Raw genomic sequence first — 111,283 nt, forward strand, 5'->3', positions numbered from 1 at the left:
GATTATTATAAGCCTTCAGGGGTGTGACTTTTTCTGTGAATTTTTTAGGCTTCTCAGTGAGTGCATTCAAATCTTTCTCACTGATCAGATTAGCTTTGGCCCCAGTGTCAATTTTAAATGTTAGAATTGTCCCATTAACTAACAGTGGAGCAGTCCATTTGTCATCTGTCACTGTATTTACAGTCTGACCTGAATCATTTATTCTCGAGGACAGTGTTTTGTCATCTTCATCATGTGACACCATCTTTATGAAAAATGTTTCGCTCAAATCATCGCTGTCATCTGTGTCCTCCTGCACTGTGTGAACACCCTGTCCCATCTTCTTAGAGAGACACATTCTGGCAAAATGGTTTTGTCCTTTGCATTTTGCACATGTTTTTCCATAGGCAGGACATTGTCTTGGTCTGTGTTTTTCACCACATCTCTTGCAAGTGAACATCTCCTTGTCGTTGTTTTTATTCCTGGTGTCACTGCGTTTATATTTGCCTTGTGGCTTTCCTTTCACGAACACAGTGTTCACTGCCTCGCTTTCTTGGTGCGCTGCTCCGTGAGCAGGCTCTCTGAAAGTCAGTACCTGTTGTCGTGCAAGCTCACTGGCGTGACATATTTTTATAGCACTGTCCAACGTGAGGTCCATCTCCCTCAACAGTTTCTCCCGGAGCTTCCTCTCATTTGTTCCAAAAACTATTTGATCTCTTATCATAGAGTCTCTGAGATCACCGAAATTACAGGACTGAGCCTTAATCTTGAGGTCGGTGAGAAAATTATCAAATGACTCACCCTGGTGCTGCAAGCGTGAGCGAAAGACGTATCTCTCGTACGTTTCATTTTTCTTTGACATGCAGTGCTCGTCAAATTTCTTTAAGACCTCATCAAACTTTTCTTTATCGTCGGGTTGAGCAAACACAAAGGTGTTGAAGAGTTCGATTGCCTCTGGGCCGCCGATGGTGAGCAGCATGGCTATTTTCCTTTCCTCCGCTCTTCGATCCAGTCCGACCGCCGCGATGTACAGCACGAACTGCTGTTTGAATGCCCTCCAACTTGCATCGACGTTTCCAGTCAGTTTCAACTGACCTGGCGGTTTTACTGCATCCATTGTTTTGCTTCTTTTTCTTTAACCCCGCTCCTGGTACCATATAAAGTTCTTATGCATACAAATAATGCTTCAAGTTGAACTTTGTGCTAGCTTCAGCTAGCTGTTTATTTTGTAACTCCTCATGTCTTAATCTTCAGCACTTCTTTTACTACCTGTAATCACATTCATAGTTACAGAGACCCCTTGAGGTTACACTGCCGCCTATGGGTGACCTTCTGCTACCACATATCACTACACTAACTGTTGCCATTTCATACGCTCTATTTGTCTCCTGTTCGTTCTTCTCCTCACTCCCTTGCTGAAATCTGTCGTGGGTCGTCCTGCTTATATACGTTCATGCTAGGTATTCGCGAATGCCCGGAACATGCCGTGAAATGATCCCGCCTCCAACTCAGCGAAATATGATTGGCTAAGGCACCTGTCAATGTGAAATTCATGCCACATTCACTTGAATTACATGGGCCATGCTGCAGACGGATACAGTTGACTGAAGGCCCTGCGAGGGGAGTAATTTACCCAGATACGAACAGAAGAAAAATTGTGATTGGTCCATTTCTCGTTCCGTTATATTAACCCACTGTGTGCCAAGACAAGTGAGTCCAAGTTTATAATAGCCTAATCTACAAATTATTAATATTATTTTAGTGAATAAAAACAAATAAATAAGTAAATAATATATAGTTCAATACATTTATTTGGAGTACACAAAATTATTTCGATATTTTTTCTTAGGCCTTCACTGAATACCTAGAAGGCCCAGAGGGTTCCCCTCTGCAAAAAACACATGGTGGATCATCCTCTCAGGATGGAGGATCGGTTGCCGATCAGCACAAGCGCAGTCACAGACACCTTAATCCTATCAGCTAACGGTTGTTAATCACAGACACCATGAGCTGTGTGTGGCTTGGCTCTCCTGGTGAAAAATTAGAGCAGACTTTAGCGAGGGAAGACAGAAGTGAGCAGGCTAACTTAGCATGCCAATGAACGCTAGAACGAAACTAATTAAAAAAACTTAAATTAACGATCTCAAGTCTCTGCAGGACGAGTGGGACATTACACAGAGCAGCATACAGCAGTTTGACCGCATTCAAATCACGAATAACAACGTTTATGAACATATATCAGCAGAGAGCAACACAATTACGGCTAACGTTAACCCTCTGGCCATGTTAGAACAGGCTTTGACCGAAAGCGCACGTTACCAATTAATGGTTTAGCTGTAAAATAAAATGACCCGGCTGCCATCCATCACTTAGTCACAAAACCATACAAAACGATAGCTATCTGCTAACAATAGCTAATGTGATGGTAGCAATGTATCAGAGGGATGCTAACGTTAGCTTCAAGGCTGTCCACTCAGGTATGACATATTGAAAATATCATTCACATGCATTATCTGGGACACTCATCTCAAACGGAGTTTGGCTGACATGTCCGCTGTGACTGTAACCAAGATAAGGCCAGCTGCAGTCCAATACATCCTTGGAGATCATGCATCCATGAGAAAACATCTTCACATTCATGACTCGTCATGGCACGCCCACTACGAACCTGATTGGATGGACACTTATCCCAACCTTCTGTCATTCTTCAAACTTGTCAAACATCTGGCCAGTTATTGGTTTATTCAGCCTACAGGTTGGTAATTATGGGCGGGACGAAGCAAACTGGAAATAGGCGCGAACTTTGAAATTTGAATCTGCCTGATAGTCTGATTGCAGAAGTGAATGAAGTAAATAATGAAATAAATAAATACTGTGTTTGTGTGTGTATGTGTATGTGTATGTATATGTATATATGTGTGTGTGTATATATATACACACACATATATATATACACACACACACATATATATATACACACACATATATACACATATACACACATACTGTATAGATGTGTGTATATATATGTATATATATGTGTGTATACATATATATATATATATATATATATATATATATATATATATATATGTACACACACACACACACACACACACACACACACACAGTGGGTTCAGAAAGTATTCGGACTCCTTCACTTTTTTCACATTTTGTCACATTTTGTTTCACATATATACAGGATCTCTGAACTTAACAGCATTTTGTATTAAATTATTATACCTTTTATGAAAATCAATTATGAAAGAAGAAAGAGCTGTTTATTTTATAGGGTACCATGACAACTAGTTGCCCCTCCACTATTTACATACGAAACATATGAAAGTCAAGTTGTAACATCAAATGAAAATGAAACCTCATAGACTTAAAATAAGTTGGGCCCGACTACAGAAGAGGATATGAAGTGATCAAATATTTTAGTCAGTATGGCTGAACCATTTTTCAAAGTTAGTGATAATATTTTGATAGACTAAAACAATGTTTCCCAAACTTTTTTCTTAGGACACACTTCTTTAAAAATGACAAACCATCGCGACCCAATTTACAATGGGCCTTATGTATAATTGTGATAAGAGTGAATTTGTGTATTCATTCTGACCATTTTTACTGCTCTTTTCTGCTCTTTCTATCACCATAACTTGAATAAATAAACCAACTATTTCAAAGAAATATTGATGAATCACAACTTTGTTTAATGCAGGTGTTATCGAAAACAAACACATTAAACACTTTATAAATTAGACCAAATAAATGTATTTAGGCAGAGTTAACAGGCTATCTCATTATTTTTATTTCCTCTCATTAGTTAAACAATATACACATTTTAAATACTTTATAAATTAGGTAACAGGCTCTCTGGGTTTTTTTCTTCCCACATGTGGATCCCGATCCAGATTGTGGACTGTGTAGTGGGAGACTACCATCCTTATCCGTCAAATTATTCCACTATCAGACCTTGTAAATCTGCTCATAGGTTAAAATCCAAATTAAAGAGAAACAGCTCTGAGTCTAAGTCCCAATCAGAGGAGAAATCCGCTCAGAACCTAAGTCCAGACCAGAGGTGAAACTGCTCAGAACCTAAGTCCCAAAATCACTCCAGGGACTAAGTCCCAAAACCGCTCCAGAGCCTAAGTCCAAATCAAAGACAAGGCAGCAGGTCTTCAGTTCAAAAAGGTGTTTATTCCAAGAAAAGTTATAAATCCATGAGGTACCCCGGGGCAACTGAGAAATCTCCCCGGATCACCCCATTTTATACCTGGGTCAGTGTCACCAACCCCCTTCTTGGACCACCCCCTTGTCATGATCACGCGAGACTATCATCTTAATATTAATATATATATTTTTTTTTTATATCTTCCCTAATGGCTGCAAAGTGTCTCACCCAGGCCTCTATCTTGGCCTTGGGTGGGCTGCGTCAGCACCTGTTGCTTCCTCACTCCAGCCCTGTTATTATAAAGGGAGCATCTGACCTTGGTCTTACATCAGGCTTATATTCACTGTTAGCACACAACTGCAAGGTGTATTTCTCAAATCAATTTATATGCATGATCATGACCCAAGTTATATTTGCCACTACAATTGGACATATCAGTGTTTGTCTTTAAATGTAATACTTGTTTAAACTTTAAATTTTGATCTGGTGACACTTGCAGACGAAGTTACAGTTGTACATGAATCCTGTTAATTTAATTTTGAAAGGATTGAGAACAACTACCCCTCCCCCCTCCCCCCTCCCCCACCCATGCAGCACAGTCTTCAGACAAAGTTGTGAGGCAGGCGAACTCTGCATGAACCTAGCTGCTGACGGACGCTGAAGAACGGACGAACGTGTCGACCCTGTTCCCTGCTCAGCGTGGCGAACACGGTGGGTAACGTTAATAAACCTTCTAGCTTATTTTCATGTTTAGCGACTGTGAGTAGATATTGAAACACTGGTTCTACCGCGCACACTAGCTTTGTGCTGGTTAGTAAAGTTAGAACAGCGCTGCTGCTCGTGGTATCTGCATGCAAATTACATTCGACGCATGTATTGAACAATAAATAACTACGCGTTTTGGTAATATTATATTGTATAATATGCTACCATTTTAAGCAGCTTGTGAAATAATTGTTTCTACAAAACGTGTACATACGTTTACGTGTGCTTTTTTTTTTTTTTTTTTTTTTTAACAAGTATCTAAATTTCAAGTGTGTTTTTATTGCCTACAGTTGTTGGTGTAAGTTAATGTGAAATGGCAAATGTCTTTCCATGCCGCTTCTGTAGCCTTTCCTTAAAATCAGTAAAAGGTTATGTAGACCAGCAAATACTACATAGACATGAAGCTAATGGCCAGTTTCCATGTTGTGTTGCTGACTGCAAACGTGTGTTTTTCAAATACAGTGCTTTTAAAACGCATTGTTATAAACACCATAAGAACCCATCTGTGTCAGAATTGGACATTATGCAAGGACCATACACATGTGAGAACACAAGTTGTCAGAAACAGTGCACAGATCTCAAAGACCTTCTTGCACACCTCAGGTCACATCTTTCCAAAAGTCAGTTGGTAAATTGTCCATTTGCTAAATATGGCAAAATATTTAAAGTAAAGTCTTCATTTACTTTCCATATATTCAGGATCCACAAACATGCAACAGCAGGTCAAGTATCTGCTACATGTTCTGTAGACTTGGTGAGTACAGCATCTGATGTGATGGAAAGTGGTACAGCTGAAAATGTCCCTGAATCTGTGGATATGCCAGATAATATTGATTTGAGAGCCTTGTACACAAAAAATCTCTGTATGTTTTACATGAAACTGCAGGCAAAATACCTAATTCCTTCATCCACTATACAGATGATTGTTGAAGAGATAAATGACTTGCATGATATTTGCAGTCAGCACACAAAAAAGCAATTCAAAGCGGTACTTAAAGCCAGAACAAATCTCTCTGACTCTGATGTTGATGAAGCTCTGAGTAGTTTGACAGATTTGCATTCTTCATGCAGTACTCCTCTCTCTACAGAATATACCAGGAAGCAGTTTTTCCTCAAAAACTTCAACTATGTGCACCCACAACCTATTCATCTAGGGACAGATGACAACAGAACTGACAGGTATGTACAGTACATCCCTATCAAAGAAACACTGAAAGCTATGCTACAAGATCCTGTTGTATGGCAAGACTCAAACTGTCCCTCCTCCTGGGGTGTTGGCTGATGTGTGTGATGGATCAGTGTTCAAGACAAATGCTCTGTGTATGCAACCAGGTATAACTTTAAAGCTTATTTTATACCAGGATGCTTTTGAGGTAGTCAACCCTCTTGGCTCAGCAAAGAAAAAGCACAAGATAGTGGGGGTGTACTTTACACTTGCCAACTTTGAGCCATTCTATCGGTCAGGTGTTGATCAGCTGCAGCTCTCACTTTTGTGCACAGAGCGAGATTTCAAATACTTTGGACATGAAAGAGTGTTTTCAAAAATGCTCTCAGACTTGAGAGAGCTAGAGGATAATGGGCTTGTCACTTCTTCAGGTCATACTGTACGAGCAACAGTATTGTGCATTGTTGGTGACAATTTGGGATCCCACTGCATTGGAGGTTTGCAAATTTCAGTACCTCCTCTCACTGTTGTAGGTACTGCTTGGTACCCAGAGAGGAAATGGACAAATTGAATGTCAAGTTTCCAGTGAGAACTGTTGAGTTTCAAAGAGGCAGTGCAGCTACTCCAAGACAATGAGACATCAACTGTAAATGGAGTAAAGTTTGACTCACTTTTCAATGGTCTTAAGTATTTTCATGTGTGTCAGCCAGGCCTTCCACCGTGCATAGGCCATGACATATTTGAAGGAGTAGTTGCCTATGACCTATCCATTTACATTCAGTACTTTGTGAAGGTAAAGAAATGGATGACTTACCAGCAGCTCAACCGGCAAATCAAACAGTTCAAGTACCTGGGTTCTGATGCTAGTTCTGTTCCTTCGGAAGTCAGTGAACGTGGCATTAAGATTGGTGGGCAGGCAGCTGAGAATTGTTTTTTGCTGAGACTTCTTCCCATCATTATTGGGGACAAAATCAAAGACACCCAGGACCAGGTCTGGCAGCTAGCTATAATGCTAAAAGAAGTGGTTGAGTTAGTCTGTGCGCCCAAGATATCTGCTGGCCAAGTCAGTTTCCTTCAGGTCCACATACAAGAATATCTTGAAACAAGGAAGCATCTCTTTCCCTCTGAAAAACTTAAACCAAAGCATCACTACCTCCTCCACTACCCATTTCTGATCATGAGGCTTGGGCCACTCATTCGCTTGTGGACAATGAGGTTTGAGAGCAAACATTCATATTTTAAACGATGTGTGAGGAGGACACAAAACTTTAAACATGTTTGTAAATCTCTTGCAAACAACCACCAGCTACTGCAGTCCTACATGAACTCCAGCTCCTTCTTTCCTCCAGCATTACAAGTGAAGGATTCCTCCCCTTACCATGCTGAGTTGTACAGAAGTAAGGTACGCCATGCTGTTGAAGAGAGCTTGGTCACACCTGACTTTATATCCACAGAAGTGCGCTTTCGGGGAACTCTCTATAGAAAGGGCTCCTTTCTATGCCTTAAGAATTCTGAATCTGTGGAATTTGGACAACTTGAGCTCATACTGATGAAAGAAAACAAAGATGTGTATTTTCTTGTGACACCACACTCATCATCTTACATGCCAGAGTATGGGCTTTATAACGTTTGAGAATCAGCAAGGGATATGCTTTGCATCAATGCTGATCAGTGTCTTGATTTTTATCCACTGGCTGCATACAGTCTGCTTGCAATGAAAGTAATATCCCTGAAGCATAGTGTTTTGGATCTGTAGATATGTTTTCATTTCAGTCGTCATTTATTCCCCCTTTTAGACATGGATGACATAGCCACTCTTGTTAGAGAAGCACTACTAATGTGTAGCACGCCAGCTACACTGCAACCCATTATGGATGTCCTCCAAGACGTTGGGGTGGAAACGGTTGATGATATGAAGCTTATCCAGATAAATGACCTTGCAGGCGTGCTCAGACCCATTCAAGCAAGGAAGCTTATTACACATGTTAAAAGTAAATGAGGCTCAATCTGTAATATGAGTATATTGCAACCAGTGCCATTGTTGGTCTACTATTCATTATTATGTATGTCTGTGCTTTTTAGGTGTCTTCTTAGCTCAGAGTGATTCAGCTTCAAGCCACTCAAACATGGAGGAGGATTTCACAAGCGTACCCCGGGTCTCTACAAGCCCAAGCATACCCTCTTCTTCTCAAAGTTCATTTGGAAGCCCAGGCACCCCCAAAACTCCAGAAACACTCAGGGTCACTACAAGCCCAAGCATACCTTCTACTTCTCAAAGCTCCTTTGGGAGCCCTGATACACCTCAAACTCCAGAAACACCATTTCAAACCTCACTTGGAAGCTGCTTCTCCCCTCCATCTAGTAGTGAATGCTCTAGTCCCGCTAGACAACTGGGCAGTGACTAGCACTACAATTTTCAAGTCCCTTGGAACATGCTGCCAGCTGTTGTAAGGAAGAAATTAGACAATCAGGAACAGCCCACAGCTAGGGAAAGGAGGGAAGTGATTCGCATTATTACAGCTGAAATTATTGCCACTTGCAAGACACCAGCGAAGAAGCACTTAAGTGAAGTTGCACCGAAGATGGTCCTAGAATATCCAAAGTCTTTCAAAGACGACATAGAAGGTGAAGTTGTTGGAAGCGGCTATGATTCTCTAACAAAACAACTTCAGTGCAGAGTTGATAATTACAAGAGAAGTGAGACGCTGGGTAAGAAGAGGATCATCCCAGGTGACATCAGCACTGTACCAGAAAATAAGAAGCTATGGAAAGACTCCTATGGCTGTATTCAGTTGGAATCTGGTCCTGTCAATGTGGAAGCACAGATGAAGAAGAAAAAAGACATGCAAAAAATGTTCATGGAAAATGAGAGGAATGAAAAACAAATAGAACAGTTAATCTCAGACACCTTCATATCTCAGAGAAATGACATAATGTCTGGTAAGGACACCCGGGCCCTTACTGAAGAATGGCCGCTCCTCTTCTCACTTGTTGGCATGAAGGCACACTTCAAACTCTTGACTGGTGTTCACATCAGTGTGGGATTTGAGGAGGCCATGGCCACAAAATTGGCTAGAGTCCTTGAATATTTTTAGTCTCGTCCATTGGAAAAATCAAGCGTAGCTGCAAAACAGAGAGCAGAGATCCAAGCTGGAGGTGGACCCTGTGGGGCGGTACATGGTCGACAGACATGCATCGCTTTGGAGGTTGAGACAGAACATCTGCCACCCACACCATGCATTGTTGTATGTGGCAAGTGAGAGGCAATAGAATGTGTGTGCCCTACATGAAAATAGAGGCAGAGACTCTTTTTTTTCCACAGGAGAGAGTCCATTGTCTGCAACAGCTTTCATGGTGGCAGCAGACCAAGAGGTGATAATGGATAACATGAAGAGCTTCACTGACGCACTGGTTGGCATGTTCATGTGTTTCTACGTCTTCAATATGCACTACCCAGTGGAACTCAGGGCCACAATGGAGTTTCTTCAAAGGTAAATGTACTTGAATAATCATATACACATACATGTATTCACAATATAACTCCTCTGTAGGTTAAAGGGATATTTAGGATCTTTTGAAGAGGGGTTGTATGAGCTACTCAGCTGACTGGGCTGATGTCACGACCAGAATATCCAGGGAATCTTGGTGCGCGGATCTAAGAGGGTCCCTGATATACAAATACTGTGCCAAAAAATGATTGACTGACAAAAACTTATTAAAAACCATGTTAAATAATATTAAAAGTGTCAAAAGGGACTGGACTGGTTATAATCAGAGCAGCAGGTCAAATAACGTAGATCCAGATAATTTTTGGCAAACAATCACTTTTTCACTGATTTCATTTCCTTTTTTTTTCTTTTTTGTCTGAAGGATGTCAAAGTAACTTAATTGTTTCTTTATATCTGATACATCATGGAGTGATTGAAGCTGACTTCTCTTTTAATTATGTTTAATTTTTTGCTTTGTCAGACTCCACTGTGCTGCAGCTGAAATAAGGCTGAATTGTCACACATTCCATAACAAAATATAATCAATAGATTGATTTAATGTAAAACATAAATGTAATTATAGTCAGATGCTCTAATGATGAGCTGTGATATTATAAGAATAAATAGAGATTGTGTGTTTAAAGGACTTTGATTTACTGCTGTGACATATTTGTAGCTCAAGACTCTTCATCACACTGATTCTGGGATGTTTGTGTCTTTTCTTGATATTTCTGCAGTGATATTGTGATATTATTTGAATATTTCGGTGATAGTCTATTAACTTACACATTCACACAGTCAGCGATTTTTTTTTTCAGCTGTAACTGTGCTGCTTTCAGCTGGATTATGTGTCTAAATTCTTCCTATTTATATAATATTATAGTTTGTTCTTCTCTTTGTAAAATATGACGCTTTCATGCTGATTGACTTGTCCGTGTTTCTGATTGGCCACATGCGGCAAACTCCGCCTCTTTCATGTGAACACGCTCACGGCTAGATTGGGAAACCCTGAGTTAACTAATCAAGTTGATAACCTACTTTATGACACCGCTTAGCGAGACTGCCGTTGTCGGGGTCGAAGCCAGATAACCAAAAGAGATCCTGGGTATGTCGAACTTGCTTCATGATACGGGACACAGGCCGGATATAGACGGCTTACTTCTAGCCACGCCATAAAAACAAGGGTCATAGTGGGGAAGTGACCACTCAGATGCCCTCTTGTGACAACAATTATCAAAAGCATCCACACATTTCATATGGGTACTGCTGCAGTATTATCAGTGTTGTCAATGGAAATAAGCAACCACTAAGGCTGCACAATATATTGTTTCATCTTTGAAATCACCACAATGTTTGCATGTACAATAGTCACATTGCAGAGCACTTAATGTCAAGTAAGGCAAATTTGCATGATACTCAAAGGGCTTAAAATATCGCCTGGATTGTAGCCATTCAGTACATGATGCAACTTTTGAGTGTATTCACGTTATTAGTGGCACCTTGTCCTAGTGCTGATTAAAAATGTACTGTTATGGAGCTGGTGTATGCTGTAATGTAAGAAATGCTTCTTGCAGTATTCAGATCTATCTGTACTACATCTTGCCAGCATATGGATAAAAATGTTTGTTGCTTAAGTTTGAGAGTTTGACCACCCTCAGCCACACCAGGAGCCCTGTTAATCCACCACGCAGATTAAGCACACATTTGAACATTGTTAGGAATGGCACATTACATGTAAATTACAAATACACTTGTGTGTAGCAGTTGTGTTGTGTTTTATTATGAAAGTTTTTCTTGTTTTTCTCAAATACACCTCTTTCTCCACTTGAGTCCAAGCTGATTTCTAGAGAGGTGGCAGATGGCTGAACCAAGGGTTATAGAAGTAGGAGGGTGGTTTGTTTTGTTTGTTTGTTTTGAATAGAATACATAGGCTATTACAGGAAAAATAAAGATATCAGTGTGAGTTTCTTTTTCTGCATCGTGCAATACTTACCTGTTTCCCCTACCATCCTTTGTGTATCTTTTATTCAAGATTGATTAGATTGCTGAGCAATTTTAGTTAATATTTTGTTGCTTCCTAACAGTTTTTGTATTTTTTGCCATTCCTTTATGTCCGGGTGCATCGTTAAGATTAATCCTGACAAGGGCTCCAAAGTAGAGTGCCAGGAAAAGAAGAAGAGTAATGCAGTGAACCCGAAAGTCCTGACCCTTATCAACCGCATTGCAGAGTTTGAATGGAGTACCTATGGGTAAGTTTCTTTTGGTTACTTTGCATGTATCAAAGGTCTTGTGTGCAGACAGTTTGTTAAGTGCAGTGTCTACATCACTGAAAGTCTCGATTTTTATTTCAGTGCCCGTGTTGAGGTGAGAGCAGTCACACAGCCAGTGTGAGCAGAACGTCATCTAGAGATTCGGAGCCTTGCCTTCTTTTTCCACAAGTGCGCTGTTCTCAGTGGAAATACACATAGTTCTACAGTTTCAGTGTCTTTAAATATGTAGAGTATGTCAGATATGGTAAAAATAACACCTGCTGTATGACATTATGAATAGGGATGGGAATCGAGAAGTTGTTTCAAAAGTGTGAGCAGAACGTTATCTAGAGATTCAGAGTTTCACCTTTTTCCACAAGTGCACTGTTCTCAGCAGAAATAGACATAGTTCTACAGTTTCAGCATCTTTAAAATGCAGAATATGTCAGACATGAAAAATAACACCTGCTGTATGACACATGCTGTATTATGAAAAGGGATAGGAATCGAGAAGTTGTTGTTTCGAAATGAATGAATTAATAAAAATGTGTTACAAATATGGAGCCCTTCTGATTTTTCCTGTTCTGCTGTTACAGATGCTGTGTCTTCTGGAGAGACATAAGTTAGAGCAGCCTATGTCTGTTAGCAACATTAGTTACCCTTTCAAGTGGGGAATTTTTGCTTGCAACAGTGAGGACACTTGAAAGGCAGTCCAGATAGTTTTAGTCACAGGCTTGATAGTAGGCCTGCTAAGTTGGCAACATTGATGTCACTTTGAATTAATGAATGAAAGAAATCTTTATTACCGTGTCCTGCCCAGTCCCCATGGGCTCACAAGACACCATAGAACCAAACAATCCAAGACCAATAGGGTTATGCACGTATTTTCCAGTAACAAGACCAAAATTATAAACAAAAAAGGAAACCGATATGTCCTGTCAAATCTGAAGATTTTCACCAGTAATGGTTGGGAAAACATCACCCATGATCCCACTGTACTTCACAGAAAAATCTTTAAAAATAATCTTGTACTTTCCGGAAAATATTTGTTTTTTACAGTAGTTTCAGTGAATTACTTTTATGTATGATGCATGTATGTTTTATGTATGATACCATTAATTACCCTTTTCAAAAAAACACTTTAAACATATGATTAGTTACCTGCAATCTTAAGGAAAACACTTTGACTGCTGATTTCTGTAATGTACATTGAATAGGAAAAAAAAACATGTTAAATTGCCTTTAAAAATATAATAATGTGGTCTTTTATTATTTGTAATTTTAAGGTTAAATCTTTAAACTACTGCTAATATCTGTTAATCTACAGTTATTGTCTTATTATAAATGGTGATGAACCTGTAAAAAAACAAAAAAACATTTTATACAAAATTACAGTGGAATGTGTACAAATACAATACCATATAAATTGTAAACAACTAAATTACTCCCAATATCTCCAAATCTACAGGCATTTTATTGTTTTAAAAAAAGAAAAAACTTTAAGAATACATAATTCTTTCTGTAAAATTACTTTATTTAAAGTGCACTTTTTGTAAAATAATATATTTTAAATTGTTTTTATACAGTAATGTACAGTAAATTACTTTTGTGTCTGTACAAATACTACTTATTACCTCTAAAAGAACATGAAATCACCTTAACATGCATACTTAATGACCTGCAATTTTATGGAAACGCTAAAGATTTCTGGAATTTTACGTACATTTCTTCATTATCATTATTAGGAAAGATCTGTAAAATTACATCACATTTTATGTAAAATAACATTTGAATATCAAAGAAATATATTAAATTACCTTTAAAAAACATCATAATAATGTAATATCATATTATGGTTAATTACTTGTATACTAAAGGTACATCTTTAAATTACTGCTAGTATCTATTAATTTACAGTTGTTACATTGTCTTATGGAAAATGGTAATAAACCTGTAAAAAAATACAGAAACTTTTATGTAAAATTACAGTTAAAGATGTACAAATACAATAAATTGTAGTTAAAAAACATAATATTAATGTAATCTTACATTATGGTTTATTAACTGTAATTTTAAGAATAAAACTAAAATTACTGAAAATATCTGTAAATCTACTAGCATTTCATTGTTTTATTAGAAAACAGGAAAAATCTGTAAAAAAAATTACAGAAAATCTCCTGTAAAATTAAATTTTTTTCTTACAGTGTATCCAAACCCGACAACAGCAATAAAAGAACTGAAGGAGAAAGGCTTATACCAAGCAGATAGAAGAAAATGAACTGTGGGTTAACGAATTGGATTGCCCTTCCCATCTCTCTCTCATTCTTCTCCTCTCCTCTCCTCCTCTTCTTCTCTCTTTCTCATTACTATTTTTCTTTTGATTATCAAGTAAAACTGAATGTTGGAAGAGATAAGAAGAACATTCATGATGGATGGAGGGAGGCATCCAATGGAAACTATTGGTTTAAATAGCTTATGGTAAAATTAACTTGTTTATTCGGTTAAAGAGAAAAATAGAGATATGAAAGAACAATTTTTGGTTAATCCTTGTATTGCCTGAGAGTATTGGCTTGTTTTTTTGTTATATTTCTGATGGATTACTTTGCTAACTGTAATCTTTTTCAGTAATTTTTTTCTTTGAAACGGAGAGGGGAAAAACAAAACATTATATTAAAAAAAGGGGGAAAAAATAAAATAAATAAAAAAGCCTAATGAATTTATGAAAATGGCAGTTGTAAATGATAAATGCCAAGTTTTATTTTTATTTATTGTATGTATTTCCCCAGTTAATAATTTGCAATTAAATTAACTCTAATTAAAATAAGAAATATAAGCGGTTGTTTTCTGGGTTTTTTTGTATTGAGAGTATGCAGTTGTGAGAGTATGTGTGTGTGTTGAGAAGTGGAGTTCGGTGGACACGTGTGAATGTATGTAACTCTGCCTGTGTATGTGTGTATGTATGTGTGTGTATATGTATGTGTATGTATGTATGTATGTATGTACGTATGTGTGTGTGTGTGTGTGTGTGTGTGTGTGTGTGTGTGTGTGTATACATGTAGAGGTATGCATGGGGGGTGTATTGTGGGTGAGTGTATGTAGATATGAATGAAAAGGACTAAAGCCATACTGGGCTTTAATATCTTCCTTTTGTGGGGAATATGGATACTAGATACAAATAGATAGAAATTAAGGGGAGGGTGAGGGGGGTTTTCTATTACAAGCTGACACAATAGGGTATGTACATGCTTACAATGTTGGCTGACACCCTGATCCCAAAGATGTTTATAACAACAGTCACCAAGGGATATCACCTTTGCCTGGGGTGGTACAAATGGAACTCAACTCTTATGTCCTTGTGTTTACCTGTTTTCTTTATTATTCCCTTTTTTTTCCTTTTTTGGTTTACACCTAACAGTTGCATGCTCACTACACAGACGTGTAGGTCCATGTACATACATTCATGCATGCATAGACACGCATATTCACCTGGATACACATATATCTGCCTACACCACTCTGTAGGAGTACATCAGTCGGATAAAATCAGACGAATACAAAGGATTGTCTCTCCAATGACTTGTCACCTGTTTCATGTGTGATTTAAAGGTAATATCTCTGAATGTCAATGGGATAAATAATGTCATAAAAAGGAGAAAGATTTTGTTGGAGATGGAGAAAGAAAAAGCGGACATAGTTTACTTGCAAGAAACTCACTTGGAAAAACAGGAACATGAAAAATTAAAGAAAATAACAAAGAGTCAGGTATATTATAGCACATACAACTCAAAACAAAGAGTAGTAGTAATAATAATTAAACCTCACGTAAGCTTTGAACTAGAAGACTATTATACGGATAAGGAAGGAAAATATGTTTTAATAGTTGGTAAAATAGAAGGACTGGAAATTTCTTTTTTGAATACTTATTATCCACCTGACACGGGCCCTGAACTTATGGGACAGTTGATAGACTTACTAGCTACAAAGACAAAGGGAGTGGTAATAATGGCAGGGGACTTAAACCTGGTGATGAATTCAAAACTAGATTCATCAAGTACCAAGGTACATAGAGCGGAGAAAAACGCCAGTCTACTGAGGAAAGCATGCTCTGAATTGGGACTTGTAGATATATGGAGAGAGCTAAATCCAGATAAAAAGGAATACACCTGTTACTCTGGGAGACATTCAATCTATAATAGGCTTGATTATTTCTTTATGTATAAACAAAATGTAACGCTAGTTAAAACATGCTACATCAGCTCAATAAACATGTCAGATCATGCAGCAATCTCCCTGACAATATCATTACAAACTAGTAAGTGCAAGAGATTATGGAGACTAAACAATTCACTTTTGCAGGAACTTTTTAGAACGAATAAAAAAAGAACTAAAAGATTATGTGGAAATAAATGACACAGAGGATATAGATCCAATTACATTATGGGAAGGAGCCAAAGCAGTCTTGAGAGGATATATTATTTCATATTCCTCAACTAGAAAAAAAACAAGAAGAGCACAAGAGAAACAGCTAATTGAGGACAGAAAAACAATAGAGAATAGACACAGTAAAACAAATAGCAAGGAAGATAAGTTACAATTAAAAGAAAAACGGACACAATTGGAAAAAATACGTATGTTTGAGATTGAAAAGCTAATGACGTTTACAAAGCAGGAAACTTATGATGGTGGGCCAAAGTCCTTAAAAATACTGGCTTACAAACTCAAGAAACAAATAAAGAAAGCACATATTACAAATTTAAAACCAGAATAGGCTAGAATAATAACTGACAAGGACCAGATCGTAGAAGAATGTGCTAGTTACTACGAAAAACTGTATAGGGCAGAGGCAAGTGCAGATCGCGAACAAATTCGGGCATATGTAAGAAAACTGGAGCTACCAAAAGTAACACAAGTAAATAATGAAAAGTTAACAAAACCAATAACGGCAGAAGAAGCAAATACAGGGGTTGGGAAATCTCCAGGTGACGACGGTTTTACCAATGAATTCTACAAAGCTTTTAAAGATCAATTAAGTCCGCTACTGATTAGAGCATACAGGCATGCACTAGATACAAGAAAGTGGGCTCAAACATGGTTATCATCAATAGTAACATTGATACATAAAGAAGGGAAAGAGGCTACAAAATGTGCATCATATAGACCTATATCACTACTCAACACAGATCATAAGATAATATCATCAATATTAGCGAACAGGCTAAAAGATACAATTACAGATATAATGAATCCCGATCAATGCAGATTTATCCCAGGAAGACTCCTGGCTGATAATATTAGACAAACACTGAATATAATTGATTATGCACAAAGAGAGAAGGAAGAGCTATTATTGATGACATTAGATGCTGAACAAGCTTTTTATTTAGTTAGTTGGCCTTTTATGTTTGAAACAATTAAGAGCTTTGGTATGGATGACACATTTTGCCAATGGTTACAAGTACTTTATAGTAAACCTGTGTTTATAGTCAAAACAATAGTGTTTATAGTACCCTGTCAAGGAAATTTAGCATCCAAAAAGGCACTCGACAAGGAGATCCTCTCTCTCCGTTATTATTTGCTATATATATTGAGGTGCTGGCAATAGCCATAAGACGAAACGAAAATATTAGAGGGATGAAGATAGGGAAAGAAATACATAAATTAGCACTATATGCAGATGATATAATTATCTATCTAACTTCGCCTGAAAGCGCAATACAACACTTATGGAAGGAGATTGAAGAATATAGCACAGTATCAGGATATAGAATAAATGAAGATAAATGTGAATCCTTCAGTATAGTCAAGTCAAATTTATTTATATAGCACATTTCATACGGCAAGCGTAAACTCAATGTGCTTCAAGAAATTAAAACAAAGATACATTGTAGAACATAAAATAGCATATAGGATAAAAAGAATAAATAAATAAAATAGAATAAAAACATTTAGGACATTATACAATCACACAAGAATGTATTTTTATCATCATTTAAAAGGGAGATGATAATAAAAAATTCTTAAAACAAACAAATTAAAATACACTCTTTAAACTTAACTAAAAGCTTGCGAAAAAAGATATGTTTTTAGTTTACTTTTAAAAGAAGACACTGTTGTAGCAGACCGTATTTCATGTGGAAGAGAATTCCAGAGAGAGGGACCATAGTGGCTGAAAGCGCCATGAGCTGATTCGGAGTTGATTTTGGGTGTAGTGAGGAGCTCTTTATCTGATGATCTGAGGGATCTCCCTGGTGTGTATTTGGTGAGCATGTCAGCAACGTGAGAGGGAGCCAAGCCATTACAACATTTAAAAACAATAAGTATTTTAAAATCAATTCTTTGTTTTACTGGGAGCCAATGAAGAGATGATAAAATAGCAGTGATGTGCTCAAACCTTTTGGTTTTTGTTAGTACCCTGGCTGCAGCATTTTGAATACGCTGGAGTTTATGTAAATTCTGCTTTTTCAGTCCAGCAAAAAGAGCATTGCAGTAGTCCAGTATACTGTGTATAGGAACACAGATGAATCAAGTTTTTAAACAACGCTATAAGTTTAAATGGGACACAGAGATTATAAAATATTTAGGTATTTCCATTAGTACAAATTTGAATTAACTATATAAAAACAACTACTGCACTCTGGAAAGAAAGATAAGGCAGGATTTAAATAAGTGGAAATTAATACCAGATGGGATACATAGTAGAGTGGAAACGATTAAAATGATGATACTTCCACAACCTCTTTTCTTACTTCAAGCATTACTTCTTATTTTACCAGAGACCTGCTTTAATACTTGGAATAAAATGATTGCAAATTTTATTTGGAATAATAAAAAACACAGAGTTCAATTTAAAATACTAACTCAACATAAAGACGAAGGAGGGCTAGGCATCCCGAATATACAAAATTATTATTATGCAACACAAATTGCAACAATAATGAAGTGGATGAAAGGTGACACAGAGATAAAGTGGATAAATTTAGAGAACGAGTTGGCAACAGGGTCAATTGGAACATTACCTTTTTTTGGAAAGAGAGCCAAAAACAACAGCTACATCTATTCTGTATAGGAAATACTGTAAGGAACTGGAGACGACTGTGCAAAAAATTTAAAATACAGAGTGAGAATGTACAGCTCAGAGAAATGCTGCATGATCTGGACTTTATACCAAATCGAAGTGATAAGATTTTACATTCTTGGGCTGGTAAGGGATTAATTTCATTTTCACAATTTCTCACTGAGAATACAATAAACACATATGAAGCCATGGCTTCTAGGTATGGTCTGGAGCAAAAACATTTCTTTAAATATCTACAGATAAGAAGTTATATTAAGAAAAATTCAGAAGAAGAAAAAAATGGAAATGAATTATTAAAATATTTGGTAGGAAACCGAAATAAAGGTAGGATGAAACTTTCATGGATATACAAAATATTGCAAAAATTAACAATTGTGGAAAGTAAAGTAAAAGAAAAATGGGAAAAAGAGTTATCCATAAACATCTCAGAGGAAGCCTGGAGAAAATCTTTGAAGGAACATTTTGAAACTACACAGTCAAAACATTGGAGAGAGTTTGCATGGAAAATAACTCTGAGATTTTTCATTACTCTACACATCACTGTAAGGATCTCCTCTGTAACAGGATCTGGTTGTTGGAAAGGATGTGGGGAAAGTAAAACAAATCATACACATAGTTTTTTTTACATGTCCGGTAATAAAGTCTTACTGGGAAGAGGTAGAGAAAGCCATAAAAGATATTCTTGACATTAAGGAATCCCTGACATTAGAAAACTGGCTGGGTATCAACATGCACCATAAGACAAAATTAAAGGAGCGTAAGGTGTTTAATATGTTGCGCCTAACTGCACTGAAGCAGCTGACCAGGATATGGAAACAAACTAAAACACACGAATTACATCTGTGGTATGAAACAATAGAACAAGTATTTGAAATGGAGAGGCTTACACTTGTGGCTAATGGCAACTTGGAGAGGTGGAATAGAGAATATTTAGGATATATTGACAAGGTAACAAAGTGCTTTAATAGTCTGATGTAGGACAGATGATGTGTACATGATACATTCACATGCACCACATGTGTGCACCTGCACACATACACACATACATTCAAACCAAAACTTTAGTTTTTTTTAAATACTACTTAGTATTATTATTATTATTATTGTATCGTGTATATGTGTATGTATATATATAAAAAAAATTTTATTATTACTATTTACTATTACTATTTTTTTATTTACTATTTTATTATTATTTTATTTGTTTATTTATTTATTTTTTCTCTCAATCTTTCTCTTCTTTCCCAATGTATGTGTTTTCTTTTGTTGTTAAATGCTATAAAAAAATTTTTTTCGTGTGCTGGTGTGTTGTTGTTGTTTTTTTCTCTCGCTCTCTCTCTCATCATCGACTCCTCATCATTAAAAGTGACTAGACGAGGGGGGGTCTAGAACATGCATGGGTGGGACTCCTGGGCCTCTGTAGCCTCTCATAGGGCCATTGGGCCAGGTATTCTTTAGACAGACAAGCCACTGGGCCAATCGTCACCTCTCTGCTGTCTGCAGCTGAGCACTGTGGGCCGAGGCCGAGCCGATGCATGTCTCTCTCCCCGGGCCGGGAGAGTTACAATGGTTAACAAGGCAAGGCGAGGCATGGCAAGTTAAATAAAACAAATAAATAAATAATAAAATAAAAAACGGAAGTCCATCGGCCCATTAGTGACCGGCCCACCGGGAAAAGTCCCGGTACTCCCGATGGCCAATCCACCCGTGTGTGTGTGTGTGTATTTGAATCATCCTCAAGTCAAAAGAGTAGGCTAAATAAACAACATTGTCTTACACCCACCAGTGTTCTCGGTCTATGCCATCGCTGCAAATCACTTGTGCAGGCCAGAGGTGGAGGAACAGTCTTATGGCCAAGCTGCAACTAATGTGCTGTCTGATACAGCAGGGCCACAACGTGGTTGCAGAAACCTTTACCAGCTACACAACTGCAGGAAAAGGCCATCAGATGTCCATCGTCAGTGGCAAGTGATATCTATCCACCAAAAAACATAGGGAAATACTAGTAAGCATGGTGTACATCACATCACTGTTAATAACAGTACATCACTGTTAGCAGTAAAAGGAAGTAACAGTGTAAGGAAAGAGTTGAAATAGCGATAGAGATGTATAATTTATGGTATGAAATGGTATACAAAGAGCTCCTGCACATTAAGGTAGATTTCCAGACTTACATTGGAAATCACCTTCTGTTTCTCTTTAATCACAATAATATAAGACACAGCGCTCCTGTGGCCAGCAAGGCTACACAAACAAAGAGTGTGTGTGAGTACGTTTCGATACTTACTATACTTTCTATCCACTCTGTAGCTAGCTGTGCAGAAACTCAGCAGGAAGAGCTGCAACTGCAGCGGAAAGAGCTGCAACAGCAGTAAGAGGCACAGGGAACTTGTGCACTGAGTGGTCAAACCTCTAATTTGTGAGGCTCCTCGTTTTTCCTCTGAGATAGGTAGCATCTAGCCCTCACAAAAACCTGCCAGTCTACTACATTTGATACTATGACAAGCAAACACACGAACATAAACACAGACATTGCCAGAGAAAAAATGTTAACTGATGATGATAGCGTTCGACTAACGTTAACATTAGGCTATTGTCGTTACACACAAGACGTTCACTTGGACCATAGCATAGCATAACATCACGACCACGACTATTTAGTAAGTAGTACATCCTCTATACTATCCATACATAACCCTATAACCCTAGCCTTAGGCCTAAGTGGACACACTAATGATTTGTTATTCTAGTTAACAGTTCAGTAACAGTTAGCCTGATCGCTCTCTAACGTTACTTACCTTGATACTTATGGACAAATTCTTCGTGGAAAAATTTGTATCCTTTATCCAGTTTCTTCTTCTTGGTGATGGAGTTTTCCTCCACGACTCTTGCCACGTCGGTAAAGCTAATTTTTGGCAAATCCATGAGGGAAGTTGTGTAAACTCTCTGATCCATTTTAACTTGCCCGGCTTTCTGCTGTGTTGACATTTTACCAGAAGTCCGCATACACTACGATTGCGTATTTCCGGTTATTGTGTGAAAGGTCTATTATGACATTGGTAAGTCAGATCAAAATGAGAAGGAGGAGCTGGGTAGGAGGTGGGTTGTAAAGCAGCAAGCTGAGGAAGCAGCAGAAGCAGATGGCCGACCGATGCAGTTTAAATAGAGCGCCCAATTGAATGAGAAGGAGGAGATATGGTCCGCTGACAAGGACCTGGCCTATTACAGCCAGCCAGCTGATATGAGCCTGTCCAACATAGCCTGCCCACATCAGCTGATGAGGTGAGCACCACAGCTTGACTATGTGGCCTGCCTGAACTAAAGCTACACTCAATTTTTGCAACTATATGTGCAGTGGCACACAGTGTATGTTTTCTGAGTAAGTCAACCAGTAAACCATTATCCAAATTCCTGCCAAAGAGATTTCTTGTGAATATGCAAAATTATTAAATGATTGGTTTGTGCTGTAAGGATAACAAACAGGAATAATTTAAACTTACTTCTTTGTAGCTTCTCCCTCTCTGGGATATGCCTTGTTGCCACTGCAATATAAGATAATAGTTCACTCATATATCCTTTAAAAGATGACACTATTCCTTCTTAATTGTATGTAATGTATTGATAAACAGTGATAATGGATTTCAGTAATCAACAGATATGAGATTACCAATGTAATTAATTGAAAATACCCTATAAACATTAGTACATACCTGACTTTTTACCCATGCTGGTCTGCTGTGCCTCTTCCTCCATGTTGGTCTGCTGTGCCTGTCCCTCCATGTTGGTCTGCTCTGCTTGTCCCTCCACGTTCGCCTTGCTTGGCCCTTCCAGTGGGGCACATGGTGTGAGGTGCAGTGTGATTAGCTCCTCATTTACATCTGGATCCTGGTTCCAACCTGTGCAGTTAAACACGTTGTCAAATCTCAACAAGATTTGTGTTCACTTTAGATTACAGGAAATTTTTGAGTCTCCTGGATCTATTCAATTTCTACAAATCTATACTGTATTTAATTCCTTGTGACTAATTATAACTCTATTATCATATGGTTCAATTAATTAAAACATTATTTTATTTCTCTGTAACAGACCATTGCTATCACTGCTGTTCTTAGTGTATAAAGGACCATATCCAGCCACTTTGTGTCAGGGTCTTGCATCACCCTGTCAGGGTTTTTTCCACAACAATGACCTTACATACTTTATGGTCAGCGTCCTGTTCTGAAAGCTGATGCTAACAGACTCAATAAACTCATCAGGAAAGCTGCTCCTGTCCTAGGAGTGGAACTCCAGTTGGCTGTGAGAGAGGAGGATGCTGAGAAAACTCTCAGCATCATGAACAATTTCTCTCACCCCCTGCATGCCACACATGCACATTACTCTAACTATTATTGGCATTTACTCCATTCACACTATAATAAACTAATCATCTGGCATGAAAATGTCCTTTGGGATTGAAAAAAGTTCTATCTCATCTTATTTGATCTATAATATTGTTTATACAGGACAATGAGAGTACTCATAAGATTGACTCAAAAATGGCATCAAGCTAAACTAAACTATTTAGTTCACACTAACATATTTGCGGTGAAGGAGCACTGCAATTTTGTCACTTTATATTTTGACATGGACAAAGGAGACAGCGATGCCAGACAGCCAAAGATTTCACAGGAGGAAACTGATGTTTTGGTCCGGGAAGTCCAAGCTCACAGTGGCTGAATATATGGTAACACGGACAGACCTCCACGGACTGATAAAGCAGAAGTAGTCTGGGAGGAGGTTATGGTTAATCTGATTTGTCACGATACACTAAGAACTGTTGCCCAGTATGGAAAAAAATAAACAAACAGAAAAACGCACCCTTTTCCACTAATAAAGACGCTCACATTTACTATTTACGGTCTGTTTTACTTAGCAACGGTCTGTTATACAGAAATACAAGATGTAGAATCAAGAGTGTAATTCATTAGAGTGTGATCAAAATGCAGCATTCAAAAGAGCCGTGTCATAAAGAAATGTTAATCCACTCCTTTTGTGAGAATTGTTGTCACAGTCCACGAGGTGACAGATAGACGGCCTGTTCTAAGTCGGTACTCAAGATGGCGCTGCGACCGCTGTGTGACGTCACATGATCTATGAATATTTTAACCCGTGTAACAAAGATGAGTAGTGTGCACAGATCACAACATAAACAGATACCATGCATAACGGGGATGAAATCAGAAGCACCTGTGCGTAAAGGACGCATCGCCAAGCTCTGTGGCCTGTCCCTTGTCGGTGAGCGTCTCTCTTTTTCTCTTTTCTTTTGAATTTTCTGAGATGAGAGATGCCAAATATATACTCACTATCTGATACCGAGGCTGTTTGTGGTTGGCTGAGAGACATGTGAACTTGTTAGTTTGCATCACGTTTTAATCTGTGTTAATTCAGTCAGGTCGAGTTTCCATTACGTGTGCCAACCGCCTTTGATCCGTCATCAGATGTGACGGGACAATGGATATAGATATACATTTACGTGTTGATTCCATTAGTTGCATTAAATAGTGGTTGTTGTGATTACTGATTGCATTTAAATGTGCCTGACATTATGGAAACCCGTTTGTGCAGCCAAACTACCACTGCACCTGCTGCGCTTCGCCTTGCGCCGAGAGTAGACCAGGTTGGAGCTGGCGGGCTTTCAACAAACTTTCGGCGCAGCTTTTTGGCACAAAATTGTCACTGCACCAAGCTGAATCTATGACACTTACCCCTGCTGCGCCGCTACACCCATCTCAGGGCACCACTGTCTACCAAATTGCCAAACTGACCGTGTGCTGTGTTGCGCTGCATGAAACTTGCACTGCGCCACCCTGTGCCGTGCCATGAAAACAGAGCGCCATAATTCCTTTCCAATACAATAATTAATTTATACATGAATAATACAATTTGTTAAGCATGCATTGCATGCATCGCACTTTCACAAAGGTACTCATAAAATGAGCCAATTTTTTGGAGGTAGTCTTTGGCAAAATCAGTCAGTCTGCTCCTTCTTTGTCTTCTTTCCTAGAAGAAGCACTGGTTTGTAGCCAATAGCATGGAGTTTCTCAAGCTGCAATGACAAAAGTTTGTATTATCAGTTGAAAAAAATGGAATAGCAACTACAAAACTAACACATTGATTAATGACAAAAATATGACATTACTGAGGACAACATCCATACTAATGCCATTTAGGATGATCTAACTTCGTGGTGAGTTTCACTTTTGTATAAAAATGCATGTGCAAACAGGAACAGTTCATGAAGTGTAAGCAAAAAACTAAACTTTTAGACAAATAGCAACAGTAAGGGTACAATATGTATCACATTTGTAACACTTGTTTTTTGTTAAGATAACTAGAAACTGAAGCATTAACAATGACAATTTATTAAAAATAGAAACCTTTGTGATTCTATGACTGAATAGGTGAATGCTGTAAATGCATTTATAGTTGGCAGTGTATATATTTTACAAGCTGTAATGGTATAAATGCAGTCAATTTTTTCTATGAACTTTTTGGTTGTGAACACAGAAATTACTGAGGATCACAGGATTTTCCATGTGTACCACATAACTTATTTCCAATATTATCTGAGCAGTTCAATGCAATTTTAAAATCTGCACAAACCATGATGGTGGCTTCATCCTTGATGGATGCCACGTTGTGGTTCTTCTTACGGCCAACCACCCATTCTTCTCTCTTGCCATCAAACCTCTGAAGCTTCTTTTTAAGGCGCTGCTTCAGAGGCTGCTCTGTCTTGCAGTGAGGGCACACCTTCTGGGCACAAAAAACAAAACTCCCTTGCAAAAGGGACTAGTCTTTTTTGTCGACCCTCCTGGCATGACAAGGAACACAGACAGACAGTCAGACAGACAGATACAGACAAACAAATAAACAAACAAACCAATACAGACAAACAGGCAGACAAACAAATAGTTACACAGATAGCTGAGAGATAGATAGAGAGACAGAGAGAGAGAGAGAGAGAGAGAGATAGATAGATAGATAGATAGATAGATAGATAGATAGATAGATAGATAGATAGATAGATAGATGGCTCTTAAAAGTGCCTTTGGGTCTATATGTGGAGATGCTGGGTCGGTGTTTGGGGATGGGATGACAGAAACTACAAGGAGAACAGAGACAAATATTTAGTACTGTAGGCTAGCTATCAGTCTAACTGTGTTTATTTGCAGAAAGGTTTAAAAAGTATGCAACAGGTTGAACCACGATTTCCCCATCTTCTGAATGAATACAAAATGGTCACGTTTTTTTTTTTTTATCAATACACAGGTTTTAAGGGTGCCTAATGAGACATTATTTCTCATGTTATTGCATATCACATAATAACGTAGCCTACTCTTTGGTGATGCTCCACGCTCGGCGGGAATACAGTAACTACTAGCTTACACATAGTTGACTTACCGATAAGCTATCTGGACAAAAGTTACAAGATATGGCTATTTTTTCCCTCACAAGTTAGAAGATCGTTTTCATAGTCTTGCGTTTAATAATAAAACCATTGTTAATGTGAACACCCAGCAGACACACATCTTACCTGGAGAAGGGTTAGCGGGAGAAGGGCAGAATCTGCTTCCGACAGCGGGAAACAGATATATGTTTCCTGCTTTTTCCTACAAAATAAAATAACCAAAAGACTTTTCTAATCATACAATGGCTGAATCCTGCAACAAAAAAGAATAATAAAAGCATCAGATCATAAATATGAGATGATATGATGCTGAATATCACTGGATTATTAAATGTACAGGCTTGACATAACATTAAAAAAAACAGGGAAAAAAAGACTGAGTTAGATATACGATATGTAATATGATATACGAGGAATCTCTGATGATTAAAATGTTGTATTCAGTTCAGTTGTCAAGGTTCAGAAATTAAATAAAATTCAATTCTGTGCACTGTGGCATTTGGCTGTCGTGCTTGTACGCACAAAATTAACTTCCAATTGAAATGCATTAATTTGAAATTCGTTCTGAGTAGCAAGAAAAAAATGAGGAAATCGTGCTGGCACACACGAAACAATAGATTAATTAACGTGACAGTTTCACGATTTCCCGTGAGACTGGGTTGGACCAGCGTCAACGGACTCTTCAGATATCCAGACTTTACCTGGTGACAGTTGCTGTAACTATCGGGGCCCGGGGGTAAAGTGGACACTGCAGAGAAGGGTGATGATGGTGATTTTTAACTCTCCACATTAGCTCCTCTTGACAAAATCGATCCACCGTTTCCTTACGTTGTTGTCCATAGGAAACTTAAATGAGCTAACAGCGCCGTTACCTTGCACACTGCGGCATAGATGAAAAATGCACAAGCGACGTGGAGGAGACATTCTGTTTAGCTGACTGGTCAGCTAGCTGCAAACTATTCTAAAGGATGCTATCCAAGACTCGAGAGCGAGCGGAAAAACCACCGAAGCTAATGCGCTGAATGTATTTATCACTTCCGCAGCAGGGCCGGGTTTATGCAAATCATGATTTCTGACCCGCCCATTAAATCCTGAACACAGAAATTATGAAACACAGTTTGTGAGCCTAGCTCCAAAATTAAATTCTAAATGGTTGAATGGCTTTTTACATGTTTTAAGGTAATACATTTATGACCTTTTTAATGTGTTAAGAGGAAAATGGCTGAATTTGCTTTACACGGACTTAAATATTTAATTGAATTTTGGGACATATTAACTTAACATTATATGATGTGTTCTTGGCTGCATTAAATTTTTTGAACTGTTCCATGTTCAATTTAACATGGTTACTCTCTTACATGTAGGCTACTGCGCTTTATTTTAAGCGTCTGCTGATGGAGGTCACAGCGGCTGCTGCTGGTGGTCACGACAGCTACTGCTTGTAGTCACGGCGGCAGCTGCTGGTGGTGGTCACAGCGGCTGACGATGGTGGTGGTCACGGTGGCGGCTGCTGGTGGTGGTCACGGCGGCTGACGATGGTGGTCACGGCGGCTGATGATGGTGGTGGTGGCTGCTGCTAATGGTCTGCTAATTGGCTGCTTCTGAGTTTTGTTTTGTTTTTCATTTGGTTCTTCATTGTTGCGGTGTCATGGATCACCTGCCCCTGGTTTTTGCACACATTCTTGTTGTCTGTCATTGTTTGATAAAAAATACTTTCTTTGAAAACCTTCATTTGTATCAGCAATCCTTACATTGATGTCTCAATAACTGTAACAGGAGTTACAAGTGCTTTGTTATAATAGTTAATTGCTTAAGTTACTTGGGTTGAGTTATAGCTAACGTTACTCTTACTCTGTGCACTAACCCAGAACCATAGAGAAACATGTTGAAAGCTCCACACTTACCTATAGACCCAAGCATACAAGCGTAAAATTAGTTTTTATTCTGTAATAGTTTTGATAATATGTGTATGGCTTAATCTTAAATATTCTAGTAATATTCTTAGTCTTATCATGATCATGTTTCACGTTGTGGTCCTGGGGGTGGCCACTTTCATCAGAAGAAGTGAGCTAGCTGCTAGGTGAATGCTGAATGGACCACGGCAGAAATCAATAATACAGGCCAGTTGCACTAAAATGAAAATCACGAGATGTCTATCATCAGATGAATTATATGGAAAAGAAAAGTTAAACATGAACACTAAGCTTTTCCCTCTCAAAATGTAAAACGTATCTAAGTAATACACAGCTTTTCGTTTTCACCCTGCCTCTCAAAATGCAAAACTGACATTAATGCCATAACAGTGAAAAAGTACTTGGGTATGTGTTTTTTTTTGTTTAATATTTACCATTTAATAACGCAATCGCTGCTGTCCGTCCCACACAAGAACATGACAGCCAGACTGTGTTCCTGCGCCGCCTCCGCCTCCTTCCCCTGGGGAATGTAATCCATGGAGAGCCCGGCGTCCTGGCCATGTCCAACGCTGTCTCGTGTGAGCGAAGAAACTCAGCTGTGACGTCTTGCTCACTCCGTAATCCCAACTCTAGAAGTTCAGGTCGGCTGTAGATGTTATTCGCCCAGCTTAATGTGAACAAATACACACGCCATACAAGCAAAAGTATCAGAAACTTACACCAAAAAAGAGAGCTCTGAATCACTGCGTCTGTGCGCGCCGCCATCTTGCTTTCAATGTTCAATGATATGGTGACTTTAGAGTGCAGTTATTTAGTGTCTTCTATACACCTAGGTTTTTTTGTGTTTTTTGCCTTTGCGCTTATGCCCTTATGTCTTTGTTGGCTCATGAAGCGATCTCCAGCCCTGTTGTGCTATTTTCTGCTTGCCTGCTCTCCAGAGTTCCTCTGTGAGCTGGCTCCAGTTAACCCTGCTTGCCTGCCTACCTGCCTGCCTGCAAGCTTGGTCTTATCTTGAAAGGAGGATGGTTGTCGGTGACAAATTGGTGCAGGTCCAGATAAAGGGATAGATCCATGATCTTGTTTCTCTCTTTCTGTGACACTGGGGGCATTTTTCAATGTTTTCTTTAAATTCTCTGAGTAAGAAATTGATCTTGTTGGAAAAGAAAATCAGGTGTATTTTGCCTAGTGAGTACAATTTGCTGTAGATCTGTTGAGTTTTGCATTATGGTTAAGCATTTACAATTTAGAGTGATACAGGACTATCATATTTGATATTGGATTAGGCTTGATTGAATGAAAGTGGACTGTTGGCAGAGGTATGCGCTCTAAGTGCCATTGTAGTTGCAGTATGCTTCTGTAAACCAACATGTTCCACAACCCCCACCCAAGTGTTAAGCTGTCCCCAGCAACCCGTGTGTTCATAACAAAGTCTCTGAGGTGGTGGGGAACTTGACGCAGTCGCCGGTTTGACTGCGTGGGCCCCTTAGCGGCTGTTGATTCAGACCACCTTTGCAACCCTGATTCTCCTTGTCCTCCTCACCATCCCGCACCGGTCTGGGACAGGGTGGACCCCTTGGTCGGAAGCGTCTGTAGTGGTTCTGCCTCACTGGTCTGTTGCCCTGGTCTGGACCTCCCTGGTTTAATAACCTAACCATTCCTGACGTTGAACCATTTGACTGTACCAAGGACTTTTGTTGCGATGACCTTCTTATCCGCCATGGAAGCTGCGGCTGCCGGGCTGGATGGGCTCTCCTCATCGACAGCAGGCTTTGGTGGCTGTTGGTGTGCCGGCGTGGCAGGCCCCTTGACCGCTGGTGGTGGCGGTGTGGCAGGCCCCCTAGCTGCAGGCGGTGGTGGCGTGGCAGCGAATCCCAGTCCTTCTTCCGTGGTAGTGTAGAGCTGTATGGCCTGGGAACCCAGTGGTCCTGGGTACGTCCACCATGTCCTCCTACTTAGCTAGCAGATCCAGACCGATGATGTAGGGTTTTTGGATATCGGCTAACCAAAACTTGTGGTCAACAATGTGGCTAGCAGCAGTCACTTGGAGAAATCTTTCTCCTTGCATCCTGGCATATTCACCAGTGACCATGGTTATCTTCCGCTTTGTGGGCTTCCAGCCCCATGGTTTCAAGCCATTTGTGCCAGGCAAGGTTCCAGGGCAGACCAGGGAAATGGTCGACCCTGTATCCACTAGGGCTCTGCATGGGGTGCCATTAAGGTCGCAGTTCAGGTAGAGTCCATGTGTTTGACTGAGTCTACCCAGTCTCATTTGCGGTGTGGTTGAGGGGTAAGGGTTTGTTGTTGGTGGCAGTTCCCCTGTTATACCACCTGCACTAGGTGGCGTGTAATGTGGCCTATTTCACCACATCTGTAACAGCCTTCCAGGAACTGTCTGGGCAGTGTCCTGGTCCCACGCTGTGGCCATTGTGGGGCTGTAGTTGTAGTGTGGCGAGAGCTCCCTTCCTCCTCTGTCAGGGTCCTTGGAGCGTACAGGTGGAGATGTTCTCACAGTCTCTCCAACTGCAGCCCACGCATGAAGGCTTGGAGGGTGAGTTCTTCTCTGGCCCTTGTGTCCAGAGGTTTGCAGCGTAGGCACCAAGGCTCTCTCCGTCCTGCCTTCTACATCCCGCTAGCTTCTCTCAGGCGTCATCTGCATGAGCTTGGCAGCCAAATCTACGCTGAATCACCCCTTCAACGGCCAGCCAGTCAAATCACTCTTCTGGCTGGAGATCTGTCAGCACTTAGAAACATAACTGGGGTGACTTACTATTTAAATTATGGTGTGATAACAACACACTTAACCCCGCCCACTTTGGATTTGTAAGTTCATGGGCATTCCCCATCACGTTACAGTATGGTGCTTCTGGCAGGGGTCGTGGAATCATGTGTAGTTCACATGTGTGTCCTGCTTGTCAGGGCTTTCTATTAGCCTGCCTTCTTTTAATCTATAAATACAATGTTTCCTTGATAGGTAAGCATTTATATCCAATGCGGTAACTGTCTGCATTGTGATTACTAACATGGTTATGTATGAATGACCTAATTGAGATTAAGTCAATGTTATTAGTATTGTGATGTGAATGTGCTGTTGGACACAATCGGTGACGTAATGAGCATTACCCGCCTATCAATGTAATTGAGTACAGGTGTGTGTGTGTGTGTGATAGCGGGCAGGAGGAGGATTGGAAGGAGACAAAAGACTAAGCAGACGGGGCATGAGGAAAGCATCTTACTGCCATGGCTCGGCACTCTTTTGGGAGTTCGCAGTTATTTAGGACTGCCGGCGATGAAGACAGGTAGAGCAGGGGGTTAGATGTTCCTGTGTTAGGAGGGGAGGTTTGTTGCCTCCTTTAGAAAGTCAGGGCCGGGATTGTAGAAGAGTGCAGTAGCCGCCACTGCTCCTCGTTCTTCCTGCTGCTGTCTGTGACACCAATGCCTGGCCAAACTCCGCTCCCCGGGGAGTTGGACGGCATCACAAGCTCAGACCGGGAGGGTCTTGTTCGAGCGGGCGAGTTACGTTTCACTTTAATATTGATGTTAAATGTATTTCTGTATATGTGTGTTGATAGGCCCATCGTGTAATTTGTTTAGTGCGGAGGGGGAAGAGGTTACAGGTGTGAGTGGATTGCTGTGATTTCTCAGGTTGCTGTGGTTGATAAATTGCAGTGCCTCCTGCGTTGAGGGTGTTTGCGTGCCGTGGTTTGAAATGGTGTGTCTTAAGCTAGAATCTAGCCCTGTGTGTAGTGGTTCTTCACTTAAGTGAAGCGTGTATTGATGGTCCTGTGATGACTGGTGCCTCTAGTCGGTTGTAGCCCTCCTCACCTCTATGAATTAGCTTTTACATATTTTACTTGTGATAATTTAATAAAGATTGTTTATTTTGCTATACTGTTGTGTGATTAGTTAAAGGCTCTGACACTGGCAGTATTTTGCTGCTAAAGGACAAAACCCAAGTTTATTACACTGGTGGCAGCGGTGGGATAATTAAAAATGTCAGAGACTGAAAATAATTCACCTCAACCTGTAGAGGCAAGTACAAGTCGGTCAAACATTTTTCCCTCACCTAGTAGTCAGGCTATAACCCCACGGCCAATCTTTATGCCTGAAACCTTTACTGGTGTGGGACGAGTTGTTGCATATGCTAGTAGGGCTCTTACAAAGCAAGAATGCAAATATGCTACTACTAAAAAAGAGCTCTTAGGTATGATGGCATTCACAAAACACTTCAGACACTATTTGTTAGGTAAAGAATTAGTTTTGCGCACTGACCATAATTCCCTGCGGTGGCTGCATAATTTTCAGGGCTTGGAGGGGCAGTTGGCTCGCTGGGTGGAACAGCTTGCCAATTTCCAATACAAGATTGTCTATCGTCCAGGCAAGCTACAGCCTCTCCAGGCTGCCAGCTTTTCTTGAAAACAAGCAGCTGGCTGGTCAGGGAACGATAGGCAAGGCTACCTCAAAAGTGTTTGCAGTACAAGAGGTTTTGCCTCCTATAGTGTCCAGTGAGGAAGGTGAGATGGATGAGTTGTCTGAGGCACAGATGGCTGATGTTTTGCTGCTGCGAATAATTAATTGTAAAAACCAGGCTGGTAGTCTGATGCCAGAAGATCCTGACCTGCAGAAATATGCCCCTGTTTGGAATCAGCTTCAGGTGCAGCAGGCTAGGCTACTGAGGATTCCTCCTGCCCATTCTGATGCTGCATCACAGGTGCAGGTAGTGCTGCCTCAGTCAATGGTGCCTAAAGTTTGCAACAGTTGCACAGTGTTTCTACTGGGGGCCATTTGGGGGTGCAAAAATTGCAGGGAAAGGTTGAAGACCGTTGCTATTGGCTAGGGTGGTTTGGAGATGTTAAGGCATGGATGAAAGAATGTGTAGATTGTGCTTCCCGCAAGACTCAGGGGAGACAGCCATGTGCACCTTTACAACCATCAGTTACATCTCGGTCTTTTGAACACGTGGCACTTGAAATTCTTGGCCCTCTTCCTGAGACCCCAGGAAAAAATAAGTACATTCTGGTTGTTGGTGACTATTTTTCTAAGTGGACAGAGGCTTTTCCACTGCCTAATCAGGAAGCACATACTATTGCTAAAGTCTTGACTTAGGAATGGGTGTGTCGATTCGGGGCACCACGCACTATCCACTCCGACCAAGGTTGCAATTTTGAGTCGGCTCTGTTTAAAGAATTATGTAGGCTTTTGCATATGCATAAATCTCGGACAACCCCTTACCACCCCCAGTCAGATTTGCTAATTGAACGTTTTAATCGTACCCATTTGTCTATGCTGTATCTTTTTGTTGAGGATAATCAGTTGAACTGGGACACGCTTTTGCCTTATGTCACATTAGCATACCGCAGCAGTGTTCATGCAAGCACCTCCTTCATCCCATATAGGGTATTGTTTGGACAAGAAATTGTTTTGCCTGTGGACATTATGTTAAACGTAGGCAACCATGAGTCATTTGCCTCAGTGGACAATTATGTGTCTAGGCTGAGGGACACTTTGTCTACTGTAATAGAGGCAGTCAAAAGGCACCAGGCCAAGGCTTCAGAACAACAGAAAATGTACTATGATTTTTCAGGCTAATTTCCAATATTACTCTGAGGGGGAACTAGTCTGGGTTCAGAATAAGGCTAGGAAGCTTGGGGTGTGTCCAAAACTGCAGAGGCGGTATAAAGGTCCGTTTAGACTCGTGGATAGGGTGACGGATGTGCTCTATAGGCTAGTGCTAGTGGAGGGAGGCCAAGAGAGTGTTGTTCACTTTAATCAACTTAAACCCTTTACGTCTCCTTTGCCAGTGCCATCAAATCCAACATCAACATCCAGAGGAAGTGAATAGAGGAATCAGTTAACTCCATCTAGCCTACATCAGCGCTCTGGGGTCCAGTTTGGTGCTAAATGGGTCCCCCACAGTGATGTGCACACTGGGGGGCCCAGTTGATGAAAAACGCGCGCTAAAGTGCCCTCTTGGTAGCCAAAACGCGTGCTAAACTGCCCTCTTGGATGGAAAAAACACACTAAACTGCCCCCTTGGCTGGTTAAAACATGATAAACTGCCCTCTTGGTTGGCAAAAACGTGTGCTAAAGTGCCCTCTTGGGAGGCAAAAACGCGTGCTAATGTGCCCTCTTGGGAGGCAAAAACGTGTGCTAAAGTGCCCTCTTGGGAGGCAAAAACGCGTACTAAAGGTCCCACCTGGTTGGCAAAATACAACTGCCCTCTTGGGAGGCAAAAACATGTGCTAATGTGCCCTCTTGGGAGGCAAAAACGCGTGCTAATGTGCCCTCTTGGGAGGAAAAAACACTTGCTAAAGGTCCCACCTGGTTCGCAAAATACAACTGCCCTCTTGGGTTGCAAAAACGCGTGCTAATGTGCCCTCTTGGGAGGCAAAAATGTGTGCTAAAGTGCCCTCTTGGGAGGAGAAAACATTTGCTAAAGTGCCTTTTTGGGAGGCAAAAACGCATGCTAAACTGCCCTCTTGGGAGGCAAAAAAACGCATGCTAAAGTGCCCTCTTGGGAGGCAAAAACACGTGTTAAAGTGCCCTCCTGGTTGGCAAAACACACTAAACTGCCCTCTTGGGTGAAACAAACACTAAACTGCCCTCTTGGCTGGTTAAATCATGATAAACTGTCCACTTGGGTGGCAAAAGGGCGTCTTTAAGTGCCCTCTTCATTGGCAAAACACACTAAACTGTCCTCTTAGGTGAAATTAAAACACTTAATTGCTCTCTTGGGTGGTTAAAACAAGTTTAAGCGCACTCCCGGTTGGCAAAACATGATAACCTGCCCTCTAGTCTTGGGTGGTATGAACGCGTGCTTAAGTGCCCTCGTGGTTGGTAAAACACAAGCGCTCTCTGCCATTGCGCTGCCATTGGATGGGGAATATTGATTCCAATTAAGGCATGCAAGCTTTCCCAGAGTCATTTTATGGTCTCAACAAGTTAAACCCTGTTTATGTTCAATACACTTTGTATGGCCATTAGCACATATTTTCTGTTTTTTTTAAATGTATTTATTTATTTCTTTTTTGCAAACGGCCGATGGGCTAATAAACTTTCTAGATTTTATTTTCAATTTACAATTTAGGCTAGGTCAGTTAGATTCATTGTATTTAGTATATTATGGAATAAATTGATAGCAGCTAGATAGATGGTAACTTAAGTTTTAAGAACACATTCCCGTTGTTAAAATAAGTCCATTTCATCCATTTAAGTATTCAGTTTTAGACACACTCTCTCTCAAATGGTCACATGTCAGTGGGGACTTAATACTGACTGAGGTGCAACCCGGCATCCTACTGCTGTGTGAGGTAGTAGCTAATACAGCAAGCTGTGTATTAAGTTACCAATGTTGCATTACTAAATACTAGTGTATGTAGCCTGGAAGTGCTATTATTAGGTAGAGATGCCTATCACATGTTTAAGCCTATGCTGAGGAGCTAGCCTAGCTAAGTCTTGTGGGAATAGCTTTTTAAAGCTTTTTTATTCTATTTTAATTTTTAAAAATGCTTTTCTTTAAAATGCCTTTTTAAGTGCACAGCTCAGTTGGAAACATATACAGTGGCTTGCAAAAGTATTCACCCCCCTTGAACTTTTCCACATTTTGTCACGTTACAACCACAAACTTACTTGTATATTAATGAGATTTCATGTGATAGACCAACACAAGTGGTGCATAATTGTGAAGTGGAAGGAAAATGATACAAGGTTTTCAAACATTTTTAAAAATAGAAAACTGAAAAGTGTGGTGTGCAAAAGTATTCACCCCACTTTACTCTGATACACTTAAATAAAATCCAGTGCAACCAATTGCCTTCAGAAGTCACCCAATTTAGTAAATGGAGTCCACCTGTGTGTAATCTAATCTCAGTGTAAATACAGCTGATCTGTGAAGGCCTCAGAGGTTTGCTAGAGAACATTGTTGAACAAACAGCATCATCAAGCTCAACCAGACAGGTCAGGGATAAAGTTGTGGAGAAGTTTAATAAAGCATGGTTAGGATATGGAAAAATATCCTAAGCTTTGAACATCTCACAGAGCACTGTTCAATCCATTGGATGGGAAGATGGATGGAGCCAAATACAGGACAATCTTGGAAGAAAACCTGTTAGAGTCTGCAAAAGACTTGAGACTGGGGCGGAGGTTCACCTTCCAACAGGACAACGAGCCTAAACATACAGCCAGAGCTACAATGGAATGGTTTAGATCAAAGAATATTCATGTGTTAGAATGGTCCAGTCAAAGTCCAGACCTAAATCCAAGTGAGAATCTCTGGCAAGACTTGAAAATTGCTGTTCACAGACACTCTCCATCCAATCAGACTAAACTTGAGCTATTTTGCAAAAAGGAATGAGCAAATATTTCAGTCTCTATATGTGCATCGCTGGTAGAGACTTACCCCGAAAGACTTGCAGCTGTCATTGCAGGGAAAGGTGGTTCTACAAAGTGTTGACTCAGGGGGGTGAATACTTTTGCACACCACACTTTTCTGTTTTTTATTTTAAAAAAATGTTTAAAAACCATGTATCATTTTCCTTCCACTTCACAATTATGCACCATTTTGTGTTGGTCTATCACATAAAACCCCATTAAAATACATTTACATTTGTGGTTGTAACATGACAAAATGTGGAAAAGTTCAAGGGGGGTGAATACTTTTGCAAGCCACTGTATGTCCATGCTACATCATAGTTTGTTTCTTTTGAGGTGTCAAATAAATATTTTAAATGTGTATTGTTCCCTGTGTTTTTATCACAGAGCCCTATTGGGTGAAGAAAACACACTAAACTCCAGAAGTTTTTTTTTTTAATCTATATTGAGCCAGAACTATATCTCATAGAACCAGTTTGGATTCGCTGGTGCTAATTTGGTGTTAAAATGCACTAGAATACAGGAAATGGCATCTACTTAATTGAAAATGTTCTGGGGGAGGACCCCCAGACCCCCCAGGGTTTTATTTCCTTAATACATCCATGTCTCTGTGTGTTCTTCACAGTCCAATGTTGAATCTACACAGTTCTCGTGGATGCTGATCCTAACTACAAATGATTTTGAGTAGTCTGTCTAGTTTGTCTGTTTTAAGGCTATATAATGTGCCATTTATATAGCATATAAACATGTCTAAAGTGCCCTCGGCAACACACAGAAGTTAGTGCCCTCTTCAGTGGTGAGAACGTGCTGTATGTGCCCTTTTTTTTCTTTTCGCCCCTGCCCTTCAAAAAGTCTGTGCACGCCACTGGTCCCCCATCATTATCCCTGCCATGATGCCCCTGCAGAAGTGAGGACTACACCAGCAGAAGTGAGGACACCACCAACAGAAGTGAGGATACCACCAGCAGAAGTGAGGACACCACCAGCAGGTCGGACTGACCGGAGTCCTGCCTCGGCGGATGTCGTAGGAACACAGAGTGCCCAATCGGGAGACCCATCAGCCACTGAATCAACCTCTCCTTCAGGTGTGACTGTATCCTGTCCAGAGCAGACTCCCTGGTGTGTCCTCAGTTGAGGAGGGACGTCCACTACGTCAGCGTAGACCACCTGTTTGGTCGCAAGATTATCGTATCATCATAGTGACTCGAGGACGAGTCCCTTTTTGTCAAGAGGGGGGAAAGTGTGATGTGAATGTGCTGTGGGACACAATCGGTGACGTAATGAGCATTACCCGCCTATTAGTGTAATTGAGCACAGGTGTGTGTGTGTGATTGCGGGCGGGAGGAGGATTGGAAGGAGACAAAAGACTGAGCAGACGGGGCATGAGGAGAGCATCTTACTGCTGCGGCTCGACACTCTTTTGGGCAGAGGCGGGGCTTCCATGGTGGAACCCGCCCCCCCCCTGTAATCTGATTGGCCACGCCCTCTGCCCCCCATTGGTCATTGACTCGGGGTAATGTCAATCATTGCACTAAAGCTCTTTACCGACACTGCATGTTAAAACGGAAGAAAAGCAGAAACCTTGTGTGAGTAGACTGTGTTAAGAACTTATGAAGGCTTTTATTTTGGAAAAAAGACAAAGGAAGTGGCTCCGCAGCTGCTAATGAACTCTTAACTTCACCAGTCAAGGACTTTTTCTCAGCGTGATGCTCCTAGGTGAACCGAGTTAAGGTAAGAACAGAACATGTTCTTTAAGACGTTCACAACAATGTTTTGCTAACTTTTGTTCCATTTGGGTTTAATTTGGTTCAGTTAGCATGGGAAACTGTTCTTGTGTGTTTTCTTTAGTTAGCTCTCCATCTGAATAAACGTAAACACCTCTCCACTGTTTCAATAACGTTAGCAATTAGCATCTGTTGTATGACTAGCGTTTTGTGACATGAATTAACAATCAACAACAGAGTATCATATCAAAGTTGCCACTGTGATGTTGGTACAGTACAAATAACATGTTGCTTTTCATTGTGTTTGTGGACACGTTTTGAATGTAGACTACAATGAAACGGAGGCAGGGAGATATCTCCAAATTCTTCACAAAGAAGAAAATTAGCAGGCAGAGTGCAGATGACCAGCAGGAGTGTTAGAGTAGTCAGGCTGAATGCAGCCAGGCAGCTGACACAGGCCAACATCTCCAGGGCCAGACCAGCCCTCATGGACCTCCAGGTGAAAATGCAGGTATTAGGGAAATGCTTTAAAACGTGTAATGTGGTGTTCTGCACGATTTTACACTTATTCAGTGAATGAAGCAATTTAAATACCTCCTTTTAATCACAGTACTAAACTGGCACTATGCACTAAAAATTGTGTATTTAACTATTTGCAATTCATGCTATTTATTATTAAAAAACAATCATGTATGTTCTGTTAAAAATAGAATGATGGAAGTGTTGACTGTGTCAATCAATACTTTCAGATGCACAAAAGGAGAGGACTGCCCCTGGTGATGATGATGCTGAGTCAGGTAGCAGCTCCAGCACCAACAGGAACCTCCCAGTTCATCCTACTTTTGCCACACCCAAAGGTCTCCATGGTAGAGGTAGAATATTTATTAAAAATGCTATTAACCTATCACCAGCAACATGTGAATTACTCTTTTGTATTACTTGCTTGCTGAAATGTAGTTGTCCCTTAATATATTTAAATGGATAAAGCTTGACGATCTAAATGTTACTTTGGAGTTGTCATTGCTTAATGAACCAACTCAACGATTAAAAAGTTAAATAAAATGTTAAACATCTTCTTTAAAAATGAACTTAATTCTTCTTCCTGATTTAAAAAATCCAGAATCTACAGGCATGCAAATATTTTTCAGACATTGGCTGTTGGAACAAGAACAAACGTATATTTTTAAATGTCAGTGTTGATCATGAGTATTAATTTCCACAGACTCATTTTTAAGAGTAACTACTACATGGAGCACTGAGATGTTTAATATACAAAGCTGAGCACTAAGTGCTGATTTAGAATATAGAATATGGTTATTGTTCTTATTTTTAGTGGTAGGTGGTACCTACTCTGCTTAAATCTGATTACTGAAGTGAACTCACATGTTTACTGTACAAAGCTGTTCTGCTGTTACTGTTCTAAATGTCATTGTGATGATTGTGCTTAGTCTTATTAAAACTGATAACTACACTGAACACTGAACTGAGTTTTTTTAATTCTATGTTTTAAGTATATTTTACATTTTTATTTTGTTTTATTTATTTTATTATTAAAGGATATTGTTGTTACATTGTAAGAATTTAAATGATGTTTAAAACTGATTACTATACAGAACACTGCTATGGTCACTGTACAGAGCTAGAAGCACTAACTTCTTGCTAACTCTGTACAGCAAAGTGTTCTGTGTGTTACCACTTGGTAAGAGTACACCCAGCAGATTTAATGTGGCCAAGAAAAGCAAGATGAAAACAGTGTGTAACTGTTCAATATAAATTGAAGTGATCGCCCATATTGAAGTGGGCGACTTTCATTTTTGTTAAGTTTGGGCGGCCCCCCCAGATTAATTGTTGTTACCCCCTGTGCCCCTCACCAGAAAATTCTCTGGACCCGCTCCTGCTTTTGGGAGGGAGGGTGTCGTTCGCAGTTATTTAGGACTGCCGGCGACGAAGACAGATAGAGCAGGGGGTTAGATGTTCCTGTATTAGGAGGGGAGGTTTGTTGCCTCCTTTAGATAGCCAAGGCCGGGACTGTAGAAGAGTGCAGTAGCCACCACTGCTCCTCGTACTTCCTGCTGCCGTGCATGACACCGATGCCCGGCTGAACTCCCGGGGAGTTGGACGGCATCACAAGCTCAGACCCCGGGGGAGGGTCTCGTCGAGCGGGCGAGTAACATTTGACTTTAATGTTGATGTTAAATGTATTTCTGTATATGTGTGTTGATAGGCCTATTGTGTAATTTGTGTAGTGCGGAGGGGGAGGAGGTTACAGGTGGGAGAGTTACTGTAAGTGATAAGCGGGACATTCATATGGTTTCACTTCAAACGGTGTGAGTGGATTGCTGTGATTTCTCAGGTTGCTGTGGTTGATAAATTGCAGTGCCTCCTTAAGCTAGAATATAGCCCTGTGTGTAGTGGTTCTTTACTTAAGTGAAGCGTGTATTGATGGTCCTGTGATGACAGGTGCCTCTAGTTGGTTGTAGCCCCCCTTACCTCTATGAATTAGCTTTTACATACAACTTGTGATAATTTAATAAAGATCTTTTATTTTGCTTTACTGTTGTGTGATTATTCAAAGGCTCTGACACTGGCAGTATTTTCCTGCTAAAGGACAAAACCCACATTTATTACAATATGCTAGCAGCAAAATGCTGATCGCTAATTAGCCGCCACGCTAGGCAGACTTTGCAGTCACTACCATGGTTTTAAATGTATGTATGCTTAATGTAAAATGCAGGGAGTTAAAACTCTGTACATGGTCACATTAAGAGGATGATATATTGTTTATCATGTAAATACATTGTGTTTTTATTTTACACTATTGATAACGAGTCATACAGTTGTGGTTGTATGTTGATGGTAATGTATTTTTTCTATGGTTTGCACTTCCACCATTTCATCAAGTGTGGAGATGAAGTTGATGCTTTTCAGTCCAGAAATTGTAATTGTTTAGAAAATTGGATCGGTAGTAAACTGCTACCATAACCCTGGATAAATTCTACTTGTTGGTTACACTTCCACCAGTTGTGTTCAATGTAAGTTGTGGTTGTTGCATGGCTGTAGTTGCCTTGCACCGCATCTCTGGTGACAAGCATTTAGCAAGAGTACTTTGGAAGCTATCTGTTAGCAATGTTGACATTAAAGAATGCCAGAGCAAAGGTTGTACAGGTAGCCCATCTAAAAGCTCGGGAAATGTGTTTGGCCCCTTTCAAATCTGTCCCTCTGTCCTGCGCACAGAGCACAAAGCAGAGAACCGGACATGACAAATTAAGTTGATAACCACCGTCGCAGTACCGTTTAACTCTATTTGGGGACTTGGGGCTTTGTTGAGCTGCATCATGAGCACAAAGCCTGGCTATATTGAGCCCCCTTCGCAGTACAGGCCTCAGGAGTAGAGAAGTAAGCCTTTCTGCGATATAACCCGGCTCCATTCAGTTTGCTTTTCAGAGGCCTCAAGCTGATGTGAACACTGTGTAAACATGACATCATGTCCACGATTACAGCGTACGAGTGTCCCTCATTAAAATATTTTATGCACTGCTGAAGGATATCTGGTCCATCGATCTAACCCACAAGCAGCACTGAAGTGCTCAAATTACGTTAAAGCACACCCTCGAGGGTAATATTGCGATTATACAACTAATAACAACACAAATAAAATGTATAATCAAAATATATCCATGTTGATGGACAATTTGCTCTCAAATTTTAAAGGTTTTTGCGAGTGTTCCATGGAAACACATGGGGTCTGACTAATAACTGAAACAAAATCAGTCACGTCAGTTGACTCATATGTGTAATGGAACGTATAGTTTACCACTCCATCAAATAATCCAACCCTTAGTAGCAACAGAAAGGATTTTCTAGTCCCAGAAGAGTGAAGTCTGAGCTGACGTTAATGTTTTATCGCGATCTCGGAATTTCCGAGAGGCACCCATCTGCAGTCAAGATGGCCGACAAGGGCGCCGCCATATATCCAATCCATACCGGAAGTCCAAACCGGAAGTCCAAACCGGAAGTTGGTTAATCACCAAAATAAAACCAAAATAAAAGCCGCAATTTATCCAATCCATACCGGAAGTCTCAAGCGGAAGTTTGTTAATCACCAAAATCAAACCAAAATAAAAGCCCAAACAATCTCTCTAAACGTGCCTATTTTTTTAAAATTGCATTTCTATAGAGCTTGGCAACGTGCCACAGTGTCGGGCGCCATACTCGTTGCAAGACGCCAGAGCAAGAGTGAGAGAGAGAGAGCTCTCGATAATCATATCTAACTAAGTAACGGGGAAAGAATGAATGTATGTCTTCATCACACTGCAGGGATCGAAATTAGCACCCGCCATCCGCCAAATGCAGGGGAATTTGTGCGCTGGCGCCTGGTGGGTGAATTGAATCAGTTTACCAGCAACTGTGACAGATTCATTCCAGTCAGATCTGATCCAATTAATCTTAATGATCTATATCTTGGTTAAGGCATAACAGTGCGCTTTACACGACCCAAGAGTTAGATCCGGTCAAATTATGTTTCTGATTCGACCAAAGTGTCAGCTGGACTTTAGAATGCCGGAAATCCTGAACTACTTGAACAGCCGTAAGCGGTCATTTGGACCGCTAGATTTTAAACTCTATAATGTAAATACCCAATTGAGTGATGAATGCATTCATTATGTCATGATAGATTTTTCTTTAATGAAATTACACCAAAATGTACATTTTAAATAATTATACATTTATTAATAAAATAGTAAACCTTTATTTTTGCATATTTACACAAGAATTTAATAGAGAAAAGTTAGAACAATTAAAAGTATCTTATTTGATTTTGAATGATTTTATAATAATCTATAAGTTAAAAATATAGGCTGTAATAATCGAAAAAGCTGAAAACGAGCTGATCTCAAACAAAAAAAGAGCTGTTGTGATCACTGGTCCAGTTTCCACAGACCACCTCCGCTCTCCTCACAGTCACCACACACGCCCAGATAGCAAATATTTTGGCCGTATTATGGCATTCATTTGGCATTTTTGGCTTCCTTTTGGCATTAAGAAAGCCTTTTGGGTTAACTGTGGTATGATTAAGGTTGTCCATAGGCGGCAGCAATATATGGCTGAGTTATGGCATATGCCTGGTAAACCAAAAGACTGGGGAAAGAGCGGGATCAAGTATTAGGGATGGTATGGCATGTTTATGGCAAGCCAGAAGATTGAGTAAAGAGCGGCAACATCTGATTCCATATATGGATGTGTTTTGGATGTGTATTGGCATATTTCTGTAAAGCCAAAACACTGGACAAACAGCGGGAATTTCTACCCAGAAGAGAACCTTCATTTTAAAAGCAGGATCAACACTGAGGTACGTATAATTTAAAATATTATAAATGTATACTTAGTAAAGGTTAATTGTAAGCTCTGATTTTCTGTCATTGCCTCATCAAAATACCCAATAAGGTTGACGTTTTCCTTTAAGGTTGTTAAAGTAACTGTAACTGTAACTGTAGGCTAACTGTGTGGTGGCTAATAAGCTAACTGTTAGCAAACTAGAATCTTTTAAAACTGGCAGACCCAGCCCATTCGAGAAGAGAACTTAATATGAAGGAATAGAAAGTGTAACTGATAGCGAATTCCTAACGCAGATAGCTAGCATATATGGCATTGCTCATTCATTTCTCCACTCCATTCGGTCTCTGTTTTGGTTTATCTTCGACTCGGATCAAACTCTTTTCCACTGCATGCATCTCTGCTCCGTCTCTGGAGCCCAGAGCAGCTGGAGACCGGTGAACTGCGAGCTAACATGTTAACAACCATCAAAATTCTCCCCAGACAGTGGAACAGCGGCGCTGCGCCATGTTAGCTGCTTTAAAGCGGGTGTTTGTGGGCTGCCGTGGTCTTCTCGTTAAAGAAGCGCGCCCCCAGGCTGACAGTGACGAGCGTACATCCGTCTGTCCCCTGGCTGACGGTGATAATGACCGTATCTCCCCCCCGGCTGACAGTGACAAGCGTCCGTCCCCCCCGACGATTGTTATAAAAGAGTCTCATATAAATGTGGATGAATCTTGTCTTGTCGTCTTGCACCGGTGTTATGCCGAAAAGTGCCTGCATGCCGGGATCTGCCTGGCGCTCGCGGCGAGATGGGGATGCAGTATTCGGCAGATCTGGTGTTGAACTTGCCAAGATATGCAAACACTCTTAATTACAATTTCTCTAACCTCATAAGAGTGTTTATTTATATGAACATGGACTCCATACATGTAGCAGTGTATCTGTCTTAAACAGCCAGGGATGCATATCTTGGCAAGTTCAAAACCAGCTTTGCCGAATACTGCATCCCCCTCATGCTGCGAGCGGCATGCAGATCCCGGCATGCAGGCACTTCTCGGCATAACAGGTGTCCAAGAATTTCACCGTGCGCGCGGAGGCTCATGGGAAATGTAGTGCGAAAACACTTCGCTTTCCAAAACTCCTCGTAGTCCTTTTAATTATTGCATACTGTAGCCTACACCATTCCTCTGATTTTCAATGTTGATTATTTGTTAATGGTTAGGAATGTTTTTACTTCTCAAATGTAAACATGTGTCAGGTTTGACCCTCATCTTTATTTAAGGGTTAAACGTGTTATACATTTTTCATTTTGCTACCAAATTGCTTTTAATTCTCTCAAATATTTAGGAGCACATGTGCTGAGCAGATTATACATCTTCTATAGTTTTTGGCATTGTTCATGGATTCATATTTATGTAATTTGTTAATTTTTCCTTCAATAAAACTAATTATGTTTTCCCTTTATTTTCCTTTTTTTGTTTTCAGTGCAAAATGGCCTACAGTGATGTGTGTAACATTCGTAAGAGGGCCCTGAAAAGAGTTGATCTTAAGCTTAGCTCCTTGGAAACTGAAATGCCTGGGAATTCTGGCATAGAGCTAGCTCAGGACAATGATGTGGCACACTGTACAGCTGACAGTTCACATTATAATATGGGCATGTCTGAGGAGGAATATTTCAGCAGTGAAGTGGGAACTGATTAAAGTTCTGATGATGAAAAGTATTCTCATCCCAGCTTGGCATCTGTGCTATCAGACTGGGCCATTAAGTATGGTGTCTCCTTAGTTGCCCTTTCAGCGCTGCTGTCCATTCTCAGGGTTTACCATCCTAGCCTCCCAAAGGATGGTCGGTCTTTGCTGAAAACTAAGACACATTATGTGGTGGAAAATTTAGCAGGTGGCTCTTTTCACTATTTTGGTGTCATAAATCAGGGTTCGTACGGGTGCTTGAAATCCTTGAAAGTGCTTGAATTTCAATGTTGTGTTTTCAAGGTCTGAAAAGTGCTTGGATTTTAGTTTAAGTGCTTGACATTATAACTCTGTGTCTTTCACAAAATTGGGATCAGACTGGATAATTAATTTCTGAAGTTTTTGCTATTATAAAATATAATTTTAGATGTTTACAACATGATACAGTGTACATAACTGTGATAAAAAGTGAAGAAAAAAAATCACAAGTATATATATTCCCTTTGATACATATTTCACCCCAGCAATAAGGTGCTGGAAAATCTTAAAAATGACCCTTAAAAGTGCTTGAAAAGTGCTTGAATTTGACCTTGAAAAAAGTGTACGAACCCTGATAAATGCACTTAGGAAAACTTTAGAGCAACTGTCAAGCAAAGTCCAAGATGGACACATGTTCAAATTACAGCTGAACATTGATGGTCTACCACTTTTTAAAAGCTCCTCTGTGCAGTTCTGGCCCATCTTGGGCATGTTACAACATGGCTGTGTGAAAAGACCTGTGCTGATTGCATTGTTCTGTGGTGTATCCAAACCAACTTCTTTGCCTGAGTACCTGGGTGCTCTTGTAAATGAGATTAAACAGCTGAAAGATGGATTTCTCATTGGTGCAAAGACTTTTTTTGTGAAAGTGAGTTCAGTTATATGTGATGCTCCAGCTAGATCTTACATTAAAGCCATTAAGTCTCACACAGGGTATTCTGGATGCGACAAATGTATTCAGTCAGGTCTTTACATGAACCATCGTATGACTTTCCCAGATATGCATGCTGCCCCTAGGACTGACAAGCTTTTCAAATGCTGTAGTGATGAAGATCATCATGTGGGGCACTCACCTTTTACTGAATTGAATATTGGCATGGTGAGCTGTTTCCCCCATGACTATATGCATTTGGTATGTCTTGGTGTAGTACGCAGGCTTTTAGATCTATGGATGGGAAGTGCTGGACCTCTATGTTGCCGCATATCTGTTGGTCAGTGCAGTGTCATATCGGAAAAACTGATCAGTTTGAAAGCCTTTATACCAGCTGAGTTTGCCAGGAAACCAAGAGCACTTAAAGAGAGACTGAGGTGGAAAGCAACTGAACTGAGACAGTTTCTATTATACACAGGTCCAGTTGTTTTAAAGGGTGTTTTGGCTGAGGAGGTCTACAAGAACTTCATGCTGCTTTCAGTTGCCATTCACATTTTAGCTAGCCCATCATTATGTTTAGTGATGAATGACTTTGCCAGGGCTTTACTGTGCTCATTTGTGGACCATTTCAGTCAGCTATACGGTGCTCAGTTTGTTGTGTACAACATTCATGGTTTAGTCCACCTCAGTGAAGATGTTAAGGTTCATGGTCACTTAGATCTCATATCTGGATTTCCTTTTGAAAATTATCTCTATAAATAAAAGAAAATGGTCAGGAAACCACACAGTCCTTTGAGTCAGATAATCCGACGTGTCTCAGAAATGGACAGCACCTGTGCTGAAACCATAACTGAGAAACAGAAAATTTTAGCAAAGGGGCAGCACAGAGAAGGACCTGTGCCTCATTTAATGGACACTGTAAAACAGTTTAAGTATTTATTGATTGATGGTGTGACTATCACAACTTCATGTAGTGACAACTGCATTAAAATTAACAGTGCTGTTGCTTTGGTACAAAATATACTTCTGCATGAGGGGTTTTATTATGTAGTGTATAAGGAGTACACCAAAAAGGAGATTTTTTTTCACATATCCTTCAGACTCTTCTGACTTTGGCATCCTTGTTGTTTCAGGTCTGTCATCAGACTTAAAATGTGCAAGGCTTGACAGTAATATGAGAAAATACATTAGGATTCCACTTGAGACTAGGGGCAGCTTTGTTGTTTTCCCTCTACTACACCTTGATTAATCTGTTTAACCCTCTGGTATCGTTAAAAAAAACAACTCCCTGATGTACTGTTAGGGACGAAACGTCCTCTAAAAACGACAGCTGTAGAAATGTATCAGATTAATATACCAGGGATTTTTTACGTGTTATCACAGTCTTGGATATGTCAAAGAATAGTTAAAAAAAAAAGCCTTAATTTACTGATAGGGGACATTTTTGTCCCATAGATTGCCATTATGTTTTGATGTTGCACGATCATAAAAGGATATAATCATACATTCTGCAGTGTCGGTGGTCCTCCGAGTTGGAAAGAGGTAAAGATGACATCATTTACCTACTTTCTAGGCCCATGCAAAGCAAGCCTATACTTCTGGGAAACAGACAGATCCACCTGTAGAGGAGTCAGTCTTACAGCCTCTGTACAGGTGGATCTGTCTCTCATGTCAGTTGTTACTCTTCTCACGATCAGTGACCCAGCTGCAGGCCACATGCATTTATGCATGCATAAATTCCTTTATTTTGTTTTTTTGTTGTCTGTAGTTCACACACACACACACACACATTGACAGTAAAAATGACAAATTTTACCTCTTTCCAACGAGGGAGACCACCGACATTGCAGAATGCATGATTATATCCTGTTATGATTGTGCAATCAAAACAGGCGGTTATAATGGCAGTCTATGCCACTGCAATTTACTTAATAAATTAAGGTAAAAAAGTTAAAATCTGATAATAAACAAAAACAAATAATGCATCAAAATTATTATTATTATTATTATTATTATTATTATTATTTTTACTAATTTCTGACATATCCAAGACTGTGATAACACATTAAGAAAATCTCCGGTCTCCAATCAAAAATCAGGTACGCTTTATGAAATTGGCAAAAAACTAAACATTTAATAGTTCTGATAAGGACCAAGGTTGATTGAAAGAAAAAATATCAATCTGATACATTTTTACAGCTGTTGTTTTTAGAGGATGTTTTTGTCCCTAACATTTTTTTCCCCTGGTGTATTTTTGACCTTTATAAAATTAATATTCATCACCAAAAATCACCCCATTTCATGTTATACAGTGAAAGTTATGGCCAAATAATGAGATTTTTTATTTCTTTTTTTCTTTTAATAATGAGTGAAAAATGCCCCCTAGAGGACAGAAACATCCCCAACAGTACGAGAGGGTTAAACCCCAAGGTTTCAGTAGTATAGGTACTTTATTTTCCTCACAGAGGAAATTCATTTTCACAGTTTGGTGTACAATACAGTTCAATAAACATTAAACTTCAGAGCAGAAGGGACAAAGCTCTTTGTGAGGTGGACTCTCCTACACGTAGATATGACCATAGAAGGGAATACTGGCCTCAACTATCAATATCTTTCTTTCTTAAAATTTCTCCCTGATGATGGTGTGATGTGTGTTGCAACAAAGTTTATAAGCAGTTCCCTGTGTTACAACAGTTAGTGTTTGTGTTATGTTTATGAGATGTTGAAGTAGAGGAAGTTATTGTTGTACCATATGCTGCAGTTGGATATCAACTAGTGCTGGTAGACAGAGAAAGAGAGCTTGTTATTAAGCAGTGTGAGAAAGTCCAGGGTGCGCCCCAGAGGCGAGCCATCCTGAATCTGGAGGAGCTGAACACGCAGCGCCAGATGTTAATCCTCATGGGTGTGCATAGAAGATTACACTTTAGCCTGGTTATCAGGGAGGGCTCTGGGTTCACCAAGAGGAGCACTAGGTGTATCTGGAGACACACAGGTTTTGACATGGCTGGGGTCACCAGTGCCAAGCTTCACCTTACCAGTGCCTGACGGCAACAGGGAGGTGAGGAGATAGATTTACTGAAGACTTGTGCCCCTTCTCCAGCAGGGGTTACACAGGTTAATGACAGTTTTTTTTCTTAATTGCAGAGAAAATGTATCATATCGTCAGTTTTGAGGAAACGTCGGAGGTAGAGGTGGTGCCGGCCTTGTGGGTCAATGATGGTGTCTGCCAGTGGCCCCCTTACAAAACAGACAGTGTACAGAGGGCCATCAAAAGTCAGCAGAAACCTGATCCCACCTGGGCCCTGTATAATGCGAGGGTGTTATTCACAGCAAGTATGTGTAAATATACTTCTGTAATAAACTGATTTGTGATAAAGTAATGACATAATGTTAAATTGAGCTATGTTATAAACAGTTGATTATCACGAGGCAAGAAGAAAGCTGCCACTTGCAGAGCAGCAAACTGATCTTCAGTCAGATGCTAAGGCTGACTCTGGAAGGCCACCAAAAAGAAAGATCAAGTAAGAATTTTGTGACTCTAAATGAGAATCTAAATCTGAGTGTTTTAGTGTTACTGCAACTTCTCAGCACTGCACTTTTCTACCATTTATTGCATATATCCTTGCATCTCGAGATCATTTATACATGTTAAATTGTTGGTTGTTGATGTCTTGTTTTATGGGAAGCCTAGTTACAGTAATAGGAAATGCTGGATATACACAGTCAATTATTACTTTGCCAAATCAATGGGCATGCCACATACTTTGATGTTCAAACATGTAATGTAAGCTGTGTCCTTGTTTAAACTTACTTCTTTGTCCTCTGTTGTATTTATTGCATGTTTGTCTCCAAAGGCCAAGTAGGTACATGGATAGCTATGAAAGTGAGGAGGATGCCTTCATCCCAAAAAAGAGGGCACTTCCAAAAGCCCCCAAATCATTTCAAAGATACATGATACGCCCATCCAATGGTGCAACGGAGTGCATTGCACTCACCCAGGGCTCATCAGATGGAAGATCTACCACGATTTCAGAATATCAGGTAGAAGTGTAAATCTCACAATTTCATTCAATTTCAGTTCTTGATGTTACAGTTATTTTTCAGATGTGAAATGAGAAATAATTCAGATGTCTAAATTAGTCATATTTAAGGATTTAAATCATGACTGAATATCTTTTATACCCCCATGCCTAGGGTAACAACCCCCTTGAGACATCACTTCGCCAGGCCATTGAGGTGGCAAATTATATGGAGCCTCAGCCAGCAAACACCCCAGGTCATCAAGGCCAGGCTGTGAGGGTGTGCCCTGAAACCCAGGCAGCTCCAATCTGGGGGCAGAATGACCTCTCATCGAGGCAACGCCTCAAAAATTCAGCTGTCTGCAGTCAGATGTGTGGATGTAAGAATTACCATTTTTCCAGACTCCACTTGTTACTTAGATAGATAGATAGACGGACACACAGACAGAGAGAGACCAACAGACGGAGAGACACAGAAAGACATACACACGCACACACACAGATAAACAGAAACAGACAGACAGACATATGTTTGATATTACAACTAACTTATCTCTTGTTTCTCTCATATTCAGCTTTGCTTCATGACTTGCTCGTGAAGCAAGAAATCATAATTGAGCAGCAGCAGAACATCATAAGAATGGTGCAAGACCTTCATACAGCAATGCACAGGACGACAAATGGGTCAACTAACATGGAAAGGCACAATTCTTACTTCCCCCTCTGCAATATCGAGCAGCTGATGGCCCTGGAAAGAGACCTGCAGTCTCTACCTGGACTGAAAAAGGAACTGGTAAACTGCCTTTGATTTGTGTAGGGCACATATGTCAAACTCAAGGCCCATGGGCCCAAAATCCAAATCCAGAGGAACAGCAGAGGCTCCTCTGACAGCTCCTCTGTGGAGCTGTAGGTGAGCTACAGGTGAACCGGCTGGAGAGAGCAGCCATCCTTCTTAAACATTGAACCAGTCTGGCCCTTGACTTGTACCAAATTTAAAATTTTGGCCCACGGCGTATTTGAGTTTGAAACCCCTGGTGTAGGGTAATGTAATGGTAGTTCAATGTAAATCAATGCAAGTAATTCTCTTTCGCTATTTTCAGGTCACCTCTCTTGGACTTGTTGGAGGTGCAACTGTGAAGGAAACAGTTTGGGGCATCCTCAAACGAGCCATGATTAATGATCTGGCTCTAAAAGTAACCTGGTGTGGTGTGAAGGGAAAGCTGGCCTTTGAAAGACTTCAGCTAAAAGCAGTGGTAGTGGGTAAGTTTAATAACTGTATTAAAGCTTTTAATGAAGCATACCAAGGTTATAGTAGATTTAGTAAGTCTGTTTATTTTGTCTTTGTATATGCTATCACTTTTAGACGCTGTGAGAAGAAACCCGGCCTGCTCTTCAGCCACTGACAGTGAAATTTCCAAAGCTATCCAAAAGTGGTTTTACTGGGCTGGGGATAGAGACGGCGGGAGGAGGAAGCGCCAGGATGCGAGGACCAAGCCAGGACCCAACCCAGCCAGCACCCAGCCAGGAGCACATTAAATGGAGGCATTTATTGATTATTGTATATTGCCCGTTATATGTTTTAATACATGTTTAAAACTGTTGTCTGTTTTTTTTGCCTGCATTCCCAGGGCCATGCAGTTGATAAAAAAATATGAAATGATTTAAATCTTCTTATTTGTTTTTCCAATACAGCAGTAAATAATTATGACATGGGGAGGGGTGGGGGCTGGGGGAGTGGGGCCTGGGGGGGGGGGGGGGGGGGATTTGGGGCTCTTCTGGGGCAATTATGGCTCTATATTGGAAGTCCACAATTAGTTCTGGGTGAATTTTGGCCCCCTTTTGGCCTCTTTTTGGGCCAGTTTTGGCTACTTTTTGGCTGGGTTGTGGGGATTTGGGGCTCTTCTGGGATGATTATGGCTGTATTTTGGAAGTCCACAATTAGTTTTGGGTGAAGTTTGGCTACCTTTTGGTGTGATTTTGGCTTGCCTAATTTGGGCCATTTAGGGCCCAGCAGCCCAGCCATAACCTTGCCAAAATGACCAGCCAGATTTGGGCCAAATTGAAGCCAAAAGGTTTTGCTATCTGTGGCATTTCAAGAGTCCGACGTTTGGTTCCATTTGCAGCTCTTTCGGACCGGCACTGCCTCCGTGTCCGTGTCTGCTGCTGCTGTGGTGGTTGCCTCCGCTGCTGCCCACCGGGCTCTCCTGCTGCTGGTACTCCTTGAATAAGATGCGGGCATTGATCCCAGCCAGGTCGAGGATGTTATAGAAGACCGCCACTGGCTATCTTTCCGCCTTTGACGGAGTACTCCCTCGCATCTGGTCCGGGACGTCCACGCTGTACTTGGTGTTGTTGTAGTAAATCACAGACTCTGGTGTTGCCTTTGCCCCACTAAAGGTGCCCACACCCATGCAGGTGCTCAGGATGCAGACAGTCTTCCTTGGCTGGTACACAGTCAGAGTCGCATCATTTCAGCACTTCGTGTTGTGAACAGTTCCGCTCGCTGTTTCATGGAGGGAGGAACTCCCGTTGTTGTTTGCCCATGGTGCCAAACAAGCTATTTAATACAACCATCTAATTATTAACTCACAAGTAAATTCACAAAGAGGCACAGCTGGAGAAAGCTAACACAGTTAGAGACAAGAGAGACAATGAAAGCAGCAAACCACGCGAAAAATGGAACAATGAAACCCCGCAAAGTGATATGCGGTCAGTTTGACCGCTTATGGCCGAAACAGGTTAACATATCATATTTTGTGTAATTTATATAAAAACTATTCAAAGTTAAAATACAGACACTTTTAGGAAAAGTCATGTAACAGCAGTATTGCATTTTTTCATTCAATGTTATAAGTGTTAAGTGTTGTATTTTCTCTATAAGTGTTGATGTTTTCCTCAATTCCTAATATAGCCTATACAATTAATGAAAATAAATTAAATGTTAAATAAACTTTATTTAACATGGTAGATCCATTTGTATTGTTTTTCATATGCAGTTATGGTGCAACATTTTGAATTGGGACATTGAGATTAATGGGTAATGGTGGTAAGGACTTGGTGTTTGATAGCTGAACAGTGGTAGTTGGCCTATATCATTTCCTGTTATAGACAGCACCACAGAAAGGAAAGTTGATGTGGCCCCCACTAAAAAAAGTTAAGGGACCCCTGCTGTAAATCATTGGTGGTGATACAGTGCAAGGACTGTATTGCCCAGATATTATACAGGATCTTGTTTGCAGGAAGCTGGCATGCTCTCTCCGTCTTTCCTGTATATGGCCGAGCCTGTTTACCAGAGGATGCTTTCATTAAGCACAGTACAGACTACCCACACATTGTTTTCTCAAAAGTATAATAAAGAAACTAAGCTAAAAAACATCAGTCCAGCTTGTCGTTTCATCCACCAGGGATCTTCAAGGATGCGGGGGGCATCATGAGCAACACAGTGGCCACAGATAAGTGTGATGCAACAGAACGGGGAGTTCCTGGGTCTGGAGATGTGTTCATTTTTATGTGCGGCTATTAAATTACAGTGTTGGCCTTATTTTTCAGTTCTAGCGTGAATGATATGTGTGAGCAGCCCCCCACATACACATATATCCTCACACACACACAAACATTGTATTTGTGTTTAATAACCGTAATATTAATATTTACAATCAATATTAATTGTAAATCAATGAAACAGTAACATAAATTAACATTTACCATGTACTAATTTGATAGTAAGTATGACAATTGTTGTGACAGTTTTATCAATTCTCTATTTAATTTGAAAGTTCAGTTTATTTATTCTTAGTTATTCTTCAGTCCTATTGTGTGTGTGTGTGTGTGTGTGCCCCCTACCACCACCACACAAACATAATATTCAGGTTTTTATTCATAGTGTTGATATTGAAGCTAAATCCATGAAATGTTAACATTATAAGTTAGTGATTATTATAGTCTTCTAACTAACTTCTGAGTAAAGTTGTGGCAAGACAATTAACTAATCAATTATACCGTTATGATAAACATGTAAATGCACAAAATGCATAGAATTATGTTATGTGTTAACCATACAGTCTATGGTGTAGACGTACATGTTTTTTTAGCTTTTATTTCGGTGATTAACTAACTTCCGCTTGAGACTTCCAGTATGGATTGGATAAATGGCGGCTTTTATTTTGGTGATTCACCAACTTCCGGTTGGGACTTCCGGTATGGATTGGCTATATGGCGACGCCCTTGTCGGCCATCTTGACTGCAGATGGGTACTCTTGGGGAGTTTCCCGAACTAAATCAATACTGCACAGATAAACAGAAAAGGCTTATTTTTATCGCCCAAGTTATAACAAAGATGTTTTTTTCTTTTATATTCTTTATAAAACGTTTTCACCGCGGCCACAATAGTGTCTCTCACACTGAAGGGAAAATAAATGATAGCCGGGGAATTTATTTGTTTCAATCACTTAACAGACAAGGCGTTTATTTGGGACCAGGGGGCAATTTGGGACAGGCGTTTAATTCCTTCCTCTCAAAAATCAGGGATGAAAATGTCACAAACTTCGCCAGCTTCTCGGTTAATTCTCCGGCATCCTGCTGGGCAATAGTTGTCTTCTGCAAGTGAAGTTGTTGCGGCGGAGGAAACGATTCAGCCGACCAGCACTCGCAGATAATTCCTCATCGGTGCTGTCACTCACGGTGGCGTACATTTGTTTCTCCATCGCCCTGATCATTTTGCGGGATACTCTCTCGTGGCGTGGCCGTTTGCTGATAACTCATTCCCCCATGTTTATCTCCAGCTCCTCGCTAGCCTTCTTCCTCCCTCCAGCAGGCAGCCTGGCCCTGTTGCTGTCCTCCTCGGACAGCTCAGTTTTTGTTTTTTTTATCGCCAATCTCTCACTCTCTTGGGGTCGACAGAGAAATGTCTAGCGGCTGCTTCTCCCGACTTTTCCTCTGCATATTTTACGGCAAAAAGTTTGAATGTCAGGCCGTACTTTTTTTTTTTTTTTTTTGCTCCATCTCTGACAGTTACTATGTTGCCATGGAGATGGATACACTATTGCCACAGACTTGGCGGAGTAATTTTTTGAGTAATGAGTCAGGCGTGCTGTCATGCTGATTTGAGCACGGTCAAAATGTCTTGTTGACCAATCAGATTGCTTGGTCGGAACTACTTGTTGTATAATTCCGGTTCAACACCGGAGTTGGTACATTCCCTTTCCGGTTGATGTTATTTGTAAATTTGTTTTGGGACTTGTAAAAGTGTTTCACCACTTGTAAATTTGTCTCGCCGTTTGTAAAAGTGTTTTGTATCATGTAAATTTGTTTTCTGAAATGTAAATTTGTTTTCTGAAATGTAAATTTGTTTCGGTAATGTAATTTTGTTTTATGATATGTAAAAATGTTTTCCAAAATGTGAATTTGTCTCAAGCTTTGTAAAAGTGTTTCACATTTTGTAATTTTGGTTTGCACCTCCCGGCCACCGTAGTTATCAGTGTCATTTTTCAAACAAATGTTTGCCATGTTTCTTCAGAGTTTGCCATTCACAAATCCAAATGCATGACCAAAAGAATGAGATTGAGCCTCATTGTGGCCTACATGTTCCACATTCCCCCAGATTTCCCTTTATTCATGTAGTGCATGCAGTCACCAATTGAAAACCAATTGTATATTAATATACAATTGTCTTGGTTTTCACCAATTGAAAACCAAGACAATTGTATATTAATATTAATCAAATGGTTGATGGAATATGTTGTTAGTAATGTAATGTCATTCTTTAATATTTACCTATTCTTATATCACTGGGAAGATACCAACACATAAGAGGGTGTGGCCTTTTTCTGTACTAGCCTACATGTATTAGTATGACAGTCACGGTCTGCTTATATGTGATTACTTAAAGGAGCTATTGGTAAGAAAAGTTGATTATTTGATGAGTTGGGAATGAGACTCAAATAAACTTTTCTTACAAATAGCACCTTTAATACTTACATCATGAGGGTTAGAGAGAAACCTTGGGCACTGAGCCACATGGACCCCACACTTATCAGCTTATACCAGACTCACAGAGCGAGAATGTTTCTCCACCCTACTTCACTTACCATCCAATCATACACACACTAACTGGGTGTAACATCTCTCTGACGACCAGACCTGGTGGTCAACAAATGTCTGCAGTGAGGAGATATATAATGTTTTTAACACTATATTGCCAGCCTGCCTCATCCCTGCAGCTCATCAGTGTTCTACACCTGAGAAGACCAGCACAGCACTGTCCTAGTGTGCATAAAATTAATCGTGTCTTGTAGGACTTTACTTTTTTACATAACTCAACTCTGAGGTAAGAAAAAAGACTAACATAAATAATCTGAATTTGCAATGGTGCAATACATTGATTCACTTCGATATTTTAGTAATATTTTCATAAATACTCTTTTCTAATAAGTTAGGTAAGTAGGCCTATGTATAATTCTAATTCTAATTTTATGTCATTACTTTTCTCATGGGCAGGAACTGTGCCAGAATTTCACTGCACTTTGGTGGTATATTAATGTTTATCTTCTTTCCAGTCTCGTTAAAACAGAGATGATATCCTGCAACTAGCAGATTTGGTTGATATTGACACTATCGAAATATATTATGTCAAATACGTTCATGACAAGATAACATGACTGGATAACTATTTGTTTGAGTTGATTGCAAGGAGAGAGATCTACGGCTGTGTGAGTTAGATTGACTTTTAACGACAGAGATCGACTGTTTTAAAAGAAACCGACCATAGATGCTTTCCATGCAAATTAGAAAAAATAAAATGGGGGAGGAATCCTCAGCTCTACCTCCCGTCTTGCCTATAGAGTTTTCTGGGTTCTTCTAGTTTCTAGAAAAAAGCGATCATAAGTCAACATTTTAAATTAACATCATAAAAACAGGCCAAGGTTTTTTTGTTTTTTTTAAAGTGTGTTTGTGAGACCCCTCAAAAACGCTGATGTAGACCTACAGTCTGCAGAGTGGTGGCAAGTATGACGGGGGGAATGTTAATAAAGAGGGGGGTGTCTCTGACGGAGTTGAATGAAATATGGAGGATTATTTTTTCCTCTTGGTACATGTTTCATCCATTTTTGGAGAGAAACAGAGCAAAGGGGAGGGCTTTGGCGAGTGACACACATCAGGCCTCTGGCAGACTCACTGGGCCCTATATGCACACTACTCAAGTTGCGTAGGACCGTGCGAAGTACACAAGGGTCCCGCCTCCCCCTCGTGTCAGAGCCAGTGTGTTTACAAATGAAAGACTACTTTGTGCTCATGAGAAGAGAAAAACAATCGCATGGAAGTCAATTGTGAATTTGTTCAACCCTTTTAAATTGTGATATCAGCAATCAACAATAAGATACAGGCCAGTTCATGAGTGCCAGTGCGATCTCTCTGTAGTCTCTCTGTCATGCTCTGTGTTCTGTAAGATGTGCCAGACAGAAGTAAGAGTGAAATAAAACTATTTATTGCGTTTGATGACTACCAGCGGTCGATAGTAACCACGCCCCATGAACACACGCTCACATGCGCGTGCACCAAATTAAACTCTGGTTTTCCAGCAGCAAACTGTGTTGATTCAGTCCAAAATCCTGGCACGTTGGCACCACTCCAGTGCACAATAAGAAAACAAGAGAATGATTATGTAGTCTCTCAGTCAAGGTTGAGTCAGGCACACAAATATTGATATCAGTTAGCTTAGGTAGAAGTACTAATGCCACACTGTGAAAATAGCACAATACAAGTGAAAGTCCTGCAATCAAAACCTTAAAGATACCCCTATGTATTGTTGGCATAATGTAGTAAAAGTACCGAAGGTACAAGAACAGTGCAGTAAAATGGTCCCTGTGACACAGTATGTTTCCATGCACACTTAAGCTGAGCTATGGTCACAGCTGGATCAGGCCATTTAAGTGGACTACTGTCATTCTCAATCAATCATTCAATCAAATGTATTTATAAAGCACATTTAAATAAACAACAGTTGACCAAAATGCTGCACAATAAAACTGAAATGGCTAGGACAGTAAAAACGGAGAGACCAATTTAGAGAGACACAAGGACAGACAGGGGCCACTCTCATACTGAATTAAAAGCCAGGATATAAAAGTGTGTTTTAAGGCAAGATTTAAAAACAGGCAGTGTTTCCAGCACATCTGGAGGCAACTCGTTCCAGAGATTAGGGCCCACAACTGCAAAAGCACGATCTCCCTGTGCTTCAGCTTTGATCCAGGGACAACCAAGATCAGCTGGTTGGCGGACCTGAGTGACTTGATGGGACATAAGATTTTAAAAGATCACTAAGGTAGGTCCTAGTATACAAGGACAAGGGGAGAATCCATTTACTGATGTCCGAGTATGTCCAACTCCACCACGGTAGATGCCTATATGTACTGTATCAGCTAGCTGCTACTGGACCTTCATCCGGTTGACCTATTCAGTTCAATTCAATTGAATAGGTCAATACTACATACTAATACAATATTATGTCACATACCAAACAAGTAAGGAAGCGAGAAATGGATGAATGGTTAAAAACAGGGAGGTCTGGTCATCCTTAAGGGGCATTTCGTTTAAAACATTAAAACAGTAACTAACATTATTAGAATAAAACAGAATTTGAGGAAATGACAATGTCTTGTCAAGGATTACTTTGTGTTGTGTTGCAGAGATTTCCTTTTAATGCCAACCAGTTGGGCACTGCCCACCTTATCTAATAACACATTAACTTTACCTCAAGAGGGTAAACACGGAGTCTTTTAGTTTGAAATTAACCAGATGTTATGTTGTTGTTTTGGTGCGTGACTCACTGTCTGCTCTGAGAAGACAGCAGAGGTCACAGTCAGTAGCGATAGTGTTCTCCTGGCATAATTATGCTGGACAAATAGGCTGGAAATGTGTTTTTCTTATTTGAATTGCTCTTTACTTGTGCGTCCATCACATCTGTAATGTTCTGTCCATTTTTTTAACCAACAGAGCCAAGACAGGATGACCCAGACAGAACCGAACTGGACAATGGAAAGCACAGAGCAATTAGAAGACCAACAAACAAAATACATAAAAATCCAAAGACAGACTTTTAAGAGCCAAAGACAATTGATATTTCAGGTTATAGAGGAGATGGAACAACTTTGGGAAGAGGTACAAAGAGAAAGAAAAGAAACTGATTACCTGAAGACAAAGACGGAGCAGCAACAGGAGGAAATTGACATACTGACTGCTGAAAAACACGAGCGGTCCTTGTTATTTAAAAGACTGAGACTACAGATGGAAAATGTCATTGGGAAACTCAAGGAAAATATCAATGAAGCCACTCAAGAAAAAAATCAACTTAAGAAAATATATGCTGAAATATACCAAGAGAGGGAAACTCTGGAGAGAAGATATGATGAGATAATGAATGAGCAACACAAGTTAGAAATGATCAAGTATGAGAATACAAAATCACATGAAAGTAAGGAGCCCAAAGAACCCATCGAGCAGATAAAGGGAGGGCAGGAGGTAATGGAGAGGCTGATGACTCACAGTCTATTAAGTATAATGAATACAAATAAGAAAATAATACTTAAATCCAGCCATGCTAAGGAACAATTCGAGAAAAACCTGGCAGACATAAAGCAAAAGTTAAAGAGAAATAAAATGGATATTACTCAACATAGAAATCAGATTGAGCACATCAAACATTATATGAATCTGATGATTAAGCATATTCATAGAGATGTTCATATGCGGAAAGCCACAGACACTGAGATCAAAAGCAGAGAAAGACAGAAAGAAGGTAAAGACAACTTTGAAGCTATGAAAATAAAACTCAGCAGAATCCAGGAAGGCATAGAAGAACTTTGGGATGTGCTGGGAGTTGAGACTGTGGGAAAGAAGCAGCAGCTAGAGGCAGAGACTGGTCAAATGGAAAGCATGAAACCTGATTCTCAAAACCAAAGACAAGACATTGATGTTAGCATTAAGATAACACAGTGGAATAAAGAGATGAAGTGCGATATTCAGAGCCAAAAACAAGAGCTAGAGAGCAAGTTTGCACAGGTCCAATCTGAAAGAAATGAGATAGAACGAATCAAAACAAAAATAGCAACAGAGAGAGAAAACATTGAGAGGGACAGGCATTTGGCTAAAGCAGAAATGGATGCAATAAAGCATTTGAGGGAGAATACTGAAAGGCAAAAACAGGAGCTGGATGACCAGTTACAAAGGACAAAGAAAGAGATGAGAGAGATGGAAGTAATCAGTAGTGAGATTGAAATGAAGAAAATCAAACTGTTGAAAATGATAAGAATGAGCAGGAGAAAAAAGGAAGAGATCAGCATGATGAAACGTGAGATTGAAGCAGCTAAAGACATGGAAGAAAGACAAGATAAGACTGTGGGGCAGAGGTCAGAGCAGGATCTGCAGGTGAACATGGAGGATAGATTTGACGAGCAGAAGATAAGCCCGGGTGACAAAACCAGAAAAATAATACAGCACGAAGAGTATCCATTTGAGGAAGACAATATGGAGACAAGCACCAAGAGGGAAGTGAATAGTGGAATGCAGAGAGTAATTCTTGAAGTTGAAGAAATCAGAATGATGCTTCGTAGAGTGAGAGAAGGTTCAGAGCACAGCAGGAGAGACAATACAGAAGAAAATAATCAAATCAAATGGATGAATTTTCAAGCAAAAAAACAGAAATGGGTGTCAGACCAACAGCTGGAGAAGACCAGGCATGAGAAGGATGAGTTAGAAATCATGAAGATTAAGATACAACGACAAAAGGAGGAAGTTGAAAAAAAACTGGAAGATATAATAGTAACAATTCTTCGGACTATGGGTGGGATGAAAGATAACATAGAAAAAGATGCTGCAGAGATTAACAATGCCCAGGTGCAGATGCTCAAAACTCAAAGGAAGATGGAGGAGAACAAGGAAGAAGTCAAAAAACACATTGTAAGTGAATCCTTCTTTTTTTCTTTTTATTGTTGAGTCAGACAAATCAATAATGTGTTTGTGTCTGTCTCTCAATACTTTCTGACTTCCCTTTTTCTACATAATATGTGTATCAAACATTACTCCAACAGGATGAAATATTTCATTTGCAATGACTATTTTCAGTGTTGGTTTAATACTTAAGTGACTGTACATATATCTTCATCCCACCGCAATGCTTTACAAGAACTACTTGAAGACTTAGCACTAGCAAGGTTACTAAGGTCACTAGCTAGCAATGTTGGCTAATGCAGAAACCTGGCAACCATTTGAAGGGGTAGATGAAACGAAAAAACAGCAGTGTCAATGAAAGGGGGTTGAATGGCTTATCTAGTGGCTGAATGTTATCCATAACACCTTTAAAGCAGGATATTTGGAAATGTGTGGACATTTTTCAAGATTCAACGTTTAAACTCAAAAAAACACCTCTTACCCTATTGATATGATACACACAAAATACTTGTAAGTAGGATACATACATTGTTACTTTGGGTCCACATATTAGCATTAGCATATTAGTGAATTGTTCCTTAATATTATATCTTGCATCCGAACATTGCCCATTTAATTATGTACATTAAATATTTTCATAGTGACCTACACTCATTTAAATGCAATGTAGATCTTGTATGACTACTTTCATTTGAGTAAAAAAGAAAATATATTTTCTGCACCACTGCTACCTGTCTCGGGAAATGGCAATGGGTTTAATGATTCCGGGATTTGGGGGTTTATACATCCCAGAATTATTACCCAGTACCATGTTCCTAAGGCAAGGTAGCAGCAGTGGAGGAAATATTCCCATATATCTGATTAAGTCAAATTGAAACTGTGACATTAAACAAGACTTTGGATGGAAACAATGACCACTCTTTCTTTTTTATGAAGGATAAGGTGACCTCCATGAAAGCACAGGTCAGCAAATGGATATCAACAGAATCTGCAATCAAAAAGGCTTGTTCAGTCAACACATCTAAACAAGAACCACTGAAAGAAATACACAGAGACTCACTCAAAGATCAAACATTTGAAATCCTGTCAAACAAATATGGAACAGAAGATGTTTTCTTACGGATGCAGACAGAAATTCATCAAGACATATTAATGGATGATGATCAGACAGAATTAGCAAGGAAATTAAGAGAAAAGGTGAATGTGGAAAATCAGATATTGAAACTCAAGGAAAGAGAGGGGAAAATGAGGGACCAAATAATGTATGCTATGAAGTACATGGAGGAAAGAAATGAGGAGGTTAAAAGGCTTATTATAGACATAAATGACATGCAGAGCCAGAGACCAGAGACCAAGACTAGACTACAAAACACAGTCAGGGAAACTGGAGATGTAGAAGAAATAGTGCCTAGACTCCTGAAAGAAACAGATTACAAAGATATTTTGAGGGTAATCACCAATGTTTTAAAATATGAAAAACAAGTGCAAAAAGAGGAGAATGGCCATATGGTGAGACAAGAATTAGCTGATAAGTCTGACTTGAGGAGATTGGATGTTGAGAAGCAAAAACAAATTCAGGAGTCAAGAGAAGATCAACAAATACATCCTGAGGAGATGGATAGAGGTGCTTCTAAAAAGGACACAGGAAGTGCTGATTTACAAAGATTAAAGGCAGAGATTTATAGAACACAAGAAATCATGAGATTAGTGAAACTAGAATTTGAAGACCAAATTGAAGAAAGTAACATAAATAAAGATCATAAGGATGAAGACAATGCAATTGAAGGTTTGCTAGAAGACATAAAACAATTCCAAAAGCTTCTGAAAATGTTCGTAACCGAAATGAGGAAATGTGAAATGCACCTGAAAGAAGAAATGGACAACATGAAATGTATGCAAACATCAGAAAAGAAACAGAGAAGAGAGCTAGATCAGAGGTTAGAGAAAACTTTGATAGAGAGAGACGAACTACATATTTTAAAAATACATATCAAGAAGCTAACTGAAGTGGTTGGACAGAAGTTGGAGAAAATGGCAAAAGTAAAGTGTACCATTGACAAAATGTGTACAAAAAGCAGAAAGAAATGTGAAGTCATTGAGAGAATTTTGAAAGAGACCAAAGGAAAACTGAGACAGTTAGAAGACCTGAACTATACAATAGAGGCTGCAAAAAAAAGCATTGAAAACAGCAATCTCTTAATATCCCAAGAAAGAGCTGAGCTTGAAAAAATCAAAAATGAAATCAGGCAGCAAGAGCATAGAAAACCTTTCTTGGAAAACACTGAGAGAGAGAATAGAGACTTAAGGAAAAGTGTCAGAACGGGAACAGATGAAGAAGTGAAACAAATGAAGAAAAACAGAATAGCCATAGAAATGGAGGAAATGGCACATGAAACCATCAGACTGAGATCAGAAAAGCAGAAACTTGAGGAGAACATAAAACTGATTATGGACCATTTGGATCAGAAAAACAGTGAAACTGAGCAACTTAAAAAATCATCAAGAGAACAAGTGAAAAAGAAGACTGAGAGAGAAGATATTACAATGCTGAAGCATAACATCCAAGCAGAGAAGGAGAATGTGAGAATAGCAAGACAACAAGCTGAGGCAGAAATATATGAGATGAACCGTTTACGGGGGAGTCTGGCAAGACAGAAATTAGAGCTTGTCCATACGAACAAAAGAGAAATGAGAGAAATGGAGCTGGTGATGACAGAGCTTGAAAGAAAGAAAAAAGAAAGTGAACGGATAGTTAGAAAAAGCATGAGACAAAAGGGGGAGAGTGAAACAATGTGGAAAAGATTACAACGAGAAAAGGAATTACTGAGGAAAGATACCGCTAAGAGAAGAAGACAATTAGACCAAAGACTGGAGAAAACCATGAGAGAGAGGGATGAGTTAGAAATTATAAGGGTAAAGGATGAGTTAGCTGATGGGAAGCAAAGTAACCAAGGCAAGTATACCGTTGTTCAAGTATACACAAAACGTGAAAAACAAGGGCTGGTAAAGCAAGAGGTGAAATGCATCACGGAGATGGCTGAAATTATGCACCAAAGCTCTAAAGTCTCCAATTCAGTAATTGACCTTCAAAACATGAGACAAAAGATTAATTTACATTTGGAAATCATTTGGGGGGACTTGGTAAATCTAGAAAATGTAAATGTACATTTAGAGAACCAAATAGAAGAGTTCAATGCAGTAAAGGCTGCAAACACAACTGTCAAAGACAACTTGAACAGAATCAAATCTCAGATAAAGATGAACTTTAAAAAAATGACTGTACGGGTGAATGCAGAAAGGGATGAAATGGTTCACATGTGGGAAGATATCCGAAAACAAAAACAGGAGCTTGAAATTACACTACAGAACATAAAAAGGGAAATAGGAGCAAGAGAAGTGTTAAGGTCTGAGTTAGAAATCAAAAAAAGAGAAAATCAAAAGATGATTAAGAAAGGCTTACGAAAAGGGTGGGAAGTTCAAAATATGTGGGCTGAGGTCAAAGGAGAAAAAATTGCCCTCAAGAGGGAGACACAGAAGAGGAAAAGAGAGCTTGACCAGCGACTTGATGGGATCATTAGAGAAAGGGATGAACTAGAGATCATGAAACTGAAGCTTGAAAGAGAACAAGCCAAGAGCAATGATGGGATGGAAGAGTTAGAAAGTAAAGAAAAGAAACAATTTATAAAACAGGAAAATAACAAGTTGGAAAATACAAAGGCTGAACTACAAAAGGGGAAAGAACATGCAGACAGTCTGTTTCATGAGATACATAGAGAGAAAAACAAAATTAAAGATCTGACTCTTCAGATTCAGATGAAAAGAGACAAACTTGAAAATGTCATGAACACGATGACCTTAAAACAAAAAGATCAAGATCTTATGGAAGACAAGTTCAAAAGACTAAGGGAAGAACTCCAAACCAGTGAGACTAATTTGGAATCACAAAGACGAGAACTGAAAATTCTGAGGAATGATCTCCACAAGAAGAAAGACGAGATTGAAGCTGCCATGAACAACATCAGCGAAGAGAGGGAAAAACTCAATCAGACGAAGATCAGCTTTGACCTAGACAGACAAGTACTTAACAAGAAGAAGGATCAAATGAAAGGCGAACTCTCTGAATTGAAATATAGAGAAGAGCAGTTTATGAGTAACATACAAACTCTGAGAAGAAACCTGCAAGTCCTGAATGAAAAGACAAGTGGAAACATTAAAAGCAAAATGTCTAAATTAGATCAAAACCATGAAGAAGTGCGAATATTATCCCTCGGACTGGAACAACACCTTGAAGCCTTTCATCAAGATGGAGATCAGATGTGGGTTTACATGAAGCTCATACAGACAGAAAAGGATGCCCTGAGAGGTTTCCTGTCAGACATGGCCCTCCAGAGAGAACAGATGGAAAGTCCAGAGACACAACATCTTCTGTTGGAAAAACAGGATATTGAAAAACGCAAGGCCGAGCTGAATCAAGACAGGGAGGATCTGAATAAGGTCAATGAGATGATGGAGAAAGAGAAACTGGACTTGGAGCTGATGAGGTGTAACATCCAGAAACAAATTGACATATTCGAACAGCAGAAACAGAACATAACAGAGGAAAGAGACCAGCTGGAAAATACAAAGGCTGAGCTGTGTAAGAAGAAAGAACACGCAGACAGTCTCTTTCATGAGATACATAAAGAGAAAACCAACATTAAAGATCTGACTCTTCAGATTCAGATACAGAGAGACAAACTTGAAAATGTCATGAACATGATGACCTTAAAACAAAAAGATCAAGATCTCATGGAAGATGTGTTCAAAAGATCAACAGAAGAACTCCAAACCAGTTGGAAAAATGTGGAAAATGAAAGACAAGAACTAGAAGCCCTGAGGCATGATCTCAACAAGAAGAAAGACGAGATTGAAGCTGCCATGACCAACATCAGTGGAGAAACAGAAAAACTCAGTAAAATGAAGACTTTACTTGACAGAGAGAGAGAAATGCTTCTGAACGAAAAGGACAGAATGGAAGATCAACTTTGTGAACTTAAGATGAGAGAAGATCACCAGCTGAATCAAATGAAATCTATAGACACTGTGAGAGTAAAAGTTCAACAGTTGAATGAAAGGATGTGTGAAGAAATGAAAAACAACATGGAGACTTTGCAACACAAAAAAGGAGATGTTCAAATGCTGTATACTGTATCTGAACAAACACTGTCAGAGCTTGATGAACAGAAAGAAAACCTGGCTTGTTACACTGAGCAGTTGGAGAGAGAAAAGGAAGGTCTAAAGAGTATAGTCTCAGACATTGTCAGCCAGAGAGAGAACATGGAAAATCAATGGAAGCAAGGGTTTGAGTTGGAGAAGGACCGTCTTGAAAAACTGAAGTCCGAGCTGAAACAAGAGAGAGAGGATCTAAATAGAGTGAATGAGATGATGGAGAGAGACAAACTGGACTTTGAGCGGGTGAGGTGTAACATCCAAAAACAAACTGACATATTGGAACATCAGTTGCAGAACATGACAGAGGAAAGAGACAAGCTGGAAAATACAAAGGCTGAGCAACGTAAGAAGACTGAACATGCAGACATTCTGTTTCATGAGATACATAGAGATGAAACCAACATTAAAGATCTGACTCTTCAGATTCAGATGGAGAGAGACCAACTTGAAAATGTCACGAACATAATGACCTTAAAACAAAAAGATCAAGATGTTATGGAAGACAAGTTCATAAGACTAACGGAAGAACTCCAGACCAGTAAGACTAATTTGGAATCGGAAAGACGAGAACTGAAAATTCTGAGGAATGATCTCCACAAGAAGAAAGACGAGATTGAAGCTGCCATGAACAACATCAGTGAAGAGAGGGAAAAACTCAATCAGACGAATATCAGCTTTGACCTGGACAGACAAGTACTTAACAAGAAGAAGGATCAAATGAAAGGCGAACTCTCTGAATTGAAATATAGAGAAGAGCAGTTTATGAGTAACATACAAACTCTGAGAAGAAACCTGCAAGTCCTGAATGAAAAGACAAGTGGAAACATTAAAAGCAAAATGTCTAAATTAGATCAAAACCATGAAGAAGTGCGAATATTATCCCTCGGACTGGAACAACACCTTGAAGCCTTTCATCAAGATGGAGATCAGATGTGGGTTTACATGAAGCTCATACAGACAGAAAAGGATGCCCTGAGAGGTTTCCTGTCAGACATGGCCCTCCAGAGAGAACAGATGGAAAGTCCAGAGACACAACATCTTCTGTTGGAAAAACAGGATATTGAAAAACGCAAGGCCGAGCTGAATCAAGACAGGGAGGATCTGAATAAGGTCAATGAGATGATGGAGAAAGAGAAACTGGACTTGGAGCTGATGAGGTGTAACATCCAGAAACAAATTGACATATTCAAACAGCAGAAACAGAACATAACAGAGGAAAGAGACCAGCTGGAAAATACAAAGGCTGAGCTGTGTAAGAAGAAAGAACACGCAGACAGTCTCTTTCATGAGATACATAAAGAGAAAACCAACATTAAAGATCTGACTCTTCAGATTCAGATACAGAGAGACAAACTTGAAAATGTCATGAACATGATGACCTTAAAACAAAAAGATCAAGATCTCATGGAAGATGTGTTCAAAAGATCAACAGAAGAACTCCAAACCAGTTGGAAAAATGTGGAAAATGAAAGACAAGAACTAGAAGCCCTGAGGCATGATCTCAACAAGAAGAAAGACGAGATTGAAGCTGCCATGACCAACATCAGTGGAGAAACAGAAAAACTCAGTAAAATGAAGACTTTACTTGACAGAGAGAGAGAAATGCTTCTGAACGAAAAGGACAGAATGGAAGATCAACTTTGTGAACTTAAGATGAGAGAAGATCACCAGCTGAATCAAATGAAATCTATAGACACTGTGAGAGTAAAAGTTCAACAGTTGAATGAAAGGATGTGTGAAGAAATGAAAAACAACATGGAGACTTTGCAACACAAAAAAGGAGATGTTCAAATGCTGTATACTGTATCTGAACAAACACTGTCAGAACTTGATGAACAGAAAGAAAACCTGGCTTGTTACACTGAGCAGTTGGAGAGAGAAAAGGAAGGTCTAAAGAGTATAGTCTCAGACATTGTCAGCCAGAGAGAGAACATGGAAAATCAATGGAAGCAAGGGTTTGAGTTGGAGAAGGACCGTCTTGAAAAACTGAAGTCCGAGCTGAAACAAGAGAGAGAGGATCTAAATAGAGTGAATGAGATGATGGAGAGAGACAAACTGGACTTTGAGCGGGTGAGGTGTAACATCCAAAAACAAACTGACATATTGGAACAGCAGTTGCAGAACATGACAGAGGAAAGAGACAAGCTGGAAAATACAAAGGCTGAGCTACGTAAGAAGACTGAACATGCAGACATTCTGTTTCATGAGATACATAGAGATGAAACCAACATTAAAGATCTGACTCTTCAGATTCAGATGGAGAGAGACCAACTTGAAAATGTCACGAACATAATGACCTTAAAACAAAAAGATCAAGATGTTATGGAAGACAAGTTCAAAAGACTAACGGAAGAACTCCAGACCAGTAAGACTAATTTGGAATCAGAAAGACGAGAACTGAAAATTCTGAGGAATGATCTCCACAAGAAGAAAGACGAGATTGAAGCTGCCATGAACAACATCAGTGAAGAGAGGGAAAAACTCAATCAGACGAAGATCAGCTTTGACCTGGACAGACAAGTACTTAACAAGAAGAAGGATCAAATGAAAGACGAACTCTCTGAATTGAAATATAGAGAAGAGCAGTTTATGAGTAACATACAAACTCTGAGAAGAAACCTGCAAGTCCTGAATGAAAAGACAAGTGGAAACATTAAAAGCAAAATGTCTAAATTAGATCAAAACCATGAAGAAGTGCGAATATTATCCCTCGGACTGGAACAACACCTTGAAGCCTTTCATCAAGATGGAGATCAGATGTGGGTTTACATGAAGCTCATGCAGACAGAAAAGGATGCCCTGAGAGGTTTCCTGTCAGACATGGCCCTCCAGAGAGAACAGATGGAAAGTCCAGAGACACAACATCTTCTGTTGGAAAAACAGGATATTGAAAAACGGAAGGCCGAGCTGAATCAAGACAGGGAGGATCTGAATAAGGTCAATGAGATGATGGAGAAAGAGAAACTGGACTTGGAGCTGATGAGGTGTAACATCCAGAAACAAACTGACATATTCGAACAGCAGAAACAGAACATAACAGAGGACAGAGACCAACTGGAAAATACAAAGGCTGAGCTGTGTAAGAAGAAAGAACATGCAGACAGTCTCTTTCATGAGATACATAAAGAGAAAACCAACATTCAAGATCTGACTATTCAGATTCAGATACAGAGAGACAAACTTGAAAATGTCATGAACATGATGACCTTAAAACAAAAAGATCAAGATCTCATGGAAGATGTGTTCAAAAGATCAACAGAAGAACTCCAAACCAGTTGGAAAAATGTGGAAAATGAAAGACAAGAACTAGAAGCCCTGAGGCATGATCTCAACAAGAAGAAAGACGAGATTGAAGCTGCCATGAACAACATCAGTGAAGAGAGGGAAAAACTCAATCAGACGAAGATCAGCTTTGACCTGTACAGACAAGTACTTAACAAGAAGAAGGATCAAATGAAAGGCGAACTCTCTGAATTGAATTATAGAGAAGAGCAGTTTATGAGTAACATACAAACTCTGAGAAGAAACCTGCAAGTCCTGAATGAAAAGACAAGTGGAAACATTAAAAGCAAAATGTCTAAATTAGATCAAAACCATGAAGAAGTGCGAATATTATCCCTCGGACTGGAACAACACCTTGAAGCCTTTCATCAAGATGGAGATCAGATGTGGGTTTACATGAAGCTCATGCAGACAGAAAAGGATGCCCTGAGAGGTTTCCTGTCAGACATGGCCCTCCAGAGAGAACAGATGGAAAGTCCAGAGACACAACATCTTCTGTTGGAAAAACAGGATATTGAAAAACGGAAGGCCGAGCTGAATCAAGACAGGGAGGATCTGAATAAGGTCAATGAGATGATGGAGAAAGAGAAACTGGACTTGGAGCTGATGAGGTGTAACATCCAGAAACAAACTGACATATTCGAACAGCAGAAACAGAACACAACAGAGGAAAGAGACCAGCTGGAAAATACAAAGGCTGAGCTGTGTAAGAAGAAAGAACATGCAGACAGTCTCTTTCATGAGATATATAAAGAGAAAACCAACATTCAAGATCTGACTCTTCAGATTCAGATACAGAGAGACAAACTTGAAAATGTCATGAACATGATGACCTTAAAACAAAAAGATCAAGATCTCATGGAAGATGTGTTCAAAAGATCAACAGAAGAACTCCAAACCAGTTGGAAAAATGTGGAAAATGAAAGACAAGAACTAGAAGCCCTGAGGCATGATCTCAACAAGAAGAAAGACAAGATTGAAGCTGCCATGAACAACATCAGTGAAGAGAGGGAAAAACTCAATCAGACGAAGATCAGCTTTGACCTAGACAGACAAGTACTTAACAAGAAGAAGGATCAAATGAAAGGCGAACTCTCTGAATTGAAATATAGAGAAGAGCAGTTTATGAGTAACATACAAACTCTGAGAAGAAACCTGCAAATCCTGAATGAAAAGACAAGTGGAAACATCAAAAGCAAAATGTCTAAATTAGATCAAAACCATGAAGAAGTGCGAATATTATCCCTCGGACTGGAACAACACCTTGAAGCCTTTCATCAAGATGGAGATCAGATGTGGGTTTACATGAAGCTCATGCAGACAGAAAAGGATGCCCTGAGAGGTTTCCTGTCAGACATGGCCCTCCAGAGAGAACAGATGGAAAGTCCAGAGACACAACATCTTCTGTTGGAAAAACAGGATATTGAAAAACGGAAGGCCGAGCTGAATCAAGACAGGGAGGATCTGAATAAGGTCAATGAGATGATGGAGAAAGAGAAACTGGACTTGGAGCTGATGAGGTGTAACATCCAGAAACAAACTGACATATTCGAACAGCAGAAACAGAACATAACATTTGAAAGAGACCAACTGGAAAATACAAAGGCTGAGCTGTGTAAGAAGAACGAACATGCAGACAGTCTCTTTCATGAGATACATAAAGAGAAAACCAACATTCAAGATCTGACTCTTCAGATTCAGATACAGAGAGACAAACTTGAAAATGTCATGAACATGATGACCTTAAAACAAAAAGATCAAGATCTCATGGAAGATGCGTTCAAAAGATCAACAGAAGAACTCCAAACCAGTTGGAAAAATGTGGAAAATGAAAGACAAGAACTAGAAGCCCTGAGGCATGATCTCAACAAGAAGAAAGACGAGATTGCAGCTGCCATGAACAACATCAGTGAAGAGAGGGAAAAACTCAATCAGACGAAGATCAGCTTTGACCTAGACAGACAAGTACTTAACAAGAAGAAGGATCAAATGAAAGGCGAACTCTCTGAATTGAAATATAGAGAAGAGCAGTTTATGAGTAACATACAAACTCTGAGAAGAAACCTGCAAGTCCTGAATGAAAAGACAAGTGGAAACATCAAAAGCAAAATGTCTAAATTAGATCAAAACCATGAAGAAGTGCGAATATTATCCCTCGGACTGGAACAACACCTTGAAGCCTTTCATCAAGATGGAGATCAGATGTGGGTTTACATGAAGCTCATGCAGACAGAAAAGGATGCCCTGAGAGGTTTCCTGTCAGACATGGCCCTCCAGAGAGAACAGATGGAAAGTCCAGAGACACAACATCTTCTGTTGGAAAAACAGGATATTGAAAAACGGAAGGTCGAGCTGAATCAAGAGAGGGAGGATCTGAATAAGGTCAATGAGATGATGGAGAAAGAGAAACTGGACTTGGAGCTGATGAGGTGTAACATCCAGAAACAAACTGACATATTCGAACATCAGAAACAGAACATAACAGAGGAAAGAGACCAACGGGAAAATACAAAGGCTGAGCTGTGTAAGAAGAAAGAACATGCAGACAGTCTCTTTCATGAGATACATAAAGAGAAAACCAACATTAAAGATCTGACTCTTCAGATTCAGATACAGAGAGACAGACTTGAAAATGTCATGAACATGATGACCTTAAAACAAAAAGATCAAGATCTCATGGAAGATGCATTCAAAAGATCAACAGAAGAACTCCAAACCAGTTGGAAAAATGTGGAAAATGAAAGACAAGAACTAGAAGCCCTGAGGCATGATCTCAACAAGAAGAAAGACGAGATTGAAGCTGCCATGACCAACATCAGTGGAGAAACAGAAAAATTCAGTAAAATGAAGACTTTACTTGACAGAGAGAGAGAAATGCTTTTGAACGAAAAGGACAGAATGGAAGATCAACTTTGTGAACTTAAGATGAGAGAAGATCACCAGCTGAATCAAATGAAATCTATAGACACTGTGAGAGTAAAAGTTCAACAGTTGAATGAAAGGATGTGTGAAGAAATGAAAAACAACATGGAGACTTTGCAACACAAAAAAGGAGATGTTCAAATGCTGTATACTGTATCTGAACAAACACTGTCAGAACTTGATGAACAGAAAGAAAACCTGGCTTGTTACACTGAGCAGTTGGAGAGAGAAAAGGAAGGTCTAAAGAGTATAGTCTCAGACATTGTCAGCCAGAGAGAGAACATGGAAAATCAATGGAAGCAAGGGTTTGAGTTGGAGAAGGACCGTCTTGAAAAACTGAAGTCCGAGCTGAAACAAGAGAGAGAGGATCTAAATAGAGTGAATGAGATGATGGAGAGAGACAAACTGGACTTTGAGCGGGTGAGGTGTAACATCCAAAAACAAACTGACATATTGGAACAGCAGTTGCAGATCATGACAGAGGAAAGAGACAAGCTGGAAAATACAAAGGCTGAGCTACGTAAGAAGACTGAACATGCAGACATTCTGTTTCATGAGATACATAGAGATGAAACCAACATTAAAGATCTGACTCTTCAGATTCAGATGGAGAGAGACCAACTTGAAAATGTCACGAACATAATGACCTTAAAACAAAAAGATCAAGATGTTATGGAAGACAAGTTCAAAAGACTAACGGAAGAACTCCAGACCAGTAAGACTAATTTGGAATCAGAAAGACGAGAACTGAAAATTCTGAGGAATGATCTCCACAAGAAGAAAGACGAGATTGAAGCTGCCATGAACAACATCAGTGAAGAGAGGGAAAAACTCAATCAGACGAAGATCAGCTTTGACCTGGACAGACAAGTACTTAACAAGAAGAAGGATCAAATGAAAGACGAACTCTCTGAATTGAAATATAGAGAAGAGCAGTTTATGAGTAACATACAAACTCTGAGAAGAAACCTGCAAGTCCTGAATGAAAAGACAAGTGGAAACATTAAAAGCAAAATGTCTAAATTAGATCAAAACCATGAAGAAGTGCGAATATTATTCCTCGGACTGGAACAACACCTTGAAGCCTTTCATCAAGATGGAGATCAGATGTGGGTTTACATGAAGCTCATGCAGACAGAAAAGGATGCCCTGAGAGGTTTCCTGTCAGACATGGCCCTCCAGAGAGAACAGATGGAAAGTCCAGAGACACAACATCTTCTGTTGGAAAAACAGGATATTGAAAAACGGAAGGTCGAGCTGAATCAAGACAGGGAGGATCTGAATAAGGTCAATGAGATGATGGAGAAAGAGAAACTGGACTTGGAGCTGATGAGGTGTAACATCCAGAAACAAACTGACATATTCGAACAGCAGAAACAGAACATAACAGAGGAAAGAGACCAACTGGAAAATACAAAGGCTGAGCTGTGTAAGAAGAAAGAACATGCAGACAGTCTCTTTCATGAGATACATAAAGAGAAAACCAACATTAAAGATCTGACTCTTCAGATTCAGATACAGAGAGACAAACTTGAAAATGTCATGAACATGATGACCTTAAAACAAAAAGATCAAGATCTCATGGAAGATGCGTTCAAAAGATCAACAGAAGAACTCCAAACCAGTTGGAAAAATGTGGAAAATGAAAGACAAGAACTAGAAGCCCTGAGGCATGATCTCAACAAGAAGAAAGACGAGATTGAAGCTGCCATGAACAACATCAGTGAAGAGAGGGAAAAACTCAATCAGACGAAGATCAGCTTTGACCTAGACAGACAAGTACTTAACAAGAAGAAGGATCAAATGAAAGGCGAACTCTCTGAATTGAAATATAGAGAAGAGCAGTTTATGAGTAACATACAAACTCTGAGAAGAAACCTGCAAGTCCTGAATGAAAAGACAAGTGGAAACATTAAAAGCAAAATGTCTAAATTAGATCAAAACCATGAAGAAGTGCGAATATTATCCCTCGGACTGGAACAACACCTTGAAGCCTTTCATCAAGATGGAGATCAGATGTGGGTTTACATGAAGCTCATGCAGACAGAAAAGGATGCCCTGAGAGGTTTCCTGTCAGACATGGCCCTCCAGAGAGAACAGATGGAAAGTCCAGAGACACAACATCTTCTGTTGGAAAAACAGGATATTGAAAAACGGAAGGCCGAGCTGAATCAAGACAGGGAGGATCTGAATAAGGTCAATGAGATGATGGAGAAAGAGAAACTGGACTTGGAGCTGATGAGGTGTAACATCCAGAAACAAACTGACATATTCGAACAGCAGAAACAGAACATAACATTTGAAAGAGACCAACTGGAAAATACAAAGGCTGAGCTGTGTAAGAAGAACGAACATGCAGACAGTCTCTTTCATGAGATACATAAAGAGAAAACCAACATTCAAGATCTGACTCTTCAGATTCAGATACAGAGAGACAAACTTGAAAATGTCATGAACATGATGACCTTAAAACAAAAAGATCAAGATCTCATGGAAGATGCGTTCAAAAGATCAACAGAAGAACTCCAAACCAGTTGGAAAAATGTGGAAAATGAAAGACAAGAACTAGAAGCCCTGAGGCATGATCTCAACAAGAAGAAAGACGAGATTGAAGCTGCCATGAACAACATCAGTGAAGAGAGGGAAAAACTCAATCAGACGAAGATCAGCTTTGACCTAGACAGACAAGTACTTAACAAGAAGAAGGATCAAATGAAAGGTGAACTCTCTGAATTGAAATATAGAGAAGAGCAGTTTATGAGTAACATACAAACTCTGAGAAGAAACCTGCAAGTCCTGAATGAAAAGACAAGTGGAAACATCAAAAGCAAAATGTCTAAATTAGATCAAAAGCATGAAGAAGTGCGAATATTATCCCTCGGACTGGAACAACACCTTGAAGCCTTTCATCAAGATGGAGATCAGATGTGGGTTTACATGAAGCTCATGCAGACAGAAAAGGATGCCCTGAGAGGTTTCCTGTCAGACATGGCCCTCCAGAGAGAACAGATGGAAAGTCCAGAGACACAACATCTTCTGTTGGAAAAACAGGATATTGAAAAACGGAAGGCCGAGCTGAATCAAGACAGGGAGGATCTGAATAAGGTCAATGAGATGATGGAGAAAGAGAAACTGGACTTGGAGCTGATGAGGTGTAACATCCAGAAACAAACTGACATATTCGAACAGCAGAAACAGAACATAACAGAGGAAAGAGACCAACTGGAAAATACAAAGGCTGAGCTGTGTAAGAAGAAAGAACATGCAGACAGTCTCTTTCATGAGATACATAAAGAGAAAACCAACATTAAAGATCTGACTCTTCAGATTCAGATACAGAGAGACAGACTTGAAAATGTCATGAACATGATGACCTTAAAACAAAAAGATCAAGATCTCATGGAAGATGCGTTCAAAAGATCAACAGAAGAACTCCAAACCAGTTGGAAAAATGTGGAAAATGAAAGACAAGAACTAGAAGCCCTGAGGCATGATCTCAACAAGAAGAAAGACGAGATTGAAGCTGCCATGACCAACATCAGTGGAGAAACAGAAAAATTCAGTAAAATGAAGACTTTACTTGACAGAGAGAGAGAAATGCTTTTGAACGAAAAGGACAGAATGGAAGATCAACTTTGTGAACTTAAGATGAGAGAAGATCACCAGCTGAATCAAATGAAATCTATAGACACTGTGAGAGTAAAAGTTCAACAGTTGAATGAAAGGATGTGTGAAGAAATGAAAAACAACATGGAGACTTTGCAACACAAAAAAGGAGATGTTCAAATGCTGTATACTGTATCTGAACAAACACTGTCAGAACTTGATGAACAGAAAGAAAACCTGGCTTGTTACACTGAGCAGTTGGAGAGAGAAAAGGAAGGTCTAAAGAGTATAGTCTCAGACATTGTCAGCCAGAGAGAGAACATGGAAAATCAATGGAAGCAAGGGTTTGAGTTGGAGAAGGACCGTCTTGAAAAACTGAAGTCCGAGCTGAAACAAGAGAGAGAGGATCTAAATAGAGTGAATGAGATGATGGAGAGAGACAAACTGGACTTTGAGCGGGTGAGGTGTAACATCCAAAAACAAACTGACATATTGGAACAGCAGTTGCAGAACATGACAGAGGAAAGAGACAAGCTGGAAAATACAAAGGCTGAGCTACGTAAGAAGACTGAACATGCAGACATTCTGTTTCATGAGATACATAGAGATGAAACCAACATTAAAGATCTGACTCTTCAGATTCAGATGGAGAGAGACCAACTTGAAAATGTCACGAACATAATGACCTTAAAACAAGAAGATCAAGATGTTATGGAAGACAAGTTCAAAAGACTAACGGAAGAACTCCAGACCAGTAAGACTAATTTGGAATCAGAAAGACGAGAACTGAAAATTCTGAGGAATGATCTCCACAAGAAGAAAGACGAGATTGAAGCTGCCATGAACAACATCAGTGAAGAGAGGGAAAAACTCAATCAGACGAAGATCAGCTTTGACCTGGACAGACAAGTACTTAACAAGAAGAAGGATCAAATGAAAGACGAACTCTCTGAATTGAAATATAGAGAAGAGCAGTTTATGAGTAACATACAAACTCTGAGAAGAAACCTGCAAGTCCTGAATGAAAAGACAAGTGGAAACATTAAAAGCAAAATGTCTAAATTAGATCAAAACCATGAAGAAGTGCGAATATTATCCCTCGGACTGGAACAACACCTTGAAGCCTTTCATCAAGATGGAGATCAGATGTGGGTTTACATGAAGCTCATGCAGACAGAAAAGGATGCCCTGAGAGGTTTCCTGTCAGACATGGCCCTCCAGAGAGAACAGATGGAAAGTCCAGAGACACAACATCTTCTGTTGGAAAAACAGGATATTGAAAAACGGAAGGTCGAGCTGAATCAAGACAGGGAGGATCTGAATAAGGTCAATGAGATGATGGAGAAAGAGAAACTGGACTTGGAGCTGATGAGGTGTAACATCCAGAAACAAACTGACATATTCGAACAGCAGAAACAGAACATAACAGAGGAAAGAGACCAACTGGAAAATACAAAGGCTGAGCTGTGTAAGAAGAAAGAACATGCAGACAGTCTCTTTCATGAGATACATAAAGAGAAAACCAACATTCAAGATCTGACTCTTCAGATTCAGATACAGAGAGACAAACTTGAAAATGTCATGAACATGATGACCTTAAAACAAAAAGATCAAGATCTCATGGAAGATGCGTTCAAAAGATCAACAGAAGAACTCCAAACCAGTTGGAAAAATGTGGAAAATGAAAGACAAGAACTAGAAGCCCTGAGGCATGATCTCAACAAGAAGAAAGACGAGATTGAAGCTGCCATGAACAACATCAGTGAAGAGAGGGAAAAACTCAATCAGACGAAGATCAGCTTTGACCTAGACAGACAAGTACTTAACAAGAAGAAGGATCAAATGAAAGGTGAACTCTCTGAATTGAAATATAGAGAAGAGCAGTTTATGAGTAACATACAAACTCTGAGAAGAAACCTGCAAGTCCTGAATGAAAAGACAAGTGGAAACATCAAAAGCAAAATGTCTAAATTAGATCAAAAGCATGAAGAAGTGCGAATATTATCCCTCGGACTGGAACAACACCTTGAAGCCTTTCATCAAGATGGAGATCAGATGTGGGTTTACATGAAGCTCATGCAGACAGAAAAGGATGCCCTGAGAGGTTTCCTGTCAGACATGGCCCTCCAGAGAGAACAGATGGAAAGTCCAGAGACACAACATCTTCTGTTGGAAAAACAGGATATTGAAAAACGGAAGGCCGAGCTGAATCAAGACAGGGAGGATCTGAATAAGGTCAATGAGATGATGGAGAAAGAGAAACTGGACTTGGAGCTGATGAGGTGTAACATCCAGAAACAAACTGACATATTCGAACAGCAGAAACAGAACATAACAGAGGAAAGAGACCAACTGGAAAATACAAAGGCTGAGCTGTGTAAGAAGAAAGAACATGCAGACAGTCTCTTTCATGAGATACATAAAGAGAAAACCAACATTAAAGATCTGACTCTTCAGATTCAGATACAGAGAGACAGACTTGAAAATGTCATGAACATGATGACCTTAAAACAAAAAGATCAAGATCTCATGGAAGATGCGTTCAAAAGATCAACAGAAGAACTCCAAACCAGTTGGAAAAATGTGGAAAATGAAAGACAAGAACTAGAAGCCCTGAGGCACGATCTCAACAAGAAGAAAGACGAGATTGAAGCTGCCATGACCAACATCAGTGGAGAAACAGAAAAATTCAGTAAAATGAAGACTTTACTTGACAGAGAGAGAGAAATGCTTTTGAACGAAAAGGACAGAATGGAAGATCAACTTTGTGAACTTAAGATGAGAGAAGATCACCAGCTGAATCAAATGAAATCTATAGACACTGTGAGAGTAAAAGTTCAACAGTTGAATGAAAGGATGTGTGAAGAAATGAAAAACAACATGGAGACTTTGCAACACAAAAAGGAGATGTTCAAATGCTGTATACTGTATCTGAACAAACACTGTCAGAACTTGATGAACAGAAAGAAAACCTGGCTTGTTACACTGAGCAGTTGGAGAGAGAAAAGGAAGGTCTAAAGAGTATAGTCTCAGACATTGTCAGCCAGAGAGAGAACATGGAAAATCAATGGAAGCAAGGGTTTGAGTTGGAGAAGGACCGTCTTGAAAAACTGAAGTCCGAGCTGAAACAAGAGAGAGAGGATCTAAATAGAGTGAATGAGATGATGGAGAGAGACAAACTGGACTTTGAGCGGGTGAGGTGTAACATCCAAAAACAAACTGACATATTGGAACAGCAGTTGCAGAACATGACAGAGGAAAGAGACAAGCTGGAAAATACAAAGGCTGAGCTACGTAAGAAGACTGAACATGCAGACATTCTGTTTCATGAGATACATAGAGATGAAACCAACATTAAAGATCTGACTCTTCAGATTCAGATGGAGAGAGACCAACTTGAAAATGTCACGAACATAATGACCTTAAAACAAGAAGATCAAGATGTTATGGAAGACAAGTTCAAAAGACTAACGGAAGAACTCCAGACCAGTAAGACTAATTTGGAATCAGAAAGACGAGAACTGAAAATTCTGAGGAATGATCTCCACAAGAAGAAAGACGAGATTGAAGCTGCCATGAACAACATCAGTGAAGAGAGGGAAAAACTCAATCAGACGAAGATCAGCTTTGACCTGGACAGACAAGTACTTAACAAGAAGAAGGATCAAATGAAAGACGAACTCTCTGAATTGAAATATAGAGAAGAGCAGTTTATGAGTAACATACAAACTCTGAGAAGAAACCTGCAAGTCCTGAATGAAAAGACAAGGGGAAACATTAAAAGCAAAATGTCTAAATTAGATCAAAACCATGAAGAAGTGCGAATATTATCCCTCGGACTGGAACAACACCTTGAAGCCTTTCATCAAGATGGAGATCAGATGTGGGTTTACATGAAGCTCATGCAGACAGAAAAGGATGCCCTGAGAGGTTTCCTGTCAGACATGGCCCTCCAGAGAGAACAGATGGAAAGTCCAGAGACACAACATCTTCTGTTGGAAAAACAGGATATTGAAAAACGGAAGGCCGAGCTGAATCAAGACAGGGAGGATCTGAATAAGGTCAATGAGATGATGGAGAAAGAGAAACTGGACTTGGAGCTGATGAGGTGTAACATCCAGAAACAAACTGACATATTCGAACAGCAGAAACAGAACATAACAGAGGAAAGAGACCAACTGGAAAATACAAAGGCTGAGCTGTGTAAGAAGAAAGAACATGCAGACAGTCTCTTTCATGAGATACATAAAGAGAAAACCAACATTCAAGATCTGACTCTTCAGATTCAGATACAGAGAGACAAACTTGAAAATGTCATGAACATGATGACCTTAAAACAAAAAGATCAAGATCTCATGGAAGATGTGTTCAAAAGATCAACAGAAGAACTCCAAACCAGTTGGAAAAATGTGGAAAATGAAAGACAAGAACTAGAAGCCCTGAGGCATGATCTCAACAAGAAGAAAGACGAGATTGAAGCTGCCATGAACAACATCAGTGAAGAGAGGGAAAAACTCAATCAGACGAAGATCAGCTTTGACCTGGACAGACAAGGACTTAACAAGAAGAAGGATCAAATGAAAGGCGAACTCTCTGAATTGAATTATAGAGAAGAGCAGTTTATGAGTAACATACAAACTCTGAGAAGAAACCTGCAAGTCCTGAATGAAAAGACAAGTGGAAACATTAAAAGCAAAATGTCTAAATTAGATCAAAACCATGAAGAAGTGCGAATATTATCCCTCGGACTGGAACAACACCTTGAAGCCTTTCATCAAGATGGAGATCAGATGTGGGTTTACATGAAGCTCATGCAGACAGAAAAGGATGCCCTGAGAGGTTTCCTGTCAGACATGGCCCTCCAGAGAGAACAGATGGAAAGTCCAGAGACACAACATCTTCTGTTGGAAAAACAGGATATTGAAAAACGGAAGGCCAAGCTGAATCAAGACAGGGAGGATCTGAATAAGGTCAATGAGATGATGGAGAAAGAGAAACTGGACTTGGAGCTGATGAGGTGTAACATCCAGAAACAAGCTGACATATTCGAACAGCAGAAACAGAACACAACAGAGGAAAGAGACCAGCTGGAAAATACAACGGCTGAGCTGTGTAAGAAGAAAGAACATGCAGACAGTCTCTTTCATGAGATACATAAAGAGAAAACCAACATTCAAGATCTGACTCTTCAGATTCAGATACAGAGAGACAAACTTGAAAATGTCATGAACATGATGACCTTAAAACAAAAAGATCAAGATCTCATGGAAGATGCGTTCAAAAGATCAACAGAAGAACTCCAAACCAGTTGGAAAAATGTGGAAAATGAAAGACAAGAACTAGAAGCCCTGAGGCATGATCTCAACAAGAAGAAAGACGAGATTGAAGCTGCCATGACCAACATCAGTGGAGAAACAGAAAAACTCAGTAAAATGAAGACTTTACTTGACAGAGAGAGAGAAATGCTTCTGAACAAAAAGGACAGAATGGAAGATCAACTTTGTGAACTTAAGATGAGAGAAGATCCCCAGCTGAATCAAATGAAATCTATAGACATTGTGAGAGAAAAAGTTCAACAGTTGAATGAAAGGATGTGTGAAGAAATGAAAAACAACATGGAGACTTTGCAACACAAAAAAGGAGATGTTCAAATGCTGTATACTGTATCTGAACAAACACTGTCAGAACTTGATGAACAGAAAGAAAACCTGGCTTGTTACACTGAGCAGTTGGAGAGAGAAAGGGAAGGTCTAAAGAGTATAGTCTCAGACATTGTCAGCCAGAGAGAGAACATGGAAAATCAATGGAAGCAAGGGTTTGAGTTGGAGAAGGACCGTCTTGAAAAACTGAAGTCCGAGCTGAAACAAGAGACAGAGGATCTAAATAGAGTGAATGAGATGATGGAGAGAGACAAACTGGACTTTGAGCGGGTGAGGTGTAACATCCAAAAACAAACTGACATATTGGAACATCAGTTACAGAATATAACAGAGGAAAGAGACAAGCTGGAAATAACAAAGATTGAGCAACAAAGCAAAAAAGAAATGAGTAATTCCCCTGTTGATGAAGCAAACCCAGATAAACAAGAAGTATTTCAAACCTTGGAAATAGAACTACCTGAGGTCAAAATCAGGGGTTTTCAGTTAACCAGTTTAAAAATGTCCATGTTATGTCTGAGTGCCAAACTCGTGAAGCTTACTCAACTCACACAAGAGGACTTCAGTAAGAATATGGACAGTTTAGAGCACACAACAAGAACCATACTTCAATTGAAGTCACTATTGGATCTCAAGTGCAATGAACTTGTCAAACAGAAAAATAAGATCACTGCTTATTCTAATTTGATCCAAAGAGAGAAGAAACACTTGTTGACAAAGAAGTCTGACAAGGTAGTACAAACTGAAAATGTAGCCAAAAAGTTGCTGCTGCAGCAAGGTGTCCAAAAGCAGGATTTCATGGAACCTCATAAGGGTAAATGTGAAAACGATGTTCTGCAGTCAGATGTCACTATCCACACTGAAGAATTTGAACATTATTGGAAGTTCCAGGAAGATAAATGTGCAATACTTTCTGAGTATGCAGCAGAGAAAGATGACTTTACTGACCAAGATATGTCAAAAACAGATTGTTTCCAAAACATGTTGAAGGACACTAAAATGGAGCGCAAGCAAATTTACCAGCTGAAGTGCAGGGGTTATGAGATGAGAACAAATCTAGAGAGAAAGCTAAAGGTGATCAATCAGTATGTGAAGAGGACACGGTTACAGAAAGAAAAGGAACCATTGGAGAAGACAAACCTTGACCATGCCCTAAGTAAATACACAGCATCTCAAGGTGACTGCAAGAGAGACTGCAAAAATCTTGATGAAAAATACACAGAGCTCCAACAACTTAAGGTTCGGATGCTTGGTGAGATTGAGAAACTACACATCAAAGAAAGACTGTCTGGGACACTAACAACTAGAGACAAAGCTGATCAAACTTTCCAAGGGGGTTCTACCAAAGGGGATATAACAGTGCAGGTAACAGAACAAGCTTCTATCAAAATGTATCAAGAAACTGAACCAGCTCCAGAATCAACCAGTGGACTCCTCTGTCAGATCCGCCAGTACTGCTATCGCTGCTGCTGCCCTTGCTGTGCCTGCTCCAAGCGAGCGTACCCAGAGGAGAAATGAGTGTCATGTCTATTTCAGTTCTTGCTCTGGCATTAATTTGAATTACACTATTTTTTCTTACACAAGTTTTTAACTTAATCACATATAGCACAAAGATAGTACCAGAATATCTTGCTCTCAATGATTTGGTTTTTGACTGTACAAACACTTGAACATTTTAAAACTGCCAGTCTGACTTTAGGTTTCCTAATTTATAGGAATTGTGCAAGTGAAATCCAATTTTAGTCATGAAAACTAACAAAAAGGGGTAAAATAACTCAAAATGTTAAGTTATGTCTTGGCTTGTGCTTTTAAATCATGCTTTACTTTTACTCACTATTGTGCCATATTTTGAGCAAGCTATCATGAGTTGTTTTTTACTTTTGATTATATTACTGGAAAATAAAAATGCATCTATTTCAAATAATATGTACTATATATGCCTTGGGTTGGTGTGTACGCATGGAAATTAAAACAAGTTATCTGATTATGGTGGTTTCAGACCAATGACCAATAAAAACATATTCCATGGCACAACTTACCACAAGGTGGGGGTAAAACGAGCAAGGGGTCAGGGTTAATTGAGGCTTCAAGGGGTAGACAGCCAAAATCATACAAATTCTTAAAATTTTTGGATGATTTAAATCAATCAATCAATCAATCAATCAATCAATCAGCCAATTGAACAAAAGCACATTTTTAAGTAAAACTATATGTTAGCGAGTGTTTGTAAAACATGCTAACTTTCCAGTATCATTTTAATCAAACTTGTAACAGTGATATAAAAATGTGTGTGCTTGTGTGTGTGTGTGTGTGTATATATATGTGTGTTTGTGTGTGTGTGTTATGAGCCATAGGCATATTAAGTGTATCGCCTTGTTCTGTAGCTTACGCTGACTTGAATTACCATGTAATAATCTACTTAAACATACAGGATTGATAACTTTTGAAACATGATGAATTTACTTGGCATGACAATAATAATTTTATATAACCAGGTTTGCTTACAACTCTCCACATGCTACAGTCCACCATGAATTGAGTATTGTGAAGTATAATTCCTGAATTTGTGTTCACATGACTACTTTATCTTACCTAGATACGGGGGCATGCTCATGTTACCCATTGGCTCGATTTACCCCATTCTCCCTTAGCTGAACCATATAAGGGTTGGTGCTCAATTTTTAGTTTGCAGTTCTGGAAGTCAAACCAAGCACCGTTGATTATATATATATATATATATACACACACCCTAATCTACTTAAAACTGTTAAGCTTTCCCTTACAGTCATCCCTGTTACTTCTAAACCATACTCCGCTTTTCTGCTTCAGAACACACACATATACAAACACACACATACCACCATTCAACACCCTCAACATACAATGCACTATACCATTTTGTTTTTGCTTGTTCGTTCATTTATCAAATGTTAAATCCCTCCGCTTACCTTTCAATGTAAATACATAAATGTATGTTTTGAATGATTAATTTTCTTTGAAGAAAAACCTGTCATCCAAATCGTTACAACAATTTTCTGTCTGCTTATTTATTTACTTGCATACAAGCTACTTCATTTCAACATTGAAATTATTCGTGTCAGCCTTCTGCTGTGCTCTAGCATTGTTCCTGTATTATTCCACTCCTACCGTTTCATCATCAATTTGTTTACATTTCGAACAAGGAAAATAAAATAAATCAAGCAAGTACCTAAAAGAAATGAAAACTGAATAAATCAGTTAATTGCCCCACAGGTGTGTGTCTTGGCAAAGCAGAGAATAACACACTGGGTTTTGTAGTTTAGTCTAACCGGGCTTAGAACTGCTTCCAAACCTGGCAGAGCAACCTGATAGCATTCATTTTCAGGTCACAAATCACAGCAGCTGACTTGAAAATGCAATGCATCTACATCTTTAACTGTATATATTGGATATACACTATCTTGTTCCAATATGTTTGTTACGGAACAGCTTCGGTGATGATATGCTGGCTGTATATATACTGGCCTAATCCTCCGGTCAGAGAAGACGCAGCAACTTCTTCCCTTTAGATGACTTTATTATCCTCTATCCAAATGATCAGGACACTGTAGTATTTGTATGTGTGTGGTTTGTGATGTATCATCACCGACGCACACTGTTGCACAAAGGAATAAAGAAGAGCGCTGACGATCGGTGGAAGATAAACTCAACTAAACTGCACAGAAGGTTTTATCGAACACACTGCGCATGCGCAAACAGTCCATCAGTCTCTGCATGAAGCAGCTTGCTGTGACGTGTACTCCTCCTCCCAGCAGAGGATTCACAACAATGTTGATAGTTTAATGGCCAGGACAAAATCGTGGCATTTTGTATTTAAAATCTTTAAAAAAAAATGTAAATCCTTAAATTCCTTGACATCTTCAGCAGTGACAATAGCCGTTCACAGATTGCAACTACAACACCTGGTCTAACTGTCACAGGGTTGGCCCAATGAATCCTGAGCGTCCTCCAAAAAAGTGGCATATACACATACTGAAAAGCATGAAGTGTTGGGGACCAGCTTTCAGGAAGAATTTAGATATTGTTAGGATTGTGTTTACTTGCATGTTAATCTGAGTATGAGAGCACCTAAGTGGACCTAGTAACTGGGCCTTCATTTTCTAAGGCTAACATGTGAAGGGGAAACATTGTGGTCAGAAGACCAGAAGCACAAGTTAATATTCATCCCAATTGTTGTGGTTACAGAACAGTAACAGAACGCCAAGCTAACATAACCCTGTGGCTTGCTCTTGGTGCTCCAGATTCCTCAATTTTGTGCTTGGCCAAGTCAGAGACCTCTGGTCTCAATGCCACGGGTGGCTGATGTCTTTGAGCCATGTCCTTTTTTTTGTCGCCTCGAGTCATCTGCCTCTCAAAGCCTCTTTTCGTGCATTGAGTCAGGGATAATTGGCAGACCACTGGGCTATTCTACACCATCGGCTGGACTTGGCCCTGCGTCCTTCGACTGTCATCGGCTTCCCCACTCACTTTCTTTGGGTTTGGTGACTCAGATCACTCTGGCTGGTCGCCTGGAGATCCCCCTTGCTTCGGCAGATCTTTCTTCACTGGCGTTGGGCAGATAACCTCTTCTGCTGCACACCTCTCTCGGGCTCAACAGCTGCTGGCTGTCAGCTAGGATTCTTTTGGGCACAACGACTCCTGCTGCCATGCCTCATGCTGGGCGGCAATTGTTAGATCCTGAGTTTACCCCTGTCAAGGAGGTACTCGACCAGCTCTTCATTATAAAGGGTTATGTCCCCATACCTACAAGGTGTTACTTTCAAATGGGGTTTAGATAGGGACTGCTTAAGCTGGTAGTGAGGAGACTGACTACGTCCAAACGTCTACCGTGCTTCCTCTGGCTTGGCAGCTGATATGAATAGCCCTTGAGCCAGTTACGGCCACCAGCCAAACCCGCTGACGACAGTTCAAGTTGTAATGCACTCTTTTTTTTGTCATAAATCAAAAGAATATCACTCGGCTCAATTACTTCAACTTGTGTTGTCGAGGACCAAAAAGAGAGCACATTACCCCAAAGTGTGTCAGTCTCTCTATCTCTAGCTTTCTCCTCCTCCTTCTCTCTTTTCATTGAGACTCTCTCAGAACTTCTCTCTCTCTCCTGGATCCTGCTGCCTCATTTTTTAACAAGTGAATAACAAGTGAAATGTACGTCGTGGCATTAATTTTTCGCTTGGCCAATTGAATTGAATAATTCAATGTACAATGATACACAGACCTGCAACCAAAACAAATATTCGTTTTTGTTTCCATACAAATAAATACTTAAAAGGTATGCAATAGTAGTTAATTGCATGCAGTTGTACATAACAAGAAATGAAGACTGCATTCTTTTGGTGCATTACAAATCATCGTATTTTCATATTATATAATTAGGTTATATAATTATAACCTAATTATTGTGTGCTTAGTGGTTAGTGTTAGCACTAATATTTACTATATTTTTACTTAATTGTGTTTCCAATGTATTAGGCTATTGCTTGAGTGAACACAAAGTAGGATTCTTTACCAGTAGTTGACAGTAACAATGTGCTGTATCCCTGGTTTGTGTTTTTGTTAACTTTTAGCTTAAACGCCAACAATGATCTATGTTATTGTTACATGCTATGTTTAATGCTCTTCATTTTATTTGTTATTTGATGTTTATGGTTAATTTACAGCCTAGTTATATATAGAATTAAGGCCCATTTGTTTTGTGTTTTTATATCATTTCATTTCATGTGGTGATAAATGAAGGACATTACAAAAACATTTTGTTTGTCTTATCAGACAGCACTTAGCACACCTGTCTAATCTATTGTAATACATACCATCCACATAAATGCAGATATCTAAACAATATTAGTTATCAGCATTTACGTGGATGGGGTCAAGAATTAAGTCTCTGTGTTGGAGGATAGAAGAGGCTGTTTGTGGTGATATAGGGTTGTTGTTATTGGCTGGCTCTGACTCTTGAGCTGCTCCTATAGGCTGAGGATGGTTTGCTCTCTCAGGTGCAGCTCTTCTATTACAGCAGTGAGTTCTCTCATCAGAACTTCTCTGTTCTGCTGCGGTTCCTGGATCTCTCCGTAGCTCCTGCAGGGAAGCTTTCAACCCATTCTTCATCTACCTGTACCGGCCTCTTAGCTGCTACCAGATGCATCAGTAGCCCCATTCACACTGCCCTTTGGGTGCGGGAATCATGCGCTGATTCTCTGCATCGTCCTCTGTGTGAAAGTTTGATGCGGAGAGGGGGGACAGTTTTGCTGCAGCTCTGATATGCCCCAGGAGGTAGTATCAGAGCCGCAGCAGAGGTTAGCCAGCATCTGTGTGAATGAATAAGCCCGAGGCGCCGATACAGGGTTGTCGGTCAGCTGGTGTTCACTGAGGGTGTAGCTAAACAGATCTTTAACTCATCAAATAAAATATAAATGACCCACAAGGCAACATTACAGGACTAAACAACAGTAATGTGGTAACTGGTAGTGTCTTTGGAAACTTTGGAAAAAAATACCGCAGTTATAGCAAACAACTGCACCGTAGCAAACAAGTTCTGGAGTTTCTCCAACATCTCCAGAAGGGGAGGGGTGAGTGAGGGAGTGTTGGAATCTAGAACTTCACCGCTAGATGCAGTGAAACACTCCATATATTACACATTGTACCTTTAATGCCAATTAAATGTTCCAGTCTTGTTATAGGATGTTATGGTCAATGGTGTCTATATAAACGATTGAATGAAAAATATCAGTAAATAAAACTCCTTATAGCCTTGTTCACCTTCAGACATATTGAAAGAAGGAAACCTTTCTGTTTGAGTTTACAGTTTTAATCAAGTATAGAGAACACAAACCAGGAAAGCCAAACCAACTTGTACATGTATTTTTAGCCAAAAAAAGTCTATATAAAAGGGGCCTGTGCCAGGTTTTTTTTTAACCTGTAAATTAGTCAACAAATACATTTCTTTACTTTTAGCTTTTTAATGTCTTCACATATGTGATGTTATGAATCTGCCCATAATTTTTGTCATGCAAATTACATTTTTCAAAAGGAACCAGAATACATGAAAAACATCTACTCTGTTAAAAATGTGAGGGGAGAATCCCCAGACCCTCATCAGATTGTCCCATTCTAAATGCTTCCTACACCCATGTCTCACTCTCACAAGTGGCGACGGCTGTGGTCACATAGAATTTAGCCTTCAGAGATTTCATTCAGAAAGCATTTCAAACATGTGGCTAGTTTAGTAAAGAATCTTTTTTTAACCCAAAATATCATGCTTTCCCAAACCTAACAAGTAGCCTTCTTGTTACCGAACTACACCAGAAAACTTAAAACAATATAGCCTATAAAACTGAAACCAACTGCGGCAGGTCTGGTACTCCAAACAGTGGCAACTGCTACTGTGCAAGCTGAGCCTGCCACAGGACATGCCACTGCTAGCTAACACTGCAGCAATTTGGGCTCACAATCTCAAAGACAGTATGACAGTGTAACAAAATTGGTCGAAAACGGTCTGTTTCTTATTCACACACGCTTGTAACACAGCTGCTTTTCCTGCGCTTCAACAACGCAAAGAACGCTGGTGTGTCCTTTCAAATGTGTGCAATTTCATAGTCTCTGTGTTGTACGACTGCATGTCACACAGTAAAAGAGCCCCTCCCCTCAGTACTATGGACAAGATTGACAATATTGTGAGTGGAGGACTCTAAAGGTTACATCTGATCTCTGTAATCCACATATCTGGAAGCCCAATTTTAAAATAAGTCCCCAGAATGCCATCACAATCCCATTTAAAGACAGTAAACTGTTAAACCAAGTAATTGGAGAAAGAAAAAATACTCATCCAGGCTTTTACTGGGCGAATAACTTCCTCCAACTATTAACCTTCTGTTTAATTTTAGTTTTTACAGTGTTTGTTGTTCTGTTCCGTCTTTATGTTTAGCTTTAAAGCACCTTTTAACTTCAGTGCTGAAAGGTGCTTTATAAACAAAGTTTATTATGATCATATGATGATTGTGTACAGTCAGTGTGCTATGGTTGTGGCGGGAGTTAAGGTAGACACAGATTCAGAATGGCTGCTTGCTTAACCCTCTGAGAAGGAGGAAGGATTGACAATCCACTTCCTGTGTTAAAGGGTAACTCAAACAATTTACAGGTCTTGGGGCATACTGCTGCACATGTGAAAAAAGTAGTATAAAATGTGTAAAATGATTGGATTTACCCATTTACGTTTAATATTATATTTAGCATCTGATCTGCTTTATAGTGCTTGGTACCTGTATCACTATTAAGACAAAGTCGAGAACAAAGCTACAGCACTTTACAACGGAGGGATGAACAGAATCAAGACACAAACATGAGGATGTATTAACCATTAAAAATGTGTATTCGATCATGTCTTTTAGAATAAGTTTCACAGACAAATAGAAATGAATTGTTTGATAAGAATAATGTAACTGAAAACACACACATTTCTTTCAAACATAATTCATTTTCTTAATTTGAGACAGTCAATGATGAAGGTTCAGGGTACAGGGAGGGTGAGGGAAAAGAAGTTTATAAGTAAATCAAAAGAAACAAGACATTACAAAAATAACGGAAATGATTTCATAACAGCATATGTGGCAGAAGCATCTGTGAGCAACTGGAAGTTGAGCAGGTTGTCAGCACTAGCTCTTTATTTAATACCAGTGACTCAACAGAGTAGCACCAATACAATGTTGGGTGTATTTCCATATACAATGTAACCAGTGTTGGGAATAACGGCGTTAGAATAAATGGCGTTACTAACGGTGTTACTTTTTTTCAGTAACGGGTAATCTAACTAATTACTATTTCCATTGTTACAACGCTGTTACCGTTACCGACTATTACATGTGGCGTGTTACAAACTGAAGCCGATCATTGAAGAGTGTACTGAAGCCGATCATTGTTGTCGTCCGACTCGGCTCTCAGCCACCGGAGCTGCAGAGCTGCTTTTTTTTTTCCTTTGGTGAGGGAGGAGGGAGCGAGACAACCGCATAAGTGATGATGATTGGCTCTCTCGTTGAGTGAGAGTTCTTAAGCCAATCAGTGGCAATGTTCGGTTTACACACAAGCCACACATGCACACAGCAGCCTCACACACACTAACAGAGTAGTGATGGGAACGACAGTTCTTTTTACTGTACTGAATCTCTAGAATCCGTTCATTAAAATGATTCGTTCAAAAGATTCGTTCAGTGCTCTCCAACTCCCTGTACTGATAAGCAGCCAAACGATCCGTCATTCAGTTCATTAATCAGCCCTGAGGTTCACGTTCACTTACTGAGGGACAGTGCATTCACGGACTATAGTACACAATCATTGGCGGGAGACGCAGCGCTGCTTTGAGTGGTATACATGCACTAAAATTATTACACGGTGAAAGTGTCCTCTGTGCACAGTAAAATCAATTAACATGATGCTACACGGATGTTAGCAACACAGCGCTAGTTTTAGCAGTACGGTTACTGAACGTGAATCAACTCCTCTGCCCTGAGTGGCAGACTGACTGACACAGCGGCACTTTCGGCACAGTGTGTGAACGAGAATCATGTCCTCAGCGACGCGAATCATGAGTGAGTGACAGCACGAACGTGATTCACGTCCTGGCGTCCCTCGTTCGCGAACGACCTGTTGAGGACGTGAATTACGTTCGCGCTGTCACTTGAATCAGTGTGAACGTGAATCACGTTCGCGAACGTGAGTGACGCCGCTAATTTTAGCAGTACGGTAACTGAACATGAATCCACTCCTCTGCCCTGAGTGAGTGGGTGAATCACGTCCTCACAGTTCTCTGTATGAGAAGCGGCAGTTCCACTCCCGGCCGGCATGCTCGCTGCTGAGCTCAACTGAACTGAGAAAGGAACGAATCAGTTCATGAAGTGATTGAAGTGATGAAGAGTTGACTCAGACTCCTTCAGAGCACTCATTGGCAAAATATCGGGGAGAACAGGTGCCGGTCCGCCATGCAGAAATACATTTTCTAAATACATATGTAGATGCCGAGTACACTAAAATGACTGCCGAGCTCAAAAGGGTGAAGAAATAAAAGTAACGCAATAGTTACTTTTCCTGGTAACTACTTACTTTTATAGTGGAGTAATTCCGTTACTAACTCAGTCACTTTTTGGGAGAAGTAACTAACTATAACTAATTACTTTTTAAAAGTAACGTGCCCAACACTGAATGTAACACCCAGTATTGTAAATTGTTAACGGTTCAACCATCATGGTTACCATTTAATTTTGTGCAGTGATTATATCATAGATGGGGAGAACTTAAATTAACACTGAAGACAACCATGCAAATCACAATTGCACTTGAACACAAAATGTCACAATGGACCATGCTAATGATGTATGCAGCTCCCTGGTTGATTGAAATCTAGAGGCATATTCAAACATGAAAAGCAGAGGTTGGTTGGATGCACTGAAACACTATAAAAACATTAAGATTGACAAAAAGATAACAGATGCACAATGGCAAGGAGAACATTAAAATGTGCAAACAGACATTAGCAAAAAACACAAACCTGTAGAGTCTCCAATATGCTAAGTACGAGTTGGTGAGTTATGATCTGAGGAAGGAATACTTTGATAGATAAGTAACCAAGCTATGTTATGAAATGAGTGACTAGGAAATAATGGAGAATTAGCACTCAATGCAAATAGTGACTCTCCAAATATGTTCTCACATAGTAGAATGACTTCAGTTTGGTGCTATTACGAGAAGTTCTTTCTCCAAAATCATTGCCAGTACAACACCTGAGTTTCAGTGCAAATACCAAAATTACAGTTTTTTGAGGATTTCTACTTGTCTTTCTACTTGTTATTTAGTCTACTGGAAACCCCTATATGCCCCATACTAAACCCAGAAATGTTGTTTCATATGAACTTTTATTATTAAAATGTCATCTATAGGCTAGCAAATGAGATTAAGCTTGGTTGCATGTTGGGCATAATTAGCTAATTAAGGGGAGACACTACAGGTGAAGAATAGGGACATTTTTTCAACTAATATATATCACCATGAAACTTCCCCAGTTTTGTATTATGAGTTTTCTGAAATTGTATGTTTAAATATGCAAATGATGCACTGTTAATTAAATATGCACTAATTTGCATACATTTCCAGAACATAAATCATTGGATAAAGCCAGGTTCAAAATTCTTCTGTCATTTTGTTGACATATCATAGCCAAAGGTTTTTACAGAGGGAATATTGGATATCTCTTTTCATCACTCCATAAATTAGAAAATACTGTCAACAGCCATAAAAAAACATACAAACACATTTTCACCCTGTTTTAAGGAATAAAATGTTATATAAATCAGGCTATGAATGATATATGAACAAATCCCTCTGGTAATACCTTCAGAATATAGATGGGAATACAACTGGAAAGTTTGGTGTATATAAGTGCTACTGAAGTGGAGATTTTTGGCTCAGAGTATGAGAAAAAATTCATTTTGAGAAAACATATTTACAGATATGTATTGTGTAAGAAATCTATAGAAGGAAATAGACAAAGTGAAGTCAACACCTAAATGTGCATTTTGGATGTTTTCTTTCCACTAGTCTGAAAGAAGACATGTTGACAGTGCATAAAAAACTATGTTTTTGCCTGCCATGTTTCCCCTTAATCGCGAGAAACTGAAAATGGCTATAATTTTGATTCTAGTTAACTTCGAAAGGTGATCTAAGAGTCTAATTCCATGTTTGTGATATCCAGAAATCCCAAAGCGCCGAATGTTTCATAGCCCCCCTCCTCCACCCTTCTGTAGATTTCTCAATACATGTCTTTAAAGGCCGTTTTCTCAAAATGAGTTTCTTGTCATACTCTGAGCCAAAAATCTCCACTTCAGTAGCACTTATATACCCCAAACTTTCCCGTTTTATTCCTATCTATATTCTGAAGGTATGAACAGAGGGGTTTGTTCATATATCATTCATAGCCTGATTTATATAACATTTGATTCCTAAAAACAGGGCGAAAATTGTTTTTTTTTTATGGCTGTTGACAGTATTTTCGGATTTATGGAGTGATAAAAAGAGATATCCAAAATTCCCTCTGTAAAAACGTTTGGCTATAATGTGTCAACAAAAGGAAACAAGAATTTTGAACCTGGCTTTATCAATGCTTAGATTTATGCTCTGGAAATGTATGCAAATTAGCACATATTTAATTGGATAATGCAGCATTTGCATATTTAAACATACAATTTCAGAAAACTCATAATACAAAAAATAATTGTCTTAATGTAATTAATCAACTGGGGAAGTTTCATGGTGATATATATTAGTTAAAAAATTATCCCTATTCTTTACCTGTAGTGTCTCCCCTGAATTAGCTAATTATCCTCCTGACTACCAGGAAAAAAAATATTGTTCAATCACATTTTTTTTAATTCCCCAATCTTTGTAAGGTAATTAGAATACTGAAAACATTTTCTTTGAAAAAAAAAGCTTTTATTTTTGCGATATCATATGTCCATGTTACAACCCTCTAGTAACAGTCCACTACAGTGGACATTGGAATGCCATACATGTGAAACTGAACCTTGATGGCAACCAAGGTGCTTCTGAGAATGACCCCCTTCCTTTTCATTTGAAAAAACGGAACAAAGTGGAGGAAATAACTACAAATGTCCACTACAGAGGACATTTTTAAACACTTAAATACTATGCTAAAATACAGTTAAAAAATTCAGACAATGTTTTAATGTGTTGTTAAGAGACTTGTATAAAATATGCCAACAACATTTCAAGCCAAAATGTGCTCAATAAAAAGTATTATGTGCTTACTTTTCCTCTTCCCATAAAATGTGATTGCCATTTTCCTAAAAACCAAAGCCCCACCCCTTCACATTTGGTATCATTGAAAAGCCCTAAATGTCCTCTGTAGATAGCAAAAGAAGTTAATTTAGTAGTATAAAGTGGGTGGGACATATTCAGGTTTAGAAATGTCCTCCACAGAGGACAAATTTGAACTACTGGTAGTCAGGAAGATACGCCAATTACGCAAATTGCCCAACATGCAACTCTTAGCAACCAAGTTGAATTTCATCAATTAGGTCTGTAGATATCATTTCAATCATAAAAGTTTATAGGAAACACAATTTCTGGGTCCAAGAAATTTCCAATAGACAATTTCTTATTTAACAGAATAAAACATTTAATGCAACATTGATTATGCAGGATTATGAATCCAACTGCAATTTTAAAACCACGTCTGGTATCCTTGTTTTCATAATTATTGCAATAAACAAGTTTTTTTGTATTTTGTATTTTTTGTTTTTTTATATTAAATAACAAAAAAAAGAAAGAAAAAAACACCAATTGTGGAAGCTTTCGTTACTATATGAACTTGTCCATCTGGGATTAAAAATATGTCTGCTATGAATTACTAAATTCTAATTAAACCTCTTAAATCATATGGCTGGTGTGTTTTTTTACTGATCAAGAGAGATCAAAAATGTGCATAAAGGTGTTCCCGATTCCCATTATTCATTAATCACATTCTGAGATGAGAGCAAACCAATATACAAATGATTAATTTTCATTGCATACAATTGAAGGAGAGCTTCTATCTCCTACCCCTCACATTTCACTTTGTCAAAGCTGTAGAGAGCTTAGAGACACATTGATCATCATGTGTTTTCAATTCATACCTTGTTCCTGATGCATATTTGGTAAGCATTGTATTAAGACTCACGCAAATCCTCATGTTCTCACAGATGCACTCTGAATAAACCGATGATATAGAGTTATTACAGGATTTGATGCCAATTATTTTTTTTTAAATACACACACACACACACACACACACACACACACACACACACGCACACACGCACACACACACACACACCTTACAGATAAACACCAAAGCTGCCTCCCTCATAGTCAAACCCGCCTATTACCAGTGGTAACAGCTAGTTCTGAAGAAGAGCACTTGGGAACATCATGAAGGACTGTATGGCGTCTTGAAAGACCAAAAAAAGGAGAAAGTTAAAATGTTCGATGGTTTAGAGTCTGAAAAAGCAGCAGTAGTTGTTAGGCCACCTGAAGGCGCTACACACAGAGTCTTGATTTTTTGTTTTTGAGTTTTACTGAAATCCAGTTTGATACATACAACCAGTGTGGCCAGGCATTGCCTGTAGTGTGGACGAAGAGGGTTTCTATAGAACAGTACGGCCACCAGCTAAGGCACTTAGATCCTGAAAGGACCAAAACCTCATGAAGGGTTGGAGGTTCTGGTCAATTTACAGCTGTAGGGGATGGTCAGTGTGGTCAAGGTGTTCATGCATCGTGTGTGTATGTGTGTTGAGAGATGCTATCACTCTCTTATGCTGGCAGAGTAAGAAAATTGGGGGAAATGTGCTTGCTGGCTGGAGTCCTCGCAGTCCAGACTGTTATCTGTAAGAACAAAATCACAGAAATCATTAGTCACATTATAGCCAAGAAAAATGAACCTCAATTATGGACAGTAGTGGATCAGGCCTTGCCACACTCCACTCACACAATGCCATTGTCTAGACCTGAAAGCTTTACAGTTACAGTCAGAGGATACTTACACTTGTCTGGAGGAGTGAGTGTGATGGTCTGCGCTGTGAACTCCTCATCAAAGTACCGGGTGTCTGTCTCTGATGTCACTTGTGGTCTGAAGAGTGGGGTGAGCTGACACAGCCAGTAGAAATGATTGGTTAACTAGCCACTACTTTTGGGAACATACTGAATTTATAAGATTAAGATATGTCGATATGAGTCTGTGGGTCCATGAGAGGCATTGTACACATACTGCCTGTGTAATTTGTGCATACCTGAAATATTAATGATCTATCCACTAGGGCCATATCATCTCTCACTACACTGACATCTTCCTTGAGAACATTTCCTTTTTCACAACATAAACATAAGAAAATAATGCAGCTCTTGACAGGGTAACTTTGTTGTTATTGTTAAGTTTATCATGACAACTTTGCACCATTGTTGGAAAATTTATTTATTAGAAACAAGTATACTACCTGTCTTAGTCGCACTAAGAATATGCAGGATATCTGCCAAGTGCTGTTTGTTTAGGTTTTGATATAGATTGAAATATTGCCACCATCAGCCCACCAGACTTAAATTTCCCCCCGCCAGGCTAAGCATCGTTTATTCATTTATTCAAAATGGGTTTGTATACATCAGTAACAAAGTTGAAAGCACAATGGTGACATCTTATGGTCAACACGTGAACACATAATGGGTCTGAGGACAGGTGTCTTTCATCACCTAACACCCCACAAACCACTGCTACTGTCACTACACGGAGGCTACTTGTGATTGAACATAATGGGATGTCACAAAGAAAAGGCCAAAGGCCGCTGAGACCTACTTTTAGTTAGGGCTGCTCGATTATGGCAAAAATCATAATCAGGATTATTTTGATTGATATTGTAATCACGATTATTAAAGACGATTCCTCATTGATTTGAGAACAAGCACTTATTGAACTTTGAACTTTGGTATTTCTTTTAACACGATTAGTTTGACCTGAAAAACAAGAAAAATTCAAATAAATAAGAGAAAATAATAATAATAAATAATATGTCAGAATAAAAAATAAACACTATCCCGGTGTGGCTCGCCCATAGGTCCGTTGTGGTGGCAAAATATAATGCTGTTGAAACTTCTCTGGCAACTTTTCCGCGACATTCGTCATAAAGGACAGACAGCGCAATTCTGCTGATATGGTGACGTGATGTTAACACATACCACTTGTCCAACGTGTTAATCAGTTTATTGAACCCCGGGTCGCTAACAGTGTTGATAGGGCACATATCTTTGGCAATCATGTATGTGACGGCATCCGTTATTTCTTTATGCCTGTGGGAGCTGGGTGGATATGTGGTGGCATTGTAAAGTGTGTCCTTAATTGAGGACTGTGTGGCGGTGGCAGGAATTGAGGAGCTTTTCATCATTGAGTTTTTTGTTCCGTTACTACTTGGTCATGTAGTAACGGCTCGTGTTCCCTTGAGGTGCAGACACGGTTGCGTGACATATCTTGCACAATATCTTCATTTGTTCGGAGTCAGACTCTTCGAAACCGAAGTGTTTCAACACCACAGAATTCGCTTTACCTTTCTTCCCGACCAAAGGCTGCATTTCTGCCATCTTCTACCGTCTTCGTCTACACGTTTTTTCAAAACACCCACTGGCAATACGTACCGGTGTGGCTGAAAGAGAAAATTTTCAGGCGGGGTGGAGCGGAGTGCACAGGTGGAGATGGAAGGGTTCGCTGCATTTACCACACAAGACACGGCGTGTGGCAGAATGATCGTGTTAATACGATTATCTTGTTTTCATGATCGAGGGAAGCCAAAATCGAAATTTAAATTCAATTAATCGCCCAGCCCTACTTTTAGTTATGAAAATATTGAACTCCTAAACTAGAAGTAACTCTCTGTTGCTATGGATGACGTCATTTTATAAGGACGCACTTAGAAGCGGTGACAATGGTGATTGGTTGTTGAGTGACAGAGCAGCCCATTGAAAAGTCATTTAGGCTACGCAATGGATGAAGTTAAAATAAGGAAGTTGCCTACAAACCCATGACCAAGCCTATGAAAAGATATTGGATAAAGAAATGTGTTTATGAGGAGAATTAAGTGTATGTTGTATATTGTCACATGCGTCAAAGAGAATTTGTCTATTTATGGAATGCAACTTTTCCCAATTGACAAAAGCCCTATTCGCACGGGACTAGTATAACCTGGGGAACTCCAGTAATTTGTAATAATTGCGGAAGTCGTCTGTGATCTTAATCCCGTGTGAATCTGCCATGTCTGTAATTTGCAAAGCAAAAATCCCACTGCAAATTACGTACCATATTTCACCAAACACAGAGGTCATTTGATAAGATTAGTCCCGTGCGAATCGGCATCTCCTTGATTTGGGGTCGTTTTTTGTTTTTCTTAAGGTTTTTTGTGTTTTCCACACCTTTTTTCTGCCTTTTTCCCGGTCGAGAATTAAGGAGGCTGCGTTGGGAAATATAAATGACAGTTTTGACAGCATTTTGGGTGCAAATTCAAGAGGCTCATCAGAAGAGCGAAATCTCGAAAGATGATTACATGTATTGCATGCATGGCAGCATGCAGTAAGGAACATTTTTCCATCTTTCAACAGGCTCACCACTTATTATTGTTATATTAAAAATATCCATATCTAACCGTTGTGCTGCTCCAACAAGGGCTCCGGTGCTATCGACCCAGGGGATAATGGCAGTAAATTCAAGTTAAAACACAGAATGAATCTTAAGGCTAAAAGTAGCTCCTAACAGACGGATTTAGGAGCAACTCCTAAAAATAATGGGCGTGTCAGTCGTAACTTTAGGACTCCTAATTTTTGAAAATAAGAGTTATTCACAAAACATTTTATGCCTAAAAGTAGCACCTAAGTCTGGGAGACCTTAGAAGTAGTCCAGAGGACTCCTTACTCACTAAGACCTGGTCACAGCCGAATGTTTTGGAGACGCTAAATAACAGGGAATTATTAAAACGATATCAGATGGACCGCGAAGGGATTGAAGTTGTGGTTGAGTTGGTGAGGGATGCAATAACACTCCCAACCAACTGAAACAATCCAATAACGCCGCAGTTAAAATGTTTGGCAACACTCTGGTATTTGACTACGGAGAAAATGCAGCTCTTTGCACGGGACTAGTATTACCTGGGGACCTCAAGTGATTTAGAAATGAACCCATCACGTCCGTGTTTCGTGCGGCACATTCACACAGGATAAGCGAAGTCTGTTTTAACTCGGATTTACTGACATTATCCCCCGGGTCGATTGCACCGGAGCCCTTACTGGAGCAGCACAACAGTTAGATATGGATATTTTTAACATAATAACTGGTGAGCCTGATGAAAGATGGAAAAAATTTCCTTACCGCATGCTGCCATGCATGTAATCCATCTAATCATCTTTCAAGATTTCGCTCCTGATGAGCCTCCTGAATTTGCACCCAAAATGCTGTCAAAACTTTCATTTATAATTCCCAACGCAGCGTCCATAATTCTGGATCGGGAAAAAGGCAGAAAAAGGTGTGGAAAACACAAAAAACCTTAAGAAAAACAAAAAACGACCCCAAATCAAAGAGATGCCGATTCGCACAGGACTAATATTATCACATGAACTCTGTGTTTGGTGAAATATGGTACGTAATTTGCAGTGGAATTTTTGCTTTGCAAATTACAGACATGGCAGATTCGCACGGGATTAAGATCACAGACGACCTCCGCAATTATTACAAATTACTGGAGGTCCCCACGGTATACTAGTCCCGTGCGAATAGGGCTTGCATTCCATCTATACAGAAATTGTCTTTGACACACATTACAATATACTGGACATTGTTGGGAAATGGCCCGGATCAACACACGATTCCCGAATTTTAATGGAGAGTGGTTTGACGCAGCTTTTCGAGCAAATGCCGTTTTTATTCATTGACGTTTTTTTATTTATCTTCTAATTTGTCATTTTTGTCCGAAGCGTTTTTGTTTGGCGGGGGGTGGGGGGTGCACTTAATTCTCCTCATAAATACATTTCTTTATCCAATATCTTTTCATAGGCTTTGTCATTGGCTTGTAGGTAACTTTCTTATTTTCACTTCATGCATTGCGTAGCCTAAATGACTTTTCAATGGGCTGCCCTGTCACTCAACAGCCAATCACCGTTGTCACCGCTTCTAAGTGCGTCCTTATAAAATGACGTCATCCATAGCAACAGAGAGTTACTTCTAGTTTAGGAGTTCACTGTTTTCATAACTAAAAGTAGGTCTCAGCGGCTTTGTGAATTACTTTTAAGAAACAGCTCCCACATAAAAACTTTTAGTCTGATTTAGGAGTACTCCTAACATTAAGATAAAAGTCTTTGTGAATACGGGCCCAGGTGTGCAGCGGCACGATGTTGGCTGAGCCACGGGTCGATGAGGCAGCTAGCATGGATGTAGCATGGATGTCAGCTCATCGTCTTGTCCGTGCCGCAATGGGAAACGTAGAACCAGCGGATTGAATCAAAATTAGTTGTTGGAGCAGAAATTCAGCGGGTGGCTGTACCTGACCAATTATAGTAAGTTTTGTTTTGTTTGTGTTGTCCTACGTGAAAATATTAACAATATAAGTGCGCTAATTTCACAGTGGTTTAGTAGTAAAACGCCACTATTAAATTCAGCGTTAGATAGGCTATGGTGGTAGCTGTTTTAAAAAAGTCAAAGTTTCGGTTTTAGGTATGTTTTGCCGAGTCTGTCGCAGCCACCGCCAGCAGGCAACGCAGGGATCCTCGACCAGAGCTTTTATTAAGGCTCCTTATGCACTACTTATAGGCAAGATGCGCTAAATGCTCATGTTGGGTCTCTCTACCATCACACCAGCATCAATATGTCAACAAGCAGAATGCCACATTGTTTCAAATGTAAATATATGTCACTGATTATTATGAAATATCTATTATGAAATATCCAATAGTTAGCTTGCACTGTTGTCGTAGGCTTGTCAATCACTGCAGCATTCGAGCCAGTGATTAATATAGAGCATGAAGACATAATTGGTGGTTTTAAATGAATTTACTGGCTCCTAAAGCACGAAATTGCCCACCAATTAACTTTTAACATTGATTCAATGCATGGCAGTTTGGAACCACTCTAAATTCTACTACGTCCTCAATCTGTTACAGATAGGGCACTGCCATCAGTCAGTTGATGGCCTGTGTAAGGCCCCTGTCACAAAAAAAATATGCTTCGCCGCCGGTGGGCCGCCCTTCCAACCTACCACCAGACATAGCAAGTTTTCTGGGGGAAACCCTGCATCCATTCAGTCTGATGAAAGCTAGTTAGGGCTGTTTTAAAGACGAAAAGCTTAACTTTTGGCTGTGAATATACCTGGATCACAGACCGAGAGCCAACTAACTTCCAGTTTAGCGCCTGGGTTACTTGAAGGGGGATAAAATAATTTTATCGTGCAGCTTTATATATGCAAATTTTATTGGGCTGAATGGCTGAAATTATGATGGTGAAATTGGTCATTTCGCTACGGTTTTCTCTTCTGTTACAACTGTTTCCTTGCCTGCGGTAAGTGGGAAAGAGGTCAATGGGTGATTTTTTAGTGGATGTACGCACACTTAAAAAACCTTTGTAGACCAGCTAATTTTGGTGGGAATGTAACCTAATGTCATATATATCTTACCTTCTTCTGTACCACATCCTGCCAGTTTATGGTGATGAAAAATTTGTGAGTCATTACTTCTTTGGCATCATCGGGACCTCCACCTAACCTGTCACCCCAAACATGTTCATGTAAGAATTAAGTTGGTTTTCCAGAAAGAGTACATGCACATGATGAGTCCAGTCAAATACCTCTGTTTGGGGTCCTTCTTGAGAAGACCTGCCAGCAGAGACTTGGCTTCGGGTGACAGGTTCCTGGGGAAACGGATCTCCTCCATGAGGATGAGTTCAAACAAACGCTCATGGTCTTGGTTGTAGAAAGGCAGACGGCCACACATCATCTCATACATGACGACACCCAGACCCCACCAATCCACTGCCCTGCCATAGTCATTATCTTCTAGGACCTGGGAAACAGATATTTACCGATTTAATGGACTCTGAATTTGCAGCCTCCAAATCTGTATTTCTCTATTCAATTATGAACAGATATACATATAAACAAAACATAAATATATAAATGTACATATACAGCATACACATATACCTGGGATGGTGTGATTAATCGGTTTGTATCGATACACGGACAAGACAACGGGCAAATTGTATGTGCATCAGAAGAGCAGCTGTGAATGGATGCAACTTTCGAAAGAAATCGAGATACATCAGTTATTTAATGTTTGCATTGGTAAAATACAATCTATTTGATTATTAGATCCTTATTTAATTTGTTTAGAAATGTAACCGACCCAAAAATTCAATATTTTGAATACTTTTATTCCTCCTAAATTGGACCTTACTTCATGTTAACATGCTGCAGATGTATAGTATTGTGTGAACCGCTGATGTATAGTATTGCGTGCGCTATGGTTGTGCACAACAATCACAACGAATGTTGAGCAGATATACTTACCTGTGAACTGCAAATCCCAAGTTTGGGAACGCGAGAGAGACGGGAAACTTGAAAGCTCAGATGCAGTTTGCAAAATGCATATATGTGCATCTGTTAAAAACACAGGCAGTTCAACTAACCTTATTATCCACCTGAAGCAACAACATGGAGGCATCTGTCAGTAAACTGGCATCCGTCAGTAAACTGGCATCATGCGTTTTAGAAGCTGGTGTTTTCCCGATATTATTATTATTATTTCTTTATTTGAACAGGGACAGCGCACAATAAAACATTAACCCTGTATAAACAAGGAGAGATGCATTGCACCGGGTTCTAGCAAGTTGCTATTTTCCACCCGTTGTGACGTTGCTATTGTGTGTGACCCCAGTGCATTCAAGCACCAAGTGTGCCCAATTTGAGGGTCCTCTTGCAGAGTGTACACTGTGCTTCAAATTCATCATTTACACTTTCCGAAGTCTTTTTGGAACGGGTGAAGTGTACGGCAATAAATTCTGACCGGCCTGTTGGCAAAATGCCACTTACAATCCTGGATACTTCGGAAGGAATTACAACACACGTAGCTAGCTGTGAATCTCAGCAACATGTTTCCACAAAACGAAACAGGCGACGATGCAAGCAGTAAATGAATGTACATATTTAAGACCTAACTAAATGTAATTTAAGACCAATATGCAAAATATGGACGTATTTAAGACTTTTCCAGGCCTAAAATTGAGATCGTCAGGTTTTAGACTTTTTAAGACCCTGCGGAAACCCTGCAGAAACCCCGCTTTAAGAGTGTTAATCATAGTATTTCATATTACACTTAATTTGTCTTGATAATCTTGAGATTCTTAATCACAGAATGAATCCTTATGTATAAGCCAGCTATATCAAAAGTCCACTGTACTGTACACTTGAAACAAATATATACAAACTCATTGAATTGCGTAGCATCATTGCTTTGCACTGTCCAATCCTGTCTTATATCATCAAATCTCTCTGTGTTGAATCACACTGTGTTGAATCACACTGCATATTCAGGTGTGAATTATATTGCATCAGTAGCTGCTGAATATGCATATTTAATGCATAAGATCATTGACAGTGTATCAAGATGCCCAACTCTAACACACACACACACACACACACACACACACACACACACACACGATGCAAATTATCTCTAGCTACACTATTTATTCAACTTCACCATCAGTGTATTGATCAATAGGACATTTTTTATTTGCTTTACTTGTTTATTTAAATACTTGTTGTAACATAGCCTCTTAAATTGTTCTAAGTGCACCATGTTGAAGCATTGAATTTTAAAGTATGCAACATTTTGTCACAGGGAAGCATGCCCCCCCCCCCCACTGGGACTATGGTCCACCCATCTTTAAATCCTTTTTTAATTAATTAATTGATGTGACACCTAGGTAGTTTCAGTTCCATACCTCAGGTGCCAGATATTCAGGAGTTCCACAGAAGGTTTTCATGGTAGCATCAGGGGTAATGCCCTCTTTACAAAGACCAAAATCAGTGATTTTGATGTGGCCGTCTTTGTCCAGCATCAGATTCTCCAGCTAAGAAAGAATAAAACAACATACATACAGTTGAAACCAGAAGTTTACATACACTATATAAAAAGACACATATGCTTTTTTTTCTCACTGTCTGACGTGAAATCAGACAATCACTTTTCCTGTTTTAGGTCTGTTAGGATTACCAAAATTATTTCTATTTGCTAAATGCCAGAATAATGAGAGAAGGATTTTTTTAGACAATTCTTTATTACTTTCTTCAAAGTCAGAAGTTTACATACACTAAGATTACTATGCCTTTAAACAATTTGGGAAAGCCCAGATGATGATGTCATGTCTTGGAAGCTTCTGATTGACAACATTTGAGTTAATTAGAAACACACCTGTGGATTTTAAGGAACACCTGAAACACACTGCTTCGTGTGTAACATCATGGGAAAGTCAAAAGAAATCAGCCAAGATATCAGGAAGAGAATTGTGGACTTGCACAAGTCTGGTTCAGCCTTGGGTGCAATTTCCAGATGCCTGAAAGTGCCACATTCATCTGTTCAAACAATTATATGCAAGTATAAACACCATGGGAATGTCCAGCCATCATACCGCTCAGGAAGGAGACGGGTTCTGTGTCCCAGAGATGAACTTGCTTTGGTCAGAAATGTGCATATCAACCCAAGAACAAAAGCAAAAGACCTTGTGAAGATGCTGGCTGAAGCTGGTAAGAGTGTGTCATTATCCACAGTGAAATGAGTACTGTATCGACATGGGCTGAAAGGCCACTCTGCCAGGAAGAAGCCATTACTCCAAAAGAAACATAAAAAAGCCAGATTACAGTTTGCAAATGCACACAGGGACAAAGACCTTAATTTTTGGAGACATGTCCTGTGGTCTGACGAACTAAAATCGAACTGTTTGGCCATAATGACCATCGTTACGTTTGGAGGAAAAAGGGGGAAGCTTGCAAGCCTGAGAACACCATCCCAACTGTGAAATACGGGGGTGGCAGCATCATGTTGTGGAGATGTTTTGCTGCAAGAGGGACTGGTGCACTTCACAACATAGATGGCATCATGAGGAAAGAAAATTATGTGGAAATACTGAAGCAACATCTCAAGACATCAGCCAGGAAGTTAAAGCTTGGGTGCAAATGGGTCTTCCAAATGGACAATGACTCGAAGCATACTGCCAAACTGGTTACAAAGTGGCTTAAGGATAACAAAGTCAATGTTTTGCAGTGGCCATCACAAAGCCCTGATCTCAATCCTATTGAAAATTTATGAGCAGAGCTGAAAAGGCATATGCGAGCAAGGCGGCCTACAAACTTGGCTCAGTTACACCAGTTCTGTCAGGAGGAATGGGCCAAAATTCCTGCCAACTATTGTGAGAAGCTTGTGGAAGGATATCCAAAATGTTTGACCCAAGTCATACAGTTTAAAGGCAATGGTACCAAATACTAATGAAATGTATGTAAACTTCTGACTTTGAAGAAAGTCATAAAAAATTGTCTAAGAAAATCTTTCTCTCATTATTCTGGCATTTATCAAATAGAAATAATTTCGGTAATCCTAACGGACCTAAAACAGGAAAAGTGATTGTCTGATTTCATGTCAGACAGTGAGAAAAAAAAGCATATGTGTCTTTTTATATAATGTATGTAAACTTCTGGTTTCAACTGTACATCTCATATTAGCCCAATGTTCATGGATATAATGACAGTTTCAGGGATTTGAATTCATTTTTTTTTAAACATAATGAATCATTTCAATGGGCCATTGATCAATACTCAATACTCAAGAATTCCTTGAACATATGCTGAGATTTGTTGCTGTCAATTAGAATTAGATTTCACAAAGATATTTTTGACTAGACTGTAGTGTTCGGCCAGTCTTAGTTTACTCTTGGATTATTCTAATGGAAGAGACTTCTGAATCCTGAAGATTCAGAGAGCGAATTCTGTTAAGACCCATGGTCCATGGTACTTTTCAATCACACACCTGCTTACCAGCTCTGCACTGTGCTGAGATGTTATACGACTGTAAGTTTTGGACTTGTTACAATTTATTCTAAATAAGATTTAGTTATAACTGTTGAGTTCTCCCAGAGCACAAACATTTTCTCAGAGAAGAGAGCTGTCCAGATTATATTGCTTTCTACAAGCACTGGGTGCTGAAAAAAATGTTTTATTCATGCTGGGGTTCTGACGGGGTACCCAGACACAAACAGGACCAAGTCTGCCCATACAGTATGTGACATTTTCAGACTTTAAATGGGTGTATTTCCCTTCAGCAGGATATGCTAATTCCACTTGAAGCTAGATGTTAATTGTTTCGTTCAGTTCTTACCTACATCTGAATTTAATAGGGAAAGAACTGGACAAGAATAATTTTCATTTTATGGAATGAACATCTAAAAATTGAACAATAGAAAATATGGATCATGAAAATTAGAGAATAACATTCCAGCCAGAAGTTTAGCTTTGATCGATGTATCGTTAAAATCAATAAAGATGTCAACTACTATTAAATGCTTCAACTCTATTCAACTGAAGCTGTCATATAGATGCAATTGAAGAACATGTCCTGGTAAAACCTAAAAGTTTGAGAGCACCTTCTCTGAAGTCATGATATAAATGGCTATTTCAGATGGATGCTATTTACCTTCAGATCACGGTAAACAACATCACGTGAATGGAGGTACTCAAGTGCTGACACAATCTCTGCACCGTAGAAGCGTGCCCGGTCTTCTGTGAACACTCGTTCGCGTGAAAGGTGGAAGAAAAGCTGAAAGAGGCAAGAGCAGGTGGAGTCAAACACTTACCCGTTAGAGTTGGTCTGTTTAAGTGACAGCAATCTCCATATGATGGTGACGTGTATATGTGAGGTCTCACCTCGCCTCCGTTGGCGTATTCCATGACAAAACAGAGTCGATCGTGGGTTTGGAAGGCATATTTCAGTGTCTGCAGGAAGAAAATAATCACATTATTGGCAATAGTCCTGAATCAGTGGCTAGGAGCAGTTCCTGTTAAGGTAATATAGGCTCTGCTCTAAATTTCTTTCATGTAGAGGTTGGCCACTATTGGGGACACTGGTGAGCCCATGGCACAGCCGTGCATCTGCCTGTAGAAACCTTCACTGTACTGGATGTCGGTGGTCATCAGACAGAGGTCAAGTAAGGCACAAATGTGGTCTGGGGTGAAGTTCGTTCTGCTGGACAAATTGCTGTCCTGTGCTTCTTTACCATCTTAACTGCTTCTTGAGTGGGAATGCATCTACACCTCCACTGGCTTCCTGTTGCATCCCAATTCAACAGAACTACACCCGTCAACCTCTAACCACTCTAACCTCTATCAGATGCTCTCTCTCTCTCTCTCTCTCTCTCTCTCTCTCTCTCTCTCTCTCTCTCTCTCAATGGTAAATGGACTTGTATTTTTTATGGCGCTTTTCCAGTCTACTGACTGCTAACAGCTCCTTTACAACACCTGTCAGATTCACCCATTCACACACATTCATACACTGATAGCAGAGGCTGCAAGGTGCCAACTGCTCATCTGGAGCAATTTGGGGTTCAGTATCTTGCTCAAAGACACTTCATAAGCTTCAGCCACCATTTCCAAGAGTGACACTGCAAGCAATACACTATGCATGCTGACAAATACTGTCAGTGGCATGCCATGTGGCTGGAGTAATCATCCAATAGTAGCTCAGCACTGAAAGCTTTCAGACTGACCTGAGAACCATTTAGACCAGAAAAAAAAAATTTAAGTGAGTGCTGGCCTGTCTTTCTGACACAGCACTGTACTCACCAACACAATTCCTGCTGAACTACAATCAAGTAGATCATTAGTAAGAGTTCTCACCGTGAGGAAGGGGTGTCGTGTGTTTTGTAACACTCTGCTCTCTGTTACTGTGTGGGCCACCTCATCCTGCCAACAAACACATGGTTGTCAGACACATAGAAAATGCATAATATACAATGCATAGCTTTACTTGGTTACAATTGTAACTTTCTGAACTGGCACCATCTTTGTGGCTGATACATACAGTCATCTCATATTTTTTTCTGCAACTTTGCCCCAGAATCAGCAATGGTCCAGCGAGGCAACATTACCACAGTACTAGCAGAGGGCACTTGTGCTGCTATGTGCACCAACAACTACCAGTTAGCATCTATAAGTGGGGTTGAACCCATGAAACTGTCTCCGTGTTCATCACCAATTTCACCAATTTTTAACATTAAAATTGTTTTTACAGGTCTTGGGGGGGTTCTACTGCAAATGTGAAAAATTGGTACAAAGCCTTTTGTGGCTGAAGAAACTGTATGTAATTTGATAAATTCCTTACAGTGATGTCACTCAATGGCTAAGCAGCATTGTTGGTAATTTAGGCAGCTGGTCTTAAAAAGCAGTTCAGTAGTCTAGCTTTGTACTACTACAACCATGTTGGACTCATTAAGGACAGTTTCAAAGCAAAAGATCAATATCGATGCAGCAGAACCAGACATATCAAATGCTCTATTCCTTGCATTCTTCCTTTAAAACCTGTCCCCAACATTACAAAGATAACAGCTCAGTCACTGAGCAACATTATAGGAGGCAACTTATCAGATTACATGCAGCTTCCCCTGGAGCAACAAAAGGGCGTTATACTACTTTTTTCATATGCAGTGGTACTCCACAAGACATACAATCACATTTTCAATTTGTATTATCAGTAGAATTAGCCTTAAACTGTACAATGGTAGGCATAGTCGTCCAACACAAAGTACTTCACTGCAGAATTCTCACTAAAAAGAGAAAGTGCAGTGACAAGAACATGGACTATCACATAGGAGGAAGGCAAGAAATATAATAAAACAGCAGTGGGAATACATCTTTTTACAGAAAGAAGGAAATAACTTGACTAATTACATATTAGGAATTATTTCACTGCTGAAATAGGAATCATCCACTCCTGGTAAACACTTAACAGCAAAGCAGCAGAAAGAGATGAATGACTACTGTAGATAAAACAAATTATGTACACACACAAATTCCCGCACACAGACACCTTACTTACCTTGGCTATAATGACCTCTTTGCGCAGTATTTTCATGGCATAATGGACTCCCATGGATTTCTCTTTGACCAGAATAACCTTCCCAAACGTCCCCTTCCCAAGCAGCTTCAGGTACTCAAAGTCACTCATCGTCTGCAATGTACACAGGGCCGAGGTGTGAGAATTGGGTTTTGATTTTATTTTGTCAAATTTATTGACAACAACGTTTCAGTACTGCTTTATGTTTGTATATATATGCGTCATAGATAAGTTTCTATATATATACACACTACTCACAATAAGTTAGGGATATTGTTATGTACACGAGTGCTTTTCCTATTTGGTCTGAATTTTAATGAAATACGTAAAAGTTCCCTTTGACATTACTAATAATGAATGAGAAGAAACACCATTTTCATGAGTTTAATATTTATTACCCCAAAAATTTAGACAATAACAAGGATAGCCCCAAATAACAAAAATTGACAATGTCAGTAGCGGGTGTTTCCACCATTTGCCGCAATGACAGCTTGACAGCGACGTTTCATGCTCCTCACTAGCCTCGTGATGTTGTTCTGAGGCAATGCGTTCCACTCCTCCACAAGTGCTACACGCAGTTCTGCCAGGTCACGTGGGGGTGGGGTACAATCATCCAGTCTCTGCTTCAGCTGGTCCCAGACGTGCTCTATGGGGTTCAGGTCAGGGGACATTGCTGGCCATACCATATGAGGAACTCCGACTTCCTGAAGTCGAGCTGTGACAATTCTGGCACGATGTGGTGGAGCATTATCATCCATGAACAGAAAGTTGGGGGTGTGCTGGCAGAATTGGGGGATGATGATGGGTTCTATGATGTCTCACGTGCAGTGACTGAGCCATCTACAATAACCAAATCTGTTTTGAGCTGACTGGTGATGCCTGCCCAGACTGTTGCACCTCCTCCACCAAAGGGAACCCTGGGGACCATGTTGACCTCGGCGTATCGCTCACCTCGCCTTCTCCAGCAACGCTGACGACCATCATTTCTGTGCAAGGTGACCCGACACTCATCAGTGAACAGGACAGTAGACCACTGCTGCATTGTCCAGGTCACATGGTCTTGTGCCCACTGCAAACGTTCACGGCGGTGTCTTGGTGTCTGTGGAGTCACCTACAACGGTCGTCTGGCATTCAAGCCAAAGCGGTGGAGTCGGTTTCGAATGGTTTGTTTGGAAAACCTAGTACCCCTCACATCTCGTAACTGGGCCTGCAGCTGTGTGGCAGTTGCATAACGATGTCTGAGTGCATAGGTCCTCAGGTACTGGTCATCGTTGCGGTCTGTCACTCATGGGGCTCCACTCCTGGGTCTGTCACGAACTCTGCCAGTAGTTCTGTGTCTTAATGCAAGCCTGCTGATGACACTTTGAGACACACCAAGTTCACGAGCAACATCTGACTGCCTGCCACCGACCCGAAGGCGCGCTATGGCCAGGTGGCGCTGCTCGTCCGTTAAGTGACATTGTGTGTTCATGGCTGTTTGAATGATGAACTTGGAATGACTTACTGACAATAACAGCTTTTTATACCCACAGAATATTGATATTGATGCCACATTGAAAAGGGTTGTCTTTTAGTTTTTTGGTATTGGCCCCAAAATGTAAGGCCATAAATATGATATATATATATAATATATATATATA

General features: G+C 39.7%; 3 protein-coding genes and 3 long non-coding RNA genes across 12 annotated transcripts in view; 3 read left to right on the forward strand and 3 right to left on the reverse strand.

The window, feature by feature from the left end:
* The first annotated feature begins 9,370 nt into the window (after nt 1-9,370).
* On the forward strand, nt 9,371-12,315 carry LOC115594455 (uncharacterized). Its single transcript, XR_003986491.1, has 3 exons — nt 9,371-9,574; nt 11,702-11,820; nt 11,923-12,315. It is a non-coding gene; the product is annotated as an uncharacterized LOC115594455 (long non-coding RNA).
* Nucleotides 12,316-22,398: 10,083 nt separating this feature from the next.
* Nucleotides 22,399-25,736, reverse strand: LOC115594450 (uncharacterized). The gene is made up of 4 exons (XR_003986486.1): nt 25,538-25,736; nt 24,847-24,980; nt 22,606-22,791; nt 22,399-22,437 (listed from the first exon to the last, which is right to left on the reverse strand). It is a non-coding gene; the product is annotated as an uncharacterized LOC115594450 (long non-coding RNA).
* A 155-nt stretch (nt 25,737-25,891) lies between these two features.
* On the reverse strand, nt 25,892-28,904 carry LOC115594458 (uncharacterized). Its single transcript, XR_003986494.1, has 3 exons — nt 28,690-28,904; nt 26,469-26,544; nt 25,892-26,036 (listed from the first exon to the last, which is right to left on the reverse strand). It is a non-coding gene; the product is annotated as an uncharacterized LOC115594458 (long non-coding RNA).
* A 20,814-nt stretch (nt 28,905-49,718) lies between these two features.
* LOC115594438 (uncharacterized) lies at nt 49,719-51,901 on the forward strand. The gene is made up of 6 exons (XM_030438538.1): nt 49,719-49,779; nt 50,113-50,299; nt 50,453-50,657; nt 50,853-51,070; nt 51,378-51,537; nt 51,641-51,901. Exons 2-6 carry the CDS (start codon nt 50,126-50,128, stop codon nt 51,811-51,813), a joined length of 930 nt encoding a protein of 309 aa, XP_030294398.1. The 5' UTR covers nt 49,719-49,779; nt 50,113-50,125; the 3' UTR covers nt 51,814-51,901.
* A 4,522-nt stretch (nt 51,902-56,423) lies between these two features.
* On the forward strand, nt 56,424-84,927 carry LOC115594733 (extracellular matrix-binding protein ebh-like). Its single transcript, XM_030438956.1, has 4 exons — nt 56,424-56,602; nt 59,266-61,227; nt 62,155-79,254; nt 79,314-84,927. Exons 2-4 carry the CDS (start codon nt 59,278-59,280, stop codon nt 83,412-83,414), a joined length of 23,151 nt encoding a protein of 7,716 aa, XP_030294816.1. The 5' UTR covers nt 56,424-56,602; nt 59,266-59,277; the 3' UTR covers nt 83,415-84,927.
* Nucleotides 84,928-95,022: 10,095 nt separating this feature from the next.
* The window catches only part of LOC115594431 (RAC-beta serine/threonine-protein kinase-like), a 20,229-nt gene continuing 3,968 nt past the window's right edge, over nt 95,023-111,283 (reverse strand). For all 7 annotated transcript variants that reach the window (XM_030438519.1, XM_030438518.1, XM_030438523.1 and 4 more), the window contains exons 6-14: nt 109,626-109,757; nt 108,428-108,493; nt 107,459-107,527; nt 107,229-107,351; nt 104,488-104,616; nt 102,331-102,545; nt 102,161-102,248; nt 96,512-96,614; nt 95,023-96,353 (exon numbers count right to left, since the gene is read on the reverse strand). In XM_030438519.1, the coding sequence (XP_030294379.1) occupies nt 96,274-96,353; nt 96,512-96,614; nt 102,161-102,248; nt 102,331-102,545; nt 104,488-104,616; nt 107,229-107,351; nt 107,459-107,527; nt 108,428-108,493; nt 109,626-109,757 (1,005 nt within the window). In that variant the 3' untranslated portion in view covers nt 95,023-96,273. The remainder of the gene's footprint in view (nt 96,354-96,511; nt 96,615-102,160; nt 102,249-102,330; nt 102,546-104,487; nt 104,617-107,228; nt 107,352-107,458; nt 107,528-108,427; nt 108,494-109,625; nt 109,758-111,283) is intronic.

This window comes from Sparus aurata, chromosome 13, assembly GCF_900880675.1.
Source record: "Sparus aurata chromosome 13, fSpaAur1.1, whole genome shotgun sequence".
Lineage (NCBI taxonomy): Eukaryota > Metazoa > Chordata > Actinopteri > Spariformes > Sparidae > Sparus > Sparus aurata.

What these genes read in the sequence shown, in the direction of transcription:
- LOC115594438 (XM_030438538.1), top strand. Translation starts at nt 50,126, where the DNA reads ATGGATAGCTATGAAAGTGAGGAGGATGCCTTCATCCCAAAAAAGAGG. An exon ending in CCACGATTTCAGAATATCAG is followed by an intron (nt 50,300 to 50,452) that starts GTAGAAGTGTAA and finishes CCCCATGCCTAG; the next exon opens with GGTAACAACCCCCTTGAGAC. An exon ending in GCTAAAAGCAGTGGTAGTGG is followed by an intron (nt 51,538 to 51,640) that starts GTAAGTTTAATA and finishes TATCACTTTTAG; the next exon opens with ACGCTGTGAGAAGAAACCCG.
- LOC115594733 (XM_030438956.1), top strand. Translation starts at nt 59,278, where the DNA reads ATGACCCAGACAGAACCGAACTGGACAATGGAAAGCACAGAGCAATTA. An exon ending in AAGAAGTCAAAAAACACATT is followed by an intron (nt 61,228 to 62,154) that starts GTAAGTGAATCC and finishes TTTTTTATGAAG; the next exon opens with GATAAGGTGACCTCCATGAA. An exon ending in GGAGAGAGAAAAGGAAGGTC is followed by an intron (nt 79,255 to 79,313) that starts TAAAGAGTATAG and finishes AATCAATGGAAG; the next exon opens with CAAGGGTTTGAGTTGGAGAA.